At 39.9% G+C, this 144179-nt stretch overlaps 2 protein-coding genes across 17 annotated transcripts in view; both read left to right on the plus strand.

The window, feature by feature from the left end:
• The first annotated feature begins 4944 nt into the window (after positions 1-4944).
• Positions 4945-115367, plus strand: SSX2IP (SSX family member 2 interacting protein). 16 transcript variants are annotated; one of them, XR_013413563.1, is made up of 15 exons: positions 67610-67712; positions 86785-86915; positions 87285-87454; positions 88214-88426; positions 91860-91970; positions 93528-93663; positions 95872-95947; positions 96027-96204; positions 100025-100175; positions 102029-102165; positions 102509-102682; positions 106716-106830; positions 108188-108353; positions 111667-111905; positions 114821-115367. XR_013413563.1 is itself a non-coding variant. In XM_077991488.1 (14 exons), exons 2-14 carry the CDS (start codon positions 86873-86875, stop codon positions 111839-111841), a joined length of 1842 nt encoding a protein of 613 aa, XP_077847614.1. In that variant the 5' UTR covers positions 4945-5242; positions 86785-86872; the 3' UTR covers positions 111842-114803.
• A 24505-nt stretch (positions 115368-139872) lies between these two features.
• LOC144332766 (uncharacterized) overlaps positions 139873-144179 on the plus strand; it is a 6883-nt gene continuing 2576 nt past the window's right edge. Inside the window, exons 1-2 of the mRNA XM_077953512.1 lie at positions 139873-141685; positions 143573-143633. Coding sequence (XP_077809638.1) covers positions 141611-141685; positions 143573-143633 — 136 coding nt within the window. The 5' untranslated portion in view covers positions 139873-141610. The remainder of the gene's footprint in view (positions 141686-143572; positions 143634-144179) is intronic.

The following is a 144179-nucleotide window of genomic DNA, read 5'->3' on the forward strand; positions in this document are numbered from 1 at the left end:
TGCATCTACCCTCAAGAGACGATGGCCTCACCTCTACCATCTTCCCTGGTGGAACCCGTAAGAATGGCCCAGAGCTCACTGGGCCTTGTTTGTGGCATTGACCTAAGGGGAGGTCTGGGTGCCTTCGAAATGTGCCCTGTTTCTGCTATTTACGTAGTGAAGCGCATGGAGTTGTCGTTCTCCCTAGCCAGTGAATAAAATCTGAAAGTATAAAATTTAATTTGTAAGACTGAGAAGTACGAAATCCGATATTTGTATATCCCAGCAAGCATTACCTAACACTAGATCAAGGACGATTTCCAGAGACTGTCAGTATCTAGGAGGCTGTACCCTGGCCACAGTAAAGCAGTTTTAATATCGAGTCATTTTCATTAAGTCTTCATGAGAAAATGAAGTGTGCTTCAGCTCCCAGAACCTCAGAGCTGGGAAACAGCAACTCCTTAGAGCAGGGGTTGGCAAAGTTTTTCTGTAAAGGAGCACATAGTTGACATTTTAGGCTTTGTGGGTGGAGGCAAAATTGAGCAACTATTCTCACTGAAAGGCTTTTTTAAATTTTACAATTTCAGTTTCAAATGTAAAAACTATTCTTAGCTCTCAGGCTGTACAAAATTTGCGGCGGTCTGGATTTGACCGGCAGTTGGACATCCAAAGTCCCTCTGCAGTGTTCTCATAGGTAGCTGTCTGTACTTAGCTTACATTCCTCTAAGCCACAGAAAGCTCACCACCTCCCAAGGTCACTAAATCTGCTTTAAAGGAGGCTAAAATGGCTAGAAAACACTTTTTTATATTGAATTAGAATTTGCCTACTGCATCTTATAACTGAAGAATTACTTTAAGAACTGATTTAAATCATTTTAAGAACTGATTCAAATTACTAGAAATAGTTATTGATGGAAAACATTCTCTATTCCCTATTATCCTGCCTAGCAGCCATGTTGTAAAGTTGTCTTCGTGCGTTGCAGTCATTATGAAAATAAATTATTGTGCTGTGCTGTAATGCAAAGAAGCCCTCGAGACCATTGGGGTTTACAAAGCTATTTGCCTTTGTACTAAATGTCTCCACACTGCAATGCTCCAGGAATTCTTTTCTTTCCTTCCTACCTTCCTTCCCTCCCTCCCTCCCTCCCTCCCTGCCTCCCTCCCTCCCTCCCTCCCTCCTTTCTTTCTTTCTTTCTTTCTTTCTTTCTTTCTTTCTTTCTTTCTTTCTTTCTTTCTTTCTTTCTTTCTTTCTTTCTTTCTTTCTCCCTCTCTCTCTCTCTTTCTTTCTTTCTTTCTTTCTTTCTTTCTTTCTTTCTTTCTTTCTTTCTCTTTCTTTCTTTCTCTTCCTTCCTTCCTGTCTTTTCTTTCTTTCTCTCTCTTTCTTTTCCTTCCTTCCTTCCCTCCCTCCCTCCCTCCCTTCCTTCCTTCCTTCCTTCCTTCCTTCCTTCCTTCCTTCATTCCTTCCTTCCTTCCTTTTCATTTTTCTACCTGATTACTTATTACAGGGATGTTATCGTGTCTCTTCTTGTTGTCTGTGTGCCTACTGAAACAGTTACTGAAACTCCTCCGAATTAAATGTTTCTAATCTTCCCTGGGCTAAAAGTAGTTCTCCACAGGAAAAGATCCCAGGAGCCCTGGGGCCTTTGGTATTTGACTTGAGAACTTTCATCAATACAGTATTTAAACCACCTGGAGGCTCCTGCTCGCTCTCTCTCTCTCTTTCTCTCTCTCTCTCTCTCTCTTTTTCTCACCCCCTCAATACTAGATAGGCTTTTGAGGAAATGTGAAAGTTTTCTAAAAGTCATTATTACCATCTGTGAAGTTTGCTGACTATAAATTCCTCGAGGACAAGTGACTTTCTTTCTGAACTTCACAGCCTTAGATCCTAGTCCAGTGCTTCACGTACAGTAGAAGTTCAATAAATGGTTCTGAAAGACAGAAGGAATAAGAGGTTTGAGGGTCGTGCTAGGTTGATTTGTCTCAGCATATCTCAATTTTTAGTGAAGGTTTATTGTGTTTGTTTTATTAACACTAACCTTAGGGCTATTAAATAATATCGCTTAGAAACCAAAAGAAATTAACCCTCAGGGGTATAATTTGATATAAATAGAGGTAGGCAATTTCCAGTATGCACTCTATTTCTATAGACCCAACATGTGCTCTCGTGAAACCTGGATCTGTGGGGTTTATGTAAATGTGAACAGGCTGCACCGGGCTCACAGATTGGCTGTGTAGAAGTGGTCTCTGTTTGTTGTTCAGATGTTGGGAGGTAACAGTGAGCTTTAACTAATTACACCTCAAATCACCCCCAGGAGGTAGGTAATGATTATAGATGTACTTGGCTGAAGTAACTCAGAATGTCTTAATAATCACTTAATAGAATCTTATCATGAGAAGCAAATTGCATTAAATGGGCAAATGAAGTTGACTGTGAGAAGCAGAGTTAGGAAATAAAATGCTATGGGGGGTTTTATATGGGAAAAATCCAATTAACACCTTTTTAAAAGAGTTGGCCTCATGGCTTTTTTCATATCTCTCACAGTGCCTATCACAGGGTTATGCCCTGAATAAAGACTTTCTCAATGGATGCTAAAGAAATTATAGGTAAAAATGAAGGGTGTGAAAAGATACATTGTAGGGGGAGGAAGTGGGAGGTGCACCTGGAAGCCAACATTACAATTCTACTTAGAAGCAAATGGCAAAATAATTTCATTGTGAAGCTACTGTGCAAGCTTTGCAACGATGATCCATTTCTTTCTTATTCTTGAGCAAAATGGCCATCATCGTGTAATAAACACAAAATGCCAACCAGATAGATTGCACATATACACATGAATGTGCTCTCGACTTACCCAAATTTGGGAAACCCTGGGGCTGAAAGAGCCAAGCCCAGGTGTTAAGGCAGCAAGATGACAAGAAGCTTGGCCAAAAGAGTTTGCGGGTAGAAGACACACTAGGAATTTTGTGTCCCATCCAAAGATAAGGAGACATCATGGAAGCTGCTGGAGACTTGTGACACTGGGTGGGGTAAAGGAATGGGTGGATTTTCCTCGGGTGAAATGATTTTGGGAGCTTGGGGTCACTGTCAAAGCTGTGTTTTTCCAGAAAACCGAAGAGCGGCAAGAACATGAAGAAAATCCAGACTGTCCATTCGTGATGCACAGATCCAACAGGCAGGGCCCAGGGGATAGGGTGTAGGGAGGTCAGTGGAAGGTGCTGGGGAGTGGGAGGACCTCAGATTCTGGGACGGGCCAAAGCAGCACTGACCAAAAAGTCGTGTGCCTGAGACTCAAACTGGACCAAAGTCGAAAGAACAGTCAAGACTGCACTCTAGAAACAGCACGAGATAATTACATCGTTAAGTGGAATTTTATGCCTAAATTGAATACATGTACGTGTACAGATGTATATGTACACATATATATTTATAAATGTGTATGTGTATCTCACACATACACACACAAAACTTTCACTTTCACACTTTCACAGTTCCCTGTCATATGACCTTTTTTCTTACATAAGGGACATGCATCAGATAAAACAGCGAACACATATTTACTATTTTTTAAAAATAGGATGAGCGGGGTGGGGAGTGGAGTGGAAGCACATGCCGCTGGCAGAATGGGCACCGGGGCTTCTGTCTTCGCTGGGAGAAATTGCCTCCATTTTTATATGAAGAACCAGATGGACCCTAAAGCAAATAATAATGTTTAGGAGAGTGCTGGGATCTATTTTTTCTTGCAATGTAAAGATATTTTGCCCTAGCTTTCCTCCTGGGTTAGCTCTATAAATATTAGGAGCCTTTCTGCAACCATTGTTTGTCTGCACTTCCTTTACTTAACACCTCCATTTGCTGCCATTTGCCTACCGCAGCGATGGTGTCGGGCATTGGCGGCGTCACTAAATCACCCTCATTTCCCCGGCCCTGAGACTGAAGCAGGCCCTGGCCATTATCGCCTAATGGCGTGTTCTGCTGCTGCGGCTCTTCTCAAACCCGCGATGGACAGGCCTCGGGATGCATTTTAGCGTCATTGTAATTGAGCGCGGAACGCTCTGGCTTTTTTAGACCTGTTTTCCGGTCTTGTAAGGGTGACTGACGTGAGAAAGCAAGCAGGTGCGATGGGCAGTGGGGGGTCACCTTTTCACACCGAGGACAGCAGCAGCAGAAAACGATTCGCTGGGGGACCCAGGAAATGAGAAGCTAGGGCAGGCTTTTGAGCATCACCTAAAGACTTGAGTTGTCAAATGCAGCGCCCCCGCCAACGCTGATTCAGTCCACAGCGGCTCTGCAGTACTAACCTAATGGGTTTCCAAAACCTCCTCAGGGGTGCTCAGATGTGAGTCACCGACTTCCAGAATGCATGCTGTCTCTCAGTGGCACAGATTCCTGCTGGTCCCCTGGGGAATTTTAATAACATGTCATTTAACAAATTAGAAGGTGAAGCAAATTAAATACAGTAAATCAAAGTAAAGCTTGAAAAACAACGTAGAAGCAAGCAGGCCTTTTCAAAGCAGGCAGATTTGAAAAATGTAAGGTTTCCAAATGGTTAGCCAAAAAAGGGAAAAGTTACCATAGCAACTCCTAAAGTCTGCCTAGCTAGTGGCCACATGTTTTCAAGTGTCCTGCTCTATAGTGGGAGATATTTGAGGGCAGTTTCTAGATTTTTTTTTTAATTAAGGAAATGAATAAACAAGCTTAGTGGATTAGTATCGCCCTTAAAATTCAAGAATCAGCCTGAGATTTCTGACAAGGAACAGCTGCTGTGGGTAATGCAGACTGACCACTTGGTGTCGCTGTTGTTCCGCTGCTGGGTTCTGCAGCTCTGTCCCTCGCTGGTGAGATGTCCTCCCTTTCAAGCAGATGCTTTCTGTGAGCCGCCCTAACATGCATTTATTCAAAATGTATTTATAGTGTCTGCCACGTGCCAGAAACCATGCGAGTCTCTGGGGATAGGCTGGTGAACAGTTTGTGGAGTTCACAGTCTAGCAAGAGAGACAACCAAACAAATGAAGTAATTACACGTTGTGATTAGGTCTATGAAAGAAAAGATCAGACTCCTAGGATGGAGACTAAGGTGGCAACAGCTTTTTTGCAAAGTCGTCAGGGAAGACCTTTATGACGATTTATTAGGCTGAGACCTGAAGAATAAGAAGGGCCGTGGACCTGGAAGGGATACGTGAAGAGTGTACCAAGAAGAGAGACAGGGAAGCCCACCAGGGCTGCTGCACAGTGAGGGAAGAGGCTGTGGCCAGGGATGAGCAGGTAGGGACCGCGTCATGCAGAAACCTTTAGGCCAGGGTCACGCTTCTGTTAAGATGTTATTCCTGGCCAAAGGAAGGGTCTTGAAGATGATTCTATTATTATTATTTATTTAAATAATTTCCTTTTCACACCGTATTGTGATTCCCACTGTGTCACCTGTTGCTTTAGACCTATGTGAACACTTAGAAAATGCATATTCAATATTATAACAATTTAATTTTTTAACACAGCTATTGTTTTCCTAATACAAACTATAGGATACAAAGCTTAACAAAATCTTTGCTGGTGGGGCAGAGCTTAAGAAGTCTGAGAGGCCGGGCTCGCTGGCTCACACCTGTAATCCCAGCACTTTGGGAGGCCAAGGCGGGTGGATCATGAGGTCAGGAGTTCAAGACCAGCCTGGCCAGCATGATGAAACCCCATCGCCTCTACTAAAAATACAAAAATTAGCCAGGCGTGTTGGCGGGCACCTGTAATCCCAGCTACTCGGGAGGCTGAGGCAGAGAGTTACTTGAACCTGGGAGTCAGAGGTTGCAGTGAGCCGAGATCACGCCACTGTGCTCCAGCCTGGGCAACAGGGCAAGACTCTGTCTTAAAAAAAAAAAAAAAAAAAGAAAAATCTGAGAGGAGCAGACAAAAAGCATACGATGAGAGAGCACTGGACTGTGACATGAGTTGGGAGACACAGGTCACAGCCCCCCTTACAGTGCTTCTCACACTGTGGTCATTACCCCCTCACTTGTCTTCTGCCTCACTAGACTTGGGATCTAGAGGCAGGGACTGCCCTACCCACCTTAGTAACCACCACGATTAGCATAGGAACACAGTAGGTTCTCAATAAGTGCTGGATGGGAGGATGGATGCATGGGAAAAGGGGCAGGCACAGGGTAAGAGGTGGCTTATGCTGGTAATCCCAGCACTTTGGGAGGCTGAGGTGGGAGGGTCACTTGAGGCCAGGAGTTTGAGACCAGCCTGGGCAACATAGACTCTTCTCGAAAAAAAGAAGAAGGAGGGAGAAGGAGAAGGGTAAGAAGAAGGTAAGATATGTGGAAATACCAATGCTGATAAGTGAGCCTCCTGCAGAATCCTAGTGACAGCATCTCAAAGACAAATCATTCTCAAGTTCCGAGAACAGGTGGCCCTTCATATCCATGGGCTCCACATCCATGAATTTAATCAACCTCGGGTCAAAAAATATTTTTAAGAATGAAATAAAAACTATACAACAATAAAAAATAATACAAATAAAAAACCCATACAGTATAACCACTATTGATATAGCCTTTACATTATATGTGGTATACAGTAATCTAGAGATGATTTAAAGTATATGGAAGGATATGCACAGGTTAGATGCAAATATGACACCATTTTATTTTGTTTTTATATATTTAGGGGTTATAAATGCCATTTTGTTACATGAATACGTTGTGTAGTGCTGAAGTCTGGGTTTTTAGCGACATTGTACCCATTAAGTAAATCCTCATCCTTCATGTACTCCCACCCTCCCACCCCTCTAAGTCTTCAATATCTAATATTCCCCTCTCTGTATCCACGTGCACACATTATTTTACTGACCATTTTATATAAGGGACTTGAGCATCTGAGGATTTGGGTGTCTGCAAGGTGGTGATGGGGAGGAGGGTGGTTCCTGGAACCAATTCTCCATTGATACAGAGGGATAATGTAATAAGACAAAGCGTTTCTCTAGCCTCTTTGTGTATGTCCTAAATGTTGATTGAGCACCTCATATGTGCAAGGCATGTGCTAGACACAGGGATACAAAAATGAGTAGGACATCCTCACAGTCCTGATGCTACTAACAGGCAATAAAGGAAAAAAGCTGAAAGCATAGTTTAGAAAGTGTTATGTACTCAAGGTAAGTAATAAATTATATGCTCTAGGGGTTAAGAAGAAAGAGGACTTTCAACTGTAAGGGTCAAGGAAAGTAGACCCTTACAGGACCCATCAAGGAAAGTGATGGTGACATTTGCATTTTCTCTCGAAGGATGGGAGATTTCCTCCTGGATGACAGAGCTCTATGAGCCTCCCCTCCAAGCTAAGAGAGGTGGCTTGTTCCTGAACACCACGCTAAAGGAGAAGGGATTCAAAGCCATCTCCCATCCCTTCTCCTCATTTTGTGAGCCGCCATAGTGCATCCAGACAGCCCTGCATCCCAGATCAGGAGCTGCAGGCCACCCCTGATGAGCACATTCTGGGTGTGAATTTGACCACAACATTCCCAAACCTTCCAAGCAGTCTTTGTGGCTTCCTGTTAGAGTCTTTAGTTTAGGGTCACTCTTTTTTTTTTTTTTTTTTGAGCGGAGTTTCACTCTGTCTCCCAGGCTGGAGTGCAGTGGCGCGATCTCGGGTCACTGCAAGCTCCGCCTCCCGGGTTCACACCATTCTCCTGCCTCAGCCTCCCGAGTAGCTGGGACTACAGGCGCCTGCAACCACACGCCCGGCTAATTTTTTGTATTTTTAGTAGAGACGGGGTTTCACCGTGTTAGCCAGGATGGTCTCCATCTCCTGACCTTGTGATCTGCCCGCCTGGGCCTCCCAAAGTGCTGGGATTACAGGCGTGAGCCACCGTGCCCGGCCACTCTTCATTTTTCTACTGCAGTGTTTTTCCAACTACAGATCACAGTCCATTAGTGGGTCAGGTAATCAATATAGTGAATGTGACCAGCATTTTTGAAAAATGGACTAGAAGAGAATGGAAACAATTAAGATGCATTGCATAGTAAGGGAAAGCTTTTATAGGTTAAGCATTATGTGTGCAATAGTGGCAGCCCTGCTGGGTGATCCTTCTCTGAGAGGCTTCAGAGGACAAGCTTCCTTGCCAGAGTATTGGTGCCATACTCCCATGGCAATTCCGAGCTTTGATAGAATTGAAGAGAAAGCTCTTAATTTAAACTTGGATATCCTCTAAGGTCCATGAATATGATTCCGTGGAATACATTTTTGTGCTAAACATAAACATTTTTTCAAAGCAGATGTCTTTTTTGGAGTGGCACTAACACATTCTCTATTCTCCATCCCATTATGCGTGTGCGCACACGTCCTCCCACGACTGGCCAAAGGAAGTTTGTGTCAACACTCTGAATAATGTGTCTCATCAGACAGGAAAATACAAGTCAAAGTGCCACGGAATGTTTGTGCCAGGGAGTCACCCAGAGCCTCACAAAGCTGTGGAGCCTTTTAAAGTCCCTCCAGGTCATTTTGTTAGGGTTGTTTGCAAATATGTACTTCTGCCACTAACAGATTTTAGTTTGATTCAATAAACCACTGTTTTCTACTTCCCTAGTGTCTCATAGAAGCCTTTACATTATTGATGGAATGTAAGGCATGCCTCACATTTTCACTTCTAAAGGTAGATTGTGAAACCGTGGAAGCATGATTAAATTTGATAGAACCGAGTAATGCCCAGTTGTCATTTGTTGATTAATTCTTTCATTCAATAAACATTTACAAGCACCCAGTAAGTGCAAAGAATGTTGGTAGCTGCTGGGGATGCAATGATAGACAAGCATAGTCTCTGCTGTCAGTAAGTTCAAATTGCACTGAGCATTCAGCAAGTCATTGTGACATTTTTGCTTTTGGGGATGGAATTATGGAGAATAATACATTTGGGGAAAAAGGAATGAACCTCAACCCTTTCTAAACAAATGAAGACATTTTAATGATTGTATCACAGCAGCAGTGCAGGTGATCTGTGGCTGTTATAAGGTCGTTACCCTCCTTTACACAAGATCCAAACCAATCTCAAGAATTAAGCAAAAGCACACATATGCTGTCTGAACATGTTAGGAGAACTTGGAATGCAGGTGAGGCTCAGGCAAGCGTATGCAGAAATGGCTTCAAGTCCCTCTTCTCCCTATAGTTCTCATGTTGTTCACACAAATCCAGGCAACCTGCGGCCAGTAAGATTCTAAAGGGAAGGAGTCAACATTCATCTTGATGCTTTCAGTATCAGCTGTCATAAAGTGGCAACTAACAAGTTGGTAAGTGCATTCAGGTTAACAATCACTCACTTCTTCACATTTTCACATTTCTTAGAAATTTTGCTGATTCCGGCCAGGTGCGATGGCTCCCACCTGTAATCCCAGCACTTTGAGAGGCTGAAGCAGGCGGATTACGAAGTCAGGAGGTCAAGATCATTCTGGCTAACATGGCAAAACCCTGTCTCTACTAAAAAATACAAAAAAAAAAAAAAAAAAAAATTAGCCAGGCGTGGTGGTGGGCGTCTGTAGTCCCAGCTACTCGGGAGGCTGAGGCAGAAGAACGGTGTGAACCCGGGTGGCGGAGCTTGCAGTGAACTGAGATCGCGCCACTGCACTCCAGCCTGGGGACAGAGCAAGACTCCATCTCAAAAAAAAGAAAGAAATTTTGCTGATTCCAGATATACCAGTGATAATTTTCTAATGTTATAGTTCCTGTTTGACAGCCTTCCCTGGAGAAGGGGAGAGTGTGAACTCATGTAGCTAGAGGGAGTCGCCCACAAGGATGTGGTCATGTCCAGGGCTTGAGGGCTGGGAAGATCCATAGATGCCAGCCTGTGTCAACCTATCTTGAAGACTGTGACCCCATCATCAACCAAGGCTTCCTCTGTTCCAAGACCCCTGAATCTTTCTGTGGAAGATTCAAAGAACAGTTTATTTTAAACACTGGGATCTTAGCAAATGCTGGCATCACTGAGCTTGGTCATAAAAAAAAATCTCTGATCCAACTGCTCATTGTCCCCAGAGTTCTCAGGAGCAGAGCCGACCTGGAGATGACCCACTCTGGTGTCACTGCCTTAAGTCTCTGTCGGGATCAGTCCAGATGCGTATCCATGGGGTGTATTAGAAGCCCACTGTTCCCAGAAGATAAGGCGACCTGACACCATACTGCATTGAACCAATAGGATAGGAAAGGTGATTGTGAGAGGTGACGAAGTCTGCGTTCTCCTGCCTCATGTAAGTAAAGACTTGCTTGTCTGTAATGAGGAGGATTGCCAATGTAAATATTCCAGAGTGAAACTACAGATTACCAAGTAGAGCCGATCTGCCTGACAACAGCCTTATCCATGACTGTGACCAACTCACAAAATTTCCATTACACTTATGGAAAGTATAATGTCCAACTTTACTCTCAGCAAAGTCCAAACATTTTTGTTACAAAATTTAAGCTGATGAAAACCTGGATTTTGCAGTGTGTGGTGGGAGTTAACATGTGGGTGTTCACTTTAACTCTTCTTTGAAATTCAGCCTTTAAAATCTATCATTGGAATTTAAGATGTTAATATGTTATCAAAGGACCGAGTGGCTCTGGGAAAGGGTAGGGCGAGGGCAGCACTGAGATTTCAGACATTGGTGGTAGTTAGGGCACTTCCCGAAGGCTTGCTTAGCTTTTACCACCGGGTGTGAAAAGACAGGTGTTTTCTGTATAAGCGCTGTGAGCACACTCTCATCTTCTTCTCTCCTCTTCACGTTGTCAGCACTGTATAGACAGAGGATCTGCAGCCTTTGTTTCAGAGGCCGTAGTCAAGGGTCCTTCCCCATAGGTCCGGGTGCCTACAGATAGCAGCTACTGACGGTATCAGTGCTCCCTAGAGCAGGCTGCAGGGGGCGACAGGGGGTACCACCTACCTGAATCGGACTCACTAGAGTTGCACATCAGACCAGCAGATTCCAGATTCCACTTCAGACTTGCTGACTGGAATCTGGAGAAAGGGGCAGTTCAAGGGCGGGGCCAGCGGGTGCCTGCCTTCTGGTGCCTAATGTTCACCCGCAGTGATTCTTATTCCAAAAGACATTTCAACAACATTGCCTGGTGCGAACAGCAACCCTGAGTGCACATCTGAATCATTTGGGGAACTTTGAAAACACCTCTCACAGACCAATTCCTGGGGCTGGGCATGGTGGCTGATGCCTGTAATCCCAGAACTTTGGGAGGCTGAGGCTGGTGAATCACCTGAGGTCAGGAGTTCGAAACCAGCCTAGCCAACATGATGAAACTCCATCTCTACTAAAAATACAAAAATTAGCTGGGCGTGGTGGTGGGCATGGAGGCTGAGGCAGGGGAATCGCTTGAAACCAGGAGGTGGAGGTTGCAGTGAGCTGAGATCACGCCATTGTACTCTGGCATGAGTGACAGGAATGAGACTCCATCCCAAAAAAAAAATTTCCTTTAGTCACATTTGAATATAATAGCTCTCCTCCAGGTGATTCTAATTTGCAGCCATGGCTGAGAACTAAGCGACTCATTAAAACAAACTTAATAACAGTTTTCCAGGTCCCTTAGTGAATAAGTCTGTGTGGCATCTTAAGGTCTTGTGCTAGGACCTCTCCTGTGCCCTGAGGCAGGACCTACGCTCCTTTTGGATGTTAAGTGAAGCCAAACCAGGGATTATAGGATATAACCATAAGATTCCTTTGTCTCACTTCTTACTTGGTCTGGCTAGGACTTTCCCAGCTCCTGTGGGCTTTCTTACATGTGAGGAGAGGAAACTTGACAAGACTCTTAACTTCATATGCCTGTAGAGCGAGGGCACCAGTGAGCATTAAGGACCTGGGAAGATGTGTAAACTCAGCCTAGATAATGATATTGGGATACAGAATTTACTTTTTTTTAGAGAGAGAGAGAAACAAGGTCTCGTGCTATCATCTAGGCTGGAGTTCCGTGGCACAGTTGTAGCTGGCTGCAGCCTTGACATCCTGGGCTCAAGCAGTCCTCCCACCTCAGCCTCCAGAGTAGCTGGGACCACAGGCGTGAACCACCATGGCCTGCTAATTTTTTTTTAATTTTTAATTTTTTTTGTAGAGATGAGGTCTCACTATGTAGCCCCGGCTGGTCTGACTCCTGGCCTCAAGCCATCTTCCCATCTCGGCCTCCCAAAGTGCTAGGATTACATGCGTGAACTATCTCTCCCTGCCCAGGATTTACTTTTAATTGACATAATTTTTTTCTTCTGCCTTTCCTGCCTGGAGTAAAGTAGAAATAAATGGTTTTCATATAAGGAAAAGAAAAACAATTTGATCTTAAAAGAAAGTAACCGGCCGGGCGCCCTGGCTCATGCCTGTAATCCCAGCACTTTGGGAGGCGGAGGCGGGACGATCACGAGGTCAGGAGATCGAGACCATCCTGGCTAACACGGTGAAACCCCGTCTCTACTAAAAAATACAAAAAATTAGCCAGGCATGGTGGCAGGCGCCTGTAGTCCCAGCTACTCGGGAGGCTGAGGCAGGAGAATAGCGTGAACCCGGGAGGCGGAGCTTGCAGTGAGCTGAGATCATGCCACTGCACTCCATCCTGGGGGACAGCGTGAGACTCCGCCTAAAAAAAAAAGTAATTAAGTATAAGTGATAAACATTAACTGTCAATCTCAAAGAGACTCATTTTTGGATTTATTACCTTTTTTCAATCATTACTTTTGATATTTGAAACCATTGTATTCTGATGATAAGAATTCATATCATCCAACATTGATTGGCTTACATGAGGTGCTTCTATAATACAATTCTTTCAATATCTCTATAGTTATTACCCAGCAGATATTTTTTAAGCACTGACCATATGCTAGATACTATGGACACTATGCCAGGATAAGAGTATAAAATGAGCAAGACAAACTCTCTAAGGAGGTGGGAGAGGTAGGTAAGTTTATAAGTAAATACAAAGCAAAATAATATTAACATTTATCATGAATAAATATTGGTTGCTATTGGAGTTGAAGGACTATGTATAAATTGCTGTCTGAATCAGCCATTTTGAACTGGGTTTTGAGGGATGAGTAGGAGTTTTCCAAGTGAACCAAACAGAGCACTCCAGGCAGAGAAAATGATACATGTAGAAAATGTAGATAAGCAAGTCACCATTAAAAAAAAAAAACTGTGTGAATTTGTTTTCTATTGCTGCTATAGAAAATTACCATAAATTTAATACCATAAAATAATACAAATTTATTATCTTACAGCTCTTGAGGTCAAAAGCCCAACATGAGCTAAAATCAGGGTATTGGCAGGGCTGCACTACTTTCTAGAAACTCTAGGGAAGAATATATTTCTTTGCCTTTTTCAGCTTCTAGAGACCACCACATCCTTGGCTCGTGGTCCCCTTCCTCCATTATCAAAATCAGCTATGAAGGTCAAATTCTTCTACATTCTGTCTCTCTAACCCTTCTCTCATGATGTTATCTCTCACTGATCACAACCAGAAATGGTTTTCTGCTTTTAATGACTCATGTGATTAGATTGGTACCACCTGAATAACCCAGGATAATCTCCCTTTCTCTGAGTCCATCACTCAATCACATCTGCAGTCTATTTTGCCATGTGAGGTAACATATTCTCTGGTTCCAGGGATTAGGACACAGACATCTTGGGGGCCCATTATTCTGCCTGCCATACTACGAGTCAGTCTGCTGAGTGATTTCTTTGTGCCAGCATGATTAGAAAGGACGAGTTGTAGCCAGATCATAAAAGGCCCTTAAATGTCAGATTAAAGAGTATTCAATTTATCATATAGGTGAACAGGAGCCACTGAAGGTTTTGAGCCTAGAGTTTTCTTTTTCGAACTGCCTTTGGCTATACTGGCTCCTCATAAGAATCAATAGGAGGTGCTTATTACTAAGACTGACATGAAGGCTTGGGGATTGTGATTTAGTAGGTTCAGGGTGAGCACATAGGAACTTGCTTATGATCAGTCAGCTAACAGACATACCACTAGAGAATACAGCAAGGCTGGAGGTAGAGAGACAAGTGAGAAAGCTTATGCCATCAGTCCAGGTGAGAATTAATGACAGCGTACACTAAGGTAGCAAATGGCCTATGGAGGGAAGGAAGTAGGTGGATTTCAGCCAAGACTTAGGCAAATTTGGCAGAACTGTTGGTGCTCTATTGGATGCAGCCCCATGTGATATAAAATGCATATGCTTTAGAACCAGAGAAATGTGGGTTTGCGTCCTGACCCCAACTGCCACCTACCTGCAGGTGAACCTTGAGGAAATAATATCTCTGAACCTCAGGCTCTTTGACTTATAACATGAGGATAATAGTACAAATTTTGCAGGATTTGTTAGGGTTTGCAATAATATATCTAAGACGCTTAGAATGTAATAGGTACTCAAAAAAGGGTTGCCACTATTATTCATTGTCATGGCGATGGATGTTACATAGATGTAAAGAATGATGGTAGGAGACAGGACAAGAAAGAAAAGAATGAGGCTGACTCCCCAAATTTTGCTGAATGGGTGGAAGGGCAATTTACCCAGGTACAAAATAGAGGAGGAAGAGCAAGCTGGGAATGAAAGGGGCTGAGTTTCGATTTTGAACAAGTCACATAGGAGGGTGGGATGGGGCTCGTGGGTTGAGTGTCCGGAAAGCAGTAACATATGCAGATTTGGAGTCAGGAAAAAAAAAGGATGGGTAACAGATATTACAGCTTTCCCATGAATCTGAATACTTTTAAGAGATGTCTTTGAACATGAGCCACAAAACTATAGAAATGAAAAGAACTACTAATTCATCAAAGCCCTTTTTACCGCTGAAATCACTTTGTGTATTGTAATGATGCACGAGTAATTATAGTGCTCCTGTTTAATTAATAATACCCTGACCATTGAAAGGTGTGCTTAGAGAACCACCAGGCCCTAAACATTCATTTCGAGCCCTCACAGAGCTTGTCAGTTTGTGGTTCTCCCAGTTTCCTGGAAGTGAGGTCAGGAGGAAGTTAATATATTGGGCTGTATGTGTTTCTTCTGGGATCATTGGCAGAAGCCTGAGTCCAGGTCTCTGCTTCCTGCTCTGTCATTTCATTCATTTTCTTGCTTTGTTAACCCAAGACTGGACCCTCCCTCGAAAGCATTCCCTGCATCTTGTAGTGTGTCCTCTTTGGGATCTGCTAATATGATTCTCCTTCATGCTAGAGCTCTAAAGTGTCAAGTTCCTTCCATCTATAGATCACTGGACTTGAGAAGGGGTCAGTGTAGTGTTTCTCATCAGTACCTGCTGGCCTCAGGATGAAGCACTGGTGCTCTTGGGTCCATTGGCTCTCCCAGGCATGTTGATTCATGGGACTTGTCCTTCCTATGTAGGCCCTTCCTTTCCTGCTCAAAGATTCCATAGTCCAGGAATTAATACCTGATCATCTAACAGATGGCCTGATTTATTCCCCCTTCCAGTCCCCCTGGCCCTCCACCAGAAGAGTCCAGGACTGGGAGTCAGGATTCCTAGGGAATAAGTCCCTGTCCTCTCACCTTATAGCTGGGTGAGCTGGAACAAGACACTGAACTTCTCTGTGCACCGAGTTGTGCTCATTTGTTGTTTTCATTTTATCTTAAATACAAAATACCTTATTCAAATGAAACCTGAAGTGGAAGCCCAGAACACGAAACAGGTAACAAGGCCGGGGTCCTGGGGAAGTGAGGATGAGAGTCCCAGGGCCTGTTCACTTGCCCTGACTCAGCCACATCTGCGGGGTCCATGGGAGAATGTGTTTCCTTGCTTTTTCCAGAGCTGGAGTTGGCCCCCTTTCTCCGTCTTCAAAGCCAGAATGTTGCATCTCTCTGTGCCTTTCTTCTGTGGTCACATCTCCCTCAAATGTTTTTTTGACCCCCTCTTTCACTTTTAAGGACCCTTATGATGACATCAGTCCCACTCAGGTAACCCAAGCTAATCTCCTCACTTCAACATCCTTAATTCAATCATGTCTGCAAAGTCATCTAACACAATCACAGATTTCAGGGCTTAGGACAACTTTGGGGGCCATTACTCTGTCTCCCCAGGCAGCCATAGGCATCCTTACAGAGAGCGCCCCTGGTCTTCCTTTCTGAAATTCTGTTTCTTATGTGACTCCACCCTTGAACCTTTCAGTGGCTTTCCATGGCTCAAAGATAGCGATTCAACTCATTCATCTCTCATGTAAGGCTCCCCACAGTCTGACTCAAACTGATCTTCCCGACTTTAAATTCCATTATGCCCGCCGCAGCAACCCTCTGGCCTAATGACTGTCCCTAAATCATACTTAGATTTTCCTGTCTTTGGACTCAGCTCTTCTCTCCCTGATTTACACCCTGTATTAGTTTTCCACTGCTGCTGTAACAAATTACCATAAACGTAGTGGCTTTTAAACACAGATTTATTAGTTACAGTTCTGGAGGTCAAAAGTCCAACGGGAGCCTCTCAGGGCTAAAATTTAGGTGTCACAGGGCTGGTTTCCCTTCTGCGGGGTCCATGGGAGAATCTGTTTCCTTGCCTTTTCTAGGGCTGAAGTTGGCCCCCCTTCCTCCATCCCCAAAGCCAGCAATGTTGCATCTCTCTGTGCCTTTCTTCTGAAGTCACATCTCCCTCAAATGCTTTTTTTCGGCTTCCCCTTCCACTTTCAGGGACCCTTATGATGACATGGGGCCCACCCAGGTAATCCAGGGTAATCTCTCCACTTCAAGAGCCTTAATTTAATCACACCTGTAAAGCCATCTAACATAATCACCGGTTCCAGGGCTTAGGACAAATTTGGGAGCTATCATTCTGTCTACCACACACTCCAATACCCATTCACCCAAGTCATGGGTATGAGTAGCAGACTTTACTGCAGGGCGGGGAAGATTTCGGGAAGGAGGGGTGCTTCTTTGCACCACACAGCTACTTCAAGCAGACTCTCAGACAGCAACCTTTTGGCCATTCCACCACTGAGGGTGGTTTCCTGGCCATTTCACCCTGTGTAGCATCCGAGCCTCTTTTTACTTCTCTTCTCTATCCTCCAACTCCTTCCGCCTTGGCCTCTCTACTTGCCTCTTCGTCTCATACCCCACAATTTTGCACAGAGAGTTCCTAATTCTTCTCAGTCTGTTATGCAGATTAATTAAGCTTACTGCAGTTCCTGTGTCTAAACTCAGCTCCCAGGAAAGAGCTCTGCTGCAAAGACTTTTCACGTAACAAGTACCATCCTCCTTAGAAAGTGATTATGGCTGTAAATCACAATGCTTTCCTTCATTGTCAAATGGCCACATGCAGACTTGCCCACGAACGTGGGGCCACTACCGAGTGGGTGCCACGTTTCTGCATTTGCTCTTTTTCAGACAAACATACCTCAGGAAAATGTTTCATGGATATAGCTGGCTGGAGCAAGAGGATGGAAATTTAAGTTCATGCTTTCACTTCTCATAATCTTAAAGAAGAGACTGATGCTCACATGAGTGATGGGTCTAGATACAAATGTGGAATTTGAAAAGATCAGTAAAAAGTTCTATATTGCATCACTTCACAGTGGTCAAGTACTCACCCTCACCAAAAAATGTAGAACTTTGAAGTTGGGGACCACATTTTGTTCATGTCTCCAACACCCTAGCATGGTATCTATACTAAACAGATTCTTAATTCATTTTGATTGATAAAATTAATAAATACAGTGTAGGCCAGGCATGATGGCTCACACCTATAATCCCAGCACTTTGGGAGCCTGAGGGGGGAGAATCACTTGAGACCAGGAGTTCAAGAGTTCAAGACCAGCCTGGGCAACAAAGTAAGATCCCGTTTCCACAAAAAATCAAAAGATTAGCAGGTTGCGCTATTGCACACCTGTGGTCCCAGCTATGTGGGAGGCTGAGGCAGGAGGATCACTTGAGCCCAGGAGGTTGAGACTGCAGTGAGTCACTATGACACCACTGCATTCCAGCCTGAGTGACAGAGTGAGACTTCGTCTAAAAAAAAAAATACAGTGTAAAAATCAATTATTTATAAATATAGATACATATACGTTTTCCCCTTCACAAGTGTAGCCTTCTTTTTCTAACTCAGAAGAGAGACTGCTTTCTTCTTGCATTCTAGCACATTCAAAGGTGGACTGTGTTTCTTGCTGTCAGGTAAGGCTTTGTATTAAGGGGGTGAGTAATATAATGGACAATGCCCTCCCTGGGGGATATTGGACTGGAACATTGGTGTAGTGGAGGAAGTGTTTTAAAGCCACAAATTAGTATTAACATCTGCACAAAACAAGCTTTCAAACTGTGAGCCAACAGGATTTACAGCAGACTATTCATTCTGTTTCTGAGTTAGAGAGATGCTTATTCCCAATAGTGAATCACACATAGACATGAGCTACAAAAAGCAGCAATCTGCAACCCTCAAAGAAACACAGAGGAGACAACTGAAAGTTAATTCTCACTTTTGTAATTAAATATAACATTTTGCATTTTATTTCATATAGTTGCCAAATAGAATCTTCTTCCCACATACAGTTTTTAAGCAAAATTTGAAGCTTTTCCTTCTATAGTGGGTCCCAGCAGGAGAGGCTTTCGGTGGGAATGTGAGTTCTATGCCTCTTACAGTAAGATATGTAGTGATTCTGAGAGCAGGAAAGCAGTAACTGTGTGAATGACAAAAGCTTTCATTTCTGAGCTAGCTTAGCTAACTCTTCATTATTTGTGCTGATAGAGAAGGGTGAAACACGGGTAAATTTCCCAACTTTACAAATTAGTCTCATACTGCTATAGACTGAGTATTTATGTTGCCCAGATTCACATGCTGCACCCTAATCCCCAGTGCACTGGCATTAGGACATGGCACCTTTGGGAAGTGATGTTGGGCACATGATCTGCTTCTGCCAATCCTATTGTCCCAGGGCCTTAGGTTCCTGCAGCTCCACTCTGCGTAGCCCCTTGAGAATTCTAACAGCAGGAAGACTTTTTGTCTCATCCACTCCCAGTCCTATCAGTGTCAGTGCAAGAACTCCAGCAGAGGGGTCTGGTGGTTTTAGTTCTGGTCTTAACCTCTGATTTTCATGCCATACACTCTAAGTCAGAATCTGAAATATCCCCCCGGCCCCGGACTTCATCGGTGACTTCACCATGCACCTCCTCTTCATAACACCTCAGCTCCAAGATGAAGCTGAGTCTCTGAACAGGAACATTCCAGCAGCAAGATATATCTGAATTTATAAACCAGTCTGTGCACTGAAACATCCTGCTGCTTCTCTGGTAGAACCATGATGAATTCCTATGACAACTGAGTATGCGTGGGAGGTTCATCTGTGTTGTCATGCAAAGCTGTTCGTTTTCACTCTTGTTTAGTGTTCCATGTTGTGAACATACTACAGTTCATTCATTCTTCAGGTGATAGTACATTTGAATTGTTTCAATCTGGAGCTCTTAAAAATAATGCTGCTCTGAGAATTTGTGCACCTGCCATTTGGCTTACCATGTCAAATACCTGTGGCATGTCCTGGAGTGGAGTAGATGGCTCATAAGGCATCGGTATATTAAGCTTTCGTAGATGCATATGTCAGAGGGTTTTCTAAAGTGATTTTTTTCACTGATTTAAAAACTATTAGGAGCAATGTATGAGCGCTTCTGTGCCCTCAACCAACATTCGGAATTGGTAGGCTTAAATTTTTGCTAATCTGATGAGTGAGGTTTTTCACTGGGGTTTTAATTTTTACTCCCTTGAATTAAACTCTTTCAAGTGCTCATTGACCATTGGGACTTCTCTTATGTGCAGTGACCATTCGAGGTATTTTTTGCCATTTTTAAATTAATTTGATTGAATTCTTCATGTATTTTATGTACCAGTCCTTTGTGTTGCAAATATTTTCTCCCATTTTGTGGCTTCCTTTTTCATTCTTTAAGGTGACTTTTAATGAATACAATCTTTTAATTTTAATGTAGTCTAGTTCAGTGCTTCTCAAACTATCTTCAATAAACACTTGTTTTTTATTTTTTTGTTTTAAGAATTTCAGTCACTGACTGATATGTATGTAAAATACAATAAAAATTAAAATAAAAATTAAATTTAAAATGTCTTTCCTCCTTTAAACATGAATATATCTTAAACATATTTTAACATATTATCTTAAACATATATCTTAAACATATTTTAACATATTAAAAATAAATATATTTAAAAAATATATTAAATACATTTTAATATATTAAGAGTAGATTTTAATATATTAAAAATAAAAAATTAAAATAAAATATAATTTAAAATATATTTTAATGTATTAAAATATTATGGTTAAGAAAGCCATAAAATATTATAATAAATAATAAAGAGACTAAAATTTTATATATGAGAGGAATGAGTATGTATTTAAAAGAAGAAGAAAGAGAAATAAGGGATATAAATGTTCCAAAACCAAGTGAGTGGTTTCAAGCTCCCTCATAATTCCCTTTGTAATTTCTTTTGTCCATATTCTAACCTACAACCTAGGGGCACAGTGGACTATCATCAGCCAAGGCCAAGCCAGTCTACTGTGGCTCTCCAGCCTCCTGTGCTGCCCTGGCCCTTCTGCTGAGCTTCCCGCATCCACAATGGCTCTGCCATCAGTGGGCCTGGACCTTGCCATGTAGCATCACTCAAGCCTCCTCGCCACAGCACTCCTTTATTTGGGTTGAAAGTATTGTCCAACCTTGAATCCCATGAGAGTTCTCAGCAGATTTTGGTTGTGTGACGATTTCAGCCTTAAGCAGGATAGTGTGATTAGTGATTGTAAACATACATCCTCCTGGGAGAAAGGAAGAGGTGGAGCAAGGATGTTTTACGGCCTCAGAGAAGCCTGCCTTTATACCTTCCACCTCTTTCTTGATGGGCTTCTGGTGAGAGAGTGTGTTTCTTAGACAGTTGTAAAGATAAAAGGAAAGCATAGAGGCAATTATTGTCAAAATTAAGCCTGTCCTCTCTATTGCCTCCACCCCCTAAACACGATTTAAGCACTGGCCTGGAGAACTGAAATGCACGCAGTCATTTCCCATAACCAGGACAAATCACTACTAGATGAACAACATTATTTGAATTGTAAAGTAAAGTTCCAGAGTGAACATGAGAAGCTATTTCTTCACGGCCCACGCAAAGAAACGAAGGCCCAGAAGGTTTCAATCATGTCATTCCATCAACAGTAACTTTTAATAACTTTTTATTGTGAAATAAAACAAAAACACAGAAGACCACATAAAATAACTATATAGGTTAGTGAAGTATTATCAGCCAAACACCCTTGTAATCACCACCCAGATGTAGGGAAAAGAACTTTGTCAACCACTCTAGAAATCCCTCCACGTGCTGTGACTTAAAAATAGTAAGAACTTCCTTCTTCTCCCATTGCAGTTATCATCATCACTAAAGGTCGCACTATCTTTGTTTTTGACTAGTGGGAACCTTTGCAAGTTGGCTCCGAGTCTTTCTGACATGGTCCTACAGGCTTTGACAGCTTTCTTGCCATCTGCAATCATGACATGTTTCAGGCTCATTTTGGACATTTCCTGCTCCATACCTGAAAATCCAGTTCTACAAAAACAAGAAGCCCTAGGTTTTTTTTAAATAGGTAATAATATTTCAAGATCACAATCTGGGCATTAGGGGTGTTCGTGGGTACTTCGGTAGTTCATTGTGCCTGAAACTTTTCAGTGTTTAGATACACACACACATTTGTTTCTTAAAAATAAAATACTTTAGTATTCATACTGATATTTTACATTCAAATATCAAGACTACAGATTTCAAACCTCCTTTCTTCCCTGGCAAGATATGTGGTTCTCAAACATGATAGAATTAGAAAATGCCATGCTTATTCATTTGCTTTATCCCACATTACATACACAGCAGCCTCAGAATGACAGTACTAACACTATCACTACTCATTATGATTACTGAAAACAGTTAAACTTTTTTTATATCTGTTATCCCTATTCTTCTTTCTTTCTTTATATTATATAAAGTTGTTCTGTATCTACACTATCAGAGAATACAGCCATGATATACGATGCTCTCTCCCTCTTAGCTCTCCTTTAGTCTTAATTCTACACCTTCAGTGCTCACCACAAGTCATGTGTTGATACTTCTCAGATCATTTAGGCTGTCTAACACACATCGAGTTAATTCCTCAGTAAGAGTTCAGGGGAACAGTATTCTGTGGGATTTTTGTATGTTCGTAACAGCTTGTGCCTTTTATACTGAAATTTGTTTTGCTGAATATTAAATTCTTGACTTACATGTCTTTCTTTTTTTACCTTAAATATGTTACTCAATTTTCTTATGGCATGAAATGTTGATATTGAAAGGTCTGAAAATAATCAAATTTCCTTTACTTTATAAGGCACTTCCTCTTTTTTGCTTGGATGTCCAAAGGATTTTTTCTTTTACTTTAAAACCCAGTAATTTTACTGGGGCATGCCATGCTGGTCATCTTGGATTGATATTCTCAGGTAAATGGTGTGCTTTTTCATTATATACTTTTAAATCATTTCTTATTTCAAGATTTTTTTTTCTTGAATTACAGTTTTTGTTAATTGTTCTCTTCTCTTGCATTGGTTCTCTTCTTCAGTGGCCCCCATTATATGTACAGACCTGTTTCTGCTTCTCATCAGTAGTATTTGTACTTTCCTTTATAGCTTTTGATTTTTAACATTTTTCTCTTTCTCACCTTCTGCTTCTTTTAAGACATTATTTATTGTGTTTATTTGCTGATGTCCTTCCTATAAACTTCATATCTAAAATATTTTTTTCTTGCATTCCTTGTATTGATTTCTTGAGTTCTGTCATCTCATTTCTGTGTTTTGCTAATTCTGATTTATCCTGTTCTCTCATGTCTTATATTATTTTCTTAATGTATTTTAGCTTGTTTTGAAATAACGGCTTTGATTTATTTTAAAGGCACTGTCTTTCTTGTCTGCTTTATTTACTGCAGGTGTAATTCTGTTACTTACTGTCTTTGTATTTATAATAACTTTGTATGGTGTTTGATCTTGATTCTTTTCTATTGCTCATTTTTATTTGAAATAAGTTAAAGAGAGCTTTTCTAACATCACAGAGATGCTTCTTCTGTTTGTGCGTTCATTTTTTCATGTAGAGTTTAGAAAACATGATGGATTGCTTCTTGAGATTTCTTAGCTCTGTTTCCTGCCACTGCTTTTATTTGTAGCTAACTTTCCTTTATCTGTGTTGTTCCTGTCTTGCTCCACTTTGATTCCACTCCCCACAATTTCTCCTCAGTATGAGTCCCTGTCCATTTACTCTGAGTAATCTGAGAAACCACTGAAGAGTTTTAAGCAAAGAAGTGATACAATCTAACTTATGCCTTAAAAGGATCACTCTGGCCTCCCTGTTGAGCAAAGAATGCAGGAGAGAAGACAGAAGGAAACAGGGAGATGGGTTAGGAAACAATTGTAGTATTGGTACTGATAGATCGTATACATGAGAGAACTGAGGCAGATGGTTAAATCACCTTCTCTAGCCACCCAACTGGTAAGTGATGGAGACAGCATTCAAATCTAGGCATTCAACTTCAGAATCTGGAGTAAATATCCACCATTTGAGGATGTTCAACACATTTTATTTATTTATTTATTTATTTATTTATTTTCAGAGACAAGGTCTTATTCTGTGGCACAGGTTGGAGTGCAGTGACACCACCATAGCTCACTGCAGCTTCCAACTCCTGGGCACAAGTGAGTCTCCTGCTTCGTGCTCCCTGGTAATTAGGTCTACAGACACATACCACCACACCCAGCTAATTTTTGTTTGTTTTTTGTAGAGATGGGGTCTCACTTTGTTGCCCAGACTGGTCTTGAACTCTTGGCTTCAAGTGATCCACCTCAGCCTCCCAAAGTGCTGGGATTACAGGCTGAACGCATTTTATACAGTCTCTCCACATTTCAAAATTTTACCACACTGGGATTCCAGCAGCAACATTTCCCAGAGTCCCTTGCAGCTAGAATGTGGAGATATGTAATGACTTTCACCAATCAGATGCATCCAGGTTTCAATAATAACACAGGAAGAAAAATGTTTTATTCATACATATTTTTAATTAATATATAATTCACATACTATAAAATTCACCAATTTAAAGTGTACCATGCAGTGGTTTTCAGTATACTTACAAAGTTGTGCAGCCATCACCATTATCTAATTCCAGAATACTTTATCACCCCAAAAAGAAACCCTATACCCCTACACTCTATACCTCATTCTCTCCTTCCTCCAGCCCCTGACCACACTAAGATGTTTTCTGTCTTCATGAATTTGCCTATTCTGGACATTTCATATAAATGAAATCATTCTATATGTGACCTTTTAGGTCTGGCTTATTTCACTTAGTATAACCTTTTTAAGTTTCACTCATGTTACCGTATGAATCAGTACTTCATTATTTCCTATGGCTGATAATATTCCATTTTATCATAAGACAATTTTTATATGTCAATGTGACTAGATTAGAGAGTGGCCAGATATTTCTGGGTATGTCTGTGGGGATTTTCCAAATGAGTTTAGCATTTGGGTCAGTGGACTCAGTAAAGGAGATGGCCCTCCCCAGTGTGAGTGGTCATCATCTAATCCCTTGAGGCCTGAATAGAACAAAAAGGTGGAGGAAGGAGGAATTTCCTCCCTTTTTCTGCCTTATTGCTTGAGCTGGGACATCTCATCTCAACTTCTCCTGCCCTTGGACTAAAAGATACATGACTGGCTCCCCTAGTTTTCAGGCCTTTGGACTTGGACTGAATTGTATGCCCAGCTTTCCTGGGCTCCAGCTTGCAGATGGCAGATCATGGGATCTTGCAACCTCCTTAATTGCATGAGTCAATTATTCTTCATAATAAGTCTGCATATGCATATACATTTTATGTCTATTGGTTCTGTTGTTCTGGAAAACCCTGGTTAATATATATGAGTAGAACACATTTTGCTTATCCATTCATCAGTTGACAGACATTTGGATTGTTTCCACCTTTTGGCTATTATGCTTAACACTACTATGAACACTCATGTACAAGTTTTTGTGTGAACACGTGCTTTTTATTCTCGTGGGTAAGTTAAATTTTAATTTCAGATAAACAATGAATAATATTTCATTCATAATATTAATAACAAGATGTACTTATTAGTATGTCTAAACTACTGCATAGGACAATTATATTTTAAACTATTTGTTGCTTATCTAAAATTCAATTTTAACTGGAAATTCTTTATTTTATCTGGCAACACTATCCAGGTGAGACTTGGATGTAAAAGGGAGAAATATGAGGCATTCTATCAAATATTTAAGGAAGAAATAATATTCACTTCACACAATCTTGTCCAGAAAATGCAGGAGGAAGGAACATTTCCCAACTCATTGTATAGAGTCAGCATCATCCAGGCAAAGACATTCCATAGACACCATGGACCAATATCCCTGATAAGGCCAGGTGTGGTGGCTCATACCTGTAATCCTAGCACTTTGGGAGGCCGAGGTGGGCTGATCACTTGAGTCCACCAGTTTCAGACTAGCCTGGCCAACATGGCAAAACCCTATCTGTACTAAAAATACAAAAATCATCCAGGTGTAGTAGTCCATGCCTGTACTCCCAGCTCCTTGGGAGGCTGAGGTGGGAGAATCTCTTGAACCCAGGAGGTGGAGGTTGCAGTGAGCTAAGATTGTGCCACTGCACTCCAGCCTGGGCCACAGAGTGAGACTCCATCAAAAAAAAAAAAAAATCCCTGATAAGTATAGATGAAAAAAATCCTCAACAAAAAATATTAGCAAATTGAATCTAGAAATGTATTAATGAGATAACAGATGATAACAACAGCCTAGATTCTTCAGGCTGAGCCTTGCTCCCAAAACCAGGGCAGCCCTAGAAGCATCCTCTGAAATTCAAGAGTCTCTAAGATGTACAATTTTAAAAGAAAAACAATTCTAGAGTCAAATTTTGCCCCTAGATTAAACTTTAGAGAGTAATATACATTTTGCTGCCTTGAAGAATATTTTTCTGCAGAATTGACCCACTTTAAGATACCCTATCATAAGCAGTGGTGTGAAAATCATGAATGTGCATATTTCAGTAGGAATATTATGATGTATATTATCCATAACATTTCATATCTTTAGGAAACTCAAAATCAAGTAAAACTGTTCTTCTATAGAACACTTCTTTTCCCTTTTACTTAATCTTATGGAAAATTCTGAATCCTGTAACTGATTGGGTTTCTCACTTTCCTTTGACCACTAGAAATATTGGAACCAAAGCCAAAACAAAAAACAAGCAGAAATACTGGAGCCAAAATTGTGGTCACCTCTAGCAAATGTATAAAAATATGTGGGTTTCATTTTGTTTGCTAATCTTACCTCTGATTTTATTTTCCCCCTACCCTTAAGAGTGTCCTTTTTTTTTGTAGGGAACCCCTGTGAAATACTATACAAAAAGACCATCCCCAAGACACATAGTTATCAGATTCTCTAAGGTTGAAATGAAAGAAAAATGTTAAAGGCAGCTAGAGAGGAGGAGTAAGTTACCTACAAAGGGAACCCCATTAGGCTAACAGCAGATATTTCAGCAGAAACCTAATAATCCAGAAGAGATTGGGGAAAAATATTCGGCATTCTTAAAAAAAAAAAGAATTTCCAGCTGGGTGCGGTGGCTCATGCCTGTAATCCCAGCACTTTGGGAGGCTGAGGCGGGAGGATCCTGAGGTCAGAAGATCAAGACAATCCTGGCTAACATGGTAAAACCCCGTCTCTACTAAAAATACAAGAAAATTAGCCAGGCGTGATGGTGGGCACCTGTAGTCCCACCTACTTGGGAGGCTGAGGCAGGAGAATGGTGTGAACCCAGCAAGTGGAGCTTGCAGTGAGCTGAGATCATGCCACTGCACTCCAGCCTGGGCGACAGAGCAAGACTCTGTCTCAAAAAAGGAAAAAAAAAAAAAAGAATTTCAGCAAAGATTTCATATCCAGCTAAACTAAGCTTCATTATAAAAGAGAAATAAGATCCTTTTCAGACAAGCAAATGCTAGAAGATTGTGTTACCACTAGACTTGCCTTATAGGAGGTCCTAAAGGGAATGCTAAATACCAGCCACTACAAAAACACATATAAGTACATAGACCAGTGGACTATAAAGCAACCACACAAACATGTCTTCATAATAATCAGCTAGCAACATATGACAAGAACAAATCCACACATATCAATACCAACCTCACAAGTAAATGGGCTAAATATCCCCAAATAAGAGGCACAGAGAAGCAGGTTGGATAAAGAAGCAAGACCAAATGTTATGCAGTCTTTAAGAGACCCATCTCACTTGCAGTGAGATAGGCTTGAAGTAAAGGGATGGAGAAACACTTACCAAGCAAATGAAAAACAGGAAAAAGTAGGAGTTGTTATTCTAATTTTAGACAGAACATACTTTAAACCAACAAAGATAAAAAAAAGACAAAGAAGAGCATTACATAATGGTAAAGGACTCACTTCAACAAGAAGAACTAACTACCCTAAATATACATGCACCCAACACAGGAGCACCCAGATTCATAAAGCAAGTTCTTAGAGACCTACAAAGAGACTTAGATAACCACACAATAATAGTGGGAGACTCTAATACCCCACTGACAGATCATCAAGACAGAAAACTAACAAAGATATTCAGGATCTGAACTTGACACATGACCAAATGGACCTAATGCATATCTACAGAACACTCCACCTAAAGACAACAGAATATACATTCTTCTTATCTGCACATGGCACATGCTCTAAAATTGACCACACAATCAGACATAAAACAATCCTCAGCAAATTAAAACAAAACAAAACAAAACAAAATCACACCAACCACAATCTCAGACCATCATTCAATAAAAATGGAAATCAATACTAAGAAAACCACTCAAAACCATATTCCATGGAAATTAAACAACCTGCTCCTGAATGGCTTTTGGGTAAATAATGAAATTAAGGCAGGAATCAAGAAATTCTTTGAAACTAATGAGTACAATGATACAACATACCAGAATCTCTGGGACACAGCTAAGGCAGTGTTAAGAGGGAAGTCTGTAGCACAAATGCCCACATCAAAAAGATAGAAATATGTCAAATTAACAGCCTAATATCACTAGATGAACTAGAGAGGACTAGAGGAACTAGAGAAACAAGAACAAACCAACCCAAAGCTAGAAGAAGAAAAGAAATAACCAAAATCAAAGCTGAACTAAAAGAAATTGAGATGTGAAAAAACATTCAAAACATCAACAAATCCGGGAGGTTTTTTTTTAAATTTAATAAAATATATAGACTACCAGCTAGACTAATAAAGAAAAAAAGGAGAGACAATCCAAATAAAAACAATCAGCAATGACAGACGATGTTACCACTGACCCAACGGAAATACAAAAAACCTTCAGAGACTACTATGGACACTTCTGTGCACACAAGCTAGAAAACCTAGAAGACATGAATAAATTCCTGGACACATAAAACCTCCCAAGACTGAACCAGGAAGAAATTGAATCCCTCAACAGATCAATAATGGGTTCCAAAATTGAATCAGTAATACAAAGCCTGCCAACCAAAGAAAGCACAGGACCAGACAGATTCACAACCAAACACTACCAGATGTATAAAGAAGAGCTGGTACCAATCCTACTGAAACTATTTTAAAAAATTGAAAAAGAAAGACTCCTCCCTAACTAATTTCATGAGGCCAGCATCATCCTGATACCAAAACCTGGCAGAGACACAATAAAACAAAATACTAGAAAACCAAATCCAGGCAGGGAGTGGGTGGCTCATGCCTGTAATCCTAGCACTTTGGGAGGCTGAGGCAGGTGGATCAGCTGAGGTCAGGAGGTTGAGACCAGCCTGGCCAACACAGCAAACCGTGTCTCTACTAAAAATACAAAAATTAGCTGGGTGTGGTGGCAGGTGTCTATAATCCCAGCTACTCGGGAGGCTGAGGCAGGAGAATTGCTTGAACCCAGGGGACAGAGGTTGCAAACACTGACTCCAGAAGCACACTAAAAAGCTAATCCACTGCAATCAAGTAGGCTTTATCCCTGCAATGCAAGGTTGGTTCAACATATACAAATAAATAAATGTGAAGCATCACATAAATAGAACTAAAAACAAAAATTACATGATTATCTCAATACATGCAGAAAAGACTTTTGAGAAAATTCATCATCCCTTCATGTTAAAAATGCTCAACAAGCTAGGCATTGAAGGAGCATACCTCATAATAATAACCATGTGTGACAAACCTATAGTCAACATCATATTGAATGGGCAAAAGCTGGAAGCATTCCCCTTGAAAGCCAAAACAAGACAAGGATGCCCTCTCTCACCAGTCCTATTCAGTATAGTACTGGAAGTCCTGGCCAGAGAATTCAGGTAAGAGAAAGAATAAAAGCCATTTGAATAGGAAGAGAGTAAATCAAACTATTCCTGTTTGCAGATGATATGATTCTATACCTAGAAAACCCCATAGTCTCTGCCCCAAAGCTCCTTGATCTGATAAACAACTTCAGCAAAATTTCAAGATATAAAATCAATGTACAAAAATCATAGCACTCCTATACAACAACATCCAAGCTGAGAACCAAATAAAGAAAGCAATCTCATTCACAATAGCCACAAAAAGAATAAAATACCTAGGAATACAGCTAACCAGGTAGGTAAAAGACCTCTACAGTGAGAATTACAAAATACTGCTCAAAGAAACAAGAGATACAAAACAAATGAAAAAACATTCCATGCTCCTGAATAATATTGTTAAAATCAATACTGCCAAAAGCAACTTATAGATTCAATGCTATTCCTATCAAACTACCAATGGCATTCTTCACAGCATTAGAAAAAACTATTTTAAACTCTGTATGGAACCAAAAAAAGAGCCGGAATAGATGGGGCAATGCTAAGCAAAAAGAACAGAGCTGGAGGCATCACATTACCTGACCTAAAACTATACTACAAGGCTAGTAACCCAAACAGTGTGGTACTGGTACAAAAACAGATGCATAGGCCAATTGAACATGAAAGCACAGAAATAATGCTGCACACCTCCAACCATCTAATCTTCAGCAAAGCTGATAAAAACAAACAATAAGGAAAGGACTTCCTATTCAATAAACGGTTCTGGGAAAACTGGCTAGCCATATGCAGAAGATTGAAACTGGACCTGTTCCTTACACCATATACAAAAATTAAGTCAAGATGGATTAAAGACTTAAATATGAAACCCCAAACTGTAAAGACCCTGGAAAGCAGCCCAGGCAATATCATTCTGGTCATAGAAACGGGCAAAGATTTCACAATGAAGATGCCAAAAGCAACTGCAACAAAAGCAAAAATTGACAAATGGGGCCCAATTAAAAGTAAGAGTTTCTGGACAGTAAAAGAAATTATCAGCAAAGTAAACAGACAACCTACAGAATGAGAGATAATGTTTACAAACTATGTTGCAAACTTAAATTTACAAGAAAAACAAGACCCCATTAAAAGTGGACAAAGGACACAAACAGACACTTTTCAAAAGAAAACATACATGCAGCCAGCAAGCATATGAAAAAAATGCTCACCATCACTAACCATTAGAGAAATGCAAATCAAAACCACAAGGAGATGCCATCTCACACCAATAAGAATGGCTGCTATTAAAAAGTCAAAAAATAATGGATGCTGGCAAGGTTGTGGAGAAAAGTGGGTGCTTATACACTGCTGGTGGGAATGTAAATTCGTTCAGCCATTGTGGAAAACAGTTTGGTGATTTCTGTCAGAACAGAACTTAAAACAGAGTTACTATTTGACCCAGCAATCCCATTATTGAATATATACATAAAAGAATATAAATAATTCTACCATAAAGACACATGTAAACCAATGTTCATTGTAGCACTATTCACAATAGCAAAGACATGGAATCAGCCTAAATGCCCATCAACAGTAGACTGGATAAAGAAAATGTGGTCCAAATACATTATGGAATACTTCATCGCCACAAAAAAGAATGAGATCATCTTTGTAGCAACATGGATGAAGCTGGAGGCTATTATCCTAAGCAAACTAACACAGAAACAGAAAACCAAATACCACATGTTCTTACTTATAAGTGGGAGCTAAACATCAAGTATCTATGTACACAAAGAAGGGAATAATAGACACTGGGGCCTACTTGAGAGTGAAGAGTGGAAGGAGGATGAGGATTGGAAAATTACCTATTATGTATCATGCTTATTACCTGGTTGACGAAATAGTCTACACACCAAACCCCTGCGACGCACAATTTACCTATATAATAAATCTGCATGTGTACCCCGAACCAAAACAGAAGTTTAAAAAAAAGAGTGTCCTATTTAAATTTTTTTTCATATCATAAATATTTTTGTAAGATGTCCCAAATCCTTTGTAGAATAGGTGGGATTTGAAAGATGTTTGAATACGTGATTATGCTTCTTTGGGTAAACTAGCCAGATCATATACTAATGACAAAAACTCCCAGGATACTTGAGAGCTCAGATGCAGAAAACTGTATGATAATTTAAGGTATTATTTTGACAGGGAAAATGGAGGTGTGGTACTGAATTTCTCAATTAGAATGTCAGGCCTCTGGCACAGAATTAAATCTTGGAGCACCCTGCTGTATTGCATAGTGAATATTCTTACTCTTAGTTTGTAACAATTTAAAACTCTGGTCTTTCTGGAATTTTAGGGAAATTTTGGCAAGGTTTGAGGTGAGCAGGGAATTTCAATAAATGCAGTTTTTACTGGCACTTTCAGGAATCTCTGTTAACTTTCCTTAAAGTGAGGAGTGACATAATTATTATTAAGAGGTAGCTATGAGTTTTAGATATTGTTTTCATTCTTAAGGAGAGAAAATGAATAATTCCAGGGATTTGGCAAGGCTGCAAATGTACATTCCATTTGTCCCTGAGTCAGTCTGCCCTAAAAAATAAACAAAGATAGTTCATTTTATGTGTCAGCTCAGAAGGTGTTTTTGGAGAAGATTAACATTTAAATCAGTGAACTCTGAATAAGCAGAGCACCCTCCATATGTGGGTGGGCCTCATCTGGTCAGATGAGGGCCTGAATAGAATAAAAAGACCAGCCACCCCAACCAAGAGGAAATTCTCAAGGTTCCTGGAACTGCAACATTGGCTCTTCTGGGTCTCCACCTTGCTGGCCCACAGTGTAGATTTTAGACTTGCCAGACTCCATGATTGCATGAGCCAATTCTTTATAATAAATCTCCTATATACATCCATGTTCTATTTGTTCTGTTTCTCTGGAGAATCCTGACTAATCCAAACCCATAAACAAAAACAAAGCAGTATGATCCACTTTAGATATATTAGACTATCAATTCTACTTAATGTCAACAAAACTGTGAGATACAGGAAATATGGATCTGTTTTTCATTTTGATAGAGAAGAAAAATAACAAATTTGCCCCAAATACTTGTAAGTCTCAAAGGAGGGAAAACTCAACATGCTTCAGAATCATCTCACAGAAATATTACTTGAAATACCACTGTGAGGATAACATGCAAGTTTTGTTGAAATAGCTTATTCCAACTGGGGCCAGAACAAAGGATCCATATAGCCATCAGGGACTCGGGCTCAGTGCCCTACCAGCCTCAGCATGTGGCTTTCAGGCTCACAGCCACACCCTGGTAAGTGACAGCAGTTCCACTTCTACCATAGTGTTATTAGGCAGTTTTCGCATTGCTATAAAGAACTACCTGAGACTGGGCCATTTATAAAGAAAATAAGTTTAATTGACTTACAGTTATGCAGATTGTACAGGAAGCGCGACTGAGGAGGCCTCAGGAAACTTACAATCATGGCAGAAGGTGAAGGGGAAGCAGGCACGGCCTACATGTCTGGAGAAGGAGGAAGAGAGACAGAAGGGAAAGGTGAACGTGCTACACACTTTTACACAACCAGATCTCATGAGAACTCACTCACTATCACAAGAACAGCAAGGGGGAAGTCCACCCCCATGATCCAATCACCTGCCACCAGGCCCCGCCTCCAACATTGGGAATTACAATTCAATGTGAGATTTGGGCAGGGACATAAATCCAAACCATACCATATGGCCTCCACATGCCAAAGAAGGTGTAGGGCGAAGGGCAAAAACTTCCTAAACCTAAGCCCTTTAAAGAGCTTTCCAGAAGCCCTGATCATAATAAAGCTTGTAATAAATGATGATTACAAGCAGCACTGCTTGTAACCCTAGACTAAGGCTAAAACCCTGTACTATAGTCAGCGTTAGCTACAAGGGAAATATAGTTGAGTACATTGTTATCTTGAACAAAATGGAGAATCTCTTAGTAATGAAGAATAGATACTACTAGGTAGGCTGCTAGCAGTGTCTGCCACTCATAAGCTGGAGAACGATGAGATAGTTTCTTGGACTTGATTTGTCTGGTGTCTTTGTGCCCTCTGAGGATAGGGGAAGGGAATTAGCAAAAAGAAAAGCTCCACTTTTGCCAATTCTCTGGTTACCTACCTTTGCACACATCAGTCCTGAGAGGACTCCTTTGGGGTATGAAAGTTCACTCTAAACCAGAGGTGTCCAGTTTTTTGGCTTCCCTGTTCTACATTTGTAGAATACATAAAATAACACTAACAATAGCTGATTAGCTTTTTTAAAGTCACAAAAAAAGTTTCATAATGTTTTTTGGCTTCCCTGTTCTACATTTGTAGAACACATAAAATAACACTAACAATAGCTGATTAGCTTTTTTAAAGTCACAAAAAAAGTTTCATAATGTTTTTAGAAAGTTTATGATTTGTGTTGGGCCACATTCAAAGCCGTCCTGGGCCTCCTGCGGCTCACGGGCAGTGAGTTGGACAAGCTTGCTCTAAACCATGGTTGTATGAGTTCTCCACCTCTTGCTTCAGGAGTGCCCAGCAGGAGATGGCTGGGAGTCAAATGCTGTGGGGTGGAGTGAGGTTCACCTCCTCGAATACAGGGTCAATCTTGGGGCCATGGGTATATTCTGGGTGACCCCTGAATTCTCCACATTTTTTTCCATCTTCATTTTAATAGTAATGTAAAAGGAAATTATTTTATGTACTGTATGTAAATAAAACTTCTCTTTTCCCATAATAGCTACTTGATGCATACTTTAACTGATTTAGGGGTTAAATATTTCTCTCTTGGAGTTTGCAGGCACGCTCCTGGGGATTGTAGGGGATGCACCGTACTGAAGTTGAGCAACCTGCTCCAGTGTCCTTGAGCAAGGACCTTTGGAAAGGGTCTGATCTGCGTTGCTGTTGCCTTTTGGCAGCACATACTGTGAGCAGTGTCCTAGGAGGTGATGCTGAAACTCCCAGCCCTGACCCTAAAGAGTAATCGATTTGTCAAAGTGCAGAGTCAACAGGTGCCTTAAGAGAACTGCTGACAAGAACAGGCCCTGGGACCAGGGGTTTGGGAAGCTGCTACCATTAACAGAGCGCTGCTGGGAGCGTCGTCTGCTCCCAGTGTCCGCTGTTGCAAAAGGGAACAGCCAGAGGGCGCAATTCTGCCAGTCTGAGCTAAACACCCCAAGCGCAGTAGGTGCAGCCAGGCTGGGTGGAAGGGAACCCACAGGGAGGTTAATGAGGGTGTGGACTGTGCTCTTAATTTATTCCTGAATTCCCAATACCTAGGCCACTGCCTTGCAACACGACAGCATCTTAATTTTTTTTTTTTAAGAAAGCAAAAAGAATGAACAAATGAATGAATTGGGACCAGACAAAATTGCTTACTATTTGAATTTTCGCACTATCTACTAGCCCATACCCCAGGTTTTTGCATGCTTAACTTCTCTTCTTCCTGCTATAGTGAATTTGATTTCTGCCTTTTCTTTCTCCGCTCTCTCCACCCACTGAGGGAATTTCTGTTGTTGATGAACTTGTTCTTTGGACTTTTGTGGTGGAAAATAGGAAGAGAGGGATGGAATTGAAAGATTAGCTAGTGGGTGAGAAGGGGAGGGAATTTGATTTATTGGTACTTCACTGGTACTTGTCTTAAGTGCAATTCCCTTCGCTCTTCATGGACCTTCCCCGCCTCCCCATCAGCATCCTCTGGGAGCTCAATGTTGATTCCTTGGCCAAGCCTAGATCTCTTTGGGAGTTGCCCCACCTCTTGTCATATATTTGCATAGTAATAAATAATGAGTGCTGCAGTAAGAGCTTAAAAGCATAGAGATAATATTGTGCTACAGGATAGAGGCATTTTAAGGGTTAGTTTGAGGAGAGAGCCACTGGAGCCATAGTGGGGTGGGGGTAGTGAGAAGTGGCTTGAAGAGGTGTTAATGTCTGTTAGGGTTCATTTAAGGTTCTCAGAGAAATTCCAAAAACAGTGGAATTCCCCCTGGCTGTGCTTCTTGAACACGCGGCTGTTAGGATACTGAGCCATATTAACCTCTGGGTTTACAAGCCTTACACTTCTTACATTTCTTCTTTACGTTTCTTACACAGTAAGAAATGAAGGAACAAAAAGAATAAATGAATGATAATGTATCTGGTCCTCTCTTACATTCTAGTGAGTCACCCTCGACATAAGGAGAAAAGTGGAGACTGTTAGATCTATTTCCTGAGAGAGAGAATAATTTTCTACTAGGTCACTAAACCCAGAGGAAGCCTAGAGCCCAAGAAACTTTGGGAGAGATTCAAGCCAGTGGTTACAATCTTGAATTACAACCCAGCCCTTCTCTCCAACAAAGGGTATGCATGGGGAAAGAGATATATCAAACTTTTTAGCCAAACTTTTAAAGAAAACCTGGGACAATGGAATGGCTAAGGTGAAAACATACAAAAGGACACTTAAAATATGTATTTTTAAATTATACTTCCATGCCAGGAACTTATTAATATCTCTGTCAACCTCCCTTCTCCCTTATATTAGGGTTCTCCAGAGAAACAGAACCAATGGGCTGAAAAGAGAGAGACATTTATTTTAAGGAATTGCCTCACACAATCGTGGGAGTTGGCTAGTCTGAAATCTATAGGATGTAGGCCATACAGATTTCATCCTGTATGTCAGTAGGATGAAGACCCAGGGAAGAGTTGATGCTGCAAGCTTGAGTCCGAAGGCAATCTGGAAGCAGAATTCCTTCTTCCTCGGACTTCTGTCATTTCTCTTCAAAGCCTTCAAGTGATTGGATGAGGCTCACCACATTATGGAGTAAGCTGCTTTACTCAAAGTCTACTGGTTTAAATGTTAACCACATCTAAAAAAAATACTTTCATAACAACATCTAGATTGGTATTTGACCAGAAAATTGGCCACCATATCTTATCCAAGTTGATAAAATTAACCATCACACCCCATCCCTCCCAAAGCTTAATATAGTAACAATCAAAACGATAAATAACCACTATTTCAATGAGGAATTATCAACCCCACAAAAACAGAGAGCCATGTGGTTATTTAATGGTGGCAAAAGAAGAGGGGATAATTGAGTATGAATTGGGGGAAGTAGTTGTGATCAAATCCTGACTCTTGTTAGGAAAAGGGTATGACATGAAGAAGAGGAGCATGTTCTTGGCTCTTAAAATGAAGAGTTTGGAAATGCTGGTACAGAAGGAGAGCTGAATATTACCTTTGAACAGTCAAGGGGTAGACTAAAGTCAGCATTATTTGGGTTTGTGATCACCTAGCATCCTTTCACCCACTGTTTGTAGAATTTCCATACTGATTTCCTCTTCCTCAAATTATTCTTCCTTGCAGCTAAGGTATAGGCATGTGACCCTGATTCAGCCCTATCTGCTATGAAAGGAAAATAAATCTTGGTACCCCAAAACCACTAAGCCAAAGGGAACAGTGAAGCTGGAGCTACTTAGGGCAAACCTGCCTTCCATTCTATCCCTAATAAAGATAGCTACTAAGATAAAAAAGCTACAGACCTCCCTCACAATTCGTCCACAAGGAACTTCCTTGTTGACAAAAGACAGACAGAACTCAAAGTCATCCCTTCTGCTCACTGAGATAAATACATATCTGATTGCTTCCTTTGGAGAAGCTAATCAGAAACTCAGAAGAATGCAACCATTTGTCTCTCATCTACCTATGACCTGGAAGCCCCCTCCCCACTTCGAGTTTTCCCACCTTTCTGGTCTGAACCAATGTACATCCTACATATGTTGATTGATGTCTCATGTCTCCCCGAAATGTATAAAACCAAGCTGTGCCCTGACCTTGGGCACATGTTGTCAGGATCTCCTGGGGCTGTGTCATGGGTGCATTCTGAACCTTGGTAAATAAACTTCCTAACATTGACCGAGACTTATCTCAGATATTTGGGGTTCACATTGTGCACACCTCTTATTTAGAAGTGAATAAAATGAAATCTAGGTACAGCGAAGAAAGGATCTATTGGTGAAGGTAGGGTTGGAAACATCCCATGTTTAAAGAGCAGTCATGGCAGAGCTCTTGGCATCCAGTCCTATCCCTGTTAGTATGAGCTATGGGGTCTTCTCCAGAGTAGCCCCTATCGTGTGGTTTGAGCTTTGCTTCTGACTCTACAAGGATAGCCTCCACTACTGACCCTCTGCACTACCTACTATCCTTCAATATCCTTTGTCAAATAACGTGCATTGGATTTGAGGCTATAATTAGCTCACCTTTTATTATTAACCCTTTGTACAGTGTTACCTAAGAATTACTGAGTTTGATCTGTAGATGAGGCCCTGGGACTTTGAGGCAGAGGGCCTGATTTGAGGGAGACAAGAAGACTCTGAGTCAGCAAACCTCTCTTCTATCAGAAAGTCTGGTTTCTATTGGTGCAGACTGAATCATGGTTCCTGATGACTTACAAATACCGCAGTGAGGTATTTTGTGGCTCGTAGTTGAAGAAATTGTTTCTTTCTTCATTTTTACCACTTCTCATGTAGATTTGCACAGACATAGCTTTTATCACAAAAATGTGGTTTAAATAGAAGTGTAGTGTGTAAAATAGGGTTCATCCTTATACTGTAACTGCTGGTTAAGTATTTGAGAAAGGGTATTTCTTCTTATTTCTCTTTTATATATACCTTTTTTAAAGTCACCAATCTCCACATGGGAGCTCATCTGAATACCTACTTTATTTAGATTTCATATGGAAATAGCTTTGACCCCTTAACTGTTCTGTAAATAATAAAATTATGCCATAGGAAAAGAACAGAAAACAACCCAGCAACTTCTGTAAGTGAACCTTTCTTTTTAGCCAATGATCTGATTCAGCTGGCAGTGGGCCCTGTAATTATTACTAATTAATAAAAATTTAACAAAGAGAGTTTCAGCTTTTGATTTTGGATGAAAAAATACAGGATATGTGAGGGAAAAAATGTAACATCGAATAGTTACTTTCAGTGAACTAGAAATTGTGGATATGCATGACACTGTGAACTAAGGAGAACACCTGGCCTTTTGGTCCCGAACTGTTAGATTACAATTAGTGCTTTTTTTTTAGTCTTTAACTTGGGTTAAGAACTGCAAGTTCAAAGAGATGTTTGTTTTGAGGAGGGAGTTTCCAATGGGTGTAAAGTGTAATCCATTCTGAGCATATGCTAGTTTAGAAAGTGCCTTGGTGGTGGCAATGTTTTCAGCTGTGGCAGCAGAATTTCCTTATCTTTGTTGCTCACTAGATTTGCGTTAGAATGATACTTTTAAAATTCATTAGACCAGTAATAATGCAGTGGCATTTAACCTGATACTCAGATGGCACAAAGCACTCTCACCACCGTGCTTCATTTGCACAGTTACACATTAATAAAAGGCCTTTTCATTCCACTCTCTGCCTGTTCAGCTGAAAGCCACTATTAATGCTTTTTTTTCTTAATCACATGTTTTCTGATGACACATTTCTTAGCCCATAATAACTAATGTTTCTGGCCAGAATATTTAATAGTTTAATGGTTTTTCAAATTCGTTTCCATAGACTGGTCAAGTTGGATTGGGAAACAAGCCCAAAATATATTTAAGAAGAACCAAACTGCTGCATGCTCAGTTGTGACTATGAGTTCTCAGCACAGTCCTAACACATACTCACTAAATATTTACTGAATGCATGAATGGAAAAATGAATGCAACTGCCAGCATGGCATGAGATCCAAATGTGCAGCAGTATGGGACAATCCAGAACTAAACGCATTAAAATTTACTTTCACTAGCTTCTATTTCGTGTTTTAAAAAGGCACGAATGGAGGGATGGGGGACTTTCCTGAAAACTCGAACACTTAAACTAAAACTCAAAGTGCAGCAACTGGTGAATGTTATCTGGCTACATTTTTCTTGATCTGAGCTTGCTACCTTTTATTAGTTCTACTGGAATCGAATTTGTGTGTTTTTGGAAAAATTTGAAGTAGAAATCTTTGTAGCTGTAAACCTACAATGGAGATTTTATCTGTTCTTTCAGGGGCTGAGTGAGGGGAGATATTCAATATGCTCTTCATTCCGGACGTTCTGAAACATAGCCAGGCTGTCTAAACTAATTATGGGAGTTTGAATAAGGTTAAGTAACTCAGCTGTGTACTTTTTTCCACTCATGCATTGTTGGAATGGAAGGAGGAATAACTGAAATATTTTAAGGACATACTCCCCCATCATTTCCTTTCCCCTTGTAGTCAGCTGCTCTTTTTCTAATCATTGCCTTGAAGAAGGGATGTGATAAGAGAAAGTAGAGAAAAAGGCACCTTTTTCCTGGTGTTTGGGTTTTTAAAGGGCTGAGAAAAATAGGTGAGGGAAAACAGCTGAATAAGAACAAGGGCTTCCCAGGTTGGAAGAGAAGGTAGTGTTGAGGGGAAATGGAAGGCTCGTGAGAAATCATTGTTGGTGGGTCTGAAAGAAAGGAGGCCCTGCTCCAGTTCTCTGAGCTCAGCCTGGACTGGAAGCAGGGGAGGGAAATGAAAGTGCAAAATCTAGCCTATGTTTATGAGGTTCAAAAGAAGAAGAAATCAGTGTGTTGTCTCCCAGATGGAGCCTCAGAGAGTGGGGAAAACGCAGAGAAGAAATGACCTTGGAGTGTCTCATGGAAACATCACTGACAGGAGCAGAAGACTCCCCAGGACCAGAGATTGGCCTAGAAGTAGATTAGAGACCCATCCAACCCAAAGATAGGGGAAAGGGAGAACACGCAGGTGAGTGAGTCATATGGGACAACGGATGTCTCAGCAGATGGCAAATGCGAACAGAAGACTTTGAGGATCAGATAGACTTCCCCACATACCTCCAAGTCCAAGTGGAGCTTTAGAAGCTAGAAGCCTTTTGCAATTTAGATACAATTACAGGTAAAAGTTCAGGAAAATCCTGGAATTTGACTGAGGTTTTTTTCTATCACCCTAGGACAAAGTGGGATTGAAAAAGGGATTATGTCCAACTGTAGAAAAATAAAGCTCCGTTTCTTATATATTTGTGTTTGTAGATCAAGGTTTAGACGCATTACATTGAAGAAAATAATAACAATGGTTAACCTTCCTGAGCACTCAGCATGTAGTGTACCCAGCATCTTAAGTGCTCTATGTGTATTAACTCATTTAGAAAAGAGCTTCTCTGTTCATAAACTTTGATTTGACCTTCGTAGTATCCTTATACAAAAATACTTAAAAATACTGTAAAGTATTTCTAATTTCTGTTTTATTATTCAAAGACTGCTCATTTAAAAAAATTTATTATGTATAATTGTAACCATATACAAATGTAAGGAGGGTAATATAAAGAATCCCCATGTATCCATCTCCCAGCCTTAATAATGATCAACTATGGACAATAATGTTTCATATTTTAAAAATTTCATATTTTAAAATGTTTCATATTTTAAATTTTGGTTTAAAATTATATTATATCACTGTATCTATAAATATCTGAACATTATATCACTGTATCTATAAATATTCAATATATGTCTCTAAGAAATATGGCTTAATTTTATCAAATATCCAGTGTTCAAATCTTCCCAAAGGTCTCATGAATTTATTTCCCCAGATTTATTAGAGTATAATTTACAAACATTGGATATATTTAAGGTGTATAATGTGATGATTTGATATATGTATGTATCATGAGGTGATTACTACAGTTGATTTAATTAACACATCCATCATCTCACATAGTTACCATTTTGTGGGGAATAGGAGGAATAGTAAAAACATTGCAGACCTATTTTCTTTCTTTTTCTTTTTTTTTTTTTTGAGACGGAGTCTCCCTCTGTCGCCCAGGCTGGAGTGCAGTGGCGCTATCTCGGCTCAGTGCAAGCTCCGCCTCCCGGGTTCACGCCATTCTCCCCTGCCTCAGCCTCCTGAGTAGCTGGGACTACAGGCACCTGCAACCACACTTGGCTAATTTTTCGTATTTTTATTAGAGACGGGGTTTCACTGTGGTCTCCATCTCCTGACCTCGTGATCTTCCCTGCTCTGCCTCCCAAAGTGCTGGGATTACAGGCATGAGCCACTGCGGCCCGCCATCTTTTGCCCATTTTTTAATTGGTCTATTTGTTTTTTTGCCATTGAGTTGTACACATTCCTTATGTTTTCAATATTAACCACTTGTCAGGTATAGAGTTTACAAATATTTTATCCCATTCTGTAGGTTGCTTTTTCATTTTGTTTATTGTTTCTTTTGCTGTGCAGAAGCTTTTTAGTTTGATGTAGTTACTCTTGTTTATTTTTGTTTTTGTTGCCTGTACTTTTGGTATCATATCCAAAAAATCATTGCTCAGACTAATATCAAGCAGTTTTTCCCTATTTTTTTTCTAGGAGTTTTATAATTCAGGCCTTACATTTCTAAATCTTTAATTCATTTGAGTTGTCTCATGGATTTTTTAACACTTGTTTTTTCAAGTCAGGATCCAGACTTGGTCCACATACTGCATTTGATTGATATGTCTCTTATTCTATAGGTTTCCTTTCCTCTTTTAATTTTTCTTGCATTTTATTTATTGAAAAATGTAGGTCATCTGTTCTGCAAAATTGTCTACATTTTGAGTTTTGTTGATCATATATCATTTAGCATCCTCCCCTGGCCACTGTTGATTCCTGTAGTTACTGCTAATCTTTAGTCTCTTTTTTTTTTTTGTCTGTTTTCTTCATCCTTTCAGCTGTACATATGCCTGCAATATAATGGAGCCCTGCCTAAAAACAAGGCCAGTTGTACAGCACAGGTTTGGTGGTAGGAGGAAGTCTGCTTTATTTTAATGATTCTAGAGCTTTCACCTATGAAATCTAAATTTCACAGGTTCTGTTGAGCAAGCATTCTCCTCTTCCATCCCACACTGTAGTCTAACCAGACGTTTATTCACAGGTACTCACCATTTGTCTCAAAAACTTTCATTTAAACAAAGATAAACATTAACATACATAAAGCATTAATTTGTCTTGGCTTTTGTGTCCTACCCCTCTGTTTCTAATTTCTTTTTGTTTACCAGACAATGCCTGGTGCCCTGGGATCCATGATATGCTGATCCGTTCTTCATTCACTGCGGGATTGAGGTCATCCCTCAGGGAATAGACTTTCATCTGATTAGATGTATTGAATGGCTGACTTAGTTCCATTCAGGCCTCCATAGAGAAGACAGACCAGTGGACCCTCCCCTGGGAGAAACAAGGTGGGCCTAATCCTAGACAGCATTTGATATACTCACAACTGTGAACGCTTGAAAACAAACAGGTGGAGGAGGGAGAGTGCCATGTTGTATTCAGAGCAGGTAGTTGCAGTTTACTAATCAGATCAGCCATCCACAAGCTGGCATTATTGTAGCTCATGTGTGTGAACAGTGAAAGGCAATATTACTATTTTAGCTTTGGCCTTTCGGGTGACAGCAGCACTGGCTTATATCCATTTATTTGGCCTGAAAACTCTGTCATCTCTAATGCTCTCCAAACTGTATTGTGTAAGACATAGATATGCTAGTTAGCTAAATACATCCTTAAACTGACTTTGCTATAAATAATTCCCAGTTGCATATAGCTTCAAATCTATTCTATCTTTTGGAAGAGTACAGTTATTTTTATTGCCTCTGAGTTCCATTATAATAAATGAATTTGCAAGCAAAAAAAAAAAAAAAAAAAAAAAAACCTTGGAGAAATGAAAACCCAGAACCATATTACTGGAGAAAGCGTATTTTGCATTTGGATGTCAACTTTTGAGGGGAAATAATGATGTACTCAGAAGTAGAAACTGGTGAGCGCAGCTGGAACCATTATCTAGACAGGAGCATCAGAAGGCTGTTACTCAGGAAAAAATCCTGTGAAAAAAGGAGATTTGCTACACAACTGAAAAAAGAAGCATGTCCCCATGCCTTTAAAGGTTTGAGGGAATGGAAAGTAGGCTACTGGGAGGAGAGGCATAATAAACTTCATAGCCTTGGCAGTTTACGAAATGCTCTATCTTACATTTTCTCATTTTAACTTCATGACAACCTGGGGAGTGTGCTGTCGTGCCCATTTTTAAGAGAAATTAATGAGGTAAAGGGCGATTAAATGACTTGTTCCAAATCACATATCCAATAAGTAATAGGATTTAAAACTAGGTCTTTGGGTGCCATCTGTACATCTCTCCCTACCACAAGCCTTTTGCTTAATGGCCACATGGTATCAGCCTCCCCAAGTCCCTACCTGCTGAGCTCTGAATTTCTTTTCCTGGTTACTGTAAGGACAGTAACTTACTTGTCTTCTGTGATGCTCTGTTTGATAGCTGTCTGCTAACTACGAGGTATCCTTAGGCAAGTTGCTTTTCCTCGCTGGGTTACATTTTCTTAATTCTGAAGATTTCTTCTACTTCTGAAATGCTCAAATTCTTTATTAGAACTTAACTTTTAAAGCATAATAAAAATAATAGCTATCATTTCTTAAGCACTATTTGGAATTAAGTACTACTCTGAATCTTTTACATGGATTGTTGCTAACTCAATACTGCCCTGCAATATTAACTTATTTTATGATAAGACTTCTGAGCCACAGAGAAGCCAAGCAGATCTCCCAAAGGGTAGGCCCCCATCATCTCTCCCTTGAACCACAGCAAGAGTCTCCTAATTGGTCTCCTTGCTCCCTCATTGGCATCACTACTTCCATTATCCACACGACATTCAGAACGATCGTGTTAAAAATGTATAGCAGATCCTAATGGCTTCCCCTCTCACTTAGCCGACTAAAGCTCAAACTGCCCACCACTTTTTCTCCTTCATACTCTGTGGTAGTTAGAATAATAGCCTCCCCAAAATGTCCACATTCTAATCCCCAGAACCTGTTACTTTACATGGCAAAAGGAACAGATTTGTTTAAATTAAGGAACTTGAGGTGGGAAGATTATCCTGGATTATCTGGATGGGCCCAATGTAGCCACAGGGGTCCTTCTGAGGAAAAGAAGAAGGCAGAGAGGGGGCAGTAACAGAAATTTGAAGCTGCAACACTGCAAAAAATCCCCAATTTTGTTTTTGAGATGGAGTGTCACTCTGTCGCCCAGGCTGGAGTGCAGTGTCACGATCTCAGCTCACTGCAACCTCTGCCTCCTGGGTTCAAGCAATTCTCTGCCTCAGCCTCCTGAATAGCTGGGATTACAGGCACCCTCCACCACGCCCAGCTAATTTTTGTATTTTTAGTAGAGACGGGGTTTCACCATGTTGACCAGGCTGGTCTTGAACTCCTGACCTCATGACCCACCCACCTCGGCTTCCCAAAGTGCTGGGATTACAGGTGTGAGCCACCATGCCCTGCCCAAATGTGTGTTATCTTAAGCTACTAAGTTTCTGATGATTTGAGTAGCAATGGGAAACCACTACATCCTCCCTCACTGATCTTCTCCCATGCCCTGAACACACCAAGTTTGTTCCGGCTTCTGGGCCTTTGCACTTGCTGTTCCCTCTGCCTGGAGTGCTCTGCCCTGAAATTGTATAACGACCACCCTACCTGAAGTATCACACATGGTCATCATTCTTTATCACACGCCTTATTTTACTTTCTTCATACTACGATCACCACCTGAAGTTGCCTTGTTGGTTGATTTATTTGTTTTCTCCCTGTAGCATTCAACAGAAAGTATAAGTTCCACCAGAGAAGAATTTTATCTGTCTTTTTTATTGCTATATCCATGATGCCTAGGAAACTGTCACACAGTATCCTCTATCTCAATGGAGGTGTACAGTAAGTGATTTGGAGGAAGGTAGGAACGGAAGTAGCAAAACATATGTACAAACTCATGTCATTCTACTCCTGAACATTTATAAGATGGGCCCACTGTTAAGCCACCTCCCCTCACACTGTAGATGATTTCTTCTAGAACCTTGCCGGATTTGGAAATGAGGGAGAAGAGACACATATTCAGAGAAATAATCTTACCATGCCTTTCTTCCCACTGTTGGCTTTGTCAGTCACCACGGAAGATTTCCAAGAGTGGAACAAAATGGATTTGTTTCAAAGGTCCTTGTTGACTACAATACTCTGAGACCTTTACAATATACAGAACTTCTTTACTGTATATACAGTAAATTCAATATTTATATTCTACTTTCATAATGGGAAAATATGAATGTCCATTTAGCTTCTTTCCAAGACGACTGATACAAATAAGGAAATTCCAGTGATTCCTTACAAATGGATATCTCTTTTTCCCTCTTGTGTGAGGATTAGCAGCAATATTAATACCACACATTTACATAGGGTAACATGGTTCTCCTGAAACATGTATTTTAGGATTTGTTTGGAAAACATGGAAGTTAGTACTTTATAGACGTCAATGAATCATCCTAAGTTATCTAAGAGGGCTAGAAAAATGTCACTGGGGAGCCATGATGGTTGACTCTAAGGCCTAGGCAGAAGCCTACAGAGGCATTCCCTAATCCCATCACCACAGTGGTTCATCTAAGTGAGTGGCTGGGGAGAAGGGAGAACAGCCCGGGCAAACCAAGCTTATATCACTCTTGCTGCTAGCTTTCCCAGGGAAGGAGTACTATCTCTTTCTCAGTCCCTCCATCGATAATCCCACAGCAGGAGCTCATCAGGTTATGTGACTGTCCATTAACCATTTGCTGAGGCCAGAAAGATGCAGTTCTCTGATTGGTCAAGACTACCTCTCATGATGCCCACCTCCAAATTTAGCATCAGAATTAACTACACTTAATTGTTTCAAGAAAAGCTGGAAGGGCCAAATGCAGTGACTTAGGCCTGTAATCCCAGCAGTTTGGGAGACCAAGGTGAGAGAATGCTTTGAGGCCAGGAGTTTAAGACCAGCCTAGGCAACATAGTTTCTTAAAAAAGAGAGAGAGAGAGAGAGAGAGAGAGAGAGAGAGAGAGAGAGAAGAGCTGGAGAAAGGAGTTTTCCTAAGGAAAAACAAAACTGGATTTGTTACCAGTAGGAGGAATAGATGCTGGGCAGGCAAAAAGCAACATATGTCCTTTGCCTTCCCATTTGCTAAAGGTGGAGTTTCAGGCACCAAGACTCTTGAATAAGAGAGATATTTTTGAAGTGTGCGTTTTTTTCCCCCAATCCTTAGATAACACTTCATTACCACCAGCCTACTTCACTTGCATTAAAGAGCCATCTGGTCTGGGTTTGACTATTCTATCCATGTTGCTTGCAATTCTAGCTTAAATCCCTTGGCTTGTAAAGTCAGTTAGCAGCATTTAAATATGCTGAATTCTGGAAATGTTGGGATTATAAATAGTTCATCATATTTTAGAAATGCAAACAGCAGTTCTGAAAACTTAGCTTCTCAAAACCTTCAGCAGGGTTTATAGAGTTTCCTGTTTTATTTATTTTGTTTGTTTTGCTTTTTTGCATAGTTTTAAAAAAAGACATTTATTATCAACAATTAGTCTTACACTAAATAAATGATATAGCAAAACTTTCTGTATAAATCAAAACTTCAAATACTTACTTTTGCTTCTAAAGGCCATGCTTGTTTGAATAACTTTGAACTCATTTGTGTGTTTGATTTTCTAAACTAGGTTTTCAGGAAAGTGAAGGTGAATTTAAAGGTATATTTCTTATAAAAACGAAAAGCGAAGAGTATTAATCATATTGTTCTGATTTGGGTAGGTGTCTCATGTGTTGCCGATTTGGAACATAAAACTTAAGACTCCTTTGATCATTTCCTAAGTTTTACTTTATAGAGCCTTTGCTTAATACTATTTTATGAACTTTATAGGTGATTGGACAGGGCATTTTAATTTATTTCACCAACTCCACTTTGGTTATGAAATACATTGTAATCTAAATGTACTACAATCATGTCTTCTGGGATTCGTTTGCCACTCACTTTTCCAGGTTCCTATTCCACGTTAGGAACTTTAGTAGGTGCATCTGCTGTTTTCCTTTGTCCTGCATCCCTTTTACTTCAGACACAGCACTAGTCCTTCAATTGCTCCTCCTTTACTCCATGTGGTTCTGGTGGGACTGTCAAGTATGTTAATGCTGCCTCTGGCAGAGGATTTTAGTCAGTGATCCAAGCTAGGTTAGTTTTGACCACATTCCTCTGGACCCAATACTTGATTCAAGGAGTGAGCACATCCCCCGCACTGAAACAGTGTCTTCCAGAATTTTCTGGAATAGATATCATTCTTATCTCTCGTTAAGATATAACCCAAGAGCCACACTTGCATCCACACTCCCTGCCTTATGCAGAAATCTTGTCTGCAGGATAGAATGAGGCCAAATGTACCAAACGAGGCACATGTAAGAGATGGAGACAGAGAATTCAGGCAAAGAATTTTTGCAGGACCCCTGTTTATATAAATAACTGAATCTCAACATGTTTTACAAAATTCTTGGGCCCATGTAAGGTATAGAAGTTTATTGCTGAAGATCTAGAATACTGGGTAGAGAAGAGGTACTTTTGTATTTGTTTATGGTCCAATCTGTTTACATGAAGAGTCTTTGTAGCGTCCAGATACCATCTTTTCTGCTCAGGTTCAGGAATCCTGGCTTCATTTTTGTTATTGCTGAATGCACTGTTTCTCACTAATAGTACATCTTCTACCATGAGAAAAAGGTGACAGTGCTCTCATTACTCACGCTGTCATGGCTCTTTAGAACCACATTCGTACTGGAAGAATATAGATATTCTGGCCCCTGCAAGTTTCCCAATACAATTTACTTAAAGCTAATTGCATTATTGCTCATTAAGCTGCATCATCCATGGTGCCACAAATAAAGAGTGACTTCCAATGATTCTCTCAGAGGTGATTACTCTGCTTCATGCATCATGGCCACAAACACAAGTCTTATCCAGTGGATGCAGGAAAATATGAATGATCACTTGTTTTTCTTCTCATGTTAAACTTACCATTTGTAACTTTAAAGCATAAACATAACAGCACATATTTCAACTACATTTTCTCTTGAGTTCTTTTGGCCATAATCACTCCATTTGTAGAATGTGACCTCTTTCTATCTTGACCACACCCATGTCCTCCATATACTTCTGACAACAGGGGATAGGCAATGAACTCATGAGGTAGAAGATAAGTGTGGCCTCATTTTCACAAGGAATGCATGTCCTTAGTCTAGCACAGCTTAGGACTGAGTTAGAAGAGCACAGCCCTTATCAGCTTGGGGCAAGTGTGGACATTGATCCGAATGATCCAATGGCTTTGCATGGTAATGATCTCAAAAGTACTCAGAGAAGAGGCATGGCCACCCCAGAGGATACCCAAAGTATGGAGTCAACAGAGAGGGTGGGATGACTGCCCTGGGTGCCAGTGGTGGGGGCACAAGGTAAAGGATGTCTGCCATCACCAAGCCACCCTCAAGTACTATAACCTGAAAGCAGCACTGTGGCTGAAACTTGGATGGACAATAGGTAAGGGCCCACATGTGCAGTTCAAGCTAAGGGTTAACTTGAGTTGTTAGTACCCCCAAAGACCTGAATTCATCTTGTCTGAAGTGGCTGAGTGTCATCCAAAATCAGTGTGTCAGCATCATTCTGGCAGCCCAATCTCACACAATCCCACAAAAGAATTAACACTCTGGCCAGTGGGAATGGTTCTTATCAGGCTGCCTTCCTGGAACTGGGGCCCAGCCTCAGAACCTGAGGATGACCCTAGGAGTATGAGTCCTGGAGCTTCTTGGGGCATCTGTTTGACTCCACACACAGGATAGCAGGTTTGAGACCACCCCAAAAGCACAAAGCAGGGAAAGGGGCCCTCTTGGGTTCTGATCCAGGTTCAGGTAACTCTACTGGCCCTGGTCAATCCCAGTCACAGAGAGGACTTAAAATATTTTGATGAAGATGCTCCCAGCAGCTGGGATGCATGTGGTATCTGGTCCTAGCCCGGGGTACTCTGCCCAATTGGCACTGCTAGTTCAAAGGAAGACTTGAAAATGTCAAAGGAGGTCCAAATGACAGGACTCCCTGAGGCTCAGGGCCCAGCAGAGGGGCCTTACTTGCCAGAGTGTAAGGGCAGTCCTACTGCAGGGAGTCCCAGTGACACTGTTTGAAATCCTAGATAAAATCATGCCTAAGGCCAGATCCATCTCTAGTACTCCCAGTTTCGAAATCCATTTTCAATTTTTGCTTAAGTTGGTTTAAGTTGAATTCCTGACACCTGCAACAGAAGGAATTCTGACTAATGCAAGCAGAGCTGTCGCTACTAGCCTTTATTCATTATCCTCTCACTGTTCCGAGTTCCTTTTTCCTCTGCCTTCAGTATCCAAGCCTTGTTTGCCTTCAAGCCCAAGCTTGAAGGATAGGTAGTTTGGATGCCATCAGGGCTAGAAGGATCACAGTGAAAAATAAACTGCAATAGAAAGGTTTATGTTATAAAAATAAATTGTATATAAGGGTTTAGTTTATTTGCCAAGTTAAAGGACATAACCTACAACCTTTAAAATGGTTCAAGATGAGGAATTTGATATCATGTATTTAATTAAGCCACCGTTTATTACTTTCTTTACTGTATATCCTTTATTCAGTAAAAGACTAGGAATTTTAACTATTTAGAGGATGCCAGATATTCCACGTAGACCACTGCTATAAGAACTTGGCATTCTTGTGAAACTCATTCTTTACAACAGCTATTCTAAACCCTTATCACTTCTTCAAACTCTTTATCCCAGCTTACCCTCACCCATCTCCCATCCCACCATAAAAATAACCCCTGAGCTTATGCCTAAAAAGAATTTAGGCTACCATTCTTAGAAAAGAATTACGGTCAGGCCCCACTCAGGATAATCTCCTTCTAGTCAACTCAAATTCAACTGATTTGGGACCTTAATTATATCTGCAAAGCCCTTCCCCTGTTGCCATATTTTATTGGCTAGAAGCAAGACACAAGTTCTACTTACACTCAAGGGGTGTGTATTATACAAGACATGATTCATTGAGACTCACCTTAGAGTGTGTCTACTGTATACTCCAAACTTTAGTAGTCAAAGAAGAAGAATGAGCAAGAGAAATAGAAGAATGGCCACTGAGAAAAGAGGAAAACAGGAGATTGATGGCATATGTAAATCAAGTGAAAAAATTGTTTCAATGGTGTCACTTACTGAGTAAGATGAGAAGATGAGGACCTATGACTGACCATTGGATTTGGTAACATGAACTTGACAAAAGAGGTTTCCATGGTGGAATGTAAGCCTAATTAGTAAAGAACTGGAGTCACTGAGCATTGACAACTCTTTTAAGGAGTTTTCCTATAAAGAGAAGTAGAAAAATGATGTGGTAGTTGGAGGAGTTATGGAGTTAAGGTAGGAGTTTTTTTTAAATGATGTTCATTTGCTAGTGGAAATGATTCAACTGAGAGAGAAAAATTTGCACATATAATATAGGAAAGCAATGGGTGACAATGGGAGTGAGATAAAGAGGTGGCATCCTGTGCACAAGTGAAGTTGATGGTTTTAGGCAGAAAGGTGAGCAGATCATCCATTGCAACAGAAGGAAAAGCAGAGTGTGCACACAGGAAGAGAGGAAAGAAAGGATAGATGTGTTGCTAAGAGCCTCTTCTGTTGCTTATATATTTCTGAGAGAAATAAGATTCATGATTGATAAGGAGGAGGGTGATGGAATTTGGAGGAGGAATGAAATAGTCTGGGAGAGTCAAAGAATAAATTGACTAGGAAAATGCTGAAGGATCACCAAGCAGCATTGAGGGCCAACTTAATGTTTGAGGTCAGTGTAACCATGTTTCTCCTGAGACACATTTAGATTCTCAGGAGAAGGAGCACAGAAGGTAGAGATGGGACTATTACCAGAGTTGGGACTCTTTTCAGAATAATATAATGGGATATTACAGGGCCAAGAAAGGTAAGAGCATATTTAAAGGAGTGATTACATAAAGGACCATGGAATCTAAGCCAGCCATGGAGGGAATGGGTTTTGAGGGATGAAGATAAACAATGAAAATCATTTTTGAATCAGTTGGATTCCAATGAATTTAATTTCTGTTCTCTCCTTACCTAAAAATTGCCTAAGAAACAAGTGCCAAGAATAATCAGAATTAATTGTTCCCTTCCCTTTAAGCAGCCACCAGGGCACCCAGTCTTGTCTTAAATGTTTATCTCAGTGACTTTAAGATATCTAAGCCTCCAGGTCAAATTTCATCACTTAAACCCCTATCTCCATCAGGGTCAGGAGTCACATGAACAAGGTATCTAGTGGAGTAAAAGAATTTTTTGAGCTGGGGTACAAGCATGAGCTGAAAATACACAAATGAGATGTTTGAAACTAATATAAGTGAGGGAATGCAATTGTTGTAAATGACAAGGTTTGCAGCTAACCATGGAGGATGGTGGCTGAAGGGGAATGGTAGAAGGCCAGATACACTGGAATAAAGAGATAGAGGAATGGAGAAGCCGTGGGATTGGATCATCTGTGTAGATACTGAAATCACCAGGAATAACAACAAAAGAACGCAAGAAAGACAATAAACCTGGTGTTGACATCTCCAAGAAATGTGTGGTAGTGACCAGGAGGACAGGGGAGGGCTACAGCCAAGGAGGCCTGTAGGGAGCAGCAGGCTGATGGCATGAGTGTCAAAGGACCCAATGGGGGAGGGCAAGGAAGGGACAGCAGTTTAGAAGTGACAGTGAAGAGTAGGGAGGACTTCTGCATCACCTCTGGCCCAGTGGGAAGTGACAGGTGAGAGAAAACTGGCCACCACTGTAGGGAATTCCGAGTGCTCAGGGGAAAGTTTCCTTTCAAGCTGCAAGGTGAAGGGACTGTTCAGAGAGGAGTGTGGTTGGAAGAGTTTTTCTGATGACAGAGGGGAATAGAGATTTGAGTGATGAAATTTGACCTGGGAGGCTTAGACATCTTAAGGTCACTGAGATAAATATTTAAGACAAGACTGGGTGCCTTGGTGGCTGCTTAAAGGGAGAGGGCAATTAATTCTGATTATTCTTGGCACGTGACTCTCAGGCAATTCTTAGATAAGGAGAGAACAGGAATTAAATTCATTGGAAGCCAATTGATCCAAAAATGCTGTTCATCCTTCTTCCTTAACAACTGGAGTTGGCCCTCCTTCCAGTCCACACTGATTCTGTCTTGATTTAGGTCCTCATTAGTTCTTCCTTGGACTGTTACAATCGCCTCCTAACTGGTCTCTCTCACTGATCATGCCTGTCTCCAATCCATTCTCCACATTTCTGCCAGAGTGTTCTTTGTAAATCATTAATTTAATCAGGCAGCTCCTCTGCCCTAAATCCACTAATGGCTTTCCTAATGCTTCAGGATCAGACCCAAATTCCTTAGCATGGTAAGGCCCCTCCTGGAAAGGGCTCTTTCACTGCCTTCGGCCTCATGGGTCCCACTTCCCAACAGTCTCATGCTGTTCTCTTTGTCTGCAATGCTTAGCTTCCTCTTTTTTGAGTACCTTGTATACATTCTTTTAAGAAATAATTCAAGTCTCTGAAAGAATATACAAGAAACAGACACTCCTGGTTGTTCCTGAGAAGAGAAACTGGGCGGCTTGGTGAGAGGTAGAAGAGAAGCTTCTCACAGCATGTCCTTTTGTACATTTTGAATTTTGTATTCTATGAATGTATTACTTCATTTTTTAAGCAATGGAATTGAAAAAAAATTTTAAGCATTAAATAGACCCCCAGAAAGATAGAGTCAAGTGTTTCCTCCTCTGAAAGTCTCTACCTTGATGCTCATCTCCACTGAACTACCACCGTGCCCTCCACACAGCTCCGTGGCAGTGTTTACCACATTAGATTGTTAAGTATCTGCAAACAAGCAAGCAGTCCTACCATCCTCACAGCCCAGAGGCTCCCTGAGGTAAGAGACTTTGTCTAACTCAATTTGGTATCTCCAGCCCCTTGCACGGTGCCAATACAGAGGAAGGGCTCATAGAGGTTTGTTGAATTTGTGAACAAATAGAGTTTCTGTGCAGAAGAAAAGCAAAAGAAATGTAAGCATTCACATTTATTTCACAGAAAAAGAAAATGAAGCCCAGAAAAGTTATTTACTAATGATTTCACAACTAGTCAGCAGCATTAAATGAGAACCCAAACTTTCCAGAGTCCAATTTTGGTACTAGGGTAAGTTATAAGATGGTCACTCTAAGATAGTAGACATGATGCTTATTATATCTACTTATTTTGTCCCAGGGCTCTGGATTGTCAGGAAATTTCCAATTCCAGTCAACTGCCAGTTTAACCTCCAAGGAACAATTTCATGTATCAGGTCTTGGGTCCTAAATTGGAGTTAGGAAAACATGTATCTCAAATAGCTTATAGGCCAGGCTTATACTGACAGGGAATTCACGTGGAAATCTTGTGGCACTTTTCTTTATCTTAAAGGCTGTGTTTGTGTTATCGTGTTCTTGAAACACACAATGTGGCAGACATAGCTATACACGGTGACTCTAGAGATAAAAGGATAGCACAGGAAAAAGTGATTGCCACGACTCAAAGCCCAGTCCTCATTTGTAAGCATTTGGCTGAATTCCTCGGGCATTCAAAGCAGAAACCAATGGCATTTTATTTCACATGGGATCTATGTTTTTCTGTGTAAAATGTTTGTGTTAACAATTACTTGGACTAGATTTTAAGCATCCTGTGGAGATCTTCTGTGGTCTTCAAGATCAGTGGTCTTCAAACATTTTTGCCCACATGCTGCTCTGAGAAACCTTGGAAAACCTTGCATCCCTTCCACATTTTTTGTTGCCACCTACACTATAACTTTTCATCACAAGTTTGCAAAGGGTGTTATTTCCAGCATATTGCAATTCATGATATTTTAAAATAAAGCTGTTAGCTCACTCTTTTAAATTTATCCTGAAGAATCTAAATCCCACGGTGATTTGTTACCCAACATTATTCATTTTAAATATACATGAACCAGCTCTTCTTTCACAGTCAGAAAATTTGCATTGTTCCCTTTTCTTCTTGAACTCATATTTTCACTGCATTTTCCCCACAGAATGTTATCATGTTGCATATTTTCATGCTTGAAAAACTTCTATTGATCAGTATGTCATTCTTTACAACGGGCATTATAACTACATATTTATATAATTTTACTTTCTTGTGACTCTAAAGACTAAGGTGTTAAAAAATCTCTGGGTGGAGTTATCCTAATAATTATTAGTAATATACAATTGATCAAACAGCAACTATATTATAAATAATAAGTATATTTAAACAAAAAATAAAAGTGTATGCATTGATTATATGGAAGGAACTTTTTCTTTTCTAAGGTAGTGATGGATGAATATTATTTATAGCTAGAAGGAAACAGAACTCCTCCCGAATTGTATTCATGTGTTTGACTTTGTCTTTGTAGATATAAATGCTAAGGTACTTTGTTCACAGAAATTGAGTAGATGGGAATGGGAGAAATGTGTTGTAGCAGTGTTGCTCAATTCTGTGAATTCCTTTCAATTATATGCCAAATATCATGCAATGATAGATTATTTACATTCTTTCTAATGCTCTATCAGGTGACAATTTTGCTCCCCAGTTATCATAGGCATTCTCTTTCTCAATGCCTGCACAGGCTTCTACTTTGCCATATTGTGTGCACCTGGGACAATACACCATAGTAAGATATGGGATGTGTGAGAAGAATGACTTTTTGCCAAGTGAGATATGGACATTGTGAAAGGGGAATGGAATGGAGGCCACACACACGTTCTCAGGCGGATGGGTTTTAGGAAAACGTAGAAAAGGATCAAGGACATAGAATTGATTCTCTTGAAACTATCCTGCTCTGCACCACTGGAGGAGAGTCTTCATGTATCCTGGGGGAGGTACTTGGGGTTGGGAGCTGCAGGGAAGTGCAGGTTTATCCCAGTTTAAAGATGTCCATTTCTTTTTTTTTTTTTTTTTTTTTTTTTTGAGACAGAGTCTCACTCTGTCATCCAGGCTGGAGTGCACTGGCGCCATCTCGGCTCACTGCAAGCTCCACCTCCCGTGTTCTGGCCATTCTCCTGCCTCAGCCTCCTGAGTAGCTGGGACTACGGGCGCCTGCCACCATGCTCAGCCAATTTTTTTTGTATTTTTAGTAGAGACAGGTTTCACCCTGTTAGCCAGGATGGTCTCAATCTCCTGCCCTTGTGATCTGCCTGCCTTGGCCTCCCAAAGTGCTGGGATTACAGGCGTAAGCCACCATGCCCAACCGAAGATGTCCATTTATTAATCATCATCTTTTGAATAAAAATGACAGAGAGCAAAAGAGATTAAGCAGTCCTAAACAGATTGGTAATGACATGGTGGGTAAGAGGAGAGCTCTGTAAATCCTAGCTCTGAAATTAACTAACTATATATATGTAATCTTGTGCAAATTATTTAACCTTTTAAATTCCTCATCCAGAAATCAAGGCAATAATGATACCTACCTCATAAGGTTGTTGCGAGGATTAAATGAGCTAATATGTAAAGCACTTAGAGCAGTGCTTGACAAGTAGTAGTCATGCAATAAATCATCACATTCGTACAAGGAAATGACTATATATGACATAAAAATTAGGACAATAACCCCCACATAAGTTTGATATGTACTTTGCTGTTACCTAAGCTAACTGCTTTAATTTGTAAACTAAACAAAAAGGTATAAGGTTCCACCGTAAGCATGTGGCAGAGCCAATATTCTTACCCAGAGTTTCCACTGTTAAGGACTGTGTTATCCTGCCTCTTGAAAAATAAATGAAACAAAAATAAAAGATATAAGAGGCATATACGTTGTAAAATTATTCTTTCTAGATCAAAGTAGCATATGTTAAGCAAAATTTATAGTATGCTTATTTCCAGAGTAGCAAAAGTGTTCTTTCCTTACCTTTTATAACCACAGAAATTTCCATTATTTCATTCCAGATACTTCTCTCCAACCCGCCCCCCACCACGCACACACTTATTACTAAATATATCATCCAACTTTTGGTCCTTAGAAGTTCAGGGGTTTTGCCTTGCAGCTTTTACTGGGGCTTCAAGCAGATCATGATCAACAGTTTTATTAAATAAAAATGAGAGGTCCTTTTCCCAGTATTATTTTATTTTTCCAGTATTTCTAGCTGTCCCCCTCCTCACCTCATTTAAATCTGGGTTTTATGTTTGATAGCGTATACAGTAAGTTGAAAAACACAACAAAGAGCTTAAAAACCCACATCTGAATAACATCGACTTCGGGAACAGCTGCTAAGATAAAATAAATCCAAGAGAGCCCAGCAAGCAGGATGTGATTTCGTTTCTTAAAGGGACAGGCAGATTCATATATGATTTAAGTCTTAAGCTGTTATTCAAAACACAATTGACATCAAAGTTTTTCAAATCTAAAATTTTATGGGGGTGTTTTACTCAGTACATAGAGAATTCTATTCCACTATACCTCAATTTGAGCAATTATTTGATAACATTATTGATAAAGGTTTACAAAGCAGAAAGTGTAATCCATCAGGAATCAAGCCTCCAGATTTCTTCTTCACTGAGAATGCAGAAAAAGAAACTTTGCCTAGTGAATAATGAAAGCAAATGGGAATTTGTAAATAAGATAAAAATTAAATTGAGAATTACAGAATAAAAACATATGAACTGTTTGCAACATCTTAGCCTTCTGTAGTGTGATTCACATTACGGAAAACTCTATTAAAATAATTGCACAAAAGTCTGATTTGAAGTAATAGGTAAGGAAAGAAAGGAAATTCAGCATATTAAAATATGATCTTATAGAATAGATAAATGATAAAGAGACTATGTGTTCTACAAAGGTGTTATTCATCATGCAAAAAGACTTACCATAGTTTTCTTTTAAACATCTAGCTTCGCTAGTACATTTAGAATATGATTTGATTTATAAGTACATTATTTACACATGACTTTTCCTGGAAAATATCTATTACATAAAGAAAGTACTAGCAAGAAAACATAGTGCTGTGGCCTGAAAAGTTCAGAAAGAAAAAAATCATTTTGTGAAAAGTTGTTTTTATCAATATATTTTAATTTGTCTGGCCTAATTAAATTAGTAAAGAAAGAAAATATTATTCAGAAAAATGTTCATATCTTAGATATATGCTGATAATATAAAGCATAAAGAGCCCCACATATTTCCTGTTTCTTATTTAATTTTTCCATTCATGCAGCGCTCTGTAATAACTTGTATACTTCATTTCTCACTTTTTTTGCTCACTTGACTGTTTCCATCTGTGACACTTAAGCATATTTTTACCAATGAAATGAAATATCATAGCCTCAGGTCACTTCATGAATGTCCTTTTTTCAGTATACTATCAGGGATGTTTTTGGCTGCAAGTAACAAAAACCCAGTAGTGTTTGAGAACTCAAAGCGTTTATTGTTCACTAAACCGAATGCCCAGAGGAAGGTGGTCCCAGGTTGGTTTGGGAGCTCAGTGCTATCAACATGGACCCAGGTGGCTGAGCTGATTTCAGTCTAGGCAGTCTGACTTACGTGCACATGGCACACTCTACTTCTCTGCAATACTTACATTTTCAATACTCTGTCCTAGGAGACTGAGTTCCTGTTTTGGGCAGAGATCTTTTCTTTCCTTATATTCCTCAGTGCTTGACACACAGTAATCAATAAATATTCATTAAACCAGTGAGATCAATTTTAAACAGGAAGAGGGAAACTAGAACTATGTGAAATAAAAAGGTGCTTAGGTACAGAACTAAATCAATTAAGATTATTCAAATTAATGCTGGATCTTTGTGTTCTGCAGTTTTTAAAGAGATTTCAGTATAAACGGAAGACATTTTGGGTCACTTATAGTCCCCCACTTTTTTCTTGAAGCTTTGTTGACTGAATGACCCTGGGTTTAAATTTGCAACTTTAGAAGAGTACACTGCGCTAAATTGCTCTGCGTGAGAAAGGTTTAGAGGCTGACTCTGGAGTCAGCAAGGTTAGCTCTGTGTGTGTGTGTGTGTGTGTGTGTGTGTGTGTGTGTGTGTGTGTACTGGAAAGGAAGAGGGAATTGAGCAAAAACAAAATAGTTGGAGGAGAGACCTGAGAAGTGATATGTTTGCTGGTGATTTTTTAAAAAGTGAAATGTTATAGGTTGTGTGATGAGACCCCACAAGTTTCCAGTAAGTCTATGAAAGTTATATGATACTTGGTATTGTTGGATACTGATGAAGATGAGTTTGTGTCAAGGACTTGCGTTAACATGGCTGAAATGTTATATCAGAATTTAGGACAGTCCACCTAAATCCTTAAAACGATTACCTATTATGTGTGCGTGCATGTGTATGTGTGTGTGTGTGTGTGTGTGTGTGCGCGCGCACCCACGTTTTGCATATGTGCACACTGCATTTACTAAAGGTGATATATTTCTCTCTTGGAAATATAGTTTGAAAACTACTCTCTTTGGTACCTGACCACCTTTCTATGATAATACCTTATCAACTCTTTAATTTATGCATAATCAAGTTTCACATGTCATATTTAAAACTAGTAAATCACTTTTGGGACACTTGGAGAGTTGGGAACCAATGTGTTAGCGCTTGATAAAATTCATTAGGTGTTCTTACTCAGAAAGAGTCCTTTCAGAAGAAATCATAAGGCAAAACACTCAGCAGATCAGACAAAAATCTAAAGTACTAAGAATGGAACAGCCAGCAGAATGGAACACCTAGGCATTTGTCTGCTGATCTGTGTGTGTGTGTATGACAGGGTTGGTTGGCAGTGGGGTGGGGAAATGGCAGGACGGAGGAGGGACAGTTTCCTTTTCTGGAGATTTTCACCTGGCTGGAGGTGGGAGGAAGAGTGAATAGCAGTGGTCTGTTTTTCCTGCAAACTCAGTCAGCACTTTGTAAGTAGCACATACTGTCATTGCAACTACTACTACTACTGGCCAAAATCCAAAGGGATTAGCTAGAAATGAATCATCTTTGGAAATGCAGCATGATGCAGAAATTCACTAAGATAGTCAGAGGAGTCAATCCCAGCTAAGTGTAAGGCCATGTTTTAGAAGTCAGAAAGCAGAGCTGGCAGTCTGGTCTCGAAGTTTTTTTAACTCACAGAACTATTGTGAAGCTTGCAGAGTCAAGATTGCCCCAAGGCCCTGGCCTAGATTTTTCTCTTCCATGGAGTACTCCCTGATAATTCTAGCACACTGAGAAGACTCTGAAGTCTCTTGGCCCTTGGACTCTGCCCCGTACTGTTTTGCAGTAAATTACAAACAGCCTTAAGTTGGTCTTGCTAATAAAATGAAGCCATGGATATGAAAGTGCCTAGCACAGTATTCAGCAAGACTTTATTTATCCATTCTGTTATTTCTGGAAAAGTAGTCCTGGCCAGAACACAGAATTAATGAAAACGCAGCCGTTAAGCAGAGGTGACTCAGCCCATATTCTCATCTGCTACAGCACAAGGCCCTAACAGGAAATGTTCTCTACCAGATCCAGAAATTGTTGCTCCTATTGAAATAACCCAGATGGTATGCATTACAGAAGAAAGCCTTTATAAGTTGGCCCATTATTATCCAAATCTGAATATGCATGTTAGTAGAAGCACTGTGGCCTGAATGCTGGCTGGGGTATTTGAAACACTTGTTCCTGAGGAAAACATATGAGTAGAATAAAGGGTGGGTCATTAGCTTAATGCATATTAAAATTAGAGCCTATTTTTTACAGCGAAATTAAAATATTTTAAGATCACAATACTACATACTTATAAAAATTCATATAACAAGTTAATAAAATGTAAGGCAAATGTTCCTTTGCTCCTTTCTGCCTTCCTCCCAATCTCACTATTATTATTGTTGTTGTTATTTTGATACAGGGCCTTGCTCTGTTGCCCACGCTGGAATGCAGTGCAAAATCATAGCTCACTGTAGCCTCAAACTCCTGGGCTCAAGCAAGCCTCCTGCCTCAGCCTCTCAAAGTGCTTGGATTACAGGCATGAGCTGTCATGCCCAGACTTTTTTATATTTACCTGTGTAGTTATCTTTACCTGTGAGCTTTATTTCTTTGTATGGGTTTAAGTTACTGCTTACTGTCCTTTCATTTCAGCCTGATTGACTCCCATTAGAACATCTTGTAGGGCAGGTCTGTTACCAACAAATTCTGTTTTCATTTATCTGGGGATGTGTTAATATCTACTTTGTTCTTGAGGTATGGTTTTGCTAGAAGGTCTTGGTTAACTTTTTTTTTTCCAGCATCTTGAATATGTCATTCCACAGGCTCTGGCCTCCATGGTTTCTGATGAGGTGTCAGCTTTTCATCTTTTTGGCCCTCAATCTCATCACTATCTCGGGCACTGAGGAGCTGGGGCTTCAGAGGTGAACATGACCAACAAGGACCCTCCCTTCAGAGGGCTTATGTTTTAGGTGAAGGAGAAAGATCACAGCAAGAAAATAAATAAAACAAATAAAACCCAGCCTCAGAAGGTTTCTTTACATATGGAGGTGGGATCTGAATGATTAAAAAAAGAATCAGTCTTGAATCTTTATGGGAAGAGCCTTCTAGGCAGACTGAATGGCAAGTACAAAGAGCCAAGGGAACTGAAAAGGTAGCCTCTATGGTTGGCACTTTGTGGCCAAAGTGAGAGTTCTGAAAGGAGAATGGGGAACAGGGACCAGGTCATACCAGGGAGGGCTAGGTGGGAAGTTACTAAATACAACGAGAGGCCATTGAAGGTTCTTAAATGGGAAGGGGAATCAGAATTTGATTTTCACTTTTGAAAGATGCCTCTAATGTAATGGGGGCAAAAATGAAGTCTTCAGACAGGTTGCAAGAAATTCATTCACACATACACGCAGACATGCAGAAATAAATATTTCTATTTTTAAAAACAAAAATGGTGATATATAGTACTTATTTTGCAACTAGTTATTGGTGTACATTTTTAGAACTCTTTGAAATTATGCTCAAAATCAGTTTGCTGCATCTTAGAAAAATCACACACATTTTGTTTTTTGACCTTTCCTTACCCACTCAAATGCAGTAACTTAGTAGGAAAACAGGTTTGGGATTTTAACATTTTGCTCCAGAATGTGTTCATCAGATTTGGCTCTTGAATGACTTTTGGATTGTCCCAGATATCAGATTTATTCTTAAAAAATAATTATTTTCTTTCTTTTTTTTTTTTTTACCTTGCAACTCCAGCTCAAAGGGAATAATTATTTTCAACAAATTACAGTAAATACTGATGTGATACTTTTAGAATATGTATACACTGGAATGTGTATACAGCCTGCTAAAGAGCTTACTTTGAAATGAAAAACATTTATTTGAATTTATAAAAATTCAATTTTTATAAATTGAAAAAAAACAACAAAAAAATAATTTACCAAATAATTATTGAGTGCCAGCCACAAAGCATCAGGCACTGTTTCAGGCACTGGGGATACGTTAATGAAACAAGTAGAGAAAATTTCTTTTCCTGCTGAGTTTATATTCTAGTGGAGGGAGACAGACCAAATGAGCAATCAAAATAAGTAAATGATCTATTATGGTTTAAGATTGTTTAGGAACAAAGTCAGATAAATTTGGAAAGCTGGAAGGGAGTTCCAATTTTAAACAATGTTGTCAGGTTGGGCCTTACCAAGATGGCGACATTTGAGCAGACTCTAAAGGGAAGACGTAAGTAATACAGATGCTAAGGGGATGAATATTCAAACAGAGACCCTGAGGCAGGAATGTGCTTGGCAAAGCTGAGGAACAGTGAGGTGGCTAGTGGTTGGTTGAGTGCTTAGTTGAATGGTTGACAGATTGTAGGACATGGAGTCAGAGAGGTAAGGTTGTGAAGATGAGGTTGTAAGGGCTTTGCAGCCATGGTTAGCACTTCAGCTTTAACACTGAGTTAGGGGAGCCAAAGAAGAGACGTGACAGGATCTAACGTTTTAAGGGAATTACTCTGCCCACCGTGATATAAACAGACTATAGAGGAGCAAGGGTAGAAGTTTTGATATGTTTTGGAAAACAACAACAGCAGCATTTCACAGTCACATCCTCTTAATTTTGCTAAAAAAAAGTGGAAAGCAGCCAAAGTAAGCATTTTTAAAATAAAATTTTCAGATCTTATCTTTCCTTCTGATATAGTTCGGATATGTGTCCCTGCCCAAGTATTATGTTGAATTGTAATTCCCAGTATTGGAGGTAGGGCCTGGTGGGAGGTGACTGGATCATGGGGGTGGTTTCTTATGAATGGTTTAACATCATCCCTTTAGTGCTGTCCTCCACGAGAATAGTGACTCTTCATGAGATCTGGCTGCTTAAAAGTGTGTGGCATCTTGCTGTCTCTCTTTCTTGCTTCTACTTTTGCCATATGATGTGCCTGCTCCCACTTCATCTTCTGCCATGACTAAAGATTCCTGAGGCCTCCCAAGAAGCAAATGCCAGTGTCATGCTCCCTGCACAGCCTGCAGAACTGTGAGCCAATTCAACTTCTTTCTTTCATAAACTACCCAGTCTCAGGTATTTCTTTACAGCAATGCAAGAATGGCCTAATACACTTACCACAGCAAAGTTCTATCAAGCCCAATTTCTTTTAGCCCTGGGCTAAAAATGTTCTTAGGCTTAAGCCTACAGTGGCTTAAGCAATAGGCCATTTACTGTCTTACATGATATTCAGTATAGAGATACACAGAGCCAAGGTAGACTAATGTAGTCACTCAGTAACATCTGGGCTTGGGGTTGCCTTTTCTGTACAGGCACACCTTAGAGGTAGTGCAGGTTCGGTTCGAGACCACAGCAATGAAGCAAATACCACAATAAAGTGTGTCACACAATATTTGGCTTCCTAGTCCATATAAAAGTTATGTTTATACTATATTATTATATATTAGTATGTAATAGCATTATGTCTTTAAAAACGATGTACATATTTTAATTGAAAAATACTTCATTGCTAAAAAATGCTAACAATCTAAAAAAATCTGAAGCCTTCAGCAAGTTATTATCTTTTTGCTGGTGGAGGGTTTTGCCCTGATGCTGACGGCTGCTGACTGATCAGGATGGTAGTTGCTGAGGGTTGGGGTGGCTGTGGCAAGTTCTTAAAATAATGCAATGATGTTTGCCACATGGATTGACTCTTTCACAAAATATTTTTGTATCATGCAATGTTGTCTGATAGCATTTTACCCACAGTAGAGCTTCTTTCAAAATTGGAGTCAATCCTTTTAAACGCTTCTGCTTCTTGATCAGTTTAAGTTTATAGAATATTCTAAATCCTTTGTTGTCATTTGAACAACGTTCACAGCGTCTTCACCAGGAGTCGATTCCCTCTCAAGATACCACTTTCTTTGTTCATCCATAAGAAATAACTCCTCATCTGTTCAAGTTTTATCATGAGATTGAAGCAATTCAGTCACATCTTCAGGCTCCACTTCTAGTTCTAGTTTTCCTGCTATTTCTACCACATCTCTGGTTATTTCTTCCACTGAAGTCTTGAACTCCTCAAAGTCATATATGATGGTTTTAATCAGCTTCTTCCAAACTCCTCTTAATGTTGATATATTTTGACCTCCTTCAATGCCCATGAATGTTCTTAATGGCATCTAGAATGGTGAATCCTTTCCAGGTTTTCAATTTACTTTGCCCAGTTCCATCAGAGGAATCAGTATCTATGGAAGCTACAGTCTTATGAAATGTATTTCTCAAATTAAGACTTGAAAGCCCAAATTACTCATTGATCCATGGGCTGCAGAATGGATCTTGTGTTAGCAGGCAAAGCTCTTGGGTAACCAGGTGCATTATCAACGAGCAGTGAGATTTTGAAAGTAATCTTTTTTTCTGAGCCATAGGTCTCAACAGTGGACTTAAAATATTCACTAACCATGCTGTGAACAGATGTGCTGTCAGTCAGAGTTTGTTGTTCCATTCACAGAACACAGGCAAAGTCAATTTAGATAGTTCTTAAGGGCCCTAAGATTTTTGGAATGGCAAATGAGCATTACCTCCAACTTAAAGTCAGCAGCCGGGGCCGGGCACAGTGGCTTAGAGCACTTTGGGAGGCTGAGGCAGGTGGAGCATTTGAGCTCAGGAATTTGAGACCAGCTTGGGCAACATGGTAAAACCCTGTCTCTACAAAAAATACAGAAATTAGCTGGGCACGGTGGTGTGTGCCTGTAGTTCCAGCTACTCGGGAGGCTAAGGTGGGAGGATTGCTTGAGGATCACTCAAGGCTGCAGCGAGCCATGATCGCACCACTGCACTCCAGCCTGGGTGACACAGTGAGACCCTTTGTCAAAAAATTAAAAATAAAAATAAAAAGTCAGCAGTTGCATTAGCCCCTAACAAGAGAGTCAGTCAGCCTGTCCTTTGAAGCCAGGCATGGACTTCTCCTCCTTAGCTAGAAAAGTTCTATGTGGCATACTCTTCTAATAGAAGGCTTTCTTTTGGTCTACACTGAAAATCTGTTTAGTGTAGCCACCTTCATCAATTATCTGAGATCTTCTAGATAACTTGCTGCAGCTTCTACATCGGCACTTGCTGCTTCACTTTGCACTTTCATGTGACGGAGATGGCTTCTTTCCTTAAACCTCATGAACCAAACTCTGCTAGCCTCAAACTTTTTAAATGAAGCTTCCTCATTTCTCTCGGCCTTCACGAATTGAAGAATTAGGGCCTTGCTCTGGATAGGCTTTTGCTTAAAGGAATGCTGTGGCTGGTTTGATCTTTTATCCAGACCACTTAAACTTTCTACCTATCAGCAATAAGGCAGTTTCACTTTCTTTTCATGCCTGTGTTCAAGGGAGGAGGACTTTTAAATTCCTTCAAGAACTTTTCCTGTGCATTTACAACTTGGCTAACTGGAACGATAGGTCTAGCTTTCTGCTTATCTCAGCTTTCAAGATGTCTTCCTCACTAAGCTCAATCATTTCTAGCCTTTGGTTTAAAGTAAGAGATATGTGACTCTTCCCTTCACTTGAATACTTAGAGACCATTGTAGGGTTATTTATTGGCCTAATTTTAATATTGCTGTGTCTTAGGGAATAGGGAGGCCCAAGGAGAGAGAGAGAGAGATGATCAGCCAGTCAGTGGAGCAGTCAACACACACATTGAATTGGCTGTCTTATAAGGGTACAGTTTGTGGCACCCCAAAATGATACAATAGTGACATCATAAATCACCATAGCATATGTAACGGAAAAGTCTGAAATATTTCAAAAATTACCAAAATGTGACAGAGACACCAAGTGAGCACACGCTCTTAGAAAAAATGGTGCCACTAAACTTGCTCAATGCAGGGTTGAGAAACAAACCTTTAATTTATTTAAAAAAACACAGTACCTGTGAAGTGCAATAAATTGAAGTATAAAACAAGGTACGCATGTATTTTTCTTGCTTTTCTCTTGTGGTTGCAGAATACGTTGCCATAGCTCCAAACATGTCTGGCTCACTGGAGGATGTCCAAGGCAAGAAGTAAGGAAAAAACTTGTCCTTAGGTTGTCAGGATAAAATCCTTCCCCTGAAGCTCCTCATCCCCCACTCCCCTTTATGGACTGAACAGAATTAGGTCATATTTTTAGCCCCTCAACCAGTTATTGGTTGACAAAGAGGGACAGAGTACCAAGAGGTTTAGACAAGTGGTTCTTAAAGGTCTGCTGAACCTTGGGGAGGCAAGTTTCCAAGAACCTTCCATGGAGTCTGCAAAGTCAAAACTATTTTTATTATAATACTAAGACATTATTTGCCTTTTTCACTCTCATTATGAGTGCACAGTCGAGTTTTCCAGAGGCTACCTGAAATAGCACAACAGATTGAATGCACAAACAGATATGAAAATCCAAATGCCTTCTATTAAGCAAGACATTAAAGATATGGGCAAAATTTTAAAGTGACACCATTCTTTTTACTAATTTTTTGAAAATATCGTTTTTTTAATGAAAATGTGCTATTTGACATTTTTATTTTTAAAAATAACTTTTTAAAAATTTGTTTTAATATCAATAGCTGTAGCCCACATAAACAAAAGTTCTTGGGGCCTCAATAATTTTACAAGTGGAAAGCGGTCTTGGGACCAAAAGATTGAGACCACTGGTTTATTCAGGCATATCTTATTCCTCCCTGGGGTTGCTGAAGTCGGAGCTAAACTTTCCGGAGCTCAACTAAGCTTGGCTCAAACCTTTTAAAAATATAACTGTTAATGGTAAGGCCACCTGGGCTCAACAGCAGGTAGTCGGGCCTCTGATTGCTTAGGCCAAAGGAAAAGAGGAGGATTTCGTTGGGCCCTGAAGTTGTCACCGTGGCGTGCTTCTTCTGCTTTTTCTGGCCTTGATCTTTCATCCAGGATTGGGGATACGTGCATGCAAACTGGCAGGCGGACATTCCTCCCGCTCTTGTTTTTCAGTGTTAGTATCTTCTTCACTCATACTGTTTTGGTTTCAAAGTGCTCTCAGGAGCCTCCTTAAAATATCAAACCTGTTTTTCGCCTTTTGAATAAATCCCTTGGCTTCACCAAAACTAAACAAAACAAAAATCAAAGTACATCTTTGTGGGTAACCCATATGCCTGTGATTTCTCCATCTGATCTCCTTCCTTTCTCTGGCCTCTTTTCTTCCCCAGTGAATTTTAGGCTGCCATGAAACCAGGGAGGAGACGGCCTGACCCTGACCACGGGTGCAGCAGGCATACATTTTCATTGCACATATTTTGTCGAGTGGGTGTAAGACATTTTTGCATAAACTGAGAGTTCACGAATGCCATTTCTTAGTCTTTCCTTTGCCTGCGGTCTTCTGCCCAGATCCATTTCTTTGCCCTAATTTTACAAGTAACTTTCTCCCGGCTGGATTGTTTGCATCCACGACTCCCAACGCTTGAACCTCCCATCCCTTGGGCCTGACCTAATTCTAGGTGCCGGCTGTTTATTTCTCCACTTTGGCAAACGCACATGGCTCTTCTGGAAGCTTCACTTTTGCTGCTAGGCTGGGTGTTGGGGTTCAGTGGGGCTCGGAAAACGTGCTCTAAAGTAGCCACGACCCCTGTCCCCGCAGAGCCCCCGCCCCGGACGCTGCAGGCGTCAGGAGGGGGCGGGGAGTAGGGAACGGCCGGGTGAATCACAGGGCGTAACAGGTGCCGCAGCCGCAGCTGCGCCAGCAGCGCGCGCGGACTCCAGGGATAAGGTCTTCTTTTTCTCCGGGTTTTTTTGGAGGTGAGGAGGAGACTCCCGAGGCCCCCACCCGACCAATGCAGGCCGCGGTTGTTCATCGCCTAGCAACTGGCGGAGCCAATGGTAGGCGGCGGGGCCTGCGGCGCCGGCGCGCGGGGGCGGGGTGGGAACCTCGGGAACCTGGGGAGGCCGGGAGGCGGCTGCAAGGGGCGGGGAAGGCGGGAGCCCGCGGCAGAGGAGGGGCCGCCGGCTGGAGGCGCTGCTGGCCCTCGGGGCTGCGGGAGCCGGGCTAGGACGCCGAGCGGTGACTCCCCGCCGCTCCCGGGGGCCGTGACGGTGAGCGGCCGTGCCTCGCGGCGGGGATTGTGACGCGCCCCGCCAGGGAGGGGCGGGCGGGGGTGGGCGCCGGCCAGGGGCGGGCGCCCGAGGTGAGAGTCTGCACCTGGCTCAGAGCCCTGCTGCTGGGCGCGAGGCTCCGCGCGGCTGTTGGGGCCGTTGCAGGGTGCGGGCGAGCGTCGACCCGGGCCGCGTCTGGAGGAGGTAGTGGGAGGTAGGTGCTGGACCCGGGACCGCTCTCGCTGGCGTTCGCGGAGCTGCGCCCGCGGAGTGCTCTGACCCGGGGAGCCCCAAACCCTGCCTGGGATGGAGCGAGGGTGGCGCCCGGCGTCGGGCGACGAGCAGCGCGGAGACGTCGGGGAGGAGGGGATGGCCGATTTGGGGCTGCAGAGTCTCAGCAGCGGCCGTGGAGCATGCGGGGTTTGGCGATTTGCTAGTGCAGCTGCAAGAGGCAGTCTTCAAAACCAGTTGTTGGGTGGCCGGTGGCCGCTGCAGTGGAGGAGAGCCCCGATAGTGGTCCAGTAAAAAGTCGAGGGGAAGAATTTACATCATCCAAGAGGCAGGCATGTGTGAAAATACTTTGGTTTAGAATTTTATCATGAAAATACTTTGGTTCAGAATTTTGTAGTTAACGACAGTAAACTGAATTGTGAGCTCCCTGCACATTTTTTGAGCCTATGTTATATGTTAATTGCCCAGTTAGGCAAATCGCTTGGGCCCAGGACATAGAATGTATTAAATAATTTGATGTCTGCACGTATAATAAGGGAATCTTTAGATTATTTCCCAGTTTCAGGACCTATCGTTGTAAATGCCAAACTGCCATTTCTAGCAACACTGATAAAGTTCTTGAATCTGAGAGAATTGAGATTTCTCTTTTCTGGACGCTGTAATAGGTTGATGATTAGAAAAGAGGGTGATTTAGAAGTGTAAGGGTGGAGGCTTCTTGAACTTCCTGGGCTCCCTAACAATTCAGATTATAGTCAAGGTGTAGAGTTGGCTGTGGGTGATGGATGTCATGGAGCCTTTCATGGTTCATGGGGGTTTGACTTACTGTGGGGTAGAAGAAAATTCTGGTACTCCTACAGTTTGATCCTGAACTAGAAAGGTTGGTATGAGTTCACTCATTTAGGAGACTGAATAAAATTTGTAAAGAATTAGAAATTTGGAGAGAAAAATGCCTTTAAAGTTTGCGTCAAGCTATCTTGAAATTTAGAGGTTAGAGGTAGATTTATGAATTTGGATCCAGTCGGCAAAACGTGATCCATCATATCTCTTTTCCTAAAACTATCAACCTACAGGCCTAGGAAGCTTAGGTTATTCATTCACACTAAACAAGTAAGGAAAGCTAATAGCTAATTTAACACTGTTTTGCCTGCTGTCAATGAAAGTTTCTCAAACAAAACGGTTCTTTGAGAAGAGGGTTAGGAACTGATAGTTAAAACGAAAGCTCTTTTAGTGACTGGCTGAGCCTCTTAGACCAAGTCATTTTGTACCTTTCCTTCCCTTCTCGTTCCCCAGCTGTACAGGGAAGATAATAAAGCTCATGGATTACGTAACGTGGGTGAGACAGCTTGAAGATAACTGTGAAGACTTAGTTATTCTAGGATGAAATGTGGAGATCTCCTCATAACACATTGTGCCTTGTGACAAGACTTGTTAAAGCACATTATGTTCTAAACATAATGAGGCAGATATATGAGAAAACTAAATGTTATGCTGAAATTGTTTGCTAAAGACCTCAAGTCTGGCACAATGTCCGATTATATACTTGGGATCTCCTAGTACTTGACAGTCTGCTCTTTGGCCAAAGCAGGCCGTGACACCGGTTTCATAAAGTAGGCGTTTGAGTGCCTTCTGTGTAATATGCACCTAGAGAAATTAGGTGCATGAAAAGACACCGCCCCAAAATTGTGTGATTTTAATTCATTTCACATGCTTAAGTTGGATCGATTTCAAAGATTTTAAAGTTTTTTTTCCATGTCTTTTACAATAGCTGTGAACATGCCTTATTGGTTTCCCCATTTGCTCATGACACAAAGAAGTTTTGATACGATGTGGGTTTGTTTTGTGGCTTTGGTAATGGCGATATGGTTAGCTAGTAGTGAAGGTACAAGTTATCTTGAATTCATGAGTTTATGGGATGAGATAGAATAGAGAAACGCACCATTCATTATTAGTAATGAAAAACATCCTAGAATCGTGCCTTTTGATTGTGGGCCAATGTTATATGTAGAACCAACAGATTTACTAAATTACGCTTTAATAATTCTTTCAATAAACATTCATTAAATGCTTAGTAAGTGGCTACTTGCCTGACCTGAGGTTAAAAAGATGAGTGTTGCCTTGAGGAATTTGTATTTTGGAAATTATCAGCATAGTGAAGGAGAGAGCAAAAAAACCTCACAAAAAGCAAATATAGGAAGGCTTTCGAAAAGAAAGAATTTCAGCTGTGTCTGGCAGAGGAAGTGGAGTTCATCAAGCAGCTGGTGCATTCTGCGGCAGTGTACAGTTAAGGAGTTACAGGTGGCTTGGTAGAGTTGGACCAGGGTGGGGTTGCCATATTAATAAGGCTGTAGAACAGTGCTGTGAACATTGACCAGTAGGTTACAGGGAACCTTCAGAGGGTTTTATGAAGGGGAATTATATTTGCTTTTTACTTTAGAAGGATATTTCCACCAAAACCAGCATTTTGAGTGATCCAAAATGTATTGAGCATAATCCAAATAATATCTGAAAGACAGGGGTCTCACACAGCAATTAGACTTGAGGTATATTTTGCTGAAACCCTCAGAAACTGTAGAAAAGCAGAAATAATTATACAACAGACCTTTCTTGAGTATCTTCTACTTTTAAGACTGGAAGAATAGGGATACAAATTAAATAAGATACTTCCCCATTTTCAAGCAACCTGCATTCAGTAGGAGAAATAACACAATTATGCAGTACAGAATCTGGGTGTCAGACATAAAAATGTCAGATTCTAGCAATGTAGGATTCTGAGATGAGAGAAGAAATAGTCTTTCAAATTAGCAAAAATAAGTTTTTAAATAGAAATTAAACTACAAGCAGTTAAACATCCAGAGCAATCGTAACTACAGTTCTCGTCTTTTAACTCTTGCTTCACACATACCCTTTTCTCATATTCTCTTGAGTCACATTTGATCTACCATACTACTAGCTATGTGATCTTGTGTTTGATCTACCATACTACTAGCTATGTGATCTTGTGCCCTGGTTATCGCATTTGTGAAGGATGATAACAATACCTACTTCGGAGGGGTGTGATTAGAAAAATAGGTTAGTATCCAGAACAATGCCTAGACAAATAGCTCATACTTATTGAGCACTTAATATTTCTACTTGATGTAAAAATGCTGTAATTGAATAAGAACTGACTTTAAAGGCAGGATTATTTTTTGTCATGTTAAATCTATCCATGAGCATCTAATAAAACCTGTACATTCAGAGAAACTAACATTCTTTTAAACTCAGATTCTTGAACAAGTGATTTTCCTTTTATTTGGTGATCATCTTTCTGAAGTCTGATTTTCATTTTTAGCCTTCAGCTTTGTCATTAAGTCACTAATCACCAAATCCAACACGTTTTTAAAATTCAAAACCTGCCCATTCTATGGCATTTGCTGCTGTGTATCACCCTTCCTCTTTAAATCTCTTCTCCCTTGGCTTTCCTGAAGTCCGTTCCCCCATCTCTTTGTATCTCTTGCGTCCAGGTCTCCTTCACTTACTCATGTTGATGTTCTTCGGAGTTCGTTCTTCTGCCCCTTTTTTCTTTATGAATTTCGTCTATCTAAACGTGCTCTGATGTCTTGTGAGTTCTAGGCCTAGAGTTTAGCCCCGTGTGAATGTCTCATGAGGGCATCTCCAAACCCAGTAAGCTGCACAAAGCTCATTCTCTCCACACATTTGCCCAAACCCAGTTTTACTAACCTTACTCCTCTGTTCCCTTTATCTAAATGACACTATTATCTGTCAGGAGCCAAAGACAGGTTTTTTACATGGGAGAGTAAATGCCTCCCTTTTGTATACTTGTCACCATGTCCTGTCAGTCCAACTTCTGAATCATTTCTTACCTGTTCTTCGCTATCCTCAGTCACTGACTGAGTCAGCCATCTGGTTCCTGACCATTAATTGCCCAGTTTACTATAATATCTGTCTCAAAGATTTTTTTTCAGATTATAAAAGTATTGTATGCTTTTTGTAAAAAAAAAAAAAAAAAGATAAAAAGCAAAAAAATATTTAAATTATGTATAGTTCTTGGCATACAGTGAGCACTGAGAATATATTTTTGTGCCACGGTGCTAAAAAATATAACTTATTTTGCAGGCATTAAGTTTGGAGGAGATTTGTAGAGAAATATTGTTCTAAAAGAATTGTAGGACTAAATATGATTTTAAAATCGTATATAGAGCCTAAATAGTGTTCAGTAGATACTTAAAATTCAAGATGGGTTCCAGCCACTGCATATACTTTTCATTTGCCTGTTAATTGTAGTCTGGTTGTGGTTTCCTGTCTGAAAGATGTCTCCTTCGATTTGATTCTCTATTCTATAGCCAAATTTTAGGAATATCTCCCTGCATAGGATCTAGACTATAAAAGCAAGCCATCATCATAGAAATAATCTGTAAGTACAACCCATCATTAGCCATGTTGTTTTGTAATGAGGCGATAGGCTCAGAGAATTGATATCATTTGCTCAGCATATTTGTTGAGTGTCAGGAGGAAACCAGGCCTGTGAGGCTTTGGAATCATAAATAGCTAGTTTTTAGTCTTTCCAGGTTGAATAGCTGGATTTTATTTCTGTCTTCCAGGTTTGTAACTGTAAGTTACCTAATCTGTTGCCTCAGTTTCTTCCATCAATAAACCAGTGCTATCTTTACTTCTTCCTTGGGCTAGTGTGAGGGTTAAGTGGTGCAGCTGATGGAGCCCCATCTGGCATGCATTAGGTGCTCTTGAATTCATCATTAGCTTCTCTCCTACCAGTTTCACATAATTAGCTAGTACAGGAGTTATTAACCTGCCACCCGTGGATCCTTTGCAAATGGATGGCTTCATAGATCCTCTGAAACTCGAGCCCAAATTGCCTGTTCTTGTACTTTTAAAGGAAGAGGGTCATTGGCTTTGGGTTTTGGGGCCCAAAACATTTTAACCCCTGAGTTGACAGTAAGGCCAAGGACCCAGGGCTCTTGGTGCCTCCACAGTCAAACTGGGTAGAATTTAGAATTGTTTGAAATATTTGAGGAACATTATATATATATATTTAAAGCATTTTAAAGGACTTCAGGTGTAAAGAATTAGTTTATATTCCTTGGCTCATGACACATTTGTTTAACTGGTGCATTTATAGTTTTAATAATACAATAAGCACCACTTAACCCTCTGCATAACCCTATGGGCCCCTCCATTTCTTTTTCCTCTTTCCCTCACCTGAGGCAACTATTTACTGAATCCTATAGCCATCATTCCCTTGGTGTCTTTTAAATTATAGTTTTATTGCATCACATAATTTAAAACTGTATATGTTACATGCCCTGTCTTCTGAACATTTTTATTATGTGTCACTGAAGTTTTCTGATTACTGCATAATATTCCATTTTGTGAATATGGCATAATTTATCCATTCTCCTGTTGGTGGTATATGGGTTGTTTCCAGGGTGATACTCTTGTGCTGCTCGCTGTTGTGAAGAATGCTGCTGTTTATGTGCACACCTCCTGGCACACATAGGCAAGAGTTTCTCTTGGGTTTCACTAGGAGTGGACTTGCTGGGTTGTAGAGTATGTTAATAGGATAAATGAATGTTCAGCTGATGAACTATTGGTTTTTCAGAGTTTCCCCCATCTTCCAAGGTTTAATAAGCTGCTTAGCCAGGCATTCCCTAGGCCTGTTATTCTCAACCTCCATTTACTGCTTTAGAACACTTTTATATCATTCTTGGAACCCATTTTGTGGGACCCATAGATAAGAATTCCTTTTCGATTTTCTCTAATTGAAAGTGCATATAAATAGAATGCTAATTTATATTGAACAACATTCTATAGAACACAGCAGTGATTCTCAAACTTCGTGTCAGAATTACGTGGAGGTTCTGCTAAAACACTGATTTTTCAGTCCTTCCACTAAAGCTTCTGAACTGTAGGTCTGGAGCAGAACTTGATAATTTGCATTTTTAACAAGTTCCCAGGTGATATTGATGCTGCTGGTCCCAGGGTCATACATTGAGAACTATAACCAATGATTGAATTTGGGCTAAATCATTGAAAAAAATGATGAGTAGATTTATTAATTATGTTTGGTTTCTTTGTTATTTCCAATGCCTTTAGTAGATGTTATTACTATTTCATTATTTGAGGAGTGAAATACCAATAAATAGTAATTTAAGAATTTGATTTGGACTTCTTAGCTGACTTTAAACCTTAAAAGTTGATAGACTTCTAAAAAGTGACTCTTTTTTTCTTTTTTCTTAATAATCTTCTTCTAAGAATATGATTGCTGCTATTGCTGTGTGTACATTGGAAGAATTTGAAACTGGTACACAGTTTCTAAATTGCCATGCTCTTGATTCATACCCTGAATCACCTTGCTCCTTCTCTGAGCTGTTACCAATCAAAATTAGATTGTAAGCCCTTCTAAATTGCAGCATGGCCAAAGTGTTGACTTGTCTATCATATTAAGACAGCAGCAAACCTTACACTAATACGTCCTTGGACTTGGACATTTGTTCGGCAATCTCGACTGGGCTCCAACCTTGAATGAGTGATGATGCCTAATACCGAAATGGAGTACAAAGAATATGCTGACAAGCTTGCCAACCAAGAACTCAGTTGAGGTGGTGGGAGAGAAATTGTATTCCTGTTAGATCTGTGCTGTAGTAGAGTTCATATTAAGTGTTCTAGAAGCACAAAGAGAAGGGATGGCAGTGCAGGGAAAGCCTGGCAATATATTTGCTAGATTTTTCAAAAATTTTTTTGAATTGTTACGTACAGAATTTAATATTTTGTCTGCTTTTGTATAGTTCCCATTCTAGTTATTCAGTTGGCATAATTATTTGATTGTAATTTAGTTTCAGGTGAGGTGGTCAAGAAGAGAATACTTGTTCAGTTTGAAAAAGCAGCTTGAGGGGAGGAAGAGCATTAGGACAAATACCTAATGCATGCGGGGCTTAAAACCTAGATGACGGGTTGATAGATGCAGCAAACCACCATGGCACATGTATACCTATGTAACAAACCTGCACGTTCTGCACATGTATCCCAGAACTTAAGAAAAAGCAGCTTGAATATTGTATACTCCCCCCTCTCCTGTACGAAAGATAGTAGGGTGAAATGTGAAATGTGCTAGACTACCAGGGTTTGAATTTTGGCTTTGTCATGTTCTAGCTCTGTGTCCTAGGTCAAGAAAACTCCAGGCTTCAGTTTCCTTATCTGTAATGGGGGAAAGTATTTGGATCATTGTAAGATTGAATAAGTTCGTACACATAAAATGCTTAAAAGTGTTCCAAGTAAGTGCCGCGTGCTTAATAAATTATTGTTATTAAAATTAGGTAGAATCTCATTTGCTAAACATTGGGTTATAAAGACAATGTGTGCACATTGTTATAAAAATGTGAAGAAAAGGCAGGAAGTGATGGCTCACGCCTAATCCTAGCACTTTGGAGGCTGAGGTGGGCGGATCATGAGGTCAGGAATTTAAGACCAGTCTGGCCAACATGGTGAAATCCTGTCTCTACTAAAAATACAAAAATTAGCAGGTATGGTGGCATGTGCCTGTAGTCCCAGCTACTCGGGAGGTCGAGGCAGGAGAATAGCTCGAACCCAGGAGGCAGAGGTTGCAGTGAGCCAGATCACACCACCGCACTCCAGCCTGGGTGACAGAGCGAGACTCCGTCTCAAAAAAAAAAAAAGTGAAGAAAAAATAATTTTAATATACATAGCTGTAGTCAATTCCATATTGGGTCCCATGAGAAATGTAAAAATCAAAAGATAATAGAACTGGAAATTCTTTAAAGGTCATCTAGCTTGACTTCATAATTTTACAGATGTGGAAACTGAAACTCAAAGAAATGATGACCGGTTCAAGGTTGCTCAGTACATAATAGAAATGTTGCTGAGAACCGTGGCCTCTGATGCTGCTCAGTCCAGTGCTCTCTCAGTACCCTGTGCAGCTTCCCTGAAGTGACAGCACCCTGGAAAACGAACAGTTTAATTGGCAGCCAACTCCAAAACAGATGAAAACATTAGCAATAAAAAGTCAGTGTGTAATGGAATATCAAATGGTATACATAGATTAAGTCCCTACTGTCTTTAACTTTGTGAGCTGCTCTCTTGAAGCGGAAATGCACCTTCTTAGTTATATTCATCGAAGGTTGAAAGATTAAGAGCATTTGTTTTTGAAGAGAGTGTTAATAGTTAAAATTTCCCTCTTTCCTCCTACCAAGGTTGGATTGTTCATTAAGCCAGGGGGAGAGTCCACGTTTGCCAGGTCTGCCAGTACTCCAAGGGCTTTGCCCTTGACGATACCTGGGGGAAAGTCTGGCCTCTGCATTTCTGTTTCCTGTCTTCCCGATGGGCCGGGTTCCCACAGACATTCCCACTGAAGTAAAGACTGCATTACCCTTGCTCATGGGTATGTGTGCATATGTAGAATAGGTGCTAGAAGTGTACTTGATTGGTGGTGGGATTGGTCTTAGTTGAGATTTCCACTCAAGGGCAGGGATTGAGCTAAGAGTGCTTTCACACATTATCTCATTTAATTGTGCTTGAATACTCTGCCGCTAAAAATTTTACAGAATAATACATGCTCCTAAAATATTCAAGCTGTATAAAGATATGCTGTGGAAGAGGTGAAAGCCCTGGCCTTCCACCCCTCCCTATACCCAATCATTCCATCCCCAGGAATGTAATTTGTAACAGTTTGTAACTTTTCCAGAACTTTCCCGTAAATATATAAAGGTAGTTTGATTTAACAAAAAATGGCGATCATACTGTTCTAATTAACCTGTAACTTCTTTTTTTGTGCTATACATGCAGATTTGCTTTAATCTTTAATAATCCCAGAATAGACTGGCTGTACCATATGCGTTGGTTTTTAATGGTTTGTCCATGATGGATATTAAGATTGTCTCTAGTTTTTGCCATTTCAAATAAAACTGCAATTCAACAATGTCCTCAATATATATTATGCTTGCTCTCTTATATGCTTAGAAGTATAATTGATTAGTGGGAAGATTTACACATTTCAAATATTTGTTAATTGTTGGAATTGCCCTCTAAAACAACAAACTGCTGATCTCTGGTAAAGAGCTATTTCCCTTACATAATTGATTATCTTAAAAAACTCTAGGACATTTGTATAATTTTCTAACCAGTTTTTGCCTAACAGGGCTGCTTGCCGTTTTATTTTATGAATTTTTTATCACTCATGCCATTCTACCATTAGTTTTGGCGTTTGAGAATGGTGCCATTTATCCCCGTTTTCCTCTGCTTATCACAATTGCCTTTTAAAAACATAGATTTTTTCTTTGTATGAAAAAAACATTCATTTATAGAAAATTTGGAAGACAGTAAAGTAAAAATTACATTTTTGTGCATGAAAATTCATAAAGGAATGAAAGTCCTGCCCTTGCCTTTTCCCTATTTTTTAAGTTGGTTTTTCCTTGCAATTTTTTCTGTCCTTATAAAAACTTTAGTGTTTATAGAGCAGAATTTGTACCTGTACATATCTACTGACACTTGTTTTGTTTTGTTTTTTTCTAAGGACTAAATAAGCTCATGTTAGATATGGTTTTGTAACTTTTTTACATTACTTAACAAAATATCATGGAAGCCTTTCCAAGAGTAAAATAGCTAATAATAGCTAGCATTTATTGAGCACTTACTGTGTACCTATGACCCTTTTTTAAGCCCTCTACATGCATAACCTTATTTAATAAAATTATTAAAGAAATTTGATAAATTTACTATGTAACCACATAATTTTTTGAGGTAAACTGCTTTTACTCTCCTTTTGCAGATGAGGAAAGTGAGGCCCAGAGAAGATTTATGTTTAGGATCACTTAGTCTGTAAGTGTAGAAGCCGGGGTTTGGAACCAGATGGTCTGACTTCGGATTTTAACTCTTTTACTGTACTGTTTCTCATACTACAGCAATGATCAGTTCAAAGACATATAAGGAATTTAAAGAACAGCATGTAGCTCCCAGCTTTCTAAGCTGAGGATAGCTGTGTGATGGCAGATTTTGGCCAGGAGCTTCATTGAGATTATATCCCTCAACCCAGAGATACACATGAATTATTGTACCATAATTTGTGTGTTCACACTATTTTATGCAGTCTGAGCCCAACTAGGAGATAGATTGAGTTCTGTCTTTATTGGTTCTTAAAGGAGTGGTGGTAGGAGATGCTGCTGCTTGAGCCCCTCACCCACTGAAGCAACAATGTGTGACGGTTAAGAGAATGGGCTCTGCAGTCCAGTGTGGGGTTGGGGGTTGGAATCCTGCCTCTGCCACTTGCTAGCTCTGTGATCTTGGGCAAATTAACCTCTCTGCCACAATTTCCTTATCTGTAAAAGGGAAAAATAACAAAGTTGTTGTGAGGATTGACTTAATTATATACGTAAAGCATTTAGAATAGCTCCTGGCACATGTGTTATTAAACCAGTATACTATGTCCTAGTTATAGTGTACTTAGTTTTCCACCTCTTACTCCATTAAATACCCACAACCTTAACAAGCAGATTATCATCACCCTGTTTTACAGGTGAGGAAACCATCTTGGAGAGAGAGTCTTGGAAATAAATGTTTTCGTCAAGATATGACCCAGTCTGTTGACCCGGGCCTCTGAGGCTTGCATTGTTTGCACTGTACTTTGCAACTATAAATCCTCTATTGGCCACAGAACATCAGGAAGGCACATTATTAATATCAATTTTTGAGTTCGTACCATTCATGTATATTTAGATTTTTGAGGAAGAGTGTTTTTCTATGGAAAATATCTATGAAATTATACCACTCAGAAGAAATAATTTAGATTTTAAATTCGTAAAGAGTAGGTTTTCTGAGAGGTTGGACTTAATGTTTCTGTACTGATGTGCGCATCTGAACAATTTTCAGGTGCAGAGATATTTCTAATGGAATTCAAAGCTACAGTCTCCTTTATAACAAAATCATAGTTGAAAGTGATATTACAGTTTTAAATAATTGTAATATGTCTAGTTTTTAAGAGTCAATACTGATAACTAAATTCTTAAATTTTAGGACTGAATTTGTAAGATAGGACTAATGTTGCAAGACTTAGTTTTATCTTCTTAACCTAACAGTCTGGTAACTCTAACATTGTGAGATTTTAGCAAAGACTTTAGTTAGCTCTATTTGTGAAAAATTCTGTGCAATACTTAGAAGCCCAGATGGTGTTAAGTTACCATGTCCCTGTGTAATGGAAAGCTATTATTTTCTGTCAACTGCAATTGTTTTAGAATTCTGAGTAGGTAGGCATTTGCACCTTCTCAAGTTTGAATTTCAAGTGAGTTTGAAAAGAACACTTAAAAGTAGTGTACTTTGTGAGGGAAATCTTGTAATCAGGATACCGTGTTTCTGCGGAGCTCTCTTTCAGTTTGTGGCTGCAGAGATTTGGCGGTGAAGACGAAAAGACAAATGGGAATTGAGAGTAATTCTTTTCTCTAAAGGATTGACTCTTCTTTTGCTACTTTTCCATTGCTCTGTTCCTTTATCCACTTCTGCCTGCCAGAATGAACATGTTAATTGGTTACCAGTTTTTGAATATTCATTGATTATGCCATCCTTTAAGTTTAGTGGAGGGGATACAGAAATGTAAAATGTGTGGTACTGGAGAGTGTGGCTGGGAAAGATGAGACAAACCAAGTATGTGGAGGGCTTAGAGATTGAACTTGGTGGGCTGGAGTAGTTGGAGGAGGTTATGTGATGGGGACGGTGGTTGTGCACTGTTTTGTAAAAGCATTAGTTTTGAGATAGGTGCGAGAAGAAAGCACAGGTGGAGGCACAGAGGCTGAGTGAGTGTGCCGTACTTGGGACTCAGTTCATATTGTGAACATTTACCGAGCACCTGCTGTGTTTCAGGTACTGTTGGCTACAAAGACGCATACGTTCCCTGCCCTCTAGAAGTTCATAAACTAGTGGGGAAAGCATCTAACCGTAATAGTATGGAATGATTAATTGTAATACTGGTTGATATCATTGTTAAAAACCTGATCAGCGGCATTGGCATCATTTTTAGTTATGTTTCAGTAAATTATGGTGTAAGTTTTAGAAGGGACTCAGGAATTGCTCAATAAATTTATATATATTTAACATATATACTTAAAAACTTGTATGAGTTATCTATTGCTTCATAACAAATTACTCTGAAATTTAGCAGCTTAAACAGCCAGCTTACAACAGATGAATCAGGAATCTGAGCACAGCTTAGCTGGGTGCTGTGGCTCAGGGTGTCTCACTAGGCTGTCAAGGTGTTGGACAGGGCTGCAATGATCGCAAGGTTTGACTGAGGTAAAATCTAGTTCTAAACTCACCTGTATGGCTCTTGGCAGGCCTCAGGTCCTGTCAACCTCAGACATCAGTTCCTTGCCACACGGACCTCTCATAGAGTTGCTTACAACGTGATGGCTTGTTTTCCCCAGGAAGAGGTATCTAAGAGGGCAAGGAATAAAAAACAACCTCAGATGGAAGCCACAGCCTTTTTATAACCTAATTTTGGAAGCGAAATCCCTTCACTTCTGCTATATTCTATTTGTTGGAAGCTAGTTAGTAAATCTAGCCCATACTCAAGGAACAGAATAACCCAAGGGCGTGTCCATCAGGAGGCAGAAATAACCGAGAGCCATCTTTGAGACTGCTTACCCAAAGTTCTACAAGGTATTGTTGTGTATTGAGAACCTCTTCATCTTTGGGTTAGAAGGAAAAAGATAGCTAGCCAAGGAACTTTTCTGATGGAAAAAAAACAGGTGTGATTAACCAGAACTACAAGATGTTTTTGCTAAAGGTCTGTAAAGTTAGTTTCAATGTTATGTTAATATTTACTCTACGATAGAGAAGTATAAACAAGAACAAAGCTATTGTTTTGTGGCCAAGCAGAGACCAATTTTATAGTTGTGCCTCAATTTAAGTAGTATATAAGTTCCAGTGAGAACTGTGTGCTCTGAATGGACTCATTTAAAGTGGATTATAAGAACACGGTCTTCTAAAGAAACAGTGGAAATCATTTTGATTATATTCTATTTTCAGTTCGATGTGCATGCATGATAGAGATTTACGTGTACAAAGTTGAAAGGTTGAATAGTGATAGAATGAAAAGAGCACAGAGTTGACCGGGCATGGTGGCTCACGCCTATGATCCCAGCACATTGGAAGGCCGAGGCGGGCAGATGACTTGAAGTCAGTAGTTCTAGACCAGCCTGGCCAACATGGTGAAACCTCCATCTCTACTAAAAATACAAAAATTAGCTAGTCACCCGCCTGTAATCCCAGCTACTCAGAAGGCTGAGGCAGGAGAATCGCTTGACTCTGGGAGGCAGAAGTAGCAGTGAGCTGAGATTGTGCCTCTGTACTCCAGCGTGGGTGACAGAGTGAGACTGTTTCAATAAAGGAAAAGAGCACAGAGTTTTGAAATCAGATTTGTTTCGTGGCTTCACAACCAATTAGAAATGCGACCTTGGGCCAACCTGTTGATCTCTCTGAGCCCTAGTTCCTATCTGTATAACAGAAAGCAAAAGAGAAAACATTTGGATATGAAGAATGATAGATTTAAGCTCTGCATGATTTTACCCAGAAAAGACCAGAGTTCCCTTTCTTATTTCATACCTAAAGTATATGGCATTGGTACTTTGCAACCCATAGCAACATATAGGGAAGACAGAGTACTTAAAAAGTACTTACTACTTCAAAAGTAGTAAGGTAACACTTTTACCAAAATTATTGTAAGATTTTCTATTACAGTATAAAGGCATTGATTGGAATCTATGTTGAGAAGTACTTTGAACAAGGAAGTTTATTAGATGGCTATATACTTGTTTTGTACCACTAATGAACAAAACTGTATCTCCTATTTATGGATTACTTTATACATTTTTCTTAGTTTGATGTATTTCAAGATTGTTCTGTGACAATCTTAAATGAATGAAATGCCTTTTACAAGATATTTAAATTCTTTAATCTTCAAGTTTTGCTCATAAAATTCACTCATGAATTTGATCCATCTTGGAATTTGGGTAGCTGTATCTGAGACAGGTCTCAATTTAGAAGGTTTATTTTGCCAAGGTTAAGGACACATCTGTGACACAGCCTCAGAAGGACCTGACGACGTATGTCCAAGGTGGTTGGGGCACAGCTTGGTTTTATACATTTTAGGGAGACATGAGACATCCGTCAGTATGTGTAAGATGTACATTCATTGGTTCAGTCTGGAAAGGCCGGACAACTTGAAGTGGAACGGAAAAGGGGGCGGGGGCTTCTAGGACAGGTAGATGAGATGAAAGATTGCTTTCTTTTGGGTCTTTGATCAGCCTTTCACTGAATACACAATTTGCATGTGAGAGGGAAGTAGAGGAATAGCCACTTATGCCTTAGTCTGATTCATTGAATCTACATTTTTATGTAAATAATAGGGCATAGGAATCTATCAGATGTGCATTTGTCTCAGATAAGCAGAGGGAAAACTTTGAGTTCTGTCCTTTGTCCTGCACCTTGGAAAATAAGCTATCAATTTACACTGCAAGATTGAAATCCAACAGAACTGTTTTAGGGTGAAAATCTTGAGGCCCACAAGGAACTTTGGACAAATGTAGCTTTTTAATCTTTGTAGCTATTTTATTGAGGAGTAAAATGGGAGGCAGGTTTGCCTGATGCCGTTCCCAGCTTGACTTTTCCCTTTGGCTTAGTGATTTTGGGGTCCCAAGACGTATTTTCCTTTCATATATTCTAACAAATCATATTAGTAGAGAGAATTTCAGGTTACAGGTTACTTGAACTAAAACATGAATCACTACTTTTTTCTCCTAAAGTAACTATGGTAACAGTGCTAGAATAACTAAGTTTGCTCTTACTCCAATTCTGAGGAATAATCATGTCCACTATATAATGGCTTACTATTATTTGATTAATCTATATTATGAACGTGCTTTCCTGCACTGACTTTGTAATGGAGTCCTTCTTGGTTGCATTTGACGCTTTCAAATTGAAATGGGCTTGTGATGGTATATTTATGCAAAACAGATATGGTTCTGTTACCTTTTTTTTCTTTTGAAATTAACATTGACTTAGTTTAACATCTTCATAAAAAATGCTTTGCAACCTTCAGCAATGCAATTTTAGCTGTATTTGAGCTGAAATACAATAATATGCTTAAATTTACTGCTTAGTTTTAGGCTATGTATTGATAAAGAGTCGTAAGTCCCCTTTCTTGGAAAAACTGGTCGGGTAACTTTTCTTTTATCACAAGTCTCCTAGCATGTAATTGTTACATCATTGAAAAGAAGAGGATTCATGGAAACTTTTAGATTGTGTGAAATCATTACTGTTAGTTAAGTTTTTTGTTTCATAGGACTTCAAAATGGGGTTTTGGTTTTCGTTGCAAACATTTTGCAAAGTTTGTATCAGTAGGGCAAGGAACAATTCACTGTCTAGCCTGTAGGCACAGGAGAGCTAAATTCACAGAGAAAGGGTAACTGACTTAATTTACAATTTTAAAGAATGGGTATATAATAGACACATTTTGGTGTTCTTTCTGTATGAGGAGAAAAGACTCTTAAAGCACTATTGTCTTACAGATACCTTAACAAGAACACAGAGAAATTGGAAAGGTGCCTATTACTGTTTTCTTCTGACCTTGTTTCTTCCCCCAACCAGTTGATTATGAAATTAGCTCACTGCATACTGCGTCTTTATAAAGATATCTGTCTCTACATCGTTCAATAATTTGTGTTCAACCTTTATTAAGAGCAGTGGTGCATATTGTTACAGGTTTTAGAAGCCTATCGTTTATACCAAATAGCCCTGTGTCTAGATGATGATGATGATGATGATGATGATGATGAATATTAGCTTATGTGTGTCTTCTGTGCCAAGCAGTGTGCTAAATACTTTATGACTTTTCTCTTGGGAAACTTAGGAGGTATTCTTCATTGTTATGGTAATTTACCTGTGAAGAAACTATGGCTCAGAGAGGTTAAGGAATTTACCCAAAGCTGAGTTATATTAGAGTAGAAGGGTTTATTGTCCCTTGGATTCTGTTTTACTTATAGTGATTATCTGAGAAAGCCAAAAGTAAAATCAGTGTCTTTCTTAGTTGGTACAGACTCAGTCTTTATCCTTCTCATCCTGTTGCTAACACCCATTTAAGGACAGTAGGAAGAACAAAATAGTTCAAGGTGCCCTTCCTTACCAAGCACACGAGTAGAAAAGTGGCAAAAGACCATTGCCAGACTGAATTACTTCCTGTGTTATATGTGTGTGTGTAACATCATAACATGTAGTAGACACATAACATCATCTGTCTCAGTATACATTGTATGCTGCTCTACAATTTAGAAATCATCCTTGATTTCTTTTTTGCCCACATTTCAATCCATCTTTGAGTCCTGAAGGTTCTGTCTCCAAAACACATCCCTAATTCATCTGCCTGTTTCTGCTTCCACTGTTAAAACTGTAGTTTAACACTGGTTGTCTTGCCTGAACTATTGTAGTAGCCTCCTGATTTCTTCCAGCTTTTACAATTGCCTACCTATAGTCTACTCACAGAGTAGCCACAGTAATCTTTCTTAAAGCATAAAAGAGAACATGTTACTTTCCTATCTACAAGAAACACATCAATAGATTTTCATTGCAGTTCAGAGGAAATCCGACGTCCTACGCTGTAGCCTTGCTTACTGTGCTTCAAATATACTGGCCTTCTCTCTGTTTTTCATCCATAACACGTTAATATCCATCTTAAGTGTTTGTATCTGCTGTTTCCTTTACCTGGACTGCTCTGGTCATTGATTTTCTTGTGGCTGACTCTGTATCATTTAGGTTTCACTTCAGATGTCACCGTTTCAGTGGAGGTTCTCTCACTGATCCAGATGCTCCCTACCTTAATACTCTCTTGTATTACCATGTTTTATTTTCTTTTAGTTATCACTCTGTTAAGTTGTTGTTCACTTGTTTGGTGTTTATTTCTACCTCCTTCAGAATATGAACTTCACCTCTTGAGAGCATATGGCCTCCCCTGTGCCTAGAAAAATGTAGTAGCACATAGTAGGAGCTCAATTAGTATTTATTGGAAAAATGTAAATTTCTTTTTTCTTTTTGAGATAGAGTCTCACTCTGTCGCCCAGGCTGGAGTGCAGTGGCACGATCTCAGCTCAATGCAACCTCTGCCTCCCAGGTTCAAGGGGTTCTTCTGCCTCAGCCTCTTGAGTAGCTGGGATTACAGATGCCCGCCACTACACTGGCTAATTTTTGTATTTTTAGTAGAGACGGGGGTTTCACCACGTGGGTCAGAGTGGTCTCAAACTCCTAACCTCAAGTGATCTACTCGCCTCAGCCGCCCAAAGTGCTGTGATTACAGGTGTGAGCCACTGCAGCCGGCCTAAAGTTTCATTTAACACTATATTTTGAATATTTTACCACAGTCTTAAATATTCAGAACAATGGTTGTGAGCTCTTGATCCACAGTCCAGATTTGGCCTAAAGACACATTTTACTTGGCTTATTGCATAGTGCTGTTGTTTGAGGTATAACTAACTTACAGTCAAGTGCACAGATCTTAAAAAGTGTACAACTCGATGAACTGAACGTGTGTATACCGGTGTAACCACATCTCAGATCAAGATGTAGAAAGTCTTGGCACCCCAGAAGCCTCACTCATTTCCCTCTCTAGGCACTCTTCTTTCCCACAGGATAACTTAATACATAGAGGTTTTTTTAAAATTAGCTACTAACATTTTAAAATTGGGAGACTTCACATAAAAATCCGGAGTTCCAGTATCTCATAAAAACATCTAAGATCAACACAACTGCTTTCCCCTTGACCACAATTTATTGTAGCCAAGAAGCAGCTGTCCACAGTATTGACATGTGTTCCCCAGGTTGCATACAGTCTTCACCCTTCCTCCTCTTCCCTCTGACCTTGAAATCAATTGCCAGTTGCCACTTACAGTTTCGTTTGAATTGCTTTTCTTATGATGGAGAAATATTTATCTCTTCCATTGTCTCTATAAAAAAGTGAAAACATAAATGGAAACAGAAAGGGTGTCTTATACTTAGTCCATACCATTTGTAGTTTTGGCTGTTTGTTTGTTAGCCATCTAATTCTACACAACAGTTACGTTTAAATGCTGTATAAATATATTGGTTTTTTTTAGCCATTCTATGGAAACATAAGCACGTGTGATTTTTGTTTTTTTGATATTGTGAATAACAAATTTTAGATTAATCTTTGTACACATCATTTTATTAGGATAATATTTTAGAAGTAGATTTTCTGGATCAAAATATATTTTCATTTTTAAGACTTGATACATATTGTCAGCTTTCTTGGTAGTAGTATAAATCGCTATAATCTGGAGAGAGTATATGGAAGTGTTCATTTCTCTACATCTTTGCCAACACTGGGAATTGTAATTTACAAGTTTTGCCAATATAGTTGGTAAAAACAACAAAAAAATGGAAATGCTGGCCAAGAAGTTTTTCATCTTCTCATCTACATAAGTAATTGTATTTTATTTTAAAGGATATAATATGGAAATATTACTTAGTACAATACTATACCTTAGATGTATGTTGAGTCAAATCATGTACCATGTATCTTGTGTATAAAGTAATATGAATACCTCAGTAGAACTTGGGAAGCCTTTAACCTTGATCCTTACATATTATTTATATTTCTGTGTATATACACACACACCATGTTCTGTCTCTGTGCATGGGAATAAATATTGCAAAATCCTTCGTTTTGAAGCACATACAACTAATTCTTAAGCATTGGGTTTATATTGGCTTTCATATTTTAAATTAGATGCTATTATTCTATAATCTGCTTTTTAAGGAGATGCCTACATAGAAGAGTGACAGCAGCTGGACTGAATGTTTAACTGCTGAACTAGTTCCTCAGGTTCCTGGCTCTAGAGATTGCTATGGGAGATTGGATGACTGTTACAGATCGAGGTCTGTCTTCAGGTAACTAAGTCTAAATAATTGTAAACTAAAGCAGAAACTGTAAAGGTGAATTTTTCAATGAAAATATAAAATAATTACTGCAGATGTTGAAGATGTGACTAAAGAGAGATAAATGGTTATAAAATACTTATTTTCATGCCTGCTGAGAACACCACTTTATTTGTATCTTTTTGGAAAAAAAAATATATAGTTTTCATAAAAAAGAGGCTTTGCCCTAATTTGAAAATACCTTAAAATATATATGTATATAGTATAATTATATCTATGTTTATGTGTATATATGTAATTCAAGTCTTTAGTAATGGAGATTATGCTAGCTTTACATACGTTTTTCTAAATTATTTATATAAGTGCCTTTTATTCTTTCAGAAAGCAAAACTATCTCTCAGTATACCTCAGAAATAAAGATGTCTCCATCAAGTTTATACTCACAGCAAGTGCTATGTTCTTCAATACCTTTATCAAAAAATGTGCACAGTTTTTTCAGTGCCTTCTGCACAGAGGATAATATTGAACAGAGTATTTCATATCTTGATCAGGTAACATGTTTTTGTAAAAAACAGTAGCATAAATCATGTTATATAATAGAATGTATCAAAGTTACGAGAAAAACATTTGTCAAACTCAAGTTTTTTGTTTATATAGTGCCCCTGAGACTTAGATTTTCAGAGAACCTTGGTGATTATCTCATCTAGAGATAGCAAGCAAGTCTAACTTTTTTATCTGGAGCAGGCTGGCCTCCTCATTGTCCCAGGGGCTCCTCCACTGAGAGTCTAGCCATCACTTTATGGATGCAGAAACCCAAGTGCCTTGCTCCATGTCACAGATTTATAGCAGAGGCTAAAAGAGCCCCGTCCTTTTATCTCTTTGTCCTTTGGGATATTGACCATTTTCTTAACTATTTCAAGATAGTTTTCTATTTTTCTCAGAAAAGATTTCTATCTTTTGTTTTTTTTAAACTAAGTTGTCCAGTAACCAACCGTTTAAAATAATTCACATATATTTTTAATTTTTAATTGACAAAACTTATATATTTGTCATGTACAACATGATGTTTCAGAATACACATTGTGAAATGGCGCAGTGCGCATACCTCAGATACTTATATCATTTTTTTTGTGGTAGAATTTACTCTCTCAGCAATTTCGGGAATATAGTACGTAGTTATTAGCTGAGGTCACCGTGTCATGCAATAGATCTATTGAACTTACTCTTCCTATCTAACTGAAAGTTAGATATCCTCTGACCTGTATCTCCTCAACTGTAACCAACTTTAAGAAAACATTTTCTCCTACCAGGAATTGACTACTTTTGGTTTTCCTTCATTATATGAAGAATCCAAAGGTAAAGAGACAAAGAGAGAGTTAAATATAGTGGCTGTTTTAAATTGTATGAATGAGCTGCTTGTGCTTCAGCGGAAGAACCTTCTAGCTCAGGAAAATGTGGAGACACAGAATTTGAAGCTGGGAAGTGATATGGACCATCTACAGAGCTGCTACTCAAAACTTAAGGTAGAAATTGCGTATCTGTATTTTGATGCCATAATTATATAATTGAATACTATAAATTTTTACTGACTTTATTAAATATTTCAGGGTTTTCTTAAGCTTTAGGGTTTTCTTTTTAAACAGGTAAATAAAGGTCAACTTATAATTTGCACACATCTGCTTCCTAATACCTACAGTATATTGATGGCATTAATTTTTTGAGCTGTTTAATGACTTGCTGAATCTGTAAAAAGTTAGGAAATATTCTGTGCTCTGGGAAAATAAAATAACGATTCTGTCATCCAATCTTGGTTAAGAAAGTATATGCTTCATTTAAAAGTCTTATTGTAAGAGGCTGCACAAGTTAATTCCAAGAAAAATATTATTGAGGCATCTATGATGCCACATGAGCTAAGGCTCAATAGTTAAAGCAGACTAGATAACTTCTCTTAGAAGCCTTGGGTCTCTGGAAAAGACTATAGAAAAATCCTTAGTAAACTTGCTTTTCTCTTAAAAAAGAAAGGAAGTATTTTTCACAGGACCATTGAACCTACTAACTTTAAAATGTAGAATATTTGATACTGGTTTCTGTTTTGATTTCTTTCTTTTTCTTCCTTTTATGTTTTCATTTGTATTTTTAAAATGTTTATCCAGGGAGAAGGGAACAACAAGGTGTTCAAAATCATGGTGTGGTCGGGACTTATAGTTGTATATTATTAAGGATGTAATATAAATCAAGTCAAATTTTTTCATAAATATACTATTCTATATTGGGTTTTGTTATTTGTGAAAATCAAAGCCTTTGCATTTGTATACTGTCAGATGATCAGCTTCCTTTTAGTTTTTCATCTGTTGGTCCATGCCCCTTTACTTTTCCTTGTTTTTCTTTGTGTACATCCTCCCCCACTGCACGCTGTCTAAGAAAACAATCAAAAAACCCACTCAGGATCTTGAATCTTTGAGCTCTGTGAGGGAATAATAGGACCTCTCTATAGAATATTTAAAAATCCCGTAGCAGGAAATGTGCCGTGATGATGTGGCATAGAGTTGGCCTACATGGGAACACTAGAAACACTTGGGGATTGGTTTAGAGACATCTTCGCTCTTTACGAGCACCTGTGCCTACCAGCCTGTCATTGATAATGCTGTCTTATGTTGTCTTCTTGGTTCATACACAATGATAAAAGTGTGTTTTCTCGCAGTAATGTTTTTAGGCTTTCGTACATCCTATATTCCTAAGGGGTAGAGATGATCCAGCTATGTCTCTTGGGGAAACTGTGGTAGATTGCAAAGGGTAGTTGGTGACCCCCAGGCTTGTGAAAAGGTTGTGAGTTATGGATGCTACTTTAATCCAGATCAGAGAGACCTATGGAAGGTCTTATTAAGGATTGGGCTGATCCAGAGGTTGTAACCCTTGGCCATGTGTCTTATAAGTAGCTAGTAAATCATTATGGTATGTTGGTGATCTGAGGCTATTGAGCCTTTCCTTCAAGGAGTGGTCCCATTTGTTAGGACTACCCAGAGCAGAGACTGTTTCTTCAGGATGTCTTCTAATATGGGATTTGATCTAGGCCAGAATCTTGTTATTTTGAGTCAACTGTGGACAGAAATGTGTATTCAGTGGGGAAAGTTGCTAATCTATCTGGAAAAGTTTCTAGATCTAGCATATGATTAATTCAACTTGTTGAACAAAAATGTATTGCGTACGTGCTAGGCACTGAGTTTCAAAGCTGAGTGAAACCCCAGTCTTAGTTCACGAGGAGATTGCAGTCCAGGGAAAGGAGACATATTGAAACATAACTGTTTGCTTCATTAATTGTTCTTGGGGTAGGAAGCAAGGGAAGGCTTCACGGAGAGGTAACACCTGATCTGAGATTGGAAGAATGAGTAGAAATTTGCTAGTGTTTGGAAATGTCATTCTAGGCAGAGTATATGACTTGTATAAATGTGTAGCAGCATGAGATCACTGCACTTTAGAGGAACCACAAATATCTCTGTTGGGGCTGCGATGGGTATGTGATGGGTATGAAGAGTGATATGAGGTAAGACTGGAGCCTTGTCTCCAGATGGTATAAAAGGAATTGTACGAAAACAGTGAAGCACTGAGGAGTTGTAAACAGGAGGAAGATAATGTGTAAATATTCTGGCAGTGGGGTGGAGAAATTATAGGGGAATTGCAGACTTGTATTTGGGATGGAGTTAGGGGGCTCAGAAAGCCCTAGTGATAAGGATGCCTGTTAGTGACCCTTTGCTGAGGTCTTGGACTTGAACTAAGGTAGTGCTAATGGGGATAGTAAGATTGAGATCTGATGAACACTTAGGAAGTAGAATGGGTAGGATTTTATGAAAAATTGAATTTGGAGAATAGGAGTCATGAATTCAAGACCCCATTCAGGTCTCTGCCTTGAGTTACTGAGGATGGTGATGTGGTTCACTAAGAAAGGAAGGAGGGGTGCATGCGGATGTTCAGGGGTGATGCTGAGTTCAGGTAAAGTGTTGATCATCACGCGGAGCGAATTTCTGATTTGATGTATATGCTACATATCACCTGGCCTAGTGCCTGTAAGTTATATCATGCCAACTAATCTGTCCTAGCAGTAATAGTAAGTTTTACACATTCAAAAAAAGGGTGCCAAAAATTGACAACCTTAGTTATCCAGGTTATACTCCTACATTTTCTGTATCTTCTTGAGATCTGTTCTTACAGAAATTGTGCAAGTTATTATTTATGGTCGGTTATGACATAACTTGATTGGCTTTTGAATTTTATAAAAATACTAGTACAATTTAAAAAATATTCCGTATGGGTGGCCTCATGCAGAAGTTGGCACAGTTCCTCAGGAAATGCAGTAAGTTGAAAAGGAGCATCTTGTCTCATACTAATTCTGGATTTGCTGCCATTCCTCTCTGGGAAGTACCTTCAGAGACTTTACCACCTGCAGGGAGAAGTGGTGTCACACAGAAGTCCCATTTCTGTGACTCGACGTGTTGCCACTTTGCTTGGTCACCCATCTTTTTCTTCAGACGTAGCTCCAAATCACTTTTGCTTCTTTTTCAAAGCCAAGTACACTCTCGAAGGATGATGACATTGCTGTACTTGAGGAGATCTTAAAAAATGTGGTATAGAAGTGTTAAAAAGTATTAAAAATAAACTTTAAAAATATTCAGGGGCAGCATCATGGGAGTGATGCTCTTTCCAGGGATCCATTTTGAAGCACTTTTTTGTATGTGTACAAAATTTGATATGTAAATTAAAATTTGATGTGTAAATTTAAATGTTATAATTTTATAGTGTACTTTGTAATAATTCCTTTAAATAAACATTTCACGTGCCACTAACATTTGATTTTGACTAATAAACAGTAGGATGTGTAACTTCTTGTTACTGATCTTTTAAGGATTCAGTTATTCTAAATCCTTTGTTAATTTTAATCAGAATTGCATGTAAATGTTTTAGGAACAACTGGAAACTTCCAGGAGGGAAATGATTGGGCTTCAGGAAAGAGATAGACAGTTACAATGTAAGAACAGGAATTTGCATCAGCTACTAAAGAATGAGAAAGATGAGGTGAGTTGTCAGTTACTGCTGATGAAGTTTAAGTGAATTTTTGTTTTCTTTGTAGTATGAGATGACCATAAGAGCCACTTTACTTGAAAAAAGAAAGAACCATTTATTCATCTTTCCCCGAATTGGTATGGTAGACCTTTGTGTATAGTATTTAACTGGAAGGTCAGGAACCCTCTCCACCACAGCCCCCGCCACCAGTGGATCCATTTGGCTTAGATATTAGTTCATAGCTGGTAACAGCCAGTGTCCTGGACTGGCCTTCCTGGACTCATGTTCACTGTCACTTTTTCTGAGGCACAAGAGTGCTTTAAATGCAGATCTTTTATTCTCTGCTGTACCTGTACGTGATAGCCGAGGTGCCCCTTCTTGCATGCACTGTCTTAAATACTGACATTGTTCATCTAGTCAAGCAGTTTCTTCATTAAATGGGCACAGAAGCAGTTCACATTAAAAATCTAATTTCTAACACAAAAGATACAATTCTAATTTCTGCTTTAGTGGTTACTTAGCAGAATTCTAATTTCTACTTTAGTGGTTACTTGGACCTATAGCTCGAATGCATTTCAAAATATTCTTTTTTCATTTTTGTAGGAAGAAACCATTATGTTTTTATTGCTCTAAAGTATGACCTCTGACCATTTAATAACTATAAAAATATAATAGTTTCAGTGTTTTATGTTGTTTGAACTATAATTAAAGACTTCTGAGGAGTGTATTTCTTTAAAGAACGCTGGAGTGGTTTAGATAGATTTGTTTTACCATATTTGTTTATTTAGTAGTATATTTAATAAGTAGGTAATTAGTATTTAAACTGTAAGGTTGCTTATACATGTTTCCTTGAGTTCACAGACAATTCTGACTAGATCTGTTGATTACATTTAAACGGTTTGAATACAGTTCATCTTCAGTAGGGATTAAGTTAATCATGTTAATCCCTAGCAGGGATTGGGAATGGCTTTATAAAAGAATAGGACATACTCTATCAGGGGCTGCCTGAGAAACTGTAATTGATCTGAACTTTGAACAGCAGTGTCTGGCACGTAATACATACTCAGCAAATATTTGGACTGGATTATTCTGCTGTTTGGACTTACTCTTATTTGAGAATTGTTTTTAATTAGAAAAATGAGCCTGCTTACCTGCTGCCATGTGCCACAGGCTTAATTCACTTTGTCACAGATTAACAAAAAGTATAAGTGATTTTTAAGTCAGTAATACAAGGAGTTCACTTAAAATGATCAGATGAATTCAGTTTATCTCAGATGAAGCTTTAATCATTTTAATACTTCCATAAGAATATCTGGTTTTTAAATGTTCAGAGTCTATATGTAAGGTAAAAGGTACAGGAGATAATTCAGAAAATTAGCACTTCTAGAAATTTCAGAATTAAGCTTTATATGATTCATATAATATTTTAAAAAGTGGTTTCTACTGGTTACAAATAAGGAAGAATCATCCTAGGATTTTAAAACCTATATGGGGAGATGAATTTTAGGATTTTTCTCTTTTGAATTTGTGAATTGTAACTGGGCTTATAATAGCAAATGCCTTTTTCAGGTACAAAAATTACAAAATATCATTGCAAGTCGAGCTACTCAGTATAATCATGATATGAAGAGAAAAGAGCGTGAATATAATAAACTGAAGGAACGTCTACATCAACTTGTTATGAACAAGAAAGATAAGAAAATAGGTAAACAGCTGGCAGCTGGCAAAGATCAGCTAAGGGAATAAATCAGCTAATACTATGCTTAGAAATAATTGTAAAAGGATTGAACACAGTAACTCGTGAAATGTTATTTTCATGCTTTATACAATTGCTTTTCGGTGGTGGTGGTTTATATAAAAAATTTAGACAGCTGGTTAGTGGAAAATAAGTCATTTTGCCTTGCTTTATTTAATTACATGTGTTTTTTAACATGACCAGTGTAGAATTAATCCATAGAGAAAAACTAAGCCAGAGGACATTCTAATTTTCCATATCAAAGAACTGATAATATTAAAAATCAGGGTCAGTTTCTGAGTGTCAAAATAGAGTAAACCTCATAAAATTTATCATCAGACCAAATCGTTCATGTCAGTTTGAGTTCCTTTAAATAAGTTTAGCTGTGCATTTTTGGAGAAACTAGTCAAAAGGATGGACTTTGAAAGTTAGGCATGTGTGTGTGTCTAAAGTATACTTTTTTGCTAATAGTAGGCTTTTTCAAAACATTAAACCATTTCATCCAAATATTTGGATAATTTCAAGTAGATAGTGTAAATTAAAAAGCAAAGAAATATGAAAGTAGATCTTTACAATACAGTTTTGCTGGCCTGGTATAAATACGAGACACAAGAAGTGTGTATTTATTTATTGAAGAGTGGTTTCCAAGTGACCATACGTAGTCCTCTAACATACATTATACCATGACACCCCTAAACTGTCTTACCTTAGATTTGAAAAACAGACGATGAGCATACATTTCAGGCTGTCATGTGGTACACTCTGCCTGCTGTCAGCAAGCAGTTTAGTGTTGACTACATCGCTGTCATTCTACAGCAGAGCTGTTGGAGGTAGCTGAATACTTTATTTTTTAAATTATTGAAAAATAGAAATGAAGATTCAGTAATATGCAATTAAGATTGGAAAGCTTTAGGTATCCTGAGTTAATCTTACTCATTTGGGGAATCATTGGTTTTTAAGGTTAGTTAGCCTCATGTTCATTCATGAAGGAAAAACAATTAAAAAGCAGGATGAAATGCTGAAAGTATTGTTTTAAATTTATTTTATTTTATTATTATTATTATTATTTTTTGAGACGGAGTCTTGCTCTGTCGCCCAGGCTGGAGTGCAGTGGCGTGATCTCAGCTCACTACAAGCTCCGCACCCCGGGTTCACGCCATTCTCCTGCCTCAGCCTCCAGTAGCTGGGACTACAGGTGCCCGCCACCGCGCCTGGCTAATTTTTTCTGTTTTTAGTAGAGATGGGTTTCACCTTGGTCTCGATCTCTTGACCTCGTGATCCACCTGCCTCGGCCTCCCAAAGTGCTGGAATTACAGGCGTGAGCCACCGCGCCCAGCCGAAATGCTGAAAGTATAAAATGTAACACAGAGAAGTTTATTAAGGATTTAGTTCTGGAAATAGAGCTCTTCCATTATAGGGGCCTAACTGTTTCCTGGTCCAATCAGAAGTGACAGTTTCATAATGATTTTATTAACTCTAAGATTACAATAATTTACTCTTATTTCCTTCTTATGCCAAATGTTTCCATGTCCACCTGCGGCAGAAGATATTACTACTACCAGGGGCTTTGACTCCTTTGATGAAGTTGAAGATGTTAATGTTAATGGGGCATGGCAAAGTTTTTCTGTATAGATGCATATAGTAAACATTTTCAGTTTTATGGGATCTACAACTTAATTGTTGCACCTACTTATCTCTGCCATTATAACAGGAAAAGTAGCCATAGGCAGTATGTAAACAAGTAGATGTGGCTGTGTTCCCATAAAGCTTTATTTACAAAATCAGGCAGCCAGCCTGCGGGCGATTATCAGCCGACCCTGATAATGAAATTAATAATGATAAAGTAACATTTATTATGTACTTACCGTGCGCCAGATACTGTGTTCACTCTACAGTGTTGGGTGCTTTAACAGTTATTTCTTTGTCTTCACAACTCTTTGGTAGATACTTTTGTTATTCCCAGTGTCCAAGAAGAAACAGGCTTAGCAGTTAAATAATGTGCCGAGATCTCATTGCTTCCAAGTGTAGAACTAGAAACTCGAAAATTAGGCTGTTTAAGCCTAAATCCTAACCTATATACCAGGTTCACTTTCACCATTTATGTGTATAGAGTGCATTAGAGTTTTAGACGCTTAAGCATGTATGGTAAGAATTAATTTTCTGTGTTCATGTTTGTAGCTATGGACATTTTGAATTATGTTGGGAGAGCTGATGGAAAAAGAGGCTCCTGGAGGACTGGTAAAACTGAAGCCAGGTAAAGTCCAGTTTAAATTGATAAATGTAATCAGACTTCCTTCTATCCTGCATTTTCATACTGACAGTTTCTTTCTCAGGAATGAAGATGAAATGTATAAAATTCTCTTGAATGATTATGAATATCGTCAGAAACAAATCCTAATGGAAAATGCCGAACTTAAGAAGGTTCTTCAACAGATGAAAAAGGAAATGATTTCCCTTCTTTCTCCCCAAAAGAAGAAACCTAGAGAAAGAGTAGATGATAGTACAGGAACTGTAAGTGGCTCTTTCCTCTCTAATATAGTCTTCAGATTGCTAATAAGAATAATTAAAACATGTGATAGGCATTCCCAATGGGGACACTATTGGTATTTTGAATAGGACACTCACTGCTATGCTACTTTCAGTTACCGTGACAACCAAAAAGCCTGTTCCTATATGTTTTCAGACATTCCCTGAAAAATGCTGCAGATGATTTTCCAGGAAATTAATACATGTCAAGCACTGTAAGAAGTGCTTTATGAACATTGTCTCATTTTATAATATTCCTTGTAACATATGAGAATATTTCTTATAATTTGATGATTTAGATACTATAAATATCCCCATTTTATAGATAAGGAAACTAAGGCATAATACTTAGTAGCCCAGTATCACACGTGAGAGTGCTAGGGTTTGAATCCAAGTTTGCCTTGCTCCAAAGCTCACGATCATAACCACTATGTCAAATATCCTTTCAGTTGTTTTAGTATTAAGTACTCTACTTTTCACAGAGTGAAACTTTCGTTAACTTTGGGAACCAAATAATCAGTTCATAAATTTATTGAGTGTTCTTTATGTTCTAGTCTCTGGAAAGGAAAGGCTAAAAAGATTTTGACTTTTTCCCTCAAGAAGCTCTTTTTGGGAGAGACAGATGTGGAGACGTGATTATTACATTATTAGGTGCTGTAATAAGGTGGTGCAGTGTGCAGAACAGTTATGGCAATCAAGGCATCACAGAGAAAGTGACATTTTCACTGCTTCTTAGAAAATAAGTATTTTTGAGGTTAAAAAAAACCAAACAAACATGGAGAAAGCATTCCAGAGAACGGGAGTAATACATGCAGAGGTCTGAAAAAAAAAAAATAACATAATGGTGAAAAGTTCATTTTACTTAATTGCTTTACATATAAGTTAAAATCTTAGGTTTCAGCAAGTTCACATTAGTAATTAAAATCTGAAAATAATGTTGATGGAAAATGCTAGTTAACAAACAGCAAGGTACCAGAACTTACTTTTTAAACCTGTATTTGAGGATTATTTATTTTGTGGTATCACGCATCAGTCCAGCTGATAAACCCATCCCAGCACTTACCTTTTCTTTTTTATTCCTTAACGTTTTTTAAAAAAAATATTACTTGAATATATATATATATATATATATATATATATATATTTTTTTTTTTTTTTTAAGAGACAAAGTCTTGCTCTGTCACCAGGCTGGAGTGCGGTGGCACAGTCTTGGCTCACTGCAAGCTCTGCCTCCCGGGTTCAAGTGATTCCCCTGCATCAGCCTCCCGAGTAGCTGGGACTACAGGCACCCGCCACCACGCCTGGCTAATTTGTGTGTGCGTGTGTGCGTGTGTGTGTGTGTGTGTGTGTGTATGTGTTAGTAGAGACAGGGTTTCACCATGTTGGCCAGGATGGTCTCAATCTCCTGACCTCGTGATCCGCCCTCCTCGGCCTCCTAAAGTCCTAGGATTACAGGCGTGAGCCACCACGCCAGGCCTTTTTGAGACGGAGTTTTGCTCTTGTTGCCCAGGCTGGAGTGCAGTGGCACCATCTGAGCTCACTGCAATCTCCACCTCCCGGGTTCAAGTGATTCTCCTGCCGCAGCCTCCGGAGTAGCTGGGATTACAGGCATACACCACCACACCCAGCCAATTTTGTATTTTTAGTAGAGATGGGATTTCTCCATGTTGGTCAGGTTGGTCTTGAATTCCCGAATATCTTTTACATTCTCCATTTTGAGGCCTGCTTGACCTCTTATATGTAGTTAACCTTTTTATCTCAAACTCTGTCACTTCTAGTCAGTTCTTAACATTCACTAATACTTCTTAAAGGTTAGCATAGTGTCCGTTACTCCTGCAGCGTCTTCAGTTTTTGGTCCAACCTTAACGTCTCATCACCAGATTTCAGTCAGCAAAAGTATGTGGCAAATCAGGGAGATCTTTCTCCAGTGATTAAACCTTCCTCACCCCCATTACTCAGCCAGTGGGTAGTATCCTGTATAATTCTTCATAATTCAGATGTTTAAGTGGACTAACAACGATCTCTTGAATATATTTTCTAGTTTTAAAAGATCCATTTTTCTAGTTCCCTTTTCTCTTTCATTTTTGTAGGGAAAGATTTTTGAAGCATTATAGCAAGAGAAATAAGATGTAATGTTGGAATGCCTAGGTAGCATCCAGGTTTCATTTATTATTTGACCTACTTACTTGTAGCTAAAACATATACCAAAAATTCAGGTAAAATGAGTTTGTTGTTTTGTTTTTTGGTTTTTTAGAGGCAGGGTCTTGTTGCCCAGGCTGGTCTTGAACTCCTGGGCTTAAACAGTCATCCCACTTTGGCCTTAACAAAGTATTGGGATTACAGGTGTGAGCCACTGTGCCCAGCCAAATTTTTTATTTTCATTTTGTGGTTACAGAGTTCTGTTCAATCTGAGAAATGTGCAATAATTACTCATTTTTCTTTTTTTGAGACAGAGTCTCGCTCTGTTTACAGGCTGGAGTGCAGTGGTGCCATCTTGGCTCACTGCAACCTCCACCTCCCGGGTTCAAGCGATTCTCCTGCCTCAGCCTCCTGAGTAGCTGGGACTACAGGCATGTAACACCACGCCCAGCTAATTTTTGTATTTTTAGTAGAGACAGGGTTTCACCATGTTGGCCAGGATGGTCTCGATCTCTTGATCTTGTGATCTGCCCACCTCGGCCTCCCAAAGTGCTGGGATTACATACAGGTGTGAGCCACTGCGCCTGGCCAATAATTTTTCTAACAGATTCGTAGTATTCTAATAGGCTTTAAAATGTTCAGAAGACAAGTTGTGCTTCCTTGAAACAGTTACTGGCAAGTAGCTTTTGAGGATTGGAAGGGGCTAGAATCACCATGAGCCAGATCCTGGGCCATTCCCCTGTCTGCTCTGCCTCTGAATCCCTGACCTCTACTAGCCGTTGCTGACCTCAACTACTGATAGAGTTCTTCAGACTCAGTTGCTCCCTCATCCTGCTGATCTCTATGTGAGAGCAGTCGAATCAGCCCTTCTTTCTTTTCAGCTTTTGTCTTCCTTTTTACCCCAGCAAGATTTTTATTGTTCAAATTAGTGAAGCGTATCTTTCTACCTTCCTGAATATTAATGACAAATTAGAACTACTTTATGTAGATGTGGGTTATTATGACATATATCCATTTTAGTATTGTTTCCCCATGTTCTTTATCCTGCTTTGATTCTGTATGATCATATATCAGTAAAGTTTGCTACTTCTTTATGATTTCATGTTTTGGCAGAATACAAAGAAAAATATCTCCAGTTGTATACAAAAGTACATGAGGAAAATAGAATTAACAGTTGCTTCTATTAAGTACTTCAGAGATTATTTCACAAATGTGTTTCTTTAAGCAGCCTAGGGTTAGAAACAAGTTGATCTAATGTCAAATATCAGTTCTGCCTCTTAGTTGTAATGCTGCTTCTCTAAGCCTCAGTTTTCCTACATTGTAATGAGCTGAGGGTTAAATAACGTGTGAAAACATCCAACACATTAGACAGCTATTGATATCTCCTCAGACAGCTTCATGACTCTTGTCATTAACTGTATTTGGATTAACTGTATTTGGATTCAAATTCAGGTTTAGAGCGAGCTGAATTTAGGAGTCTCTGTCTTTTTCTTTTTTTTTTTTCCAAGACATTTATGTTAAATACTGGGTCATATGTGCATAAGACACAGCACAGAAATGCTTCGGATGCGGCTCCCTCTGGAAATCAAACTGAAGACTACTTGCCTGAGCATCTAAAGCCATTGTAAAGTGGTAGCCTTTCCTCTTCATCTCTCTCCACTTGTAGGTTATTTCTGATGTTGAAGAAGATGCCGGGGAACTGAGCAGAGAGAGCATGTGGGACCTTTCCTGTGAAACTGTGAGAGAGCAGCTTACAAACAGCATCAGAAAACAGTGGAGAATTTTGAAAAGTCATGTAGAAAAACTTGATAACCAAGGTAACCACTGCTTCTCTGCATGTAAAGTGAGTTGTGACATTTGGTAAGGTGTTGATTTTCAGTCACTTAGAAAGCTATATCTGTAGGCTCAGAGCTAAAGTACTATATACTTCAGTTTGGTGGTTTGAAAGCAAGATTTTGCATACATTTATTTTTTCATTTTATTTTATTTTACTTTCTGACACAGAACCTTGCTCTGTCACCCAGGCTGGAGTGTAGTGGTGCGATCTCGGCTCACTGTAACCTCCGCCTCCCAGGTTCAAGTGATTTCTCCTGCCTCAGCCTCCTGAGCAGCTAGGACTATAGGCGCGCATCACAGCCAGCTAATTTTTTGGTGTGTTTTTAGTGGAGATGGGGTTTCGCTGTGTTGGCCAGGCTCATCTTGAACTCCTGGCCTCAAGTGATTCACCTGCCTTGGCCTCTCCAAAGTGTCCAGATTACAGGTGTGAGCCACAGTGCACAGCCAAGATTTTACATACATTTAGATGTGAGGTTTGAACCTCACTGAGAAAAATACACTTTGGTCTCAGGGTGAATGTTTGAAAAGAGGACATCATGGATCCATCTGCTCTGGATGCAGTATACAATCGAATAAAGATAACTGAGCCGGGATAAAAGACTACACATTGGATATAGTGTATACTGCTTGGGTGATGGGTGCACCAAAATCTCAGAAATCACCACCAAAGATCTTATTCATGTAACCACACACCACCTGTTCCCCCCCAAAAAAGAGAGAAAACTGAGTCTCTTTTACTGACTCTCAAAAAATCAAGAAATATTTATCATAGTATAGATAGGAACTTTTTGCTTATTTCTAGATGCTTGCAGATTACTGTGTTCCTAGTAATTCACTTAAAATTATTTTTAAAATAATAGATGTTTAATGCAAAATATTAATTTGGAAGTATATAAAGTAGAATATCCAGGTCTCCATTCCATACATATAACACTTAACAGTTGGGTGTATATTTTTCTAGACTTTCCTCTATGGATTTGCAAGATACTTATTTTTAAAAATTTTTTAAAAATTGAATATCACCTATATTTTTGTTTAGTGTGCTTTTTTCACTTTATTATTTCAGACATTATTCTTTTTCCTTATACATAGCTCTACATTGATGAATATATTCTTAATATTTTCTACTTGGTAAAGTTTGCTTTTAAATTAGGAAAATGAAGATTTCTGCTCAGTAAATGAAGCCTATTTAAAGAAAAAATTTAAATTGTCAAAATATGAACTCAATGCCATTATGTTAAGTAGTAAAGAGCAATCGGCAAAATTATTATTACAACACCAAAATGAATATACTCGAGATTTTGTTCATTTGAGTCAGTGCTGTCTACTAGCAAATAGCAAGTGTGTTTGGACTTCGTGTTTGTTGAATTTAATATTTGAGAGCAAGATTTGTGACACGTCATTGATCTTTGAAGCAGTGTCAACAAAAACATAATGATTTTATTTTTCTCTTCTCTGAATATGGCCATTTTGTCTGTTTTTAATTAGGACATAATCTTGAATAAATATGGTTTACAAATTAAATCTTGGCAATAGAGCTCCATTTGTAAGCATATCATTTAGTCTTAAAATTGTACAAATATATAATTGTCATGAACTCCTGTAGTTGCTGTGCTGCTTAAAAATTTTTTATAATGTTAAAATAATATAAATGTAATTTTGTTATAGCTTATGAAATTTTAAAAAGCCAAAGGACATAACTACTTTTTAGAAAACCTATAAAATTCCAGAAAGATAAAAGTTCTGAGAGCCCTTATTTTAACGATATGTGTAGAAACACTGTAAACTAAATGGTGGCTATAAAACCTATGTCAACTTACTGATTTTGTCTTAGTTTCAAAGGTACACCTGGAAGGTTTTAATGATGAAGATGTTATCTCACGACAAGACCACGAACAAGAAACTGAAAAACTTGAGTTAGAAATTCAGCAGTGTAAAGAAATGATTAAAACTCAGCAACAGCTTTTGCAGGTGAATATGAATTACCTTGTAAAACTTGTTCTCCATGAGAAGCCAGAATTGTGCTGAACGTTAGCAGATTTGTATTCCTTTATTTCATAAGGCCCTGGTATTTGACAGTTTTCTAGTCTACGTTTCCTGCTAACAGATACGTTGTGTACCATTCCTTAAATAGTCCATACTTTGCTAGTTGGGGTCGTAGCTTTTGGGAAATGGGAATTCTCGTTTGACTTTTGGATTCTTAATAATTTATATTCCTGCCCTGAAGTTTGACCCACCTTCCTTTGCTTTCATTTCAAGTTGTTGGAGTGTTGCAGGGCCCCTCAGGAACTTACTATGTTTTAAATTTTAATAGCAGCAGCTTGCTACTGCATGTGATGATGATACCACTTCACTATTACGAGACTGTTATTTGTTGGAAGAAAAGGAACGCCTCAAAGAAGAATGGTCGCTTTTTAAAGAGCAGAAAAAGAATTTTGAGAGAGAAAGACGAAGCTTTACAGAAGCCGCTATTCGCCTGGGATTGGAGGTATTTTAAATAATGGTAGTGCTTTTGAAAATACTGGGGGTGGGTGGGCCTTAGTAGAATGCTTCTAAGGTCTACTTTGGTTTCTTGCTATTTACTTATTTTCTAAAATATTTACTGGTGATCTCATAAATAATTTGAAATGAAAGAGAGGCTGAGCATATAGAATGGGATTATTTCCCCTTACCAGATTTGAGAACTGAACTAAAAAAAAAAAAAAAAAAAAAAGGCTATAAGCATTTATTACTCCTTTCAGATTGGCTTTCTCCTGCTGAGAGATTTCCACAAGAAATCTCTTTTGGTATCCATCATTCATCCACTGTCAGTAGGTGTGGTGTCAGAAGACAGTGCAACCAAGACTGCGTTGCTGTTTAAAAAGGAAGTATAATAAAAAAATTAAGTTCTCTTCTCCCCAGTCCACTATTGTTATATATATGCTCTACAGCTTGCTTTTTTTTTTTTTTTTTTTTGTGACGGAGTTTTGCTCTTGTTGCCCAGGCCGGAGTGCAATAGCGCGATCTCGGCTCACCGCAACCTCTGCCTCCCGGGTTCAAGCGATTCTCCTGCCTCAGCCTTCCTGAGTAGCTGGGATTACAGGCGTGCGCCACCACACCCGGCCTATTTTGTATGTTTAGTAGAGACAGGGTTTCTCCATGTAGCTTGCTTTTTTTACTTAGCAATGTGTCTTCTAACATATTCCCCCCTCAAAAATTGTAGCAGTAATGTCTGACTATAGTTAAAAGAAATCAACAAAACTCATAAAAAAAGCTACAAAGTGAGAAAGTCTCCTCCTTTCCCGTCCCCAGTTTCAGTCCTTAGAGGTAACTTTTGTTAAAAGTATCTGTTGGAAATTCTTGTAGGAAGTACTATTTTAACTTTTAATGTATTTCAAATTTTCTTCTTTATCAGTTTATTGATTCTCTGCTATGAAAGATAAGGAATTCTGTGTCCTTATTGTATCTCCTGCCTACACCCTTCCTCATTCACATCTCATGTCTTCATAATGTTGTTCCTTTTGTTCTTCTGATTGCCTTTTTTTTTTTTGCTTTAAGGAAATAATGTGAAGCTTCCATTTCATTTTATGTTTGTTCAACTTCAGTCAGTGTCAGTTCATCCCTGCAGTGAAAGCTGAGGACATTCTTGTAGTTACTCTTGTTCTACCTCTCTTGCTCCCCTACTTTGCAGTTTTTGTTTGTGATACTATTTTTCATTGTTATCACATTTATAGTTTGTCCTTCAATACAATCCAGGTATAAGTACTTTGTCTAAACTTGAGACTTCAAAGTTGGAAAACCAGGAAAGAAAATTGATAACATTACAATTATGTAAATATAATTCTATAACCAAATATGTTTTGACACAGAAAATACTCTGTATTGTTAAGACTTTGCCACCCAGATATATCACTATCTAGTGAATTCTTTGACTTTCTCTGTAGCTTCCTTTGTGATTTCCTGAATCAGATTCGGCTGCCATGTTTCTTATATCTCATGTTACTGTCTTTCTTGGGTTTCTATTCAATTTGCTGTATTACCTTCTTGAGTAATTTTTTTTTATAAATAGTGCATGAGCTATAAACATTCTGAATTCTGGAATATTCAAAAATATATTCATACATGATTGGTTTGGGTGTAGAATTTAGATTACATTTTTTTCCCTCAAAACTTTGAATTATTCCCTTTCTCCTAGTGTTTAGTTTTACTGATGAGAAGCCTGATTGTAATATACCTGTGTTACTTTGTAGATATCTGTGTTTTGTTTTCTGTTTCCCTCTGTGGAAGCTTGGGTATTTTTTTAAAGTTTAGACATTTTACCGGGATATGTCTGGAGAGTTCCTTTCAGCCTAAAGGTTCTGTATTTCTTTAATTTAGGGAAATTTTCATCTTTATTTTTTCCTTCTTTGACTTCTCTGTGTTCTGAAACTTTTGTTAGACACGCATTTGGCCTTCTGAATATATATCTACAGGTTGACTTTTGTTCTCAATTCTGGAATATTCTCTTACCTTTGTCTTAGAGATCACGAAACTGGCCTTTCAGGGTCAGTTTTATTATTTGCTTTAGCCACTGAGTTTTTGTTTCAGAATTTATCTTTAAAATTTTCTAATGTCCCTAATTTTTGCTTTTCTTTATATAGCGTGATGATATTTTACAGATGTTTATTAATCTGTCTGATAATATGTGTTACCTTTTTTTTAAAGATTTCTTTCATCTCTTGAATTATCTGTTATCCATGGTCAGTTTTCTATTTATCTTGACCTTTTTTCTATTACTAGTTTTCTCAAATGTTTGGTGATGCATAATTCTGTATCAATATTTATGAATGAAAGATTGTGTGTTGCTTGTTTTAAGTAGCTGACATGGATTTCCTCAGTTCCAGTCTAAATGTCTGTTTCATCAGTAGCTATCTTCAGGGAACATTTGCACCAGCATTGTGTCCTACCTGTTTCCGAGCCCATATCCCCCACAGTACTCCAACAGATACTCTTGATGCTTTGCATATTGCTCCCAGTTGCCAGGTGCCTTTCCCTGCATGAGAATCTTTCTCCGTCTGGTCACTGGGATGGTGTGCATAGTGAGGGATAGGAGGGAGGCATGCAAGACCTGAGGGCTGATGGAGAATTTAGTTTAGGATTCATCAGCTGTTCAGAAGGGGGAGGTTTGACATAATTTGCATATGCCCTCTTGTGGTTTAGTGGTGGTGGCTTACCAGTACCGGTAGATGGCTGGAGGATGAGAGAAATGCTTGATGAAGTCATAGGTCCTTTTTTTCAAGTGACTAATTTACAATATAGAATGTTTTTCTTTTGTTTGTAACTTCGTAATGTTTTGTATGTTCAAAAGTTAGGCTAATATTCTATTCCATTTTTTGCATTGTTCGTGTGAACTTAAAATTGATATGAAGACAGTGATGGTTGGTTTAGTAGGTGAAACATGAATTTCTATTTTTTAAATGTAATTTTTTCTTAAGTGAATTTTTTCTTCGTTTTTTTTTGTTTTGTTTTGCTTTTTTTTGTGTGTGATGGAGTCTTGCTTTGTGATGGATCGTGCAGTGGCGTGATCTCGGCTCACTGTGAGCTCCGTCTCCTGGGTTCACGCCATTCTCCTGCCTCAGCCTCTGGAGTAGCTGGGACTACAGGCGCCCGCCATCACGTCCAGCTAATTTTTTTTTTTAACGTATTTTTAGTAGAGATGGGGTTTTACCGTGTTAGCCAGGATGGTCTCCATCTCCTGACCTTGGGATCCGCCCACCTCAGCCTCCCAAAGTGCTGGGATTACAGGTGTGAGCCACCATGCCCAGCTTTGTTTTGCTTTTTGAGACAGAGCCCCGCTGTGTCGCCCAGGCTGGAGTTCAGGGGCGCGATCTCAGCTCACTGCAACCTCTGCCTCCTGGATTCAAGTGATTCTCCTGCCTCAGCCTCCTGAGTAGCTAGGATTACAGGTGCGCGCCACCATGCCTGGCTAAATTTTGTGTTTTTAGTAGAGATGGGGTTTCACCACGTTGGTCAGGCTGGTCTCGAACTCCTGACCTTGTGATTCGCCCATCTTGTCCCCCCAAAGTGCTGGGATTACAGGCATGAGCCACTGCGCCTGGCTTTTTTTTTTTTTTTTTTGAGATAGGGTCTTGCTGTGTCACCCAGGCTGGAGTGCAGTGGCGCTATCTTGGCTCACTGCAGCTTCAACTTCCCTGGCTCTAGCCATCCTCCCTCCTCAGCCTCCCAAGTAGCTGAGACTGTAGTCCTGTGCCCCATGCCCAGCTAATGTTTGTATTTTGTGTAGAGACAGGGTTTTGCCGTGTTGCCCAGGCTGGTCTGGAACTCCTCAGCTCAAGTGCTCCACCAACCCTCAGCCTCCCAAAATACTAGGATTACAGACGAGAGCCAAAATTATTCTTAGTTTTTTTAGGTTAACTCATTTGACATAAGAAGTATGTATAGATAGCCAGAGAGCAAACACAGATAGCTAGAGCAATCGTGTGAAATGGCAACTGTGTGGACGTTGAAATATTGATCATTATTCCTTTGGTTTGTTATGGTAGAGAAAGGCATTTGAAGAAGAAAGAGCCAGTTGGTTAAAGCAGCAGTTTTTAAATATGACTACCTTTGACCACCAGAACTCAGAAAATGTGAAACTTTTCAGTGCCTTCTCAGGAAGTGAGTACTTTATAAACTCTTTAATTTGAACTTGCATATAAATAAAATTATTTACATATCACAAAATATTATGTACTATTAATACAGAACTTTGGAAATCACCAATTAGAGCTCTCTAATTATAACTAAAAGTCAACTTTATTTTATTTATTTATTTATTTTTTGAGATGGAGTCTTGCTCTGTTGGAGTGCAGTGGTGTGACCTCAGCTCACTGCAACCTCTGCCTTCCAGGTTCATGCAATTATCCTGTCTCAGCCTCCTGAGTAGCTGGGATTACAGGTGTGTGCCCACCACGCTCGGCTAATATTTGTATTTTTAGTAGAAATGGGTTTTCACCGTATTGGCCAAGCTGGTTTTGACCTCCTGACCTCAGGTGATCCACCCATCTCAGCCTTCCAAAGTGCTGGGATTATAGGCATGAGCCACTGCACCTGGCCTAAAAATCAAGTTTAATATTTTATTTACTGTAGTCAAAGTGAGGATGAGAGGGGGACTGTGCATACCCAAAGTGACTTTTGTTGTGAGTTTGTAATAATGTGAAGTTTTTGAAAATTTACATCTAGAATTTTTTTTTCAAAATGGAGTCTTGCTCTGTCACCCAGGCTAGAGTGCATCTCGGCTCACTGCAGCCTCAACGTCCTGGGCTTAGGCAATCCTCCTTGCCTCAGCCTCCTGAGTAGCTGAGACTATAAGCACACACCACCGTACTCAGGTAATTTTAAAAAAGTTTTTGTAGAGACAAACTTTCACTATACTTCCCAGGCTGATCTCGAACTCCTGGCTTAAGCAGTCATTCCACCTCAGCTTCCCAAAGTGCTAGGATTACAAGTGTGAGCCACCCCACCCAGCCTAGAAATATTTTTAAAACTAGATCCTTTTGGCTGGGTGTGGTGGCTCACGCCTGTAATCCCAGCACTTTGGGAAGCCGAGGCGGGCAGATCACGAAGTCAGGAGATCGAGACCATCCTGGCTAACACAGTGAAACCCCGTCTCTACTAAAAATACAGAAAAATTAGCCTGGTATGGTGGCGGGCACCTGTAGTCCCAGCTACAGACTGAGGCAGGAGAATGGCGTGAACCCGGGAGGTGGAGCTTGTGGTGAGGCAAGATCGCACCACTGCACTCCAGCCTGGGTGACAGAGCAAGACTCCATCTCAAAAAAAAAAGAAAAAAAAAAAATCCTTTGAAACATGTGGACTATGCAACAAAGATAGCAAGATTAATGATATTAATTTGAATTTGTTCCATCTCTTACCTCACTCAGAACTGCAGATGAATCATCCTGATGATTTACCTTCACTATATTTAATGCCTCACTGTATGTACTGCCTTTTTCCCTTCCTTGTTTTACAACAGGTTCTGATCGGGACAATCTTACAGTGCACTCGAGGCAGCCGCAAAAGAAGCCTCACAATGTATCTAATGGGTCTCCAGTTTGCATGTCTAAACTTACTAAATCTCTTCCTGCTTCACCTTCCACTTCAGACTTTTGCCAGACACGTTCCTGCGTATCTGAACATAGGTATTTGTCTATAGGTGATCTTTTCACATATTTCTAAAAATTGGTAAAGTTGCACTGCTGAGGAGAAGGTGGCGTGTCTGTAGTATTAGGAACAATAGAGATTTTGGAGAGGAATTTAGTAGATGATTTATTCATTCTACAAATATTGAGTGTCCAGTATATAAAGACACTGTGCTAGATGCTGGGAATACAACGGTGAACAGGTAGATCTGTTCCTTGTCCTCTTGGAGGTAAATCATGTGATGTGTGTCTTTTTATTTCACATTTAAGATATAATTTAGAACATAATCTTAATTATAGGAATTAATATTTTAAGTACTTTAATTGTATTAAATAGATGGATATTGTTTTGACAGTTTTTGTAGAGTACATATCTTAACATTTTTTTCTGGCATGCCCATTTTATTGTTGTTGAAGGGCAAAGAACTGAGAAATGCCTGTTCATATTGAGTGATAAAATCTGTGCCCAAGGATGACAGTGTAAAAAAACGTGGCTCTCCACCCTGGGAAACCCATATTTTGCTCTTAATTACTACATTTTGGTATTTTCCTCTATCTCAAGTTACTATATCATTTTCTAAAATAATACCAATACTCTGCTTCAGCGCCAATTCCCAGATTAATTTTAAACGAAGCAGAGAAAGCATGTAGACCATTCCTAGTAAGATAGAGAGGAATAGAAAAGGTCAGAGGGGTAAGTTAGAAAGTATGGTGGCAATCTCTTTGCTCTTAATTAAAAGGAGGAGACAATGGCCTTGGAAAATAGTCAGAGCTTGAAGCAAACTCGGCCTGTGTTAAGAGACTGGAGTGGAACTAAGGGTTGAAGAAGCCAGCTGGCCCTTGGGCCAAGAATTATGAAATAGATGGAGTTTAAAACAAGAAAGGAAGCTTTTAAAAGGAGGAGGAGGACACACTATAAGTTGTAGTTGACTTTTAAGAGGTGTGGGGATTAGGACTCCAAGTAAATGTTAGAGGGGATGAAAAAGAGCTAGGTAAGAGCACTCTAGGCAAGTGTAGAGACCCTGAGGTGGGACACACCTCATTTGCAGTGCTGACCAAGACCTAGAGGTGTGAGATGAGGATGGAGAGATGTAAAAGTTCAAATACGCACAAATACAGAGAGGATAAAATAATGAACCCATGTGTACCTATGACGCAGGTTCAACAATTATTAACTCATGATCAATATTGTTCATACATAATCCCACTCTGCTCGCTCTCTCCACCCCACCCCCAACACATCTGGGATTTGATTTACAAAATATTTTAGTGTGCATTTGTAGGTCAAATATTGTTCTAAGGGGAGTAGAAAAAACATTAGTTTTAAGAGAGTGAAAAAGAGTACTGTTTTATAATGCCGAAAACAGATTGTAGGAGTCTAATAGAAACCAGGAAATCCAGTTAGGAGGCACTATTGGAGTGGGAACGAAAAGACAATGGTAATTTGGACTAGGGTCATAATGTGAAGGTAGAAATGCTTGAATTTGGGACCTATTTTGAAGTTAGACCAGTAGATGAATTGAATATGGGAAGTGAAAGTTTGTTTATTTTACAATCAAAAGATAATGTGTAAGCTCATAGTATTTTCTTACATAGAATGTTAATCAAACTTCCAAATTTGACCAATCAGAACTATCTGTATAGACACAGATGCAAATTCTAGCCACTATTGACAAGTAATGCATTTTATATCTAAGAGATAGCATAACATAGTTGTCTCAGTTGTTTTTATATATTTTACATATTTAGCTTTTTATATCATTGTTTTTAGTTGTGAAATATTTGACAAATATCTCTTGAAGACCTTGTTTTATGTTTAATAAAGTTCAGCATTTAGTACCTAAATCATAGGGTGTTGCAAGTTAAGTGTTAGTATATGTAAAGTACTTAAAAGCAGTACCTAGTTCATTGTAAACATTTAGTGAGCATAAAAATAAAAATACATGTACACAAATATAAACATGCTTTTTTTTGTTTCTGAGTGCTCCACTGAACAACATCAGTGGCATAGAAATAATTTTGGAGCTTAAAGGAATTAAACTATTCATTGTTAACTAGCCCCTAAGAGTAAAACAAACAGAAAAAAGTTTTATGACTAATAGAGAAGCTGTGCAGCCTGACATGGTTCTTCACATTTTAAATTATTTTATAAACTTGGTTCTCTTGCTCCCGAAGCATTTTGGATCTCGGTTTATATTAATATTACAACAAAATAATTAGGAGTATTTGTAGCTAATTTCTACAACATCCTCATTGTTCTTTCACTGTAGAATGGAATTTTGCATAAAGGCTGTGCCTTAGATTCCAGGCAAGGAGACTTGTGCATAAGTTACTTACAAAACTTAGTTTGATCATTTGTGCAAGGGATTCTGATGACCGAATTACTGTAATTGTTGGTAAATAAATTTATAGTAATTTGGTCATCAGAATCCCTTGTACAAATGATTAAACTAGGCATGCACCACCACTACTAGCTAAGTTTTTGTAGAGACAGGGTTTCACCATGTTACTCAGGCTAGTCCTGAATTCCTGGGCTCAAGCAATTTGGCTGCCTCAGCCTCCTAAAGTGCTAGGATTATAGGTGTGAGCCACTGCTCCCAGCCTTTTTTTTTTTTTTTTTTCCAAGTAAAATTTTAAATTAGATTTTTGGCTTAGATTTTTAGAATTGAACTTAATTTTTTTTAAAGATTGCCACATTATGAGGTTGAATTATTAAACAAAAGTCACAAGAAATGTACATTTAGAAAAGTTTTTGTGAAAAAAATTACATGTTCAGTTGATTAAAAAGTATTCATTAGCTCAACTGCATAGATCTTAAAGTTACTGTTTAAGCAGATTTATTGTTTTGAGGCTGACTGAACCAAAACCATCTTGCTATAGAGTCTGGTCTTTTAGCCACTTCTGTAGGCACTCATTAACTATCTGTCTGAATGGATAGATGAAAGCATACTTTAACAAGTGGACATGTAAAGAAAGAAGATATAAAGAGATAAGTAATAGTGGCAGAAAAACGGGGGCATTTGGAATATTAGCTTTCAAAACCCTTAAGCTCTACTTTAAGCTTCTCTACCTTAAACTTCACTTGGCAGCATGCATCAAAGTAGACTAAAGGGATAAATAAAATAAATAGATAAAAGTGATAAATTACGCCATTTTGAAACACTTCTTTTTACTGTTTTTGATCATGTGTCCTCCAAATGTACGTAAATTAGCACAAGACATGGAAGCAATGAGACCTTAGACATCCAGGCATGTGTACAGTATAAAAGAAGGAGAGGGTAGTCATTAAGATCTGCCTTTCTTTTCCCAACAGTTCAATCAATGTACTGAATATGACTCCTGAAGAAATTAAACCAAATCAGGTTGGAGGAGAATGTACAAATCAAAAATGGAGTGTGGCGTCAAGACCTGGATCACAGGAAGGTTGCTATAGTGGATGCTCCTTGACCTACACAAATTCTCATGTAGAAAAAGATGACTTACCTTAGACATGTGGACTGGAATTGTTTTCATTAACATGTTCATCAAATTTCACATCTAACTTGAAACAGGGTGTGTCATAAAGTCAATTATCTCTAATAACTTAAGATGGTCTAAGTTGTTTGTTTGGACTTCCCCGTCTTCCCCCAAAGAATTGAAATCTTAAATCTATTTAAAAGGATATAAAAGCTTTGGATATGTATTTTTAGTAACAGAAGCATCTGGTTCTGTGAATAAAGGAATGTATAGATGTTTGGATGGAAACAAAAGCACTAGAATGAGTTTCCTCTTATAGGTATTAAAAATAGCACTTTTAGGAAACTGATTATTGTAAATGTTTAATTTTGTCTCAAATATAGTTGGCATTGGAAGTTTAGCCTTTACTTGAATGTATACTGTAGATTTTTAACAAAGCAAGTTCTATATTTATTATGTTTAGTGTGATTTGAAATTACCTCTTTCATATGTTTTAAAGTGAAATTTATGTATGTTTTGTACATAGATATACATGATTATGTTAAGAGGCTTTAAGATTTAAAAGTTTCACACAACCATAAGTATAGTATTTCATGCCAGTAAAATTTTTTTAGTGGTATTCTGTTTACAGATGTATTAGGACCATTGATGCATTACATTTAAGAATTCTTTTTAATACATCTGGGCAATAAATATTGAAAGCTATTCCACGAAGCTGAGTTCTTTAGATAATCAACACTACTAACAGTACATTTTTGAGATTTTTATGACATTAGATTTTTATTTTGTATATGTAAGATATTATAATTTTTAAAAGGACTATTGATAGAGGAATGGGGCAAGACAACAAAAGTACCTTTGAATAAAACAATTTAAGAAATTGGTTTAAGATATTGGATGATAGAAGATATTTAAGATATCTAGATGGTGATATTTTCCTTACGAGATGGGTACCAGTATAGTAATATCTGTATACTAACTAGGGCTTTGTATTGTCAATCGTTTTTTAATAATTTTTTAATGAGGTATTTGCCACTAAAGAAATATAATGTAAAACCATCAAATTTTATAATTGAGATATTATGATACTCTGGAAAAATGTGTCATTTCATTTTCAGAAAACTCTTAGGCTCTCTTCAGTCTCTGTAATGTTTCTGATTGCATGTTTCATGAAAAATATGTTGTTGTTTTGATAGTAATAAATGTAGGCTCAGCTCTTTCCCAGGATTTTCATCAAAAAGCTTTAAGTGCCTAACCCTGCTTGTCTCTGTACATAGAAGCCTGCACAGATCCAGTCCTTGCTAGGTATCGTAGTTTAGGCCCATTTACCTTCCCCTGTACTGGCAGTTCAGCCACTTACATGCACTCACCCTCTTTGTGGCTATTTTAAATTCATATTATTAAAAAAACAAAAAAAGCCACTTATTTGTGTTATCCATTCACTATACATAACTATGTAACTCTTTGGAGTTGCATAGCAGCAGCCATTTTTTTCAGGGCTGATAGGATATCATTAAGAGTATCTTATGAGACATTAGTGGATATACTCATAATACAGTAACCATATTTATAGTTTTAAAGAGCTAGCTCTTGAGCATTAGTCACTCAGTACCTTCAGCTTGATGCATGGTCACTTCTTTACTATTTAAACTATTACACATGGTACAAAATATCAAAGACACTACCATATTCTAAAGGAAGAAATCTAGCTGGGATGTAGGCTTTTTTTGTTTTTGCTTTTGTTTTTGTTTTTGTTTTTTTGTTTGTTTTGCTGTTTAGCAATAACATGGTCAAAAAAGGCAATCAGAAGTTTTAAATGCAGTTAATGGATACATTTGTCAAGAATTTCCCCCCCAGGGTTTTCCATGGTGTACTTTGCAAGAAATAAGCATTCTAATTTTTAAATCTCTTTAGCAAATATTGTATTTTATGACAGTGGAGTTCTGGAAAGCAGCATCTGTTTTTCGTTGCATGTTTCCATTTTAAAGTGAGTTCTCAAATTGGAAAGAAAAATTCCTTGAGACTTACTTTAAAATCTAAAGTGTGAAAGAAACAGCAGAGTGAAAGCCAGACTCATTGCACCTTTGATGTCTGCATAGATCCAGAAGTTGGACATTTTACCTAACAACATCACTTTTGTTAAACATTCCAACTCCAAAACGATCCCCAGTCACTTTAATCTCAGAATGTTGGAATGATGTCTGTTGGAAAACCCAGGACTCCACATACAAAACTGCTAAGATTTTGTTTCCCATCTCTTTCTAGGTGTTTGCAATGTACAAATAATACAGCTGTGCTAATCTCACATTTAGCCATGATAGATGATGGTTCTAGAGTATACTTCCATTTGTAAGTCCTCCTGATAATCTTAAGCGCTTTCTTGTTTATCACTATGTAAATCTGAAATATTTTGTACTTCATTTGTTTTTATCCATTCTGAATTTTCAAAGCATAAAAATGTGAAAGAAAAATTGAGATAAACATTTTGTTCACTATTATTTGCATCTGCAATCTATAATGAGAATGATATTAAATTACGACTAAAATTTAACAAATAGTATTTTCTTATAGAAGCAATGTATTAAATGATTAGAACACAGGACAGTTCACAGCAAATTGTTTACTTACGTGGCATAATTGAAATACTATTATTTGGAAAGAGTTCTATATTGCTTACCTTAGCAAACCAGAATTGTTCATAGACTTGTGATAATATGGTGTTATGGGAAAACATTTCGTGCGCATGATGAAGAGAGCACCGTTAATCTAGTCTTGACTGCCCCTGGTGGAACATTTGAAAGCCCCTGGGACCCCAGGAGAGAGGTTTTTGCAGCATGTATGCCTGGAACACACTTGTGAGTTAGCAAGACCCTGCTGTGATTACGCTGTTGTACAGGTCTTCAAAGTATATTGCCTAATATAAGTCATGTTATTTCTAGATTGGATTTTAAGTAAGTATGGATTATGGAAGTCTAGTAAATATACTTTTCTCTATGTTTGTCCTTTTTCAGTCTTTTGATAAGCATTTATGAAGTACCTACTGTATGTCAAGGGTTACAACTACTTTCCAGTCCTTGGAGATACGAAGACAGATAAGCATGCTGCCTGCTATTGAGAATCTGAGCTGAGTGGAAGACCAACTATTAAACCTACATTGTAATAAACAACGGTAGATGCTAATGACACATTCAATCTGTTCATAAAACATGGACTGATGGGTCTGCTCCAGGGCCACATTCGTTTCCTAACAGTAACGTGGCTAGGCTTCCATTTATAAGTCTTAGCAGTATTTCCTTTGTGAAGTACTATGTAATAGATGATTGTTTGCTAGATTTTGTTTTCTACCATCAAAATGTTGACCTGCAAAGCAGCGTAGGATTTTCTCTCCTCAAGAACATGTATTATCTAGTAGAAAAAGCATTCCCAAAGATTTGGCCCATGCAGATAAGGATAATGAAACTGGTCACTCTAATCCTTTCTCTAAATATACAGTGTTTTTCAAGCTGGATATAAATTAGAGTGGGTGAATATTGATTAAATTATTTGATTTATATAAAATCAAATGATTGAGGTTTTTTTGAACATTTACAAATAATGGATTGCTGAGAGCTCAGGAAGTACTGTAATGTCAGTAACATGAAGCTCCTGATAAAGATCCACCTCATTCATATCTTTGAGCTTCAGAAATACATGTACCTAGTATATAATGCTTAACAGCACAGAATATTTATTGATGAGAAATATGAAATACTGATGAAACAACACATTTCTTTACTGGAGTGAATGGACTATGAATTTGGGGTTAGAATCCTAAAACTCTTCTTTCTCAAGAGGGTAGGAACCTTGTCATGAATCCTTATGCATGTGTATTTCCAACCCTATCTCAATTCCTTGCATATAGAGTATCATGATAGAGTAGGTTATGCTACAATTAAACATTAAGTCAGTGTGGCTTAATAAATTTAATTTATGCTCATGAAATGTCCAGTGTGGACTGGGCAATCCTCCATTTTTAGCTATGCCATCTGGAACACATGGTCTCCAACATTGCCAAATCAGACAGCAAGCAGACTAGCAGATGGTGTAGGATATTTTTAAGGGCCAGACCTGAAAGAGACATGCCTTCCACCTACAGCCTCACTGCAAGCAAAACTGGAGGTATAGATAGAACATGTAGCTATTTGGTGAGCACTTACAGTCTGCTACCGAATGTAGTTGATGCTAGATATTTCATCCATGCACATTGCTCTGCAAGGGGTTTAGTGCTGATTATTAAAGCAAGTATTTTTAATTTTTGGAAGGAATGTATTTTAAAGCTTCTCACACATTCTAGCCTTTTTATAATACAAGTTTCTCAATGTTCAAATGGTAGTTTTCCTCATTTAGTTACTAAAATATCTTACAGTGCGCAGAACACTTTTATTTTTCAACTGTCAGGGAATCTTAACCTTCCTATTTTTAGAGTTGATAACAGACTCAAGTGTTAAATAATGAACCCAAGGTCACATAACTGCTATTAAGTGATAAGACCAGACTTTAACCCATATCTTAGGTTTGCTAAATTTCCACCTTTTCCCACACTGCTGCAGTGCCTGCTTGGAGGGCTTTCTAAGTGAAATTCTTCACCCATTAGCTGCCACCTATAATCTACATCACAAGCAGTGATCATTTGGTGCATGTGCAAGACTTGGCCTCATTTTTTTGTGGTTGGTTACCATGGCAAATCTATTCAGGGTTGGACCACTACCTTTTTGTAATTAAGGTATTAAGGATTTCATTGAAATAGCTATTTTAGTAGTTTATGTTACTCAAAAGGCCATTGAGTAATCTGAAGATACATCTAGATTGCCTGCAATTTGTGTGTGTGTGTGTGACAGTGTCACCCAGGCTAGAGTGCAGTGGTGCAATCTTGCCTCACTGCAGCCTTGCTCTGCCGGGCTCAAGCAGTCCTCCCACCACAGGCTCCCAAGTAACTGGGACTACAAAACTGGGACTACAAGTGTGTGCCACCAGTGGTGCCTGGCAAGTTTTTTATATTTTTTTATAGAGATGGGGTCTCACCATGTTGAACAGGCTGGCCTTGAACTCCCAGACTCAAGTGATCCACGCCCCCCTTGGCCTCCCAAAGGGTTGGGATTATAGACGTGAGCCACCGCCTCTGGCCAGCCTGTATTTTTCTGCCCTGCCATTTTGTTCACTCTTGGCAGTTTGTGTGCCGTGTCCCACTGTGGCTACAGTCACAGTGACCAGAAATATCTCATTTTGTCCAAAAGGTTCAGTCACCTTTTGCAGACATTTTTTCATGAAAAATATAGTAGTAGAATTAAAGAACGTGAATATTTTTACTCAGTTTTAGAAGGAATACAGCTGATGTAGGGCAGCTGGATATTTTCTAGTTTCCCTGTTGCATCTGCATTTAGATCGATTTTCTTGTTTCTGGTCTGTCATGACAGTTTAATTCCTGTTGACAGTGCTCTGTTAAAGCAAACCATACCCCTGCCCAGTGTACTCATTAGAAAAAAGTAAACGTTTGCATATTCCCTAGAACCCTAAAACTGATAACAAGAACCCTCCATTCTGGCTTTTTGGATCCAATTTTCTATTATATATGATGTCTAAACCGAGGTGGTGAGTTGTTTATCCCAGCCAGGCATAGGGTCAGACAACTGAGTTCCCTAGGTTTAGACTCTGCTAGTGCTTAGCCATGACTACTATGGCTGGTTTTGTTAACCTCTAAGTATAGTTTTTACTTGACTATAACATGCTGTAATTTATTTACCCTACCTTGAGATTTTTTTCTTCTGTAATTCTCAGCCCAGAATTATTTCAAACTAAACTTGTATTATGCATTTTTAATTAGTGAAGAGGCTCAATGAAATGCAATTTTCAAAAAGAGTGTAAAGCTTTTGTGGAATATCAATTTAATTTCTAACCACTTTTAGTTTCTTTTATCTTGAAAATCTTTTACCTTGATAACTAGTTGATTTGATTTTGTAATGTTATTCCTTTTAAGCAAAGAGGTATTAAATAATAAGGAAGACTGGGTGCGGTGGCTCACGGTGGTAATCCCAGCACTTTGGGAGGCTGAGGCAGGTGGATCACCTAAGGTCAGGAGTTCGAGACCAGCCTGGCCAACATGGTGAAACCCCATCTCTACTAAAAATACAAAAATTAGCCGGGCATGGTGGCAGGTGCCTGTAATCACAGCTACTCGGGAGACTGAGGCAGGAGAATTGCTTGAACCTGGGAGGGGGAGGTTGCAGTGAGCTGAGATCGTGCCATTGCACTCCAGCCTGGGGGACAAGAGCGAGACTTCATCTCAAAAATAAATAAATAAATAAATAAATAAATAAGGAAAATCTCTGTAAATTAGATATCAGTGAAATTCAACTTTTCCAAACAAATAATTTTTGAGATTCTGTGTTAATGCCCCAAAGAAAACTAGAAATCCAACAACTAGCCACACATAAAGCCTTGGCACATATGTTCTAAAGAAACTGTTTTGATCTTAAACCATGAAAAATTTTAACTGGAGTTTTAAAAATCATACTGCCCTTTTATTTCCAAAGCACTCGTCTTCATTTTTATCAAGGGCAAAGATCTGAGGAAACAACTCATAAATGCTTTTCGTTGTTGTTGAGGCAGAGTCTCACTCTGTTGCCCAGGCTGGAGTGCAGTGGTGTGATCTCAGCTCACTGCAACTTCTGCCTCCCGTGTTCAAGCAATTCTCTGCCTCAGCCTCCCAAGTAACTGGGATTTCATGCATGCACCACCATGCCCAGCTAATTTTTGTATTTTTAGTAGAGACAGGGTTTCTCCATGTTGGTGAGGCTGGTCTCAGAGTGGTCCTGACCTCAAGTGATGTGCCTGCTTCAGCCTCCCAAAGTGCTGGGATTGCAGGCATGAGCCGCCGCACCTGGCCTCATAAATGCTTTTAATTGAAATTCTTTGACAAGGAACGAAAAGACTATGGTAAATCTCAGAGGCAAATTCTGGCCTTGGCAGTGAGGGCCAGAAGGGGGTGTACGTCGGAGACACAGTTGCTTGTGGTGTGGTTTCCCAAAATCTGGAGGTGCACATTCCTGTTGACTCAACAATCTTTCTCTGGACTTGGTGGCCTTCTGTTTTGCAGACCCCCAAGTACTGTACAACTGGGATTCACTAATTATAGCTTGAGTGACTATAAATTGTTATCTAAATGAGAAACTTTTGATATTGAAATGGGGAGCTATTCATGATTAGGCCTGTACCACAGTGGAAACTGGCACAAATGGTCACCCTGTGTATAGTGGAAGCCCTGTCTAAGTAAGCAGAACTCTAACTTGAGTTTTGATTGTTGAACCTGTAAACCAAAAATAAAATCCTAAGCCCCCCCAACTATTTGAATGGGCCCCTTCTCTCAGCCAAGGGCATTCCAAAGTTAACCTGAAAAACTAGTCAGGCCATGATGGGAAGGAAGGGTCAGACATGCCTGATTATACCCTCCTTCCTCTTGGAATTCAGGAAAAGCTAACCAGCATTAATATCAACACAGACTTTAAATCTTACAAGAGACATTTACAATCTATGCTCCCTGAAGGCTGTTACCTGGAGGCTGTATGATAAAACGTTGGTTTCCACAACCCCTTATCATCATAACCCATACATTCCTTTGTATTGATTCTAAGTCTTTAGATAATAACTCATTCAGGTGGCAGGGTTGCTCACACCTGTAATCCCAGCACTTTGGGAGGCTGAGGCGGGTGGATCATGATGTCAGGAGTTTGAGACCAGCCTGACCCATGGTGAAACCCCATCTCTACTTTAAAAAAATGCAAAAATTAGCTGGGCGTGGTGGTGCATGCCTATAATCTCAGCTACTCACGAGGCTGAGGCAGGAGAATCGCTTGAACCCAGGAGGCAGTGAGCCAAGATCGCTCCATTGCACTCTAGCCTGGGTAACAGAGGGAGACTCCATCTGAAAAATAACATAACATAACAACACAACACAACATAATGTAACTCATTCAACAAATTGCCAATCAGAAAAATTTTTAATCTACCTGTAACCTGGAAGCCACTGCTTCAAGTTTTCCCACCTTTCCAGATTTAACCAATGTACATCTCACAGGTATTGATTGATATATTACATCTTCTTAAAAAGTGTATAAGCAAGTCACACCCAGACCACTTTGGGCACATGTCACCAGGATCTCCTGAAGCTATGTCATGGGCCTCTCCTTAACTTTGGCAAAATAAACTTTCTAAATTGAGACCTATCTCAGATATTTTTGGGTTCACAAACCCTAATCCCTACAAAGGTACTTCCTTTAATTCATGCCTCAGGTATAGTTTCTAAAAGATGGAATCAAGTTGTGGTCTAACCTAATATATAGTCAGCTCTCCTATAACACTCATAAACACCATGTAAAAAAGCACAAGTTTGTCTCAATGCAGTTGACATATTAGGAAACAATTTGAGCATAATGCAAAATTTTGTTTTAGCTTATATGTGATTCTGTTAGTGAGAAACACTAAGTGAATGCAGAAAACTGCCCAGCTGATCCAAACTAAACAGTAACACATAAAACAAATATACATCTCAAATGTCTACTGTTACAGTAGATAGGTAGTCAGGCATGAGCAGGGCAGGAGAGGGCTCCCCCACCACCCACCAGGAGGTCAGGCGACCATCAGATGATGGTATGGCAGTTACCACACTGCCTCTGTCAAAAATGATCATTGGCAGCCAGGCCTAGGAGAGGCAGTTTCCTGATGGTTCATGGTTGTCACACTAACGTGATAATTGATTGCAGGCACCAGGGAGAGGCAATTTCCCAGATTAAAAACACTTGAAATTGGTAATCAGCTTCCAGTAAAATCTCAGGAATTAGGTGAGTGAACTTTAACATATGCATTAAGAGACAAAATGGCGGAGTATGGCCTCCCAGGGGCATTTCACTAGAAGAGGGAAGAAAGCCTCAGGTGAGCATGCATACAACTTCCTAAACACACTGTGCATGCTCACCTCCCGAGCACAAGGAGGGCACTGTGCGTGCAAGCGCCTACCCTAAGGGAAGAATTATGGGAAAAGGGACACAAGACCCTGGAAGTATGCCAGTATGTTCAACCCCAAGTCAAAAGGTCAGATGTCGCACTTATCCTTCAAGTCACCTGCTTGTGTCTCTTCCATGCGTACTTTCCTTTCTTTCCTGCTCTAAAGCTTTTTAATAAACTTCCACTCCTGCTCTGAAACTTGCCTCAGTCTCTTTTTCTGCGTTAAGCCCCTCTGTCGAGTTCTTTCTTCTGAGGAAGCAAGAATTTAGGTTGCCGCAGGCCCATCAGTAATTTGGATATTCACCACCACTAACACCACCATCTATCTCAGTTTCCCATGTACATTAAAAACAATACTCATGCCTATCTGACATTACAATTTTCCCCTGGGATTTTAGACAACTCTCCTTCTACCACTTCATAACATACAAGCTGCAACCCTTCCAACCCCTACTTCCACAAGCTAACTTCCATTCTTTTTCAAGGTAGAGTATCATGTTTGTGGTATTGTTTTTGCATTTCTTAACCACTTAACATGTATAAAACTCTGCTACCATTTTTTATTAGGATCATATTTTTTAATGAGTCAGTGATGAATTATTATTATTTTTTGAGATGCAGTCTTGCTCTGTCCCTCAGGCTGGAGTGCAGTGGCACCATCTTGGCTCACTGCAAGCTCCGCCTCCTGGGTTCATGCCATTCTCCTGCCTCAGCCTCCCGAGTAGCTGGGACTACAGGTGCCCACCACCATACCCGACTATTTTTTTGTATTTTTAGTAGAGACAGGGTTTCACCGTGTTAGCCAGGATGGTCTTGATCTCCTGACCTCATGATCCACCCGCCTCGGCCTCCTAGAGTGCTGGGATTACAGGCGTGAGCCACCAGCCCGGCCCTGATGAAATTTTTTACTGCTGTGCACCTAACTCCATTTTCCCCATAGGTCCTGTTATTTTTACTATAATTCTGCAAAACATGATTTTTTGGGACATATGTGTTGTATTAAAGCAGAGTTGATAAAAAAGAGCGCCTTTTGTCCCTCCACTTACCATATGCTGACTGCTGACAGTCTTTCAAAATTCCATGCCAGCTTTCCTGATTCTACACATCTGTAACAAAGTATTATTTGAGGGACAGAAACTTTAAAAATTGAAAACAACCATCAAAAATACATCAAGCCCTTGCTGTGCCAGGCACAATACTAAGCCTTAGTAAGCCATTTATTTGACTTTTCCTAACAACTCTCTATGCAGAAGCTATTGTTACACTCACTTTATAGATGAGAAAACTAATGCAAAGAAAGGTAAAATTGCCCAGCGCCACACAGCTAATATGTGATGAAGAAGGCATGTGAACACCAGGAATCATTTTATAGCACATTTTCTACTGAATCTGATGAACTAGCAAGTGCCTGATTGCACGCTGCTCACTAGGGGTGTTGCCTGAGAGGTCTGGATGGGCTGAGCTTGAGAAAGGATCAACATGCCTTTGGCTAGAGACTTACTGCATCCATCCTTGGAAAAGGAAAAGAAATGGCCAGTGAAAAGTTCAAATTCTTACTTTGTGGATATAACATGTCCTAGTTGCCACAAGATTATGATGTTTTTCAGCCATGTCCATGAAATCATCTTTGCAAAAATAACAATGAAAAAACAATGACAGTGAAAGGGATCTATCTGATCTAACCAACTCCCATCTTGCCTTGAACCTCCAGTCTGCTTTAGTCATTCCTGGGTTTGGGCCAAGCTAACTCTGGGAGAAATTTATAGTTTAAATGATAACAGCCCTTCCCCAAAACTAAACCACCTTTGTAAAGCAAATGAAAGACCACCAGGTTAGGTGGATGACAGGAGCATGAACTCTGCTAAGGTGTAGACCTAAACAATTACTAGCCATTTTTCTGGAGGTCACAAGATTTGCAACTTCCCCCAATTACTCCTGCAGATAACATTACTATTGTAGAACTTAAGATTGGTCTTTTGAGATGTCTTTTCTGACTTTTATATTTCTGACTACCATGGCTCCACTTGGACCTGCCAACCAGTCCTGTGGCCCCACCAAGAAGCAAACTCTGCACACCTCTATGATTGCACCCCCAACCAATCAGCAGTACCCATTCCCTTGCCTGCCAAACCATCCTTGAAAAACCCTAGCCTCCAAATTTTCAGGGATGCCTATTTGAGTAAGACTCCAGTATCCTGTTCAGCTGGCTCTGTGTGAATTAAACTCTTTCTCTGTTGCAATGCTTCTGTCTTGATAAATTGGTTCTATATAGGCAGTGGGCAAAATGAACCAATTTGGCAGTTACACTCAAGACAGTGGATCTTTGTGTAGGTTATTCAACAGCGTTGTGCCAGCCTACAGGACAAAACACTAAGCTCACAGAAGAGTGTTCACTTAGAAGAAAGCAACACTAATGATCCACACAACATCCTGAATTTGTGTTATGTCCCAGAAAGCCTTATCATAAATTCAGTAATTCTGGTTAATCTACCAAGATAAGTGTGTTTGATTTTGTAAGGTATACGGCAGTGATCTCCTATTTTGGTGTTTTTCAATAAAGTTTTGGTTACGGACAAATAAAAAATTGATGAAATTTTATTTTCCTTTAATATCAGCTTAAATGGTTCTTACAACTGTAAAGCTTTTCCTGACTCTGTAGGGAGGCAGTCACAACTCTGCTCTCAGAACTGAACTTTCTTTTATTCATTTGGCAAATGTTTATTGAGTACTTATTAGGATTGCTATGCTAGGTGCTGGGATTCTAACATGGAAGGTGACTTGGCCATTGTCCTCAGAAACTAACAAACTACTGGAGGAAATAAGCCAATGGGCCACTTAGAGCAGTTGAATAAGTGCTCAATAAAAGTTTTGGAGGGCTCTGAGGCAGGGAAGAAGGAGAGAAGCATGTTTAGCCTGCGGAATAGGAGGTCAGAGAGGATGCTTGAGGTAAGTATTGAAGAGTGAACAGTACAGATAGAGGGAACAGAACATACAAGGTCAGAGGTGTGGAACCATGTGACCTTCAGGGAAATTACAAATAGCTCTGTATGAACAAAGTGAAGGGTGTGGGAGACCAGTGGGAGGGGTAGAGAGGAGCCGGGTTAAAAGGGTCTCAGATTCAAGGAGTTTTGAATTTACCCTGAAGGCTTAGTGATGTGCTTGGTCAAGCACAACTGTGACCCAGAGTGTTCCCTCTCTCTCTCGTCACAGCATTGTGCGTATCCCTCTATTAAAGCATTTATTACAAATGCCTTAACTGCATATCCTTCTGTCATAGCATTTATCACAATTCTAATTTCCAAATGGAGTATTGCTGAAGAGAAAGCAAAATGGAGATGAGACCAGGTTGCAGTAATCCAAGCAAGAAGTGACTGAGAGGAAGGCATGGTCCTACAGGTAGACTCTGATTGGATGTCGGGGTTAAGTAAAATAATCTAGGTTGATTTCCGGCTCAGATAGCAGTGGATGAAAGGGCTTACAAAGAACAGCTTTAAGGGATTGAGCAGAAAATAGTCTAGTCAGCAGACCTGGGTTGCCTGTGTGTTAACCCCAGCAAAGGTCTGTCTTCAAGACTGGAAAATGACCTCTAAGTCTTACACATTCTGCCTGCTAAGAGTGCTTTTGCATTCCTGAGGCCTTGGGCCAAGCTGTACCAGTGTGACTAGATAAGTTTATCCTAACAATGTGATTTATGGTGAATGCCTTTTTCGCCTGTGGGCTGGAGTCTGAGTAGCTGAGATCAGTCACTTGGGTAGGCACTGCATACCTATGTGATGACCCCCGATAAAAACAACAAAAAACCCTGAGCACCAAGTCTTGGGTGAACTTCTGTGGCAACACTTCACATGTATTGTCACATATTGCTGTGACTCCACTGGGAGAAGATACCTGAAAGTTTGTGCTTGCTTTCTCCAAGACTTTGCTCAGGTGCCTGCCCCTTTGTTGATTTTAATCTGTATCCTTTTGCAGTAATAAATCATGACCACAAGTATAACAGCTTTTCTGAGTCCTGTAAGTCCTTCTAGTTCATGTGAGTTCATCAAGCTTAAGGGTGATCTTAGGGACCCCTGACACAGGGATAATGAATTGTTCTGGACATGTTGAATTTAAGGGTCTCTGAGTCATTCAAGTTCATGTGGATGAACTCGGGTTTTTATTAGGGGTCATCAGGTAGGTAAGCAGTGCCTACCCATGTGACTGCGACTGTTGGCATTTGGATATATAAGTTTGGAGCTCAACAGAGAGGTCTGGAATAGATATTGATATCTGAGAGCCAATACATAAGTGGCTATTGAAGCTAGGGGCATACATGAGGTCACAAAAAAGAGATAGATGGTAGAATGAGAAGCAGAAAGTGGAGACTTGGATATCACTGGCATTCAAAAATCAAATGTGCAGGCATGGTGGCATGTGCCTATAGTCCCAGCTACTTGGGAAACTGTGGCAGAAAGTTTGCTTGAGCCCAGGAGTTCAGCAGTGAACTATTATCACACCACTGCACTCCAGCCTGGCCAACAGAGTGACACCCTGTCTATACTTGAGAAAGAAAGAAGAGAAAGGAAAAGAAAAGAAAAAGAAAAAAGGCAAATATGGAAGCAAAGGCTCCTTTTATGGAGTGAAGAGACAGAAGGTTGAGAGTCAATATCAAGAATATATCTAGGCCAGGCATGGTGGTTCTTGTCTGTAATCCCAGCACTTTGGGAGGCTGAGGCAGGCGGATTGCTTGAGCCCAGGAGTTTGAGACAAGCCTGGGCAACATAGTGAAACCCTCCCTCTATAAAAAATACAAAAATTAGCTAGGCATGGTGGTGTGCTTGTAGTCCCAGTTACTCAGAAGGCTGAAGCGGGCATCACTTGAGCCCAGGAGGTCAGGTTGAGGCTGCAGTGAGTCATGATAGCACCACTGCACTCCAACGTGGGTGACAGAGCAAGACCCTGTCTCAAAAAAAAAAAAAAAAAAAAAAAAAAAAAAGGCACCCTTACGAAGGAGAGAATTCCAAGGAAGTTCAAATGTTATAAAGAAAACAATATATACAAAAACACTGGCAGTATTGTGGTCATTAGTAACTTTAAGGAGAGTTCCTCTGCATTTCCTAAGCTAATGTAACCAATATTTATTGAGCACCTGCTGTGTCCTGAGCCCTCATGAACTCAGTATAAAAGGAGACTCCCAGGTAATTTATCTTGAGTGGGTATCTCCCTGGAGAGAGTGCAGCGGTGGGGAACTCCTCAGTCCCTCGCGAGAGTGGGAGGATGGTTGTATGTCCTGAGCTGTATCTTAAAGGATAAGTAGGAGTGAACCAGGAGGGATATGTCCAGGGCACCACTCACAGTGGGGTTTTGGGTAGCATAAAGGGCAAAGCAGGGGACCAGACACCAGGCCAGCAAGAAAGTCTGGAATCTGATCCCTCAAGGGAAGCTTGGGCATTATCCTGAAGGCATTTCCTGGAAACACTGAAGGATGTAATACAGAGGAGTAAAAAGATGACTCACACTTTAAATAATAATTCACTTGGCAGTTCTGAGAATGACCTAAGGGAAACAGATCAGGGGGCAAGAAGGGCTCTTAGGAGACCAATGCACCAGTCCTGGTGTTTGGGTGTGTGGGTATGAAGTTCTTTCATTTGCAGTTCCTATATGAGTTTATTTTTCTGCCTTAACTAAGGTCCCTGAGAAAAACAGAACCATGTTTTATGCTTTTATAAATTTCCTCTTTCTCTCCAAGCTGAGCATGTGGTCCATCATGAGCCATCTGGGAAAATACACTTTTATACTGGGAACCTTTCTGACATATGCATGCTTTTCAGGAAAGTGGAAAGTATGTCCTCATTGAAAATTAGTTTCAGATTTGAGATACATTGTAGGACTCAATATATTGCCCTTATTAGAAGGCAAATCTTTTACTGTCATACACATGACTAAGCTGGACCTCAGAAAGAATTCATTTCTGTTTTCTACATTTAATTGACATGAAGGTTTATTCATCCCTACCGTTATTAATATCAAGAAAATGGACAGAGGCACTAGCATTATTTTAATCAGATTAGTTCTAGATAATGGGTGAATTATCCTAGGAAGAAGAACTAAAACCCGACCCCTGGCAAACTCCTAATGATGAGTCTGTACTGCTATCATTGGTGGTGTCCCTCGGCAGCTCACAGCCATGTTAGGTGAATGTGGGCCTGTGGGGAAGTCCTGTAGTGCTCCCTGGAGAGCTTGGGGAGAGATCACCAGCAGTACCCAGTTGTTTAGTAACCACGCTCTGATTGGTGCATCTCATAATCAGTAGTGCTGGGCACCTGTCATATCTAGAACAAGTTTCTGCTGGCAGCCGAAGTCCACTGTTGGCTTTGACATTTTGGTTCTTAGAGGATGGTGATAATGGTCGTGTGTAACCCACCAAGAAGTTAACTGTTCATAGCAGCTTTGAGTGTAATAACTCCTGGTTATACTTGCCTAAAAAGGCTTTCTGCAAGAAATGCAGTATAAATTGGGCCTCCAAAATCTAGGTTTCTCTGTGCCTTTTTAAAATTAAAACTTTAAAAAAATGCCTGGAGCTAAAAAGAGAGAAAAAATAGAATTTACTCATCTATGGATTATTAAAAACCCAACATGCTCTATGACATAGAAAAGTAAGCATATATGTTCTTATTCAAAAATTTCATCAGACATGTGTATTTCATCAGACTGATAGGGCAAAACTGATATTTAAGATCAGAAGTACACCTGAAAGGTCAGGACTCTGGTATCCACCTAAACCATGGTAGAGCATATGTAACGCTGGGAGAGAAAAACTTAAGTTGGGATGTTGAATGGACGGCTGTTGCTGGATTTGTATTGAACTGATGCTTCTTTGCTTCAGAAACAGCTCTTCTGGCACGATGGTGACCTGCCATGGAAAATGCTGGGTCCCAACGCCCAAGTGACTGTAGCTGTGGTTCAGCCAGGACCTGAGCATTTAGGTCACCTGTTGTCAGACATGCAACACTATCAACATAGGTAAGTTTCCATTTTTTATGAGCCATGTTAAAAAAGGTAAAATTAAACAGGTGGAAATCATTTTAGTAATAGGTTTTATCTAACCCAATATATCTAAACTATTATCATTTGAAACTATAATCAATGTAAAATTGCCAACTGATTTTACATTTTTTTCATACTCAATCTTTGAAATCCAGTGTATATTTTATACTTACAGCACATCTCAGTTCAGACCAGCCACCTTTCAAGGCCTCAATAACCGCAGGTACTTAGGCTTTCGTATTGGACTTCACAGCTCTACGAGTGGACCCAGAAAGAATATTTAAAGGGAAAACACTCTATTTCCATTAAGCAAAAACAACTTATTTTCTAGCAGTACTTATAGGAATACCTTTTTTGTTGTCATTAAATTCCATCCTCTTTTCCACGATAAGGTTGCTATTATTAAGAAACTTAATTTGGTGAAACAGAGACTACAATAGTTACCATGTGAGATGTAGCACGTTAAAAAACGCTATGTGAACACAGAGAAGAAAATCAAAGACCCCAAGATAAAATTAAAACTGCATTTCCCTATAGCATAGTGATGTTGACTTAATTAACCATCTGTTTATCTCAATGCACCTATACCTTTTCTGGAGCTTTCATTTCCCCACAGCTCACTATATTCCTTTTCTAGTGCAGCATTAACAAGTTACCACAAACTTGGAGGCTTAAAATAACACATTATTATTTCACAGTTCCTGTGGGTCAGCAGCCTGGACACAGCTTACCTGGGTCCACTGCTCGGGAGGATCTCACAAGGCTTCAATCAAGATGTCAGCCCAGGCTGTGGTCTCCACTGAGGCTCCAAGGGAAAGACCCTGCTTCCAAGCTCACCTAAGTTGTTTGCAAAATTTGGTTCTTCGCAGCTGTAGAATGGAGGGCTTCAGTTTATTTCTAGCTATGTGGTGGGGCGGGGTGAGGGAGCTGCCCTCAGATCCTAGAGGTCACCCACAATTCCTTGCCCCTTGTCTATGCTGCACAGAGGCGGCCCACGCATTTCAGCTTGCTTTGCCAAAGCCAGCAACGAAAGACTCCAGCAAGACACATTCTATCATCTTATGTATGCAATCCTGTGCAGGCAATCACGGACATGTCCATCACATACGTAACCACGTCCACTCCATCACCTTTGCTGTATTCTTTTGGCCCACTCAAAGGGTGTGGACTAGTTAGGGAGTGAGAATCAGCCCTCTTAAGTCAGCCTTCGCTATTTCATGTGCCAGCTTTCTAGAATATTGATCCTTTTGGTATTTTAAGTCATATCTGTTGTCATTGGAAATCCTCTTTGAAGTAGAAAGGACAGAGCTCACAAAATATAAACCGCACCACTATTCCTGCCTGTCATTTAGACGTTTGCCAGGGTAGCAGGTTGATTTCAGTCTTTTCACGGAGTTTACTCTTTGATATGATGATATCTTTACCCCCATAATTAATTTTATTTTTATTTTTGAGACATGGTCTCATTCTGTTACTCAGGCTGTAGTGCAGTGGTGCGATCTCGGCTCACTGCAAGCTCAACCAGCCCAGGTTCAAGAGATCCTCCCACCTCAGCTTCCTGGGACCACCCCAGTGGGACCACTGGCGCAAACCACCATGCCCAGCTAATTTTTAAAAATTCTTTGTAGAGAGGGGGTTTCACTATGTTGCTCAAGCTGGTCTCAAATTCCTGGGCTCAAGTGATCCGCTTGCTTCGTACTCCTTTGGGATTCCACAAAGTGCTGAGATTACAGGTGTGAGCCACCACGCCTGCCCCCTGCATAATTAATTTTAAATTAATCTCCACATTTCATTCTCTTGGGCTAGATTTCGGGGGAGGGGCCTAATTTAGATGGCGTGTGCCCCATTGGGTGAATCAAATAAAAGCATAGCTGCCCTGGGCCGGGCGTGGTGGCTCATGCCTGTAAATCCCAGCACTTTGGGAAGCCGAGGCGGGCAGATCACGAGGTCAGGAGATCGAGACCATCCTGACTAACACGGTGAAACTCCGTCTCTACTAAAAATACAAAAAATTAGCCGGACGTGGTGGCGGGCGCCTATAGTCCCAGCTACTCGGGAGGCTGAGGCAGGAGAATGGCGTGAACCCGGGAGGCGGAGCTTACAGTGAGCTGAGATCGTGCCATTGCACTCCAGCCTGGGCGACAGAGCCAGACTGTGTCTCACAAAAAAAAAAAAAAAAAAAAAAAAAAAAAAAAAAAAAAAAAAAAAAAAGGCATAGCTGCCCTGGCATGGATCTGTGAACAAAAGTTCTCTGAAAAGAAATTTGGAAGAAAGACTTCATTCAGGAACAGTTCACAAGCTTTCTGTGTAAACCAGTTACTTTCCAGAGAACAAAGGGAGGGTCCTGGTTTTATAGTAAAAGTTCACGCTCAGTTTCCCAATCAGCTCCATTTTATGCAAATGAAGGCTTTAAATTTGCTTAGTTCTGATTGGTTGATGCAGCTGCATTCTGACTAGTAGATAGAACTGAGTCCTAATTGGTTCTTTCAGATGAGCTCTGATTGGCTGCTTTAGGTGAGCTCCGAAAGCCCCAGTTAAACTTAAGGTTGGGGTTTCCAGGGAAACTCCGAGTATGTGAGCTCTAGTCAGCAAATGGCCTGGCCACTTGGCTCTCTTTACAATTTTGGCCCAGTTAGGTACTTGGGATTCATCTTGAAGGACTGGCTTTTGAAGGATTTGTTCTGTGAGCACTTATGAACCTGAGAGGCCGGGAAGGCAGAGTGAAAACCAGAACCCTTGGCACCCATCAGTTAGCACAGGATCATTTCCTGGATCATCAGGATCCCTTATAAATGTGTCTAATGGCCAACTTGCAGAGAGAGCTGTTGTTGATACACTCTTCTGAGTTTCCCTCTGTGAACACCTTCATCTGGTTCATATAGGAAAATTAAGGAAGCCGAATTTTTGGGAGAGTGATTGAAATTGTGGAATAATCAAAGCAAACCAATGGCAGCTTGTGTTTAAAATTAAAGACCAACTGTAAAGCACGGCATTTACCTATAGTAATTTCTAAAAGTTATCAACAGAGTGAAACAACACCCAGTGGGCCATGACCATGTCAACTTTGGCTCATTCCTCAGAAACTAGATGGTGTCAGGGCTCCATGTTCATGGACACCATGAGGGGAGCCTCCTAGCAATGACCCTCTTCTCTCCTGCAGGAAGTCCAAGGTCCTTTCCATGACAGTCTTATTCCCAAATAGCATTTGCTTTCAACCCATGGTATTTCCATATTCCATGAAGAAAACTAAAAATATAGACGAATCACCCTGCAAGTATCCAGAGAGTTTCCAGGGGGTTTCACACACACACACACACACGTTTAGTGGGGATCTTTTAGGTCAATACATATAGATCTACATCATTATTAGTTGTTGCTTGGTGGTCTACTGCATGAATGGTTAGTAATTGTTTAATTTTTCCTAGTTAGACAATAAAGATTTTTAAAGAATATATCTTTGCGTATTTGCTAATTTATTTGATTAAGATAAATTCCTGAAATTGGAATTGTTAAACCAAGAAATATGCATATTTTTAAGGCTTTTGTTATGTTTTGTCAAATGATCCTCAGAAAGAATGTTATCAATTCACACTTCCACTAGCACTACAGGATAGAACTATTTGGTATTTTTTATGTTGTTACCTTTGCTGGTTTTATAAATAAAATATTCTCTTGTTCTTCTTGTCTTTTTTTCCTTTTACTACTGAACTTGAATTTTTTCCCCATTTTCATTAGCCATTTATATTTTTTATCCTTCAAGTCTTTACTACTTTTCAATGAGGCCTCCCTGACCACCCTACTTCAAATTGCAAACAAACCCCTTGACCCCTGACATTCCTGACATCCCTTTACCTTGCTCTGCTTTATCTTTTTTCCTATTGTAATAATCATTTCTAACATAATATATAATATACTTATTTACTAATAAGTACTTCCTCCCCAGCCAAGTTCTGGGAAGTGGAGGGGACTCTGATCACATCGAATATACAGCCTCTTCCTTGGCTTAGATAAGAGACAAGACAAGCTCTTATTCTTCTGGCACTGCAGCTCCTGTCCTTAGATGACTCCGGGATAGTTATTTGACCTGGACTTAAAGGTTATTCCCAAACTGCATGGAACATGTAGAATATGATGTGACTTCCTAATTTTTTGTTCATGTATATGCATACATACGTATAAACGCACACCCACACTAATATTTATCTGTATATATTTATAAGTGTGTGACTATTTTAACATTTTAAAGTTTATGAACTGGGGTATGTTTTATGCTCAGTGTATACATTAAATATACTTGGCTTCTTTTTCTGAAAAGCTGTTATTTATTATTTAGGTCCAGCTGATTACATCTTAAAATAATAAAATATATAGGCTGGGTGTGGTGGCTCACACCTGTAATCCCAGCACTTTGGGAGGCTGAGGTGGGTTGATCACAAGGTCAGGAATCGAGACCATCTTGGCTAACACGGTGAAACCCCATCTCTACTAAAAATACAAAAACTTAGCCGGGTGTGGTGGTGGGCGCCTGTGGTCCCAGCTACTCGGGAGGCTGAGGCAGAATGGCGCGAATCCGGGGGGCGGAGCTTGCAGTGAGCAGAGATCAAGCCACTGCACTCCAGCCTGGGTGACAGAGCGAGAAAATAGTAATAATAATAATAATAAAAGATATAAAATGAACACTAGTACCACTGACAACTCTAGACCTCTTGAAAAATTGTTACAATAAGAATATCATTTGCTGGCCAGGCGCGGTGGCTCAAGCCTGTAATCTCAGCACTTTGGGAGGCCGAGACGGGCGGATCATGAGGTCAGGAGATCGAGACCATCCTGGCTAACACGGTGAAACCCCATCTTTACTAAAAAAATACAAAAAAACTAGTTGGGCGAGGTGGCGGGCGCCTGTAGTCCCAGCTACTCGGGAGGCTGAGGCAGGAGAATGGCGTAAACCCGGGAGGCGGAGCTTGCAGTGAGCTGAGATCCAGCCACTGCACTCCAGCCTGGGCGACAGAGCGAGACTCCGTCTCAAAAAAAAAAAAAAAAACAAAAAAAAAACATTTGCTTAAATTTGTTAAAGAAGCATTCTGGCATTCTTATTACTAATGTTTAGTCTCTTTTATTATTTATTTCAGAACAGAGTCATCCAATAAATCTTTACAGAGTGTCTACTATATGTTAGACACAGTTCTAGGTACATAGGATACGTTAGACTACAGTTGGGTTAGCAGGTTTTTTCTCTCAAGGGCCAGATAATAAATATTTTAAGCTTTGCTAACCGAGAGGTAAAATCGAGAATATTAATGTAGTTACTTACATAATAAGAGAGAAAACAAATTTCCACAATTTTCTTATTGATGAAATTCATAACCAAATAACAGTATTCAGTTTTAAAGTTAGTTTTCTCTACCTTCAAAATTAATTGCAAATCTTCATTGGTTAATGTCAACTTGCAATGAGATTTTACATATTTTGTCCTTAAAAATGTCCTTTCACACAGATAGGTTCTGCCTAATACCAACATCTTTCCATGAACATATCATTTTAATTGAACATATTTATTGTTTGGAAAGTGCTTATAGAATTCGGTTCTTGGCTTAATATTTGTCATTTAGTATGTTATTACATTCCAAATTAATCACTTCCAAGTGGAGATTAGGTGAAGCTCTTTAATTGTAATTTAAATGGACTTTGAAATATGAAATTTTCATTGCATTTGCTTTGAGGTCTGTCACAAATCACTGAAAGTGCAAACAAACCCCTTGACCCCTGACATTCCTGACATCCCAACCAATCTACAGTACAGGATGCCAACCCGCATTTGGAAATACAAGGCGAGGGGTTCATTCCACCAGAAGATGGAGTTGGCAATGGAAGTGGTCAGGACTTCAGGCGATGTGCAGGTTCTAGTCCTCACAGCATCTGAGCAGAAACCCAATCCCATGGGCCAGGCCAGTGGTTCTCACCCACAGCTATGTGGCAGGAAATTAACTATAATACAGTATTAATGTTTGTGAATGAATTATTTTTCTAATATGATTTAGGCCCAATTCAAGCATATCCTTACTGTTGTTCCTACACAATCACAGTTTATTCTTTTTTTTTTTTTTTTTTTTGAGAGAGATATGGTCTAACTATTAGTATGCAGGATGTGTGCTGTGCACATAAACATCACCAGGTGAGGACTGGAGGAAAAAACCACTCACCTGAGATGCAAGACTGCTATCAAGAAATGACCCGCTAAATAAAAACAAAACAAAAACAGAAATGACCCACCGCAGTAGTCCTGTAGGAGCCCAGAGCTCACCACCTCAGAGACCATGGTAATGGCAATGAAGTAACTCTACATCCCACATGTCCCTGGATCACAGGCTACTGATGGATTGCTGGTGTTGGTTTTCTCCAGAACTGGATGACTCTCGTTTTAGTCCATTTTCTGTTGCTATAACAGAACACCACAGACTGGGTAATTTATGAAGAAAAAAAAGTGTATTTGGCTTACAGTTCTGGAAACTGGGAAGTCCAAGAATATGGTGCTGGCATCTGTAAGGACCTTCCTGCTGCATCATAACACAGCAGATGGCATGACATGGCAAGAGGGCAAGAAAGCCACAGAGAGCTTGCTTTCACAACGAAGCCACTCCCACAATAATGAACCACTCCCATGATGGTGACATCCATTCATTCATGAGAGCGGAGCCACCATTAATCGATTTATGAGAACAGAGGGATTAGGTTTCCAACACACAACTTTTAGGGGACACATTCAAACCATAGCAGCTTTTTACCTGCAGGTTGAAGTTGATCACTTCCACACTGAAGTCACAGGGTATTCTTCTCATTGAGGTTTGGAAGGAGTTGTCTAAAGCTTTCCTCCTGGAATTCCTGCAGAAAATAGTTAACTTAAACCCATTGCTGCCTGACCCTGGCTGGGGGAGGGTGGTCAGAAATGAGGTGCCCCAAATCAGGATACTAGAGTTGTATTGAGTATTTACTTTCTGGAAGCTGCCTGTGCATGTACGTCCACCTTCTGAGAAACCCCTTTTTTCGCTAATAAACTACAAAGGAAAGTGAGGGGAATGGGGGCAGTAGTGCTGACGGCAGGAGAGATAGTAGAAGCTCTGAAAATGCTGCCTCCAGGCCCTACCTTCCTTTTGCCCTGCTCATATGTACTGGAGAGAGGAAGGCTCTCTCCTTAAACAATAACCTTCGCAGAAATCCTATTCGCAGCTCCCCAAGGCTGAGAGTGAATTTTCAGAAGATGAATTATTGTATCATATATTTGGCTTAACTTAATATCTGGGTAAATGGAGCTAGCATTGGCTCAGTTTGGCGAGGCTTGTTCTGGGAGCCTCATTTTCTTCTCTCCCTGAGGACAGGATCACGCGCACGATGTCCTTGTGCCCCACAAAGTTCTATTCCCCCACTGTCACCAACTGCAGTCAGAAAGGGAGCTCGGAAAAGGGGTTCTCGAAGTAGTCTAGAGCAAAAGGGCTATCCCTCAGGGCCAGCATGGTGTGCACATGAATGTCATCTTAGATAGTTCATTTTGTCTGGACACATTGATTCAGCTACAGCAATTAACTGCATGGTGGCTTGAGCTCTATTCCTGGTGGCTGGGTGTCCAAACTGGTCCTTGATCTGTGCTCATAGTCACAGGAGCCACAGCCTGCAAGACTCACCTCTGAACACAATGAACACTTAGCACGGGCAGTGAGAAAGCTGTTTATCATCCTCTGCACCTGGGGAAAGAGAAGAATAAATCCTAATGTGAAAGTTCCGACTTTAGGTGAGCTATTTCACCTTATCCTGTCCTCAAAAGTCATCTCTAAATGTTCCTGCTTCTTATTTTCAAGCTTAGACGGCCTATCTTTCTTCACTCATATGTATCCCAAGAGAAACTTGGGTGTAGCGGGGCCAGAGGATAGGTGTCCTTGCAATCCAGTTTGATCCTAGAAGGGGTGAGTCTGCCCTCGCCCTTTAGGATAATATGCCAAATTAGGGTAACAGGAGGGATGCAATTCTCCTATGGTTGAGTGTATACTTTTTAAACAGCCAAAAAATGCACAAATAAGAATAAGGCAAGATGTGGCCGGGCACGGTGGCTCACGGCTATAATCCCAGCTCTTTGGGAGGCCGAGGCAAGCAGATCACCTGAGGTTGGGAGTGTGAGACCAGCCTGACCAACATGGAGAAACCCTGTCTCTACTAAAAATAAAAAATTAGCCAGGTGTGGTGGTGAGTGCCTGTAATCCCAGCCACTCAAGAGGCTGAGGCAGGAGAATTGCTTGAACCTGGGAGGCGGAGGTTGTGGTGAGCCGAGATCGTGCCATTGCGCTCCAGCCTGGGCAACAAGAGGGAAACTGTCTCAAAAAACAAACAAACAAACAAACAAAAAGAATAAGGCAAGATGTAAACTATGTGACTTAACGGAAAAATTCATACTGGTTGTTCAGCCAGGTCAGAATTAGATGAGCATCTTCTATGGGGTCAAGTATAAGTACCCACGTCTTAAAAACTGCTTCTGTGTCCCCACTCAGCTCAGGATTTAGGCTTCGAAACTGGTAAATAAAGCTGCACCAGAAAGTGTTGAGCATCAAACTGGTCAATTAATAGTTACAGAGGTTCAGGTCAGAGTATCTCTGTCTAAACAGTCCCTGAGAGAGATAATCATCCCACCAGTTCTGAGAAATGTAGAGAGAACTTGTATCTTAAGTGACTCATTTAACATAAAAGCAGCCTATTAAGTTGTCTATTTTGAAATTTCACTCTACAAAATTTTCAAAAGGCTTCTAAATGCATATTCAGCTTTGTTATGGCATGTGAAGAACATTATTAAAGAGAAAAAGATTCTAAGGGCATAGAGAATAATGGTCTCACCCTCTCCACTAGTGAACACTTAGAGTCTGACATCATCCATCCGTTTCTCTGTGTCCCTTGCAAGGGGACGGTCATGCCCTGGGTAATCTCAAGGAACACTCCTTTCCCATATTCTATTGGAGATGTTGCAAGAACCATCTAAAATGTGCTACATTCTGGTACTGGCCCTTTCATGGCCAAACTGTGATCCTTTGGGCAAGTTGTTCAAACTCTCTAAGCTTAGTTTTTCAACTGCAATAAGGACGATTCTAGCTCAAAATCTGGGCAAATGTGAGTCACTGCCATTATGTGCAGTCAGGCTCTGTCATGTCTCCTCCATCAAGCTACCCAGGAGGCTTGGGAGAATCAAATGTAAGGAGGTGTAATGCTATCAAGTTTAGAAAATATACAAATGCAGCTTCAAGACAACAACTTCCCTCCTTCCAGCTCATTTGAATCCCACAGCAATCAGGAAACATAACTGTCAGGTAATATTTTTATATCCTTTTGGGATGAGCAAACTAAGCTTAAGCAAGGTTAGGTTATTTACTCAGAAGCACATAGCTAGTAAGTAGCCTAAGAAGAACCTGGGCCTTTAACCAAATGCTGCAGACTTTCTACCCTGCTCGCTGACTCTATAAAAAAGGCAAACTGGCCAGACCAGGCATGGTCCACCAGTCTTACCAGTGTCACCCAGGTGCTGGCTTGTATTAGGTTGGTGTAAAATTAATTGCGGTTTTGGCCACTACTTTTAATGACAAAAACTGCAATTACGTTTGCACCAACCCAATACTTCCTGAAGCCTTTATTTTTACCAAGCAGAAGGGGAATGTACCCCTTCCTCATGCTTCCACACAGGAAAATATACTCTACTAAGCATTGCTGAGCAATGTTGATCTCACTAGAGACTTCATTTCATGGGGACAGAAAGATTGGAGAATTTGACTTTGTACTTCCACACACCACATCATCATCACCACCACAGATGGGTTTTTTCCTACAGGCTCTTCTCTCTGCCTCAGCCTCCACCAGGCTGCAGACGACCAGACAGAGGGAGGAAGGAAGGAGAGAGAGAGAGAAAGACAGAGAGAAGCAGAGCCTAGGATGCTACATGTAAACAGTGAAGTAGATACACCACTCCCAAATCAACGACTGTAATCCAAACTCTAACCACATCCCGCAGAGAGGGGCAGGTTCAGAATTTCCATAAGGAAGAGTGTCACTTAGGGGTCCCAGTCTAGCTGGAAGGGACGGGGATGCTTTGTTTTGACACAGCATGTGCAAAGCAAACACATCATTTCCATTTAGCTTGTGTGCTTATCTGGGGTGACATTGGCAAATCAGAAACACGACTATATGAAAGAGTGTTTGTGTGGAGGAAAAAAAAGACAAAGACAGTGACCAAAGAGGCTTCAGCACTCTGCCGGGTGAAGGAAAAAGGTGCAAAGGCCCAGAGTGTTCCCGCAGTCAGGAACTCACAGCCTAGGAAGGCAGGCACATGGTCAGTGAAACTCGGCAGGAAGAAGCATGGCTCCAGGGGTTGGGATGGGGGCTGAAGTTCCATCATATGATGAAATACTCTCTCTGAGCCTTCTAGTTTTTTATATTTTTATTTTGAGACGTTGTTTCGCTCTTGTTGCCCAGGCTGGAGTACAATGGAACCATCTCGGCTCACTGCAACCTTCGCCTCCTGTGTTCAAGCGATTCTCCTGCCTCAGCCTCCTGAGTAGCTGGGATTACAGGTGCCCACCATTATGTTCAGCTAATTTTTTGTATTTTTAGTAGAGATGGGGTTTCACCATGTTGGCCAGGCTGGTCTTGAACTACTGACCTCCAGTGATCTGACCATCTCGGCTTCCCAAAGTGCTGAGATTACAGGCGTGAACCACGGCATCCGGCCCGAGCCTTCTAGTTATGAAAGTGAACTTTGAGACCAAGTTTTCTTCCTCCTGGGCCCCATTGACCACCGCCACCTACTTACCCCCAGCCAACGGGTAACCGCAGCTTAGGAGACCCCAGCTGAGGAGGAAAAAACAAGCTTCCTTGGGAACCAGAGCAGTTTATCAAACCAAGAAGCAGCAAGGCCCCGTTTTTAAGGCCGGGGAGCCCCTACTCCCTGCCATTTGGACGTTCTGTGTTCTCTTCAACGGAGCCAGTTTGACACCGGGCCTGACTCCTCAACAGCATTGCCTAGTTGGTTTAAACATATACTTATCATCATATATAATTGTGTATAGAAAAAGACACTAGGAGAAAATACCTAAACATGTGTTTATCTCTGAATGATGAGATTAAAGGTATTTGATTTTCTTTTTTATGCTTTCTGTGTTTTCTTCCCACCCAAAATTTTTATAATGAATAAGCATTACTTTGGAGAATAGAAAAAAATAATTGGTTTTAGTTTAGAAACACACACACACAGGTGGACGGAAATGAGGGAGTGGTGAGGAGGTGGGAAATAGCCATAATCCAGTCTCAGGAAGCCACGCGTGGATGACCCGGTTGTCAGCTCCTCCCGCGGGGATAGGCGGATCTGAGGCCCACCCTGCCGGCTCACTGGGTCGCCCGCGAGCCCCGCACCTCGGCCCCGGCAGAGGGCGCTACGGAGCCGGGCGCCGGTGCGTTCTCGCCCTTCGGCAGGAAGGGCGATTCTCAGCGTCCTCTCCAGTGGAGGACATGAGCCCTCCCAGGGTCGTGGGAGAGCCAGCGCAAAGGGGAAGGCACCTTGTACGCCGTGAAGCGGGGATGCAGTTGTTACCCTAACCAGAAGGGCACCCCGTCACAAATACTGGCTCGCCCAGCGCGCGTGCGCCACCTGCTTCCCTGCAGAGGGCGCCGCGGGCCAGCCTCGTCGAGCGCGGGGTGGGATACCAGTAGCCCAGGACAGCACGCGGAGCAGGCCTGGGCTGCCGCGGACCCCTCTTGGCCAGCCTCCTGCGCTCAGAGCCTCCCCGCTGGAGCTTCACCCTCGCCCGGAGGCGGCTTGTTCACCCAGCGCGCGCCCAGGGGAGCGGCTAAGCCTGACAAGATCCCATTGCCCCCAAAACCCCAAGAGTGACTGCGCTGGTTTTGCAAAAAAGGAAGGAAGGACGGACGGAAGAGAGGGAGGGAGGGAGGGAGATAATACGTAATAGTATGTAGTTGTGAAAAATCCAAATAACGTGTGTATATTTAAAAAATCAGTCCTTTCGGCCAGGAGCGGTGGCTCACGCCTGTAATCCCAGCACTTTGGGAGGCCGAGGCGGACGGATCACGAGGTCAAGAGATCGAGACCATCCTGGCCAACATGGCGAAACCCTGTCTGTACTGAAAACACAAAAATGAGCTGGGCGTGGTGGTGGGCGCCTGCAGTCCCAGCTATTTGGGAGGCTGAGGCAGGAGAATTGCTTGAACCCGGGAGGTGGAGGTTGGAGTGAGCCGAGATTGCGCCACTGCACTCCAGCCTAGCAACAGAGACTCCGTCTCAAATAAATAAATAAAAACAAAAAATAAGTCCTTTCTGCTGACTCCAAGTTTTAGAGCCTTACTCCTCTAATGCAAATTTTAAAAATCTCTGAATCTGCCTGTAATCTATAAAACCCCTGCTTCCATCTTTAAGCCCCCTGCTTCAAGATCGCCTGCCTTTTCTGCTGAACTAATGTATACCTTCCCTGTATTGATTTCCATCTTCGCCTGTAACTCCTGCCCTCCTGAAATGTATAAAATCAAACACATGCGGCTGCCTCGGGACCACTTACTCAAGGCTTCTTGGGTTGTGTTTTCCGGGGGCGGAGGTTACTCATACTGGCTTGACTAAACCTCTCTTTCAGGTATTTTACAGACTGATTTTTCTGTTTACAGTATTAATCAAAATGTTAACATTGGTAACTTCTAGGGGTAGAATTATGAATGATTCTTGTTTCCTGAATGTTCTACAACATTCAGAAATGGTGTATTTGGGGTTGGGGGAGAATTGTTACTATTTTTAAATCCCATCTACTCTTGGGGCTGTCCTCATTCTACATAAACAGACTAACTCACGGTGGCAGCTCAGAGTCTTTTTATCGTGCACGGAGAGATCCATCATCTCCCACCCACACCAAGCAGCACTTTAGGTCCCCTGGTAACAGAACTGAAGGTTTGTATCTCAGTGACTAATGATTATAATGCCCTTGGCTACTTCCTGTATTTTTACCACCTCCAGGAGCAGATTAATCAGAGAACGTTCCCTGCTGGCTTCTGGGAAATAACAAACACAATGATGACGCTATCAAGTCTCTGTGGATTAAAAAACCTTTACAAAGGGGCGTTCTTTCTTTTTGTCTTGTTTTTTTTGTGTGTGTTTTTTTTTCTGTTTTGGTTTTTTTGTTTTTGTTTTTTTGAGACGGAGTCTTGCTTTGTTGCCCAGGCAGCAGTGCAGGAGCATGATCTGTGATCTGGGCTGGGTGAAAACTCTGCCTCCTGGGTTCAAGCGATTCTCCTGCCTCAGCCTCTGAAGCAGCTGGGACTACAGGCGCCCACCACCACGCCCAGCTAATGTTTGTATTTTTAGTAGAGACAGGGTTTCGCCCTGTTAGACAGGCTGGTCTCAAACTCCTGACCTCAAGTAATCTGCCCGCCTCAGCCTCCCAAAGTGCCGGAATTGCAGGCATGCGCCACTGTGCCCAGCCACGTTGTTTCTTTTTGAGTCTTCAAAAGAAATTTTGAAAATTTTCTTTGATTTTTGAAGGCAGAAAACCCAAATTCGGATTTGAAGCTTGTTCTAATCAACCTAGAGTCTTTTTGTCTTTGGGAGCTATATAGACATTACAAGTCTCTTCCTTTCCTTCCCAGCAGAAAAGCCTTTGATGCTGTATTCTTAGCACATGGAACCCTAAACCAAAGCCTGCAGTGGGGTGTTTGTGAGAAGCATGTGTGCAAAGCCTGAGAGACTACCCTGTTGGGTGTGCTGCTGGGCAGGGGTGTTCTGGTTTGACCTTGTACACGTAAGTGACTTATTTTAAATACATGTATTGTTTAATCACAATTTTAAAGGTAAATTAAATGCTTAACATTTTGGTAACAGAGGGAGGAAACAAACAAGAGCCCTGTGTAAGCCTTTCATTCCTTGTGGATCAACCATTTCTAGTAAGTTCCTGTAGAGTATCTACTTCACCAGCCAGTATGATCAGCAGCAGGGAGCCATTACTCCAGGGACATTCTCAGACTTTAACATTTCACCAACAAGTAAAATTCCAAAACAACTTTAGGAATTGGCCATGGAATGCCAGCTTTTAGTTTGTCAAATGAAATTGTTAGGAACCTGCCATCTACTGGCACTACTCTTTTTACAAAAGAAAGACATGTTGACCACAAGAAATGGACATGATCTCAGAATAAAGGACTGTCTCTTAAAAATTCACCTTATAGAATATTTTGCCATATTTTCCTTAATTTTTCATTTTTCCAAAATGAAAATGTTGTTACCAACTTGCATTTTGCCCATTTGCCTGACTTCGTCACTATAGCCCAGTGATTATCATTGAATCTTTATTTGATGGGACCTAGTCTTTAACATTTTAGGGCCATGATACTGAGTATCATTGAACAGTATCAAGAACATTGAGGTGAGAAATGTTAGATATTTGACTGACTTCATACTAATTCCGGGATCTTATACGAATCCTGCTAGCACACTTTTGAATTTAGATAAGTATACTACTTTAATTTAGATGAGATTGTTTTTGTTTCCGTTGAGTTGTACAGTACTTTCTAGGTATTATAATTGAAGGTCTTTTTACTTGGATTCTTGTCTGTTGAAGGCACTCTGCTAGTGACCACCCAACGAACAGAGAATTTTGATATCATACTCTTTGGCCTAAAGTCTCTTTCGAATTATAATCATTGAATTTCAAGCAAGCAATGCTTTGAAGGTGGGTTGTACTAGCCAACAACTTAAATGAGTTGAGGCGAAGCACAGTAAGAATCAATTGAAACGAAAGGTGTACTATATACAAACAATTTTTTTAACCTTTTCTAGAACTGAAGCAGATACTAGGACAACATTCATCTTCTCATGCCTTAAAAACAATAAAAAGGCCGGGCGCGGTGGCTCACGCCTGTAATCCCAGCACTTTGGGAGGCTGAGACGGGCGGATCACGAGGTCAGGAGATCGAGACCATCCTGGCTAACACGGTGAAACCCCGTCTCTACTAAAAAATACAAAAAACTAGCCGGGCGAGGTGGCTGGCGCCTATAGTCCCAGCTACTTGGGAGGCTGAGGCAGGAGAATGGCGTGAACCCGGGATGCGGAGCTTGCAGTGAGCTGAGATCCGGCCACTGCACTCCAGCCTGGGTGACAGAGCGAGACTCCGTCTCAAAAAAAAAAAAAAAAAAAAAAAAAGAAAAACAATAAAAAGGGCATGCAGTCTGTAGGAGAGCTCTCCTGATTTGTCAATGCCTGCAACGCGTAGCTCATATGTCAACCTGCTGACATTGTCCCTGCACGCAAGCCTGGTAGAATAAATACAAGGAAGCTCCGTGGAGGATGAGACAGGCAGGAGGTTTTCTGGGCACAGGCTCTACTGTATTACAGAGTAGAAATAACAACCTCAACCTTAAATATGACTTTCTTTCCAAACTTGAAATTAGTTGGTGTTAAAGTATTTCAACCAGGGAAAGAAAAACCCTTTAGCAGTTTTATATTGTCTTGAAATGGAAATCTTTGATCCAGGTCCTGGATGTCTGGGAACAGCGTGCATTTGCAGCCTCAGATTTCTTGAACTGCGATTCTCAAAGAAGCTACCATCAGAAAGGACTTTGCAGAAGACTCACACAACATTGGTGCTTCCGTAGGCTTCATCCTTGACTTTGTTCCCTCATTCTTTTCTAGGTCAGGCCATCTCAGACTTGTGGCTGCAGCTGTCACTTAGAGCCGCACACCTCCGAAATTGGTACCTCCAGCTCTGACTTCTCTTCAGTGCTCCAGACACGTGTATTTTTCTGCTTGCCAAACATCTTCCACACAACAGGCACTTTAAACTCAACATATTCCAAATCAAACTAATCACATTCTGCTCGCTATCGGCAGCCTTCTTCACTCTCTTATTCCTTTATTTTGGTTAGTAGCAGTGTCATTTACCAAACTGCTCAAGCCAAAAGCGCTGGTGTCAGCCTAAACTCCACACTCTTCTTTCACCTCCATTGTCTAATGGTCACCAAAGTCTGTCCCCTCCTACCCTAGCATATCTCACCCTTCCATTCTCTTGCTTCCATCCCATTGTCACTGCCCTATTTCAGGCTCTCATCACTTCTCATCTGGACTGGGGCAACTGCTTTTTTTTTTTCCATTAAAAAATTTTATTTATAATTGATAATAAGTATACATGTATGTGGGGTACAGTGTAATGTTTCAATACATATATATATATATATATATATATATATATATAATGTAATGGTCAAATCAGAATAGTTGTCCATCACCTCAAACCTTTATC

The sequence above is a fragment of the Macaca mulatta genome, chromosome 1, assembly GCF_049350105.2.
Source record: "Macaca mulatta isolate MMU2019108-1 chromosome 1, T2T-MMU8v2.0, whole genome shotgun sequence".
Classification (NCBI taxonomy): Eukaryota; Metazoa; Chordata; class Mammalia; order Primates; family Cercopithecidae; genus Macaca; species Macaca mulatta.

Bases quoted from the DNA above. Each gene is read 5' to 3' on its own strand.
- SSX2IP (XM_028844117.2), top strand. From the start codon at position 86,873: ATGGGAGATTGGATGACTGTTACAGATCGAGGTCTGTCTTCAG. The intron at 93,664-95,871 runs GTAAACAGCTGG...TCATGTTTGTAG, and splicing joins CAAGAAAGATAAGAAAATAG to CTATGGACATTTTGAATTAT. The intron at 102,166-102,508 runs GTGAATATGAAT...AAATTTTAATAG, and splicing joins CTCAGCAACAGCTTTTGCAG to CAGCAGCTTGCTACTGCATG.